This window comes from Paroedura picta, chromosome 9 (assembly GCF_049243985.1).
Source record: "Paroedura picta isolate Pp20150507F chromosome 9, Ppicta_v3.0, whole genome shotgun sequence".
In the NCBI taxonomy this organism is placed as follows: domain Eukaryota; kingdom Metazoa; phylum Chordata; class Lepidosauria; order Squamata; family Gekkonidae; genus Paroedura; species Paroedura picta.
Window position 1 is genome coordinate 13,482,487 of NC_135377.1, and position 144,179 is coordinate 13,626,665.

Consider the following 144,179-nt stretch of genomic DNA (forward strand, 5'->3'; position numbering starts at 1 on the left):
ACCATGTCAGCTTGTGGTGAGCTACCATCTGACCAAGAGATGGTATCTGTCTGTTGCATTTCATCTCTTGTGCCCCAGGAACAAGGCAGGGGGAATGATCACACGGTCCTCTCCCAATGTCAGCATGTCAACTAGAAACCACATAAGAACCTTTTCCCATTTTTTTGCTGGCATGCTTGATATAAAAGGCCAGAAATCCCATTTCCATGGTGAAACAAACCCAGGCTCCTTTTTGAAAACACCTCTTCTGCTTTACGAGCTGGGCGGGTGTATGTAACCCATCAAGAGCTGCATATGGCTTATTATGACATTTAGCTGATTAAAATAGTCTAGACATAAACTTGAGATTTCAGAAATGTTTAAGCACAGGCAGCAATGCATTTTTAAAAAATGTACAGTAGACAGAGATGGCAAGGGGGGGGGGGTACACGACCACCTGTGTCCCGGCAGGAATTCTTGAGCAGGAAGTACTTTTGACTGGAGAAGTGTGTCTGAAAATTAAGGCTTTAAATTAACAACAGCTTGTCGATTCGATTATTTCTCTGCCATAAAGGATGCAGTGTGCTTCCAAAACGCATGTGATTCCCTTCCCCCCTCTATCCCGTTGGGTTGTTACCTTTAATAAAGAAAGGACTCTGGCAGTGGTTTTGGCTTCCAGGCTCGGAGGCACAATTTTTAGAACATCTCGGAATAAATAGCAGCCAGACGGTGGTGAAGCATACCTGCGGCCGAAGGAAGACGGGAAATTTGTGTTTGCCTTGCCGTGGGCATCGTGGTGTGGATGGCATATGCAAGAAAACTCATCCTACAGAAGCAGAGCTCTCCCTGGACTGTCCATTCCAAGTGAAAGGGACACCTTTGAATCAGCAGGGGAGGGGTAAAGCTTGCAATATTAGGGAGGGGCTGTGGCTTGCCGGTAGAGCATCTACTTTGCATGCAGAAGGTCTCCGGTTTAGTCCCAGGCATTTTTAGTTCAAAGGTGGTGGGAATGGGAAGCACCACTGAGTCACAGATGACTGATGGGTGACCTCATAGAACTTCAAGGGGAGAGATGAACAGAGGGTTGGCCATTGCCTACCTCTGCATAACCACCCAGATCTTCCTTGGTGGTCTCCTATCCAAGTATTAACCTGGATCAACATAGCTTAACTTCTGAGCTCTGACAAGATCACATAAAAACCAACTCTTCTTCCTCATGTTTGAGCTGCAGCCAGTCACCACAGGCAATACAGATCTTGACAGATCAGTCATATGACTCCATATTGGGTAGCTTCCTGTATTAATCTAAGGATGAGATAAATTCTACCCCTGGATACACTGCAGTTGCTTGAAATGGTTCTCTAGGTCTTACTCAATATAGTTTGGTCACCCTAAATTATATTCATGAAGGAACAACTTCTAGTCTTCCAAAGTCAAAAATGTCAATCAGAAATATCATTAGGTCATCCATGTTCATTAGAGAGCAATCAAGGTAAAAGTAAGATGGGTCTTTTCTTCACGTGACTTACCAGGATAGCTTTTTTGTTTTAACGTATTGAAATCAACACAACAAAGAAAATAGCTGTTGCTCTGCAGCCGTTATTCTTGCTTTGGAACAAAGCATATTAAAGCAATTATTAAAGGCTCCGCTCAACGTGGGAATTGAGGGGGGGAGAGAAATCAATGTAAGACACAGCATTCCTTGATCAGAGGAGAGAATTAGGCAAGGGTAAATTAAACACAGCTGGAATAAGCATAAGAAATAGATTAATTCCACTAGGATTTCCCCCCTTCGGTCTTTACAAATTATAGGAGTTACGAAAACTAGCACTTCCTAATTCCTCCCAGTGTGTAGCATTTTAATCCTCCTGCTCAACAGCCAATATGTACTAAGCAATAGAGATCACTGAGCCTACAGATCAATGACTTCAGAAGAGATGCGGACATGTTCATTCACTCTTTCACTCATGGTAAAATGCAATATTTAGGGTCATTTGGGACTGTTTGATGTTCTGTGGATTATCTAGATGGTCCAGTAGCCCCTTAAAGGTAAAGGTATCCCCTGTGTAAGCACCGGGTCATGTCTGACCCTTGAGGTGACGCCCTCTAACGTTTTCATGGCAGACTCAGTACAGGGTGGTTTGCCAGTGCCTTCCCCAGTCATTACCGTTTACCCCCCAGCAAGCGAGCTGGGTACTCATTTTACCGACCTCAGAAGGATGGAAGGCTGAGTCAACCTTGAGCCGGCTGCTAGGATTGAACTCCCAACCTCATGGACAGACAGCTTCAGACAGCATTTTTGCTGCCTTACCACTCTGCGCCACAAGAGGCTCTCAACCACCATCAAAGTTACTGACTGACTGACTGACCATCAAAATTTACATGGTATATAAGCTCTCAGAAAGTCAAAGTTTCTTCTTATCAGGTGACAAAGAGAGCTTTGACTCTTGAAAGCTTCTGCCCTGGAAATCTTGCTAGCCTTTAAAGCAGGGGTGGCCAAACTGTGGTTCTCCGGAAGTCCATGGACTGGCAGGGGCTCATGGGAATTGTAGACCATGAACATCTGGAGAGCCACAGTTTGGCTACCCTGCATTGAGAGAATACTGAACTTCGTTCTTGCTGTTCCATCACAAACCAACATGGCTACCCACATGACACTATTGGTGGAACAAATCTCCAGGGATTTCCCAACTCAAGGATGGCAAACTGAATGTACACAGATTTGTCATCTGAATGAAGATAAAACAAAGGAGGTTATCAGATCATGCAATCTATTGATTTTGAAAGCATGTCCCTACCTCCAGTGAGGTTAGGGTAGCTGATACGAATCTTCTAGCCTCCATTTGATCTTCTGAAGTTAGGCTGAGAGCAAGAGTGACTGGACCAAGCACATCCAGGTCACCAGTGGGGAATGGGGGAGGGGTTATGGCTGCCAGACCCAGATTGGAAAATACATGGAGGTTTGGCGATGGAGCCTGGGGAAGGCAGAGACCTCAGTGGGTTGCAATGCCATAGAGTCTGCCCTCCAAAGCATCCATTTTCTCCTGGAGAACTTATCTCTGTAGTCTGGAGATGAGCTGTAATTCTGGGAGATAATTCGATCCAATCTGGAGGCTGGCATCCCTACATCTGAGTGAGCTTCATGGCTGAATAGGGATCATGCAGGCATCCTGAATGGAAGATCAGAAGAACCATTTAATGTTCATTTCCACACTGGTTATTTGGCCTGGGTTCAAGGCTATTGGAAAGTCTCCCCCCTAACCCCAGCTTCCACATAGCATTGTAGCATATTTCTGGGCCTTCTGGGATTTCCCCTTCTGGGATATCCCCAAGCTCCCACAAGGCCTTAGCAACCCTAGGCAGCAGCAATGGGGAAACTGCACAAACCTATCCCTTTGTAGAAACTACCAGGAAATTAGCTCTACATGAGTAGGAAAGCTTCACTGGTGAGGTTCCCCTTTCAGACATGTCCCTGACAGTGCCTGAAAAGCCAGTCTCACTTTATAGGAACTTCTGGCACCTCCTCTGATTAGACCCAGAGAATACCAAAAGAAGGTCAACATAGTAATACCAAAAGAAAATGACATATTATGTGCAGAACAGGCTGTCCTTTTGGTATATGAAAGTTGCTTTTCGCTGCTATAGTTCACCTCTCCCATGAATATTTCTCAAATGCATAAATAAGGAACAGCTTCTTGAAAAGTTATCCTCAGAACAGCTGAAGAATACTTGTTCCAGATTTAATCATTCAATTTTAGTCATGTTTTTAAACTCGTGTTTACCCATCTCTCCCTGTCTCTCATTCACTTTCATTTTTAAAAAAAAATCTAAATTATATCTTAGGGGTTTGAAATAGCATCAAAGCAAATGCTGGAATGTCCATAAATAACTGTATCTTTTCTTGAAGGTGTGGTGTCCAAGTTTATTTCAGGTTCTGAGGTAGGCCGGTGCTCCAGGCCACAGTGGTGAAGACGGTCCAAAGATCTGGCCAAGTCCTTTCAAGATCCTGCTGAGTTTCTTTTGCAGTTCTAGTCTCACCCTCTGATCTTGATGTCTCCTTTGCCATTCCATCACTCTTCCTAAAAGCACTACCGAAAAATATTAGAAGTTGAATACAAAGTATTATGAGTCCAGCAAATGGCCATTCTTTCTTTCTGCAGACCACTGTGCCCACCATGAAAAACTACTCCCGAAGGTCTGGTCAGCTGGCTGGCAAGGAGGACATACCGGAAGAAAGAGGAAGGCTCAGGCCACATTGCCAGCATTGCAAAGGAAGTGATGTCATAATGGAGAGCCAGCATGGTGTAGTTGTGAAGAGGAGCGGCCTCTGATTTGGAGAACTGGGTGTGATTCCTCACTCTTCCATATGCAGCCAGCTGGGTGACCTTGGGCTAGTCACAGTTCTCAGAGCTCTCTCAGCCCCACCTCCCTCACAGGGTGTCTGTTTTGGGGAGAGGAAGGGAAGGTGATTGTAAGCTGCTTTGAGACTCCTATGGACAGTGAAAAGCAAGGTATAAAAACCAATTTTTCTTCTTGATGCTCTAATATTTGGGCAAAAGCTCTTAGTATTTGACCAAAAACTACCATAGAGCTTTTGCCCTCATGCTAGAACATCACCTGGAAGTCACTGCATGATGATGTAATTTCCTGTACAACACTGGTGACAACATTTTCTCTTTCGCCTGGTAAGTCCCCATGTTCCCTGCCAGTTGCCAAATACCTCTTTAAGTATTTGAAAGGTTGTCACTTGGAGGAGGGCAGGATGCTGTTTCCGTTGGCTGCAGAGGAGAGGACACGCAGTAATGGGTTTAAACTTCAAGTACAACGATATAGGCTAGAGATCAGGAAAACAATTTTCACAGTCAGAGTAGTTCAGCTGTGGAATAGGCTGCCTAAGGAGGGGGTGAGCCCCCCCTCACTGGCAGTCTTCAAGCAAAGGTTGGATACACACTTTTCTTGGATGCTTTAGGATGCTTAGGGCTGATCCTGCGTTGAGCAGGGGGTTGGGCTAGATGGCCTGTATGGCCCCTTCCAACTCTATGATTCTATGATTCACTTTTCTTGGGAGCTTTAGGATGCTTAGGGCTGATCCTGCGTTGAGCAGGGGATTGGACTAGACGGCCTGTATGGCCCCTTCCAACTCTATGATTCTATGATTCTATGATTCTATGACTACTCCCTACTCCTGGCAATATATTTTTTCAGGAGGACCATCTCTTTTGCATTGAGTGAAAGCAAGTGGCTACAGCTATCAGCTAACCTACCTTCAGTCTCTCCATACTTGCTTGTTTTTATTTTTATTTTTTATTTATAATTTGATTTGCATACTGCTGCTCCCATCACTGGCTTGTGGCGGGGTAGCCATGGACTACAATTCCCATGAGCCCCTGCCAGCCCATGCTGGCAGGGGTTTATGGGAATTGTAGTCCACCGACATCTGGAGGGCCACAGCTTGGCCACCCCCGCATTATATACCTCTTTCAACAGGCTGTGAGGATCAAGCTCAGCAGGGTGCAGTTGGGCCTAATAATCCTTGCAACTCTCCCAAGCTGGGGTGTGTCAGGATTCACACTTATATGCCTAGTTGAGCAGCTGAACCATACTTGGCACAATAGATTCTTATACAGCTAGTCAGGTTGAGTAAATTTCTCCAACTTTCCAGTTTTGGCTTTGCTTTTCTGACACAAGCTGTGAGAGATTCTGTGGGCTAATGTTCAGCTGGGCTGATTTTTGTTATGCATGTGGGCAAAGACTCCTGCCTGAACAATGTGCTAATGAGGAACTGTAAGCCAGGCAATCAATGACTGCACAGAGGCTTTGGAAATGAACCAGTAAGGGCCAATCATGTTATTGATTGTATATGTGTTTGAGGGGTTCTGCTGTTGGCTGTTTGGTATGCTGGTTGGAGCTGGTGTTTAACAAAGAGCTGTTGGATTTGAAGAAACTGTGTCTCTGTGTTGCCGAACCCAGAGAGTTGCCAGAATCCAGGTGGGGCTTGAAGATCACCTGGCAGCCCCTTCAGCGGTCTGTTTTGCCTCCCTCAAGGGGAGGGGAGTGAAACTGACAGTTTAAATGGCTTGCACCCATTTAAACCTAACAGCTGACGGTCAGACTACCCTGCTCAGCTGTTATATTCATGTGGTCCAAACGCCTGAACTGCACAAAAGTCTAGAAAATATTCAGGGTAGACACCTTCCCCAAACACCAGTTTGGGGTTATGAATTGTGCCAAATTCATGCCGAATTTTGACTTGTGAGCCAGCTCATGCCCATCCCTAGGTAGAATAAATAGGAAACACTTGTCCAAGACCGAATTGGTTTGCCACTGCCTACCTCTGTGCAGCAGCCCTGGACCTCTTGCAGGTCTCCCATCCAAGATATAACCTGGGTCAACCCTGCTTAGCTTCTGAAACCTGACAAAGATCATACTGATCAAGTCCATCCAAGTCATTGCCTTTTTAATTCTACTGGACCCCGATAGTGTAGAGAGAAAACATTTGACGAAATACTTGCTGGGAAGGTAGTCTTGATGCAGAGCTGCCAGAGTTAGCTGTAACCACCAGGTTATAAAAACGAGAGAACATCTATTCTGAACCAACCTATCCCCACGAGACCAAAAAAGGAGGCGAGATAAAGAACAGCCTTTCAGATTGGTACTGCTTCAGCCATGAATCCTTGAGTCCAGTAAGCAAGGGGAAGAGGTTGGGTGGCGGTTTCTCACATTCCTGTGGTTGAAGCACACACCCTACTCATCACGGAGATGAGCTGGGGGGGGGGAAAGAGAGAAACTGTAGTAATGAAAGGGAGCTCTGATTTATTTCCTGATAAAATAACCTTTGCTCTCAGAAGCTAATGTTTCAGCTGCCGCCTGTACAGAATGATCTTTTCTTTCCATCCGTCAAAGGCCGACATGAGGCTTGATATTCATAGCATTCTCGCCATCAAGAGATGTGCTAGCCAGGGGATGGAAAATTGCTGCTTGTGACTTTTCTTCTCCCTCCTAGGAAGAGACCGCAGGGTAGGAGAGGAGGGGAAAGGAGGAGAGGAAAAGGCTCACTAAAGTCCTTGTAGTGCAAGCTACAATCATTTCCGCCTGTTACAGTCTGGTTAGGGCGCCATAAAAGAAGTTGTCCTGTGGCCTGTCAGGAGCAAAGACTCTTGCTTTGGAGTGTAAATTATCCAATGGTATCCTCTACAGCAGGGGTAGTCAATCTGTGGTCCTCCAGATGTTCATGGACTACAATTCCCATGAGCCCCTGCCAGCGTTTGCAGGCAGGGGCTCATGGGTATTGTAGTCCAAGAACATCGGGAGGACCACAGGTTGACTACCCCTGCTCTACAATATCTGATCACAATCATCATAACGTTGTTTTCCACAAATAGCTATTATTCGAGAGTTGGACTTTGAACTGCGGCATTTAGCAAGACACAGAAATTGTATTGCAGATGCAAGACCAGGAAAGCCAGTGCGGTGATCCGTGGCGGGCCTGCTAAGCCAAGCAAGGCATTTATCTACCGACATTTCCATTTTCTTATCTTATCCTATAATTTTGTCTCTGGCTGTTGCACACAAGACCATGCGTTATAAGCAAGTTCAGGACTCATGGCTCTTTTGGTTTAGATGAGAGTCATCAACAGATCTAGTGCCAGCTGCAATGCTCTCCATCTCCTTTTTTAAGTGGGATGAGTCTTAGAAGAAGAGTTGGTTCTTATATGCCGCTTTTCTCTACCAGAAGGGGTCTCAAAGCGGCTTACAGTTGCCTTCCCTTTCCTCTTCCCACAACAGACACCCTGTGAGGTGGGTGAGGCTGAGAGACCCCTGATATTACTGCTTGGTCAGAACAGCTTTATCAGGGCTGTGGCGAACCCAAGGTCACCAAGATGGCTGCATGTGAAGGAGTGGGGAATCCAGCTCGCCAGATTAGAAGTCCGCACTCCTAACCACTACACCAGCAATTCCCTCCTTCAAACCATCTTCAGGTATTTGGAAACTCATATTGTCTGTGCTCAGTCTTAGTTGTGAGAAGAGTTAGAGAACCAAGTTTGATTCTCCACTCCTCCACATACAGCCAGCTACTTTGGGACTCAGAGTCCCCAAAAACAGCTTCTGCAACTGCTGATCATCATCATCATCATCATCATCATCATCATCATCATCATCATCATCATCATCATCATCATCATCTTCTTCTTCTTCTTCTTCTTCTTCTTCTTCTTCTTCTTCTTCTTCTTCTTTGTTGTTTCCTGGGCAAAAAGGCATTATACATGGAGATTCCCCCTCCCCAAATTCTGCCCCCTCTATGTTTCAGTCCCCAAATCTCTATGGATTTCTCAAAGCAGATCTGGAAATCCTAATTATTCTGGCCCTTGAACCCAGCCTCCCACCCCAGGCTGGGACAGATAATCAATTACCTTTTCTTTAGCCAGTCATCTGAACCCAGACTGAATTCTTCTGCGGGAGGGAACCCATCTTGCACACAATGCTCCTGCTCCATATGTGCATGTTCAGCACTTTTCGTTTTTCAGGTCCAGCGTAGCATTGAGTTTAGGTTATCGGACTAGTATCAGGGGGACCTGCGTTCAGACTGCTGGCAGAGGTTAAATATGCAAAGGAGCTGAGCACCAGCTGCTTCAAAGAACCAAATAGTTTTACTGAGAAGACAAATGACTTTGCAAAGGAAGAGAGGAGAGAGAGAGAGTCCTAACAGTCTAACTGTTATGGCTGGAATGCAGAGGTGAAGTGTGCTCAAAGGAACAGGAAATCTCCGATTGAGCCAGTCAAGACTCAGGAGAAGATTATTATTTAAGAATACCAAGAAATTCCTGTTTTAATATGCTAATTATGCTTCTTCCCCAATATCCCCATTGGACTTTCCCCCTTTGCTGTTGGGTCCTGCTCATGATCATTCTGCTCCAGAAACTTGTTGGATGACTTTAGGCAAATTTCTTTCTCAGCCTAATGTTCCACACAGGGTTATTATGATAATAAATTGAGGAAGGCAGAACCATGTATGCTGCTTCTTAGAAGGAGGATAGGATAACCACAGACATAGAGATAAATAAATCAAGAGGATTTATTCTAAATGCTTTCTCCCTTCTGGAACTGAGAAGGGATTTGCACTGATAACTTGACACCTCGAGCCCTCCCTCTTATTCTCCCATTGATGTGTTAGGGGAGAGACTCGTGTCCAGCTAGCCTGTGTCTTGGGTGTGTGTGAGTGTGGTTTTGTGCTGGTTAAAATGGTGCTAAGTTGTCATTAATGTGCGCCCTCCCATCTTGAGTAAGCACTCTTGGAGAGCTGGAATTTAACGTCAGCTCAGGAGTTGAATTCCAAAATGCCCTTTCCCGTAGGCAAGATGACATTTCCCACCAATGTCTTCTCCACACTCATGTCCCTACGTTTCATTTTCCTCTCCCCTTGATATATTAGCCTGGCGGATCAGGCTTCCTCAGAGGCAAGAACAGTGCACAAGTTAATATGTACAAAATAATGTCACAAGGCGTTGGTAAAACATGATTGGCACTTTGTGCTTTTGGTGCCAGTATGGGACCAAAGAAAAGCTTGTTCGAATGTATTCTTTTAGAATTTCATAGAAATGGATTCATTTTAAATGGAAATCTCTACCACTCTGTTTCTCGGAGGAGATTAGGGAGCGTGTCTTTCTACCCACATACTTGGTACAATTACTTGAAGTGTGTTTTCTTCTTTTCTTCCAGAAAGCCAGAATTAACCTTTTTTCCAAAAGGAAAAAAAAAAAGGGGGGGGGGGACTCAGTTAAGGCATTCAGTAACTCTTGCGTTCGTACAGATCTGTTCTGAACTAAGTAAAAAACAAAACAGACTGTCTATTTGATTTTGACTGGAATTAGGAGGACCCCCTCCTGCAAAAAAAAATAGGGCCCTTTGTTGTTTCCTGGCCAAAAAGGCATTATACCCCATGGAGATTCCCCCTCCCCAAATTCTGCCCCCTCTATGCTTCGCTCCCCAAATCTCTATGGATTTCTCAAAGCAGATCTGGCAATCCTAATTATTCTGCCCCTTGAACGCAGCCTCCCACCCCAGGCTGGGACAGATAATCAATTACCTTTTCTTTAGCCAGTCATCTGAACCCAGACTGAATTCTTTTGCGTGAGGAGGGAACCCATCTTGCACACAATGCTCCTGCTCCATATGTGCATGTTCAGCACTTTTTGTTTTTCAGGTCCAGTGTCAAGGGCCCTTTCATATTAAGTCCTTGGCGAAGGAGGGAATTGCAGACTAAAACAATAGTTCTTAGTTATGGCCTTCTGAAGCAACTTCCAGATAAATTATGTCAAATGAGACTGCCAATTCCCAGAGATTCAGGGATGGAGCATAGAGGTGGCAGGTAGAGACCTCAGTTGGAGATGGTACCAAAGATGGTGCCACCCTACAGAGCAGCCATTTTCTCCAGAGGAACCAATCTTTCTTGTCTGAAGATCAGTTACAATTCCAGGGGATCTCTAGGTCTCACCTGGAGGTTGGCAACCCTAGCACAAAAGGATAATTCACTAAAACCCTCACAATAACGACAAATAAAGAGGTGATTATCAAAGGACTACCAATAACCCCCACAGTGGTTGCTCCATCATCATGGGGGACTCTGGATAAGAGGAAGTATGACAGCAATTTATCCATTAAAAGAGGCCCCAAAAGCCCCTTTCCCTTCTACTGAAGATCTACCATCTGGTACTACAGCAATTAAGGTAGCAGTGGGGACCCGTGTGCCAGCATAGCAGAGGAGGGGTAAAATTTGGAAGTGACCTCATGACATTGGGGCGATATTGGCTAAAACGATGTCATTTAACCATGGAGTTTTAGGTGGTGTCTCGAGTGTTGGCCCTGATGTCATGATCTGACTTTTGGAGTTTGGAGGCAGTGGTGTCATGTACTAATGTACCCCCACCCTTTCTCCACACACACCCCCTCGCTGGCTTTTGAGGTGCCTGCAAGGAAGATGGAGAAATTATCAGAAACCTTGTTGGCTCTGGGGTTTCCTGGACTGAGTGTATATGTGGGGTGCGGGTGGGGGATCCCCTGGAATTATAGCTCATTGCCAGAGAACAGGAGAAGATTTATTTATTTATTTATTTATTTATTTATTTATTTATTTATTTATTTATTTATTTATTTATTTATTTATATTTTTGTTCTTCTATGCTGCTTTTCTCTACCCGAAGGACTCTCAAAGCGGCTTACAATTGCCCTCCCTTTCCTCTCCCCACAACAGACACCCTGTGAGGTGGGTGAGGCTGAGAGAGCCCTGATATTGCTGCTCAGTCAGAACAGCTTTATCATGGCTGTGGCGAGCCCAAGGTCACCCAGCTGGCTGCATGTGGGGGAGCCCGGAATCAAACCCAGCTCACCGGATTAGAAGTCCGCACTCCTCACCACTACACCAAACTGGCTCTCCAGAGATCAGTTCCCCAGGATAAAATAGAATCTTTGGAAGAGGGGACTCTATGGCATCGTACCCCACTGAGGTCCTTGCCGTCCCCAGGCTCCATCCCCAAATCTCCAGGATTTTTCCAACCGACTCCCTGCCCCCCAGGGTGGACCCGAAGACCCTGTTCATCATCAAGCTGGTTTGTACTGTCAAAAGACCCTATCTAGTCAGATAGTAACTGTGTGATTCCTAAGTATTCATGATCTAAAATGCAGGTATATAAAAGTCTCTTAATATAATTAAGGTGTGGATTAAAACAAACAACAAAAACAACCCATTTTGCTATCCTTTGGACATGAATTTGCTTTATAAAGAGTCAGGCTGCTGGCCCACCTATATCTGTATTTTCTTCTGTGACAGGAAGCAGTTCTTTAAGATCTTGCACAGAGATCTTTCCCAGTCCCTCAGCTAAGCTGAGATGAACACACAAGAAGCTGCCTTACTCTTGGCCTCTCATGGACAACAAAGCCCCTCTGGGAGTACTGGGGACAAAACCTGGGAATTTCCATCCCCTTTGCTCTGCCCCAGAGCCATGGCATCTATTTGGCTGCGTGTTTAGGAGAGGGGATGAAAGAATGTTCCAGAGCAGCCCATCTCTGGTGTACATTTAAAAAACAGAATATTAATGAGGGAGAAGGGGGGGGGGACCCTCTGTATTTTTGTGGTTACTTCATGAAACGTCAGGGTCGGGAGGAACATGGTTTGCATTATTGTTGTACCTCCTTGAAGGAAACCCCTTTTTCCACAGGCAGATCATATGTTCTACATCACAGTCAGCTGTCATTCTCTGCCCCCCCCCCCACCTCCACTAGGAGATCTAAAATCCTTTTGCCCTGTAACACTATTCACTGTTGCACAAACGTATGACGCTTGTTCATTTCTATAGGATTTATACCTCCAAAGGGGGGCTGCAGGATATGGCCCTGAGCACTTGAGCATGGCTTTCATTATTGCTTTATCCAGCTAGACTGAATCACCAAATCCACACAACAAAATGGTTCTTCTTATGGCTCTTTCACATGGCTGCCTGATATCTCACAATCATCTCTTTCCACCATCAAATCTGGAGAAATAGGTTTGAGCCCCCACTTTTCCATATGCAGCCTGCTGGGTGACCTTGGGCCAGTCACAGTCTTGATAGTGCTGTTCTAACTGAGCCTGTCAGAGCTCTCCAAGCCTCTCCTACCTCATAGGGTGTCTGTTGTGGGGAGAGGAAGGGAAGGCGATTGTAAGCCACTTTGAGACTCCTTTGGGTAGTGAAAAGCAGGATATAAAAACCAACTTTTCTTCTTCTTCTTCTTCTTCTTCTTCTTCTTCCTCTTGCCACCTGAGAAGGAATAAGGCAAACATGGAATCCTTCTGGCATGGGGTTAGATTGATGGCAGGGGCAGCTGCACGGAAAGCCATATGTAAACCCAAAATATTTACAATAATATTTAGAACAATGTTGAGCGCTCAATAACAGGATTTCGTAAAAGGGTGCTGGTCTTTCAACCATTGAGGGGTTGGAAATTACTTACCAGTCCATGGGTGCAAGTGCGGTCATGTTGCAGCTGACTCATGGAGACCCTGTAGAGCTTTCACAGCAAGAAACATTTAGAGGTGTTTTGTTATTGCTTTCCTCTAGGAAGCAATTCTGGAATTCTGCTGGTCTTCCATGCAAGTACGAACCAGGGCCAACGTGGTTGTTCCTTTGTTATCCCCTTCTTCCTAGGATATGTAATGCAGAATATGTAACAGTGGTATCAGAAAGTTCACTTTGTGTTCATTTTCCAAACAACTATGACAGATAATGCATTTTAAGAGAACAGAGAATTGTTTGAGAGTGAAATGTCTTTCTGCCTTGCATACCCTCCCAGTCTTTTCTTGCCTCTGATCAAACAGGTATGGCAGGATTTTATTTTTTAACCAGCACAGAAACCTGCAAGACCAGTTGACCGGAGGCAAAATTGGAACAAATATACAAGCCAGAGCGTGGATTCCTCTTCTAAATCACCCTTTAAAAACTGCTTATTCCTAACCTGAGTGGTCTTATTCACCCCCCAGCCCAGATGGTATTAATCAGCAAGAGAACAATCCCCAAAAAGCTCTAGCCGGCTTGCCTAAAATGAAAAGGAATTCAGGTGCACTGCTTGGGATTGCAGCGTGGGTTTTGGCCAGGAGCCTTGCCCTGAAGCCTGTAATAAGTGTGATGTTCCAGGGGCTCCTTAATGCCCGTAATGAGTCTAGACTCGAGTTTTACATTTTTACCTGTATATATTTTTAATGCTTGCGGGTCATACATTCCATAAAACACACACACAGAGTCGGGGGATTTCAAATAGCTTGCCAAAGGCAGTTTCACAGATTGCACACAAACCTTGAAGGTCTCAATCGATGATTGCATTAATATTTGTTTATTTGAACTAATCCACCTCTTTAAAAAAAAAAAAATTAGCACGCTTGCAATGCTCAAAGAGAATTCAAACAATGTTATAAGCAACACGCTTCATTCCTTTTGTCAAGGATTAAACCCAGGGTGGCTGAGGATCTCGGTGTTAGACTTGCAATGTAATCTTATACGGAGTTTCTTCAGTCCACGTGTTGGTTTAGACTGAAGCAAATTTGGCAGGGAATCGGCTATAAATGCCCTTGAATCCTGCAAATGAATGAACATTGTCTAGCAGGTGAGTCAACATTCTTTTACACAACTGTGAAAGTCTTGCCGCTTGAAGTATATTGAGAAGATTTTTAAAAACCCAGATACTTCATGAAATAGAAGATTTTTCTTCTCGCTTCCTTGTATGCATCCTGTAGGGCAGGGGTAGTCAACCTGTGGTCCTCCAGATGTCCGTGGACTACAATTCCCATGAGCCCCTGCCAGCGTTCGCTGGCAGGGGCTCATGGGAATTGTAGTCCACGGACATCTGGAGGACCACAGGTTGACTACCCCTGTTGTAGGGTACAAACTGCCACCCTTTCCCCAATTGTGGGGAAAGTGTGGCTTTCTACAAGAAAATCTGGGAACTGTAATGGTTCTCAAAATTATTTCTTTTTTTTAAGGGAGTGAGACTAAACATGACCAGTTTTGCAAACTGGGCATCTCGTGTGTAGCTGGGAGTAAAACCCTCAGAGTTACTTTCTTCCCTGGATTGCTGCTTAGGTCCATAGCATAATCATTCCCACAGGAAGTCTGCATCTGGGAAGGCCTCCGTGATAGCAGGCCCCTGGCATTCCAAGGCGGAGGGTCTTATCAGATGACTTGCCTCTTCTATCTAAGAACAGATTGGCCTCTCCAGCTAATTGCTGATCACGGGATACCCGGGGGGTCTCTGCTCTTTCTCAGGGGACCACTGTGAGAGTCCAGAGAGAACTGATAAGAACTCCCGATAGCATTTTAACATGATGATTATTGTGTTGTCAGGAAGAGATGAATGAAGATCCACACGCACACATATATATCCAAGATAAAGGCACTCTTCCTACAGGAAATCTTTCCCGAAAACATGACAGGCTCCATGCTTGATGTAAAATGAACTGGCTACTGCTTGCAATGCATGGCTGGAGTAATGGGATCTGGGATTTATGTTGTCTAGTGAGGAATACGGGTGCCTCCCATGGAATCCCAGGGGATATCGACTTTCCTTTTAAAATGTCAGTTTTTAGAAGCGTCTGTTTTCATAGGTGCTGAGAAAAGTCTGAAAAGGCACTGTCTGATTCTGCTAAAAACGCGCCCAAAGGAAATGTTGATTCTTCATTCCTCTTCTGGGGGTCTCCAATAGATTGGTGGTCCATTACTGGCAGCTTGCCAGCTGGTCCAGAGGAGCTTGCACATCCCCTAGAACAGGGGTAGTCAACCTGTGGTCCTCCAGATGTCCATGGACTACAATTCCCATGAGCCCCTGCCAGCAAACGCTGGCAGGGGCTCATGGGAATTGTAGTCCATGGACATCTGGAGGACCACAGGTTGACTACCCCTGCCCTAGAAGACCGGGGACATTTCACAAAAAGAATGGCTCTAGGCTGTCTTTTTTTTAAAGCCTTTTTTGCATGGGATTCCCCTCTGTGCTGCTGAGCAGACTGGTTCCTTTCCAGGGCTGTGTCTAATTCATCTTGTGCTTCTGGGACAGAAGGAAACATAGGGACATGTTGATGTAGGTCGGTGAGGAGAATAGCTTGGGAATATTTTTTCTTTTCTCAGAAGTAGCTTTTGTTCAAGGAAAGGTTTGCAAGCCTTGATCTATTCGTCAAAATCGCTCCCCTCCATTTTGACAAGGTTTGCAAAGAGAAACCACCGACGTTGCCAAACTCCCCTTCCATAAAAACATATTCTAAACCTAAGGCCTTGGGGACCCTGAGTTGGGTGGAAAGGAGAAATAGAAATGTTTCAAACTAATAAATAAAATACTGAAATTTAACTGAGACAATCACAAAGACTTGTTTAGAGAACAAGAGAACGGACTCATTGTGTCATTCCCTCTTCTTCACACTTACACATTTCCCTTCTAGTCACTCACTGACCCCGAAGCCAGAATTTAAATTTGACAATTCTCTTCAAACATCAACATGGTACAGCTGTGTAAGGCAGGATCCCTCAACCTTTTTGAACCACCTTCGGAATTCTGACAAAGTCCAGTGGGCCGCAGCCACAAAATGGCTGCTGCAGAAGGTGGAGCTTGCTTTAAAATGACTGTTTCAGTGAAGAACCTTGTGCTTTGGGGGCAGCTGCCAAGACAATCTAAACAACCAAACAAATCCCCAGTAGTCAGCAGAAGCCTTACTGGGCAAAAGCTCCACCTGCCTCCCAGCTTGGTGTGGTGGTTAGGAATGCAGACTTCTAATCTGGCGAGCTGGGTTTGATTCCCTGCTCCCCCACATGCAGCCAGCTGGGTGACCTTGGGCTCACCATGGCCCTGATAAAATGGTTCTGACCAAGCAGTGATATCAGGGCTCTCTCAGCCTCACCTGCCTCAGAGTGTCTGTTGTGGGGAGAGGAAAGGGAAGGCGACTGTAAGCTGTTTTGAGCCTCCTTCGGGTAGAGAAAAGCGGCATATAAGAACCAACTCTTCTTCTTCAGTAATATCAGGGCTCTCTCAGCCTCACCTCCCTCACAGGGCGTCTGTTGTGGGGAGAGGAAAGGGAAGGTGATTGTAAGCCGCTTTGAGACTCCTTCGGGTAGAAAAAGTGGCATATAAGAACCAACTCTTCTTCTTCTTCTTCTTCTTCTTCTTCTTCTTCTTCTTCTTCTTCTTCTTCTTCTTCTTCTTCTTCTTCTTCTTCTTCTTCTTCTTCTTCTTCTTCAGGCTGAACGTTCCTATACCCCTCAGCCTTTCTTCACAGGGCTTGGTCCCCTGGCCTTATATCTCTCCTCTGAACCCTCTCAATTTTGTCCATGTTCCTTTGAAGCGACGCCGCTAGAACTGCACAGAGTACTCCCGGTAGGTTCTAACTAATGCAACAGGAATCTGACAGCTTGCAATTTTGATGTGATGCCTTTGTTGATAAAGCTCAAGAGGGCACACTCTCAGCTTAGCCTACCACATGGGGTTGTTAAAGGTAAAGGTAAAGGTATCCCCTGTGCAAGCACCGAGTCATGTCTGACCCTTGGGGTGACGCCCTCCAGCGTTTTCATGGCAGACTCAATACGGGGTGGTTTGCCAGTGCCTTCCCCAGTCATTACCGTTTACCCCCCAGCAAGCTGGGTACTCATTTTACCGACCTCGGAAGGATGGAAGGCTGAGTCAACCTTGAGCCGGCTGCTGGGATCGAACTCCCAGCCTCATGGGCAAAGCTTTCAGACGGCTGCCTTACCACTCTGCGCCACAAGAGGCTCTTATGGGGTTGTTATGAGGATAAAATGAAGGCAAGGATTGCAATATAACCCACTTTGGGCACCCACAGGGGTGCAACACTAGGTATAAACCAGTGGTTCTCAAGCTTCCTAATGCCGCAACCCTTTAATACAGTTCTTCATGTTGTGGTGACCCCCAACCATAAAATTATGCAAGTGCTCTTTCACAGAAATTAAACTGAAACTGACCAATGGTCTGAAGATCCATTGTTCACAATTGTATATACATGTTTTTTTTTCTGGGGTTTCTCAGTTCAGTTCCGCCTCTTGTCCCGCAATGCCGATGTCGCTGTTTTCCACTGCTCCAGACAGATAAACGATCTCGATCTACCCCGCAAGGCTGTTGTGTGGATGGCACCTCCCCCCGGCTTGCCCTGCCTCGACCCCTGTGAAAGGGTCGTTCGACCCCCAAAGGGGTCTTGACCCCCCAGATTGAGAACCACTGGTACAAACGAAGGGAATAAAAAACGTCTCTGCTGTAGTACTTACAGCGCTTTCTGACTCATCAACAGTGGATTTTTTCTTGTTTTGCAAAAACATGCTTGAGCCGCTATGATTTCAGCCATCCCATGTACTCTAGGAAGCCTGGAGATTCAGTCTCTGGGAAAGATTATGAGGACTTAGCAAATAATTGCGATGCTATGCTGTTGCCAAGGAATCTGAAGGAGAAATGTCAAAAGTCCCCCAAATGATCGAGCATTCTGTTCCTTTTAAAATTTTCAAGATTTGCTTGATTAAATTAAATTAAAAAATGTGTGCACATACGGTCTTCTGCGGGCTCTTTGTTGAGAGCAGTGGTGGCCGAGTCTATTCCCCAGAGAGATACACAAGTGGAGCCATCCCACATCTTCATTCTTCCGAAGCTTCGGCCAGCGGGGAGCATTGACAGTTCTTTCCAGAACTGAGCAGGGCATTCATGCGCAGAAGGACCACCCAGGGCGCACAGAGATGAATTCTCTGCAGCCACAGGTTCTGGTGGGTCGATTTAAAAGTGGGAAGCTTGATCCGTGTGAGTGTTTTCCTGTCTCTCCTGCAGGAGATGAGCTGAGAGGTGTACTGCTTAGGCTCCCTAGAGATTTTAAGAGAGGCGAAAAGGCTGGTGACAAAAGACAGCTGGACCTACTTGTAATCCTGACCAGAGAGAGAGAGAGAGAGAGAGAGACTCAAGCCGGTAGCTGTGTTGGTCTGAAGCAGCAGAACAAATTTAGCATCCAGTGGCATGTTTAAGACCAAGAAAGAAAGAGACAGGGAGAGGGAGAGAAAGGTGTAGGGCTTGGTAGTCTTGTCATCATGAGCAATATTGTCATTTGCTGAGTCACACCTCATTCTACTGAACAGTTGAGGCCTGCATGTACTCAGACCTCAATTAAGAGAAAAGATAAGTTGGGGGACATGAGAGAGTAGGGTTGCTGTTTCCTCCCTGGCCTACAGTGAGGGATGAGGAGTTAGATTGCAAGATCCAGATTGAGATATTCTTGGGGAAGACAGGGACAGGGACTATTATGTCTACAGGTTCAGTAGACCAAGCTCTTTGAAAACAGTCAGCTTTTTACTAACTCCAAATGCCAACTGGAACACTGAACATTGAACAAAGGAACACCCCAAACTTATATACAGTCAAACCAAGAGCCCTGATTGGTCCTTAATGAACGGTTCCCATTGGTTCATATGCCCTCTGCCAAGGCAGTCTCTGATAGGATAGATGACAAACTTCATTTGCATGAGTCTATGCAGTACCATATTGACTACATATACAACAGGGATCTCAGTTAATAAGAGTCCCAAGCACCCATGTTCTCCAGAAGAAGTGATTTCTATAGTCTGGAGATGAACTATAATTCAAGCCCATCTTTGTACCTGTGGAATTTTTTGCCATTTCAATCAACATTAAAGATAAGAAGAAGGAACGTACAACAGGCTTTTGGGAATTTTTTTATGTTTTGGTCTACAGACTTTGGACTCTTGCACCTGGAGGTTGGCATCCCTATGAGAGAGATTTATAAAATTACACATGGTGTTGAGAAAGTGGACAGAGTGCACTTTCACCCTCCCAAAATACTAGAATTTGGAGTACCCCGTTAAGTGGATGGGCTAAAGACACCCAAAGCAGTTCTTGATGAGTAATAATTGAATGGGCTGTATCAAATGGCTGTATCAAACGTATGAGGAAAGGTTGGGGGAGCTTGGTCTGTTTAGCCTGGAGAGGAGATGACTGAGAGGGGATCTGATAACCATCTTCAAATATTTAAAAGGCTGCCATGTAGAGGATGGAGCAGAATTGTTCTCTCTTGCCCCAGAGGGACGGACCAGATCCAATGGGATGAAATTAATTCAAAAGAAATTCTGTCTAAACATCCAAGCAGGCAGGAGGTCCTGACAGTCAGAGCGGTTTCCCAGTGGAACAGGCTTCCTCGGGAGGTGGTGGGTTCTCCATCTTTGGAAAATTTTAAACAGAGGCAGGGTAGCCATCTGACAGAGAAGCTGATTCTGTGAAGGTTCAAGGGGGTGGCAGGTTACAGTGGATGAGTGATAGGGATATGAGTGTCCTGCATGGTACAGGGGGTTGGACTAGATGATCCAGGAGGTACCAATTCTATGATCCTATGATTCTATGATTCTATGTAGTGGAATTTGGATCTACTGGTGGGCCTGCTGATGGTGCTAGTGTAATAACAATTGCTCACGGTCAACATTGCGACTGATTCATGGCAATGCAAGGGCCATGGTGTTTTTCTAGATGAGACATGAGGAGTGGACGTTCTCCATAGTAACCATTGCCTTCTCCAAGGTAACCCCATTCTTCCTTGGTGGTCTACAAATACTAACATTAGCCTATCCTGCTTAGCTTCCAGGCTTGATCTGGCTATTCAAGCTGGTGGTCACTAACATAACTGGTTTTAAAGAGGGATTAGATAGATTCATGGAGGAGATTATTTGGTGCCTGGTGCTGGCTAACATCCATCCCTTGCTGGTGGCCTGGGAAGGGGAACCAGCAAATCTGCCAGCTAGCCCACCACTCCGGCCTGTGTCCGGCATCCCCTGGTTTCACCTGTGGCCAAAGCTCACCTCCCATTTGTCAGTTTGGCATATGAGAGGCAGAGGCAGCAATGGCATAGAGCAGTGGTCCCCAACCTTTTTATCACCGGGGACCGGTCAACACTTAACAATTTTACTGAGGCCCGGGGGAGGGGGTCTTTTGCCGAGGGACATCGCTGCTGCCGCCTGAGCCCCTGCTCCCACTTGCTTTCCCGCCGGTGCCCCTGACTTCCCGCCGCCCGCTGGGGGGTGCTGCCAGAATCACCTGCGCAGTGCCACGTCAAGGGGGAGCCCCAGCCGTGGCGGCCGCTGGAGAGCACCAAAGGTGAGCTGGTGGCAGAGTGGCAGGGCAGCTCCTGGGGAGGAGGACGAGGAGGAGCCGCGGCCCGGTACCGACTGATTCACGGACCGGTGCCGGTCCCTGGACCGGGGGTTGGGGACCACTAGCATAGAGGGTAGGCAGGCAAGCAGGCAGGAGGTCTCCTTCACTGCTGATGTCATCAGACTGCTGGGGCTGCTGCTGCTGTGACCGGCTGGGCTGGTGGGGAGGAAACAAGTGCAACAGGAGCTGCCCAGCCTGGTCTGGGATGCTGTCAGAGGTAAAGGCAGTGAGGCTCCTGCCTATTTCTTCAGCTGCATCCAGGAGCAGCTGGGGAGCCCTGGGTGGGCAGAGGCTTGCTGCAGGGCTGCAAGTTGCCTCAGTTACACCACTGAGTGGAACCTCTACATTAAGAACAAGTAAACTTATAGAATCATAGAGTTGGAAGGGGCCATTCAATGCAGGATCAGCCTAAAGCATCCATGATAAGCTGTCCAGCTTGGTTTAAAAACCACCAGTGAGGGGGAGCTCACCAACTCCTTATGCAGTCAATTCCACTGCTGAATCTCTGTGAATTGTTTCCTGATATCTAGCTTGTACCATTCTACATGTACTTTTATTTATTGATTTATTGATTTATTGATTTATTGATTTATTGATTTATTGATTTATTGATTTATTGATTTATTGATTGATTGATTGATTGATTGATTGATTGATTGATTGATTGATTGATTGATTTCTAGACCTCCACTCTCAGCAACAGCCACCTTATGGTGGTTTACAGAATATAAAACCAAGCCATTATAAAAGTGATTGTTCTCCTCTCATTCCAAATGGCTATATCCATGCTATCTTCAGTAAACGCCATATTTCTTGATCGCATTCCCAGGTAAAAATCCTGTATCATCGCGATGTGAACGAGTTTCTATTTGTTAGGCTGATAGCTCAAAGGGCGATCGGGTTTTAAGGGAATTCATGCGCAACGGGAAGAAACAGCCAGGTTTTCTTCAAGAAGCCAGAGATACGGCGTATCCCATTTCCTTGGCCATCCCTGATTCGTGTTCTGCCATGACGGATGATAGCGCTGTTATCTTGACACCATGCTCTCTCCCATGTTGAAACTGTTTATGGGAAACAAACATCATGCAAGTAACAGATTGCCAGACAGTAAGTAAATCATAGCAAAGGGGAGTGAGTCGAAGGCGGCCAGCCCTGCCCCTCATTGTCCTTCGAATGATGTAAGACATTCCTCGTTGCCCGATATTGTGTCCAAATTTGGGCACAAATCCTCGCTTTGATCACTTGGATGGGTCTCCTTGGCTCTGAATGCGCACATCACCAAATGAGCAGCAAGTAAAACACTTGGAAGAAACCGAGAGATTAAAAAGGTGTGCGGCGATTATATACAAACCATAAATCTTGTCCCCTGGGCACCCTTTCAGAGCTCTGGTAATCTCCTAAACCCCCCACTAAATGATTCATAAACATTTGGTGTGTACAAAGGCCGGCGGAGGCATAATCTCTTTGGGCTTGTTTGGAAAAAAAAAATAATACTAATAATAATAAAATCCTGGGACACAGGCTTTATCTTTTGTTTATCCCCCTCCTTTAGTTCAAATGCTTATTACAAACTGCTCTATTCCAAGAAGCCAACCATGGAAGACAGACAAGCTCTTGAGATAAAACTGAAAAGGCAAGTTTCCTAACCGAGTACCAGATGTATTTTTGGGTTTTGCCCTTGTACATATTTAGCCAGGCTCTTGAAGTGGCAAAGATTTGCATGTTTGTTTTGCAATACTAATGAATATGTTTTTGATTTACATTTTAGAAAATGGAAACTTTTATCTTCTTGGGGCTTTGTAACGTTTAACGATTTCCAGATGATTCCCGGGTGTCCTCTTTTAACCCTTCCACATTGAAAACATATCACTTTCTGGTGGCCTTTGAGATCTGTGGCAGAGGCATTTCCCAGCCAAACCCGGGAGATATATGGGACTCTGTTTATTGTTTGTTGCTGGAATGAAATGAAATGAAGTGAAATGAAATGCGGGGACCTTAAGAATTCTCAATCAAGTGAAAACACATGTAAGTGACAAATGATGTTTTAACTTGGTGCGGAGGGAGGGGGGCTTGGGGGAAGGGGACACACATTTTCGAGACCCGGAGAGGGGCATCACGTATTGCAGCAAAGATAAGCTCAAGACAGAAGAGAATGAATTAGGAAAAATGTGGAGTGGTGCAGGGTGGTGGCAGGCAGCGTGAGCTGGAAAGAAACCAGTTGAAATCTCATCCTCCAATTTTGCAAGGTAGCCCCGGGGTGGAACGCGTTATACGTACTTCTGGATCCTCTTAAATAACTTGTTAAAAATGCTATATCAGGCAGACTGCAATTTTCAAAGGGAGGTGTGTTCAGGAAGAGACAGACAATTTAACTCTTCCTATTCATGTTTTCGTTTTGGAAACTGGCACCCTCAAGGTCCTTTAACCTTTTTTGGTTGTGGGAGGGAATTATATGAAGCATTTTTTTTTCTCAAATGGGATCAAAAGACAATTATTATTGATTTTTTTATACCACCATTCCCAGGCCAAAATGATAAGAAAACACTAAAATCCTGTAAGACGGCAAGGTCTACCAGCTTGCTGACAACTACAATACAATACAAACAGTAAAAATAAATAAATAAAATAACAAAACACCTTACAATCTCCTTCCCTTCCTTTCCCCACAACTGATACCTTGTGAGATAGGGAAGGCTGAGAGAACTTCTGACAGGACTGTTCTGTGAGAACAGCACTATCAGGGCTGTGATGAGCCCAAGATCACCCAACTAGCTGCATGTAGAGGAGGAGGCGGTGTAACCGGCTTGCCAGAATAGAAGATGCTGCTTTTAAACACTACACCACACTGGCTGCATGGGGGACGGCATTCTTAGGGGAAAAGAGCCCAAGAACTTTAGAAAGAAACAAGGCCAGACTTCCCCAGGTCTAATAAGGCATGAGGGCATATTTGAGTCTGACCTGGAGATGTCACTGCCACTGAAGAGATGAAATCAGGCCATTTAAAAACAACAAAAGGGTGGTGTGGTGGGATAATGTGACTGCCTTCTTCAAGGCAGTCTTCTTTCTGCCCCAGCTCCTATATCTAAAGCCAGTGTGGTATAGTGGTTAAGAGCGGCAGACTCTAATCTGGAGAACTGTGTTTGATTTCCCACCCTTCCACATGAACCCTGCTAGGGTGACTTTGGGTTAGTCACAGTTCTCTCAGAGCTGGCAGCCCTACTTTTCAGATTTGTCAAAAGATTCATCTTGGCCTTTCATGATCCCAGTCTCCAGATTTAAGTATCCTCATACATGGCTATCTGTTCCACTTAATATTTCTGGTAAGGCCTTGGAGGAGGAGCATGTCTCATGGCTTAAGTGCCACTCAGAGCTTAACACCCACTCAGGGTGGCTGTCCTGCCCCTGAGTGCCTCCTCCAACCAGCTTGCCTGTCTGTCCAGCGGCCAGCCAATCACCTTCCGTCCCCCACCCCTGACCACCCCCTCCTCCTTCCACTTCCCTCCGAGGCTCAGAGGCTGCAGATCCCTGCTATGTGAGAGCTGCCCCTGCTGGTGAGTTTCCTGCCCGGGGGCCTCCAGCCTGCAGCCTTTCCAGGTCCTGGGGGAAGGGAAAGACCATCCACAGAGTTCTTCCACCTTCCTTCCAATCTAGCACCCGCTGTATTCCTGAATGCAATGGGCTTGGCCCCTAGTTAGAACATAAGACAACCTTTTCCTAGATCAATGTAGCTGTTTCAAACAGCCACTCTTTACGTAGAACTGATGCAGAGGCCAGAGAGTTAAGATAATTGTGTGGGTCCCAAAATACAGAGATAGGGAGAGTCTGTTCCCTCTCTCTCTACAGTGGCACCCAAGGTCCAAAGCCCCATGGCAGTGCTCCCTGTTGCTTCCATTCATCCAAAAGGGATCTGAACTGAGCTAGTCCAGAATCCAATTTTAATCCTTTCCTTGGAGATAAAAATTGGTTTGTTAGCACAAACAAAAATGTTAATGTATTGTTCTTGTTCATTTTGAACCTTCAAATGTACAGCAGCCAAAGGTCTACTTTGGTAATAACTTTGCTATTTCTTCCTTTGATTTGCTTTGGAAATGCTGCATGGAAAAATAAGGAATGAATAAAACATTTTTTTTTCTCCCAGTCTTCCTTTTGCAGGCAGTCCCTCTATGACAAGAAGCCTATCAGCTATGGAGGGGGGGGGGGATTCATCCTAAGGGAACAGCAGAACATTTTTTAATACAAGAGATAACAAAAGCTTTGAACTTGGAGTGCCTGAGAAATCAGTCTGAAGCAGTTTCATCTCCAAATTCTTTCCAATAGTTTATATAAAATGTGGTGGGAGACTTAGCAAGCACATAAGTGCACAGGCTTTCATTTGCTCAAAGCGGATGTAATTTTAAATACATTAGGTAGCTTTGTGGCTGATTTGGATTCCCAGCTCTTGGTTGGGAAACATTTGGAGACTTTGGGGGTGGAGCTAGGAGTGGCTACGATTTGGGACCTCAGTGGAGGGACCTCAGTGGAGTACAGCGTTTTGGCGTCCACTCTCCAAAGCAACCATTTTGTCCAGGAGGACTGATCTCTTTAGTCTGAGATAAGCTATAATTCCAGGGGATCCCCAGGTTCCACTGGCATATGAACAAATATGGTCATGCTGACCTCCTCCCCCATGGCCAATGATGGGCCTGGTGGGGGTGGGAAGGGGAGGGGCCCTGGGTGGGCATGTACACAGCTATGCTTCCCAACTGATCTCTTTAGTCTGGAGATGAGCTATTATTCCAGGAGAACCCCAGGTTCCACTGGCATATGACCAAAAATGGTCATGATGACCCCCCCCCATGGCCAATGATGGGCCTAGTGGGGGGGTGGGAAGGGGAGGGGCTCTGGGTGGGCGTGTACACAGCTATGTTTTTCAACTTGATCTTTATTTTTGAATCTGCGGTTCATTTTTCTGGAAAAGGAGAGCATGATGTATTTTCACCATTTTACCTCTCCTAGTTTTTCATGTATTTTCCACCTAGGGACTAGCATCCCTATGTCCCTTTAGTCCAGAGAGTACTCTTATACCAGTTGCCCTGCGTACCCAATAATGCTTTTGCTTTAGACGTTCCCCGAAACCTGGGAGCTGGTGGCCCATGAATATTATTAAATATATAACATAAGGTAGAAGTGTAGGAATTATTTTGCACATTGACAAGTGTTACTGTTAGGAATACTTTTATAACAGGACATAACCACTGAGGAAAGGCACTTGGAAACCACTTAATATCTAGGGACCGTTTTGGTTTGTCTCTTTGTACAAACACATAAATCTTGTAACACTGATCTTACAATGTAGCCCCTTGGATACGTTTGTTTGTCTTAGTACTCAATATTGAACCGACCTCATTTTGTGTTGTAATTGTACTGGGTACCCAATAAAACAGGACATAGAATTTAAGGCTTTCCTGTCATATTGTAAGCCACCTTGGATGCTGAAGGGGGAAAAGGCAACCAATGAACATCCTATACCTTGAATTGAGCAAGGATTGATAACTATCTTAATTGCTGCAGTAACAGGGGTTGGATCTTCAGTAGAAGGGCTAGGTAGAAGAAGATAAAGAGTTGGTTTTTATGCCCTACTTTTCACTGCCTGAAGGAGTCTCAAAGTGGCTTACAGACACGCTGTGAGGTAGGTGGGGCTGAGAGAGCTCTAAGAGAACTGTGACTGGCCCAGCTGGCTGCATATGGAGGAGGAGTAGAGTATCAAACCCAGTTTCCCAGATTAGAGTCCACCACTCTTAAGCACCACACCATGCTGTAACCATTAATAGATCTGTCCTTCATGAATTTTACTCCGTAAATCTGATTCCCCAAATCTGCCTAATCCAGGAGTCTCCAATTTTCCTGAGCCCATGGGTTCCTCTGGAATTCTGAAACAGAGTGATGGCGACAACCACAAATTGGCTGATGTGGGAGATGGAACCAAAGCCAAATTGGCTGCCACAGGAGGCGGAGCCAGACAGAAAATGTCAGCCAGTGAGGTCCTGCATATCTGTAGGTATAACTTTTCAACCTTTCAGACAGAATCTCTGTTTAACACAATGCCTTTCAAAAAAGGAACGTTTTGTTATAAATATTTTCCTTGCATGCCCACAAAAGTATACACATTAAGCTAGCTTTGTCTGGCATTATCTGTCTTCATTTTGCAGATACCTAGCACACTTATAGAAAAGGAAAAGGGTGGTGGTAGGGGGAATGTTTTCTTTTCTTAGCTGTCCCCTTTTGTGAATACTTCTCTCTTGAGCCCAGTCATTTTTTAACCTGCACGATTACTTGCAACAATGACAGTTGATTCGGAAGGGCTGGCGAGTGCTCATTGCATATATGATGCGTGTGGTAAGAGGAAGATTCTCACTAGGTTTTGACTGCTGAAAAATGAACAGAATTTGAGATAGTCTTATGGACAACTTCAACCTTAATGATAAACACACACTAAAACTGGAATGATCAGATGACCCCAATACACTTTCCTGTGAGGTTCATTAAACATTGGGCTGTGCAGCGCAATTGTGCTTAGGTAGAATTAAGCCCCACTGAGTTTTTGATGTGGAACACATCTTCTAGCACACCCCCTGAAATGGATATAACTACAGATGTGATGTCCGTAGTCCCACCTCAGAGAGCACATTAGAAGAGGCCGAGGCAACTGCGGCAGGGTCCATATGCAGAAGCAGGCAATGACAACCCACCCCTGTGTGTCTCTTGCATGGCTGCAACTTGATGGCACTTTCCACCAAACTCTTCCAAGCAGTCAGGAACCCTGACTGTATGCATGAAGGATGCATGCATGCACTTTAAGCTGCTCTGCTGATCAGGTGTATTGCTTGGAATCAAGGTTTAAGCCTGGGGCAGTTCCTTCCAGCTTGATCCCACTTTCCTCTATGTCAGTGGTTCTCAACCTGGGGGTCGGGACCCCTTTGGTGGTCAAATGACCCTTTCACAGGGGTTGCAGCAGGGTAAGCAGCTTGGGGGGTAGATTGAGATAGAGCATTCATCTGTCTGGAGCAGGGAAAAAAAAGTGTGAGATCAGTATGGTGTGACAAGAGGCAGAACTGAACTGAGAAACCCCAGAAAAAAAACACAATTTATATACAATCATGAACAATGGCTCTTCACACATTGGTCAGCTTTGGTTTAATTTCTGTGAAGGAACACTTGCATAATTTTATGGTTGGGGGTCACGACAACAGGAGGAACGGTATTAAAGAAAGTATTAAAGAACGGTATTAAGAAAGTTGAGAACCACTGTTCTACGTGCATATCACACACACAGTTTGGAAAAGCTGAAAAAGGACCACCCTGATCCAGAGATCCTCTCCAGCAGATCTCTCTCTCCCTTTCTTTTAAGCGGCATCCTTTAACTGACAACACACTTGTGGCCTTGTGTATGCAAGCCATGTGCTTTGCAGCTGAGCTGTGCCTTCAAGTTAACAAGAAACACCATGACGTCTGTTTTATCTGCCTCTTCTTCAATGTCCCCAGATCAACTATGGCTGGAGCCAAAGAGTGACTTTCTTTGAGCTGGGGCTGGATTACCAGGTTCAACCAGGGGGTGGGGCTAGGGTTGCCAGGTCCCAGTTGGGGAACTCCTGGAGATTTGGGGATGGAGCCTTCAATATGGTACCATGCCACAGAACCCCCCCCCTCTAAGGCACCCATTTTCTCCGGGGGAACTGCTCTCAGTAGTCTGTAGACGTGCTGTCATTCCGGCATTCCCCAAGTCCTACCAGGAGACTGGGTTCCCTACTGGGTTGCCTTTCAACAGCAAGACTTTCTCCATGCCGTATCAGCAATGCTTTTACAAATCCGTTCAGTTTCAAAGAGTATTTTGAGAGCTAAATTGTAGCCCAGGGAACTATTTGAGTTGTCCTTTGGATGCCAGTCGTTTGAGTCTTTTTTGCGTCAGAGTCTAGATTCTTCTCATTGACTCAATGTTTGGGATTCTCTTAGAATCCACCTGATATTCCCCTTGCAACCATTTAGGGCAGTGATCCCAAACCTTTTTATCACCGGGGACCGGTCAATGCTTGACAATTTTACTGAGGCCCGGGGGGGGGGGGGTTAGTCTTTTGCCAAGGGATCTCGTTGCTGCCTGAGCCCCTGCTCCACTTGCTTTCCTGCCAGTGTCCCTGACTGCCTGCTGCCTGCTGGGGGGCGCTGCCAGGAGCATCTGCGCAGTGCCACACCGAGGGGGAGCCCCAGCCATGATGTCCGCTGGAGAGCACCAACGGTGAGCCAGTGGCAGAGTGGCAGGGCAGCCCCCGAGGCAGTAGCCAGGGAGGAGAACGAGGAGGATCTGCGGCCTGGTACCGACTGATCAACGGACAGGTCCCGGTCCCTGGACCGGGGGTTGGGGGACCACTGATTTAGGGCATTTAAGTAGGGTTGCCAGCTTGGGTTGAGAAGGGCCTGGAGATTTTGTGGGTGGAGCCTGTGGAGGGCAGGGTTTGATGAAAGGAAGGACCGTAGCAGGCGGCAATGTCATAGAACCCATCCTCCAAAGAAGCCATTTCCTCCCGGGGAACGAGTTGGTATAATTGTGCCATTAAAATGAGCAGAGTTGATCAGGGCTTATTCCTCCCTCCTTGTTATGAATGGATGGATTAAGAATGATTTCTCAACTGATTGTTAAATTGCACTGTTCAATACAAGTCTCACTGTTGAATATGCTTATAGTTTAACCAAGGTGTTTATTGTACTGTATTGCTTTGTGAGAGTTACAATGTAAAACACCCTGAGCCAAAAGGGAGGGCGGCATATAAATAAATAAGCAAACAAACAAACAAACAAACAAAAAGATGAAACCAGGCAAATCAGTATTATAGTATTAAAAAAGTATTTTACTGGACTACCAGGGTATGGGAACTTGGAAACAATACAAAGTAATGCATAGCTTCCTGTAGCTCACCAACAGAGCTCTAGACCTTAGATGTTACATATTTGGAATCTAAGATGGCTCTCGTTCACTGCCCAAAGCAGTGTCGGAGAAGAACAAAGGCAGGCAGGAAGTCTTCAAGCAATGTCTTCAAGTAAAGGTTGGCAGTCTTCAAGCAAAGGTTGGATACACACGTTTCTTGGATGCTTTAGGATGCTTTGAGCTGATCCTGCATTGAGCAGGGGGTTGGACTAGATGGCCTGTATGGCCCCTTCCAACTCTATGGTTCTATGATTCTAAGGAGAATTGCTTCTCTTCCGGTTACTTGCATGCATGAGAACTAGACACGTTGGCAAGGGTGGTTAAACACTTTGCCTACCAATAAACATATCACATGACCCACCATGCCTGTTCCCACAGCAACAAGTGTCAACAAATCTGTTAACCCTTTTTTCTGACAGTCAGTGACTGACTCTTGCTCACAGGTAAAGTTGAACAGAGCTGATCTCTATTGCCTGGGGATCAGTTATGATGCCAGGAGACCTCCAGGACCAGCCTGAAGGTTGGCAATCCAAAGATTAAGTCTAACACTTTATTAAAAATCTTAATGGATTGCTATGGGATGGGGTCATCTTATATCAGGAGGGCTGCATGTAAAGCACCCTTTGGTCCCTGACATTTCTAAGCTAGGCAATCCATAGGGGTGTCAGTCTCCAGGTGGGACCTGAGGACCCCCAGTTTTACAACTCATCTAGAGCAGGGGTAGTCCAACTGCGGCCCTCCAGATGTCCATGGACTACAATTCCCAGAAGGCTCCTGGGAATTGTAGTCCATGGACATCTGGAGGGCCACAGTTTGACTACCCCTGGTCTAGAGTAAAGAGATCAGTTCCCCTGGAGAAAATGGCTGCTTTGGAGGGTGGACTCCATAGGATTATATTCCATTAAGCTCCTTCCCTGCTCCAAATCCCACCCACTCCCAGGTCCACCCCGAAAGTCTCCAGGCATTCCCCAACCCATAGCTGGCAACCCTAGTGATCCATAGGCTGACTCTGTTTAAGGCACCTTCATTCTCACTTTACCTAAATGTCTTTTGGTTCCCCAATTCGCTTTCCTTTGCTACCAGGTAAGCAAGCGTTTTAGAATAGATCTGGAGTGGATTTTCTTTTGGGACGTGTGTGATTTTATAGTAAACGGAGAAAAAAAAAACGCAACTTTCCTCCCCCTTTGCACAAAACCTTGCGATATTTATGGAGATTGGTTTTTACTGTTCAGAGTCCTATGAAATGGAATGGGATTCTTCTCAAGGTCCTTCCCAGGGGAAGCTGAGCAGTCATGGAAAAAAAAAGAAAAGAATACTGGAGCCGTGCTTTGCATATTATTGCCTAGAATGATATGGGGCTATGTTTTTATCTGCAACTGGGGGGAGCTTCAGAAGAAGAAGAATCTCTTGCACAGTATTCCTGAAAGGCCAAGGAAGGGCCATTAAGCGGTGACTCGAAACATATCACTGGAGCTACACAATATAATGCAATAAGAGCCCCCCCCCTCCTAACTTCCCATATGAACTTCTGAAAAAAAGATCATTCATTTTGGTTCCTCATAAATTTCGCATAAATCCTTGAGAACTTGTGGGGCTGACTATGACGTGGAGACAGATTGGAATAAAAACAAGTTGAGCTCCCTCCCTCCGAGCCAGGCCCTGTCTTCCTGAAGATGGAGGGATAATGTCCACCTCCCCAGGTTCATGCCATTAGTTTTTATTCATGCTTAGCTCCTCATGGATTTTAAAACAAACCTGGTTCCTTGGTTATGCTCCGAAGGCATAAGATGGCTCCCACAGGTCGCTCCCTGCCAGCAAAGATGTCTTGTGAGAGTAATCCCCTTGTTCATAAATGAAGGCTCTCCAAGGCCTTGGGGCCTTTATGAGGCTCTTCCGTGTAGCATGGCGCAGTCTGTCTACGCCAAGGTTCATATTGTATGGAGGGCAACTTGGTGACCACAGTTAGCATATCTGGTGCAATATGCAAGTTTATTTGGTTTAAATAAGGAAGTCGAAAGTTAAGACTGTGGGGGAACATCACACGGTATTAAGGAAGGGCGGATGATTTAAGGCTTTCTCAACCAGGGTTTCATGAAACCCCGGGAAATGGGTGGGAGTTTCCCGTTTCCCATTTGGGTGGGAGCTTGGCCAAAATAACCAATGATGGGCCTGGAGGGGTGGGAAGGGGAGTAGCCACAGGTGAGCATGTACACGGCAATGCTTCCCAACCATATTCTGCATGATCACACCACTTTTGCGGTTTCTCAAAGTCTGAAGAATGTTCCAGACGTCTCTCAATGGTTAAAAGGTCAAGGAAGGTTGATTTAAAGGATCTTTACATAGTTTTCCATTTCTCTCTCTCTTTCTACCACAAGAATAGTATCCTGGCATAGCATCCTCTTCCCAACCTCCACATATCTCCAGCTAGGGCTGCCAGCTTCAGGTGAGGCCAAGGGGATCTCCCAGAATGACCGTTGGTAGATTTGAGGGTAGATTCTTCCCCACTGAGGTCTCTCCCCTCCACAAATTCCATTGGCTCCAGGCTCTACATTTTAATCTCCAGGAATTTCTACCTGGAGAAATGTCCAGGCCCCTTGCTGTTGACTTACCATTAGATCTGTACACATGATCCATGCAATCAATGGTAAGCCATGAAGCTATGAATGAAGTCACTCCAAGTATATCACTATGAGAAACATCAACAGGAGTAGAATATCAAAGTTTACTTGGCACTCTTCCATGGCAGAGTGGGGATTCAAACCTGGGCCTCCCAAATCCAAATTTAACTACTGTACCACACCATCTCTCACTCTCTCTCCCTCCCCCTCCCCCCCCTCCGTGTTGCTAAACCTAATTACAATAACAGAGGCATGACTTGTAGAAAAAATTCTTGGCTGTTTATGGAAAACCTGAGAAGAGATTTGTTTTGTTTGATTTTGTTCAGAATGTCCACCTTTGTTTGAATTAGCTGATCTTCTGGCAAAACGATGAGGCCATTGCACCAGCCCAGACTGGCAGGTATCATTAATCAGCTCTTGATTTTTCTATGGGCAAAGCAATTATTTTAAATAGTCTGAGGTCAAGGTTGCCTGTTACTGTGCTTTTATTTAATTCTCATTTGCAGCGATGCTTTCTTAACCTGAGTCAATAAAACTGGGTAAATCAAGAAGGCAATTGGGCTCCGGTCGGAGGCTTGCGTTTTAGCATCGGCAGAACCATTATCATCCGCTGAGCCGTCATCCGTAGCTCACCTTGGCCCAGTGTTTAAATCTAATACGCTCATTAACTCTTTCATTTATGCCGATTGCGAACTTTTCCTGGGCCTCTTTGGATTGATGCTCTGTCCGCAAATGACATCTCCTGAGCCTTCAGGCCGGTCTGAACGCTTGGCGCTGTCACTCCAAGATTTAAGGTGGGATTGCAGAAGTTGGATGCTGATTTATGCAGCCCAGTGGTTTCCAATCCCCCCTTTGGTCGAGGAACCCCCAAAATGTGTCCCGATGTCCCAAGAAACCCCAACCTCCTCTCCTGCCCTACCCAATTAAAAAACAAAAAATGGTAGTAAGTAGTGCCTGAAATGGAAGATTGTATTATTTTGAAGAAGCCCTGGGAGATGATCATAGAACCCAAGAATTTTGAGGCAGTCTGGCTTAAAAACTCTGCTACGGCCTCTTAAATTGTGAGCTGGAGGCTCTCCTTCATCCCTAGTGTATATTCAGGCATTTCCTGATTGACAACCCCAGCTGGCAACCTTATTTGTGAGGTCCCCGCATGTCTGAAATACGGCATATAGTTCTGTTTGCCATACATTGAAAAATACATGGCAGAGCTAGAGAAACACAGAAGAGGGAAACCAATATGGTTTACAAAAGCCGAGGCTTCAAAGGCCTGGCAATATTGGCGCGGTTGCCAGGAGGCAGGTTTATTAACAGGGTGGAGAAATTGGATATAGAGAGCTTTTTGCTCAGTCCTACTTCGCAGTGGCCCCAGGGACTCTTATTTGGTCCAGTGAGGAATCTAGGCTGCCTTGTCAGTAGATAGGCAGCCCAATGAGGGCAAAGAATTCCCCCCAGGACTGTTTCCCCCTGACCTTTTATTGCTGTTTTGTTTTTGTACCCCGCTTTTTACTACCCGAAGAAGTCTCAAAGAGGTTTACAATTGTCTTCCCTTCTCTTCCTCTCCCCTCAACAAACCCCTGTGAGGTAACTGTGGCTGAGAGAACTTTGAGAATTGTGACTGGCCTCAGAAGTGGTTTAAGGATTTGCAGAGCCTGTAGAACCAGAGCCAGCTCAAGGACCTGTGGGTCCCTGGAAGAGTAGAATTGCAACGGGAGCAGCCAGACTGCGGGCAGACGGGCCTTCCACAGTGTGAAGCGGTGTCACTCCAAGCATCCTTAAAGAGGGAAAAGGGGGGGGGGAGAGGGGCTATGGGACTGATCCATGGTGAGGAGGTAATGTGTGGGGGACCTGGAGGTACGGGGCCCATGGCCCATGCTACATGTGCTACATGAATGAATGGGCCCTGACTAGCCTAGTGCATCACACAGCATGGTTAGAAGGCTGAAATGAGAAATGCAGAATTGTATATACCCAAGTTCCTTGGAGGGATGATACAATAAGAAGGTACACAAGAAGCCCCTTCAGCGGCAGGCTGAAAGGAGCTCCAAATGCAGAACTGTGCTCTGACCATGTACATTAACTGTTAGTTTAATTTACAAGGCAGAGACTACGTTACCGTATGCCTTGCATTTTCTCACCCGCCTGGAATAAAAATGCACATGAGTATCAAGTTGGCATGCTGACTTGAAATGTGTCCTGAACAGGTGTTTCAAATTGCATGCCAGCCTTCAAGGGAGATTTTTTGTGGATCAAAAGCTAGGTTTTAGGCACTGAGTGAAAGTTTTCCTTTTCTCCCAAGCTGCGTTTCCTGCTTTGTACGACTATTTCGTCTGACTTGATCGGGTGTGATGTTTCCTGATGTCATGGCTGGCTTTCTTCTTTCATTCCCATTGACAGAGTGTGGCCTGGTATTTAGAAGAGCAGTCCGTGCTTGCAAAGAGCCAGGTTCTAATCTAACCCCTCCTCCTCATGAAACACACTGGCTGATAGGAACAATCATCCTTTCTCATCTTAGCCTCCCTCTCAGGGTTCTGGTGAAAATAAAATGGAGAACAGAACCAAGCAAAAGAAAATTGTGACAGATTTATAGAATACTTCAGATATTGTGGTACATCTCTGCTAACAAGTCCCTTTGCATCAGTGGAATGAAGAAGAAGAATTTTATGCCCCACCTTTCACAACCTGAAGTAGTCTCAAAGTGGCTGACAATCACCTTCCCTTTCCTCTCCCCACAAGAGTCAACCTGTGAGGTAGGTGTGGCTGAGAGAGCCCTGATATTACTGCTTTGTGAGAGCAACATTATCAGGGGTGTGAAGAGCTCAAGGCCACCCAGCTGGCTGCACGTGGAGGAGTAGGGAATCAAACCCAGCTCGCCAGATTAGAAGCTGCCCCTCTTAACCACTACACAAAGCTGGCTTCCTCCGTTTCCCCTTCTGTGATACCCATTTTTGTCCCTTAGAAAGCTGCTCTGGTAAACCTCGGAAACAGTCAGCCAATCAGAGGGTTTGTGGAATCGGTTAAATGGCCTGTCCATTAGACCAGTGGTCCCCAACCTTTTTATCACCGGGGACCACTCAACGCCTTTTACTGAGGCCCGGTGGGGGGGGGGTAGTTTACTCCTCTACTCTCAACCACTGCCCTAACGCTCTCTGGTCGCTATGGTAATGTTTAAACATCCCTTCAAAATAAGATACAGACACGCCACAACAATGAACATAAGGAACATTTCATTTTCATGGAAATTTTAACTCATGACAATGACAAATCAATGGGAACCCTGAGCTTGTTTCTCTGCAACGAGATAGTCCCATTTGGGAGTGATGGGAGACAATGACACCTGAAGTGTGTTGTAAAGGGCCGGGGGGGGGGATGAAGTAAAGGGAGGGGGGGGAGAAGGTGTCCTTTGGGGCCCACCTCCAATTACTCGAAGGACCACATGTGGTCCGTGGCCCACAGGTTGGGGATCGCTACATTAGATAAGCAAATAGGGAAAAATACTCATACTGGAAAGCTAGGCCAGAAGTCTTTGGTCAGCAGGAAGGCAGCTTTCCTACCCTCTGCTGGGGAATAGAGAAAAGTAGAAAAGAGGTCTCTCACGTTCTGGCAATATTTTTTTAATGAATGTGCTTGATGTACACGACAGAGAAGGACCACACAACATGTGAAGAACTAAATGAGGCATGCGTAATTTGTGGTCTACCAAGCTGAATTCCGTCTGTAAGCCAAGTGTTGTGGCCTGCCAGGTACTTGACACTCTTCCAGCTGTTGCATAATCAGAGAAGCAGCAAAACCTGGCTAATGGTGACATTGGTTGGGTGCTATATAAGAAGGGTTGTCATTCTTTAAAAAGCGCAAATATGGCAAGGGGTGCAGTCCCACCCAGGTTCAGGGATAACATGGTCAAGGTAGGGGGAAGTATGTTCAGTTCTCTCTTTCTCTCTACTCTTTCTCACTGTCTGAGGAGATGCTTCTGCATGAAGTGCGGTCAAGTTCCTTCCAGCCTATGGATACCCGATGAATTAAGGTTTCTCCAAAACATCCTATTCTCAGAAGAGGAGGAAGGGAAGGGAAAAGCAGCAGGAATGGGAGCTCAAGACAGCTACACTGTTTAGAGTAGCTGTCTTGGGGGCCACAGAAAAGCTTATGCTGAAAATGAATGCTACATTTGGGAATAAGCCTAGTGCTGCAAAGATCTTAAAGCTAAGGCAGGTAGAAAAAGGCTTCTCTCCAATTCCTTCCATTATATGAAACGAACCTCAGCAGACAATGGGGGGGGGGACGAGAAGAAATAGGGTTGACAGACCCCTAATGGAGGTGGGAGTCCCCTGCTGCCAGGACCCACCTCCCTGCCCCTGATCAGCTGGCTGGCGGAGGGAACTTACGCTGAAAAATTGAGAGACCCATCCAACATGCATTGACATGTCTGCATCACTGTCCACATGACTCAGAAGTTACATCATCACATCTGGAACAACAGAGTGACACTCTGGTATCTGGGCAAAAACTCTATTGTAGAAGCCAAATTCACCATGGAGTTTTTACCCAAATACCAGGTTTTCGCTCTGATGAATGATGTCATCCTGCGTCTCGTGGACAATGATATTGACATGTTGCTGTACACTGGATGAGCCTCCCTACTGCTCCTGGTAACTCTTCCCTCATCCCCTGCTGGTTGCTAGGAGGAACCTGGCAAACCTAAGGAAAATCCAGTCAAGTCCGTGTAAAAGTCCATATGCAAGGTAGGTGGACTAGAGCAGCGGTAGTCAACCTGTGGTCCTCCAGATGTTTATGGACTACAATTCCCATGAGACCCTGCCAGCAAACATTGACAGGGTCTCATGGGAATTGTAGCCCATGAACATCTGGAGGACCACAGGTTGACTACCCCTGGTGAGGGTCTAAAGCTGTTTCAGCCTGAATTCTAAAAAAGATAAAAAGATGTATACTGATTAGATAAACTCTAGGGGAGAGGAATGATCCGTTTTGTGGCCAAGACAGCCATTCTCATTGTAACGAGGCCTCCATACCCTGCAAAATTGCTAACTTCTACAGTGGTTTTGGGTGCAGACCATCTTTAAGAGATGCCCTGTGTCTTGTCTCCATGTTGAGGGCTGCTGAAAGAATTTCCACCCTGTCCAGGCTCCCACACAGATCCCTTTTGCTCAGCCTTTGCATACCAAAATGGGAATTTTCAGCCGTAATGAACAAGTGTTCCCATTCATTTGCTGGATAATGTCAAGCTCTGTCTTAATAAGTTCCATATCCCCCCATGCTGTGAGAGCATTGTAGCCGAACCAAATTTTATCAAACCTAAGTATGATTTATGAAAGCTGCGGAATAGCGTTTGATTCTGAGTTGGCACTAGAGATGGGCCTTGTTTGGGATGAAAAGTGACCACTGTCTGGAAGCAGCTGTGTAACATGGTGCCTTTTGCTGCAGCTGTATCACAAACAAAACAGACAGGGGCTGTGGCTCAGCGGTACAGCATCTGCTTGGCATACCTAAAGGTCCCAGGTTCGATCAGCAGGATCTCCAGTTAAAAGATCTGGCATTAGTAATGACAATATACTAACTGGAGGCCAGCAGATTCTTCAGTGGTAGTTTCCTGGCCTCAACTATAAGCCTGACAGAATAGCGCTGTCTTGCAGGCCCTCTGGGAATGTTGAAGGTCCTGGTGGGCTCTGATCTCACCAGGGAGAGTGTCTCAGACCATGGAGACCATGAATAGACAATACTGATGTTCATCGACCAAGGATCTGATTTCGTGTAAGGTAGTTTCATGTATTCATGTGTTGACACTGTAACAACTAAACTCTGCAGCTGTGCAAGCTCCATTAATTTAGGGTGGGGTTACATGGCACTTTGTGCTACAGTTTCACTAATTGCAAACTGGACAGCTGGAGATCCAAGCACTGTATAATAAAGAGAAGTGTCATCTACTTGGGGGTCCTAGCACCCATTGCATTCCTGCTTACAATGGGCTTTGTTGCTAGCAAATGTATACACCGTTAACTAAATGACTGTATAATGCTGCTGTTGCTTGATGGGGTGGGTGGCCGGGCTTGGGACATTTTGTGCTGTGCCTGATAGGTGTGTCCAGTGGTGGGGAGCAGGTTCTGGGGGGCCCTAGTTGATGGGGTTTTCTCCGGGTTGCCGGCCCCTTAGTTAGCACAACGTGGTAATGGCAACCACTAAGATAGAGTGCCTTCCTGAAAGTTATCTCCAGATGGAGTCAACCCAAATGGGCCTTGTTTCCCTCATGTCCCTGGAATTTAAGTCAAGTATGGTCTGTGGGTCACCTCCCCCCCATTGGTCATTCCTTCTCTTCCTGTTATTCCTAGAAATCCCCAAGTTTTTTTTCATCTCCTTGGTGTCACATTCCTGCCAAAGAGTGAGATGGTCCCTTGATGGCTCATGGGTTTTCTAACTTCTCTGCTGCCTAGAAACGCTTGCATAACTAAACCTTAACTATTTGATGCTTTGAGAACTATCACTGGGATGGAACATCCTTGGGAGCAATTTACCTTTGTCCTTCCACAGAAACAGAAAGCTGTTAGAATGAATGTGCATTTTTGTTAGCCCCCCAAACCCATTTCTCTGTAGCTCACATTCAGCGTGGACAGGAGTAGAAGTAGTTGAAGAAGAACAGTTGTTTTTTTATACCCTGCTTTTCATTGCCTAAAGGAGTCTCAAAACGGCTTACAATCACCTTCCCTTCCTCTCCCTACAACAGACACCCTGTGAAGTAGGGGAGGCTGAGAGAGCTCTGACAGGACCACTTGATCAGAACTGCTCTTGACAGGGCTGTGACAAGCCCAAGGTCACCCAGCTGGCTGCATGTGGAGGAGCAGGGAATCAAACTCGTCTCGCCAGATTAGAAGCCGCTGCGCTTAGCCATTACCCCACACTGGCTCTGAACAGGATGGGCCAACGTTTCACTTGGTACATGGCAACTTCTTAGGTTCATGCTACCAAATGTGAACAAATATTTCCTTTTAAAAATGTTTAGGGCAGGCAGTCAAAATGAAATAGCCCACGAGGCTCAAGGTGTTCAAATAAATGTTTATAACTTCACTACTTTGAGCATCATTAGCCATTTATTACTTTTTTATATTAGATAATTAGGAGACAGAACAGTGATGGAAGAGGAGGAGTATATGAGGCAATAAATGGCTTTCAGAGATGCTTAATGCCAAAGGGAAGCATAAGATATTTTATAACTGCATCCATATTTTATCGTCGTGCTGAGTCCATTCCCCCTTCCTTGAATGATGGCCTTACCACCTAATCAAGTGAATGAAAATGACCAGAAATACATCCTAAAGAAAAAGTATGGAAGAAAGACAGCTGGTGAGATGTTTCCTATGTGTCCTTTTTGGAATTATACTTTCAAAACTGCTAGCTTCTCTGGTAGGTCTTATTTTATACAAATGTGGTCCTATGAAAACTCATTCCAGAATCTACAAAGGATTGTACAATTCTTGGCCTTTTGCCAAGAGTTCCATTCTCATTACACTTGAGGAATATCTGCAGGCCAGAAATCATGCAGGCTGGGCCAGTTCCCATGGAGTACTACATGGCCAGGTTGGCGATCAGATGGGAAGATTCTCCAACCCACAGGATTTTAGACCGAACTACTGCAATGTGGCATGGAACTTTGGAGAAATGAAAACCAAATGTTTCCTAGTTTTTGTTCAAGCACTGGATGCTTGAACACCTGGGAATGTGGTTCATAACCCTATTTACCCCCTTGCTAACATGGAGATAATTTTTCAATGATCCATTCATTTCTTTGTCATCTTGGGTGTGGTTGTTTGGCAAACTGATTCAGATGTACCTTCCCAACCTTGTGGAGTGTAAGCTAAATATGAGCAGGCAGTGTGATGCGGCAGTAAAGAAGGTAAATGACATCTTGAGCTGTGTCAACAGAGGCATCACATCAAAATCTCAAGGTGCCAGGGTCCTGCTGTATACCACACTGGTCAGACCCCACCTGGTTGAAGTTCTGGGCTCCACCTTCAATAAATCTATGTGAGGATTTCACTGCCTACATGCTGGCAATTTCTTATCTTCAGGTATTCCGCCTGGAGAGGAGACGACTGAGAGGGGATCTGATAACCATCTTCAAGTATTTAAAAGGCTGCCATGTAGAGGATGAAGCAGAGTTGTTCTTTCTTGCCTTGGAGATACAAGCCAGAAGCAATGGGATGAAATTAATTCAAAATAAATCCTGTCTAAACGTCCAGAAGAAGTTCCTGACAGAACGGTTTCTCAGTGCAACAGGCTTCCACGGGAGGTGGTGAGTTCTCCATCTTTGGAAATTTTTAAACAGAGGCTCGATAGCCATCTGATGGAGAGGCTGATTCTGTGAAGGTTCAAGGGGGTGGCAGATTACAGTGGATGAGCTATAGAGTTGTGTGAGTGTCCTGCATGGTGCATGGGGTTGGACTAGATGACCCAGGAGGTCCCTTACAACTCTATTATTCTATGATTCTGCATAGGATATAGTTTCGTGGTTTCAATTATATGACAGTAAATGCCTTTGAAGGTTACTATTCTGTGGATCCAGCCTGAGGGCAGTCTCCATGAGTACAAGACGAAATCAATTTTCTTTGTCTCTCTCATGCACACACGTCCAAAAGATGCCCACTACTATTCACAATCAGAACCACACTGATGGGTTTTCTAACTTGTGTGCATGTATTCTGGCTAAAGGTTAGTCATAAAGCACCATGGACTTGGTAGTGTCAAGGCAACATAATCGATAGACGATGGTTGGATGAAAGCTCAAGTGATCTGGTCCAAGCGGTGCAAGACGTGACGCGCCTGTCTTTGTTTCAGAACATGCATAGCCAAATCTTCAACTTCGCATTCAATCCCATTCTTCCTGGGATGTTGGTGAAACCCTTTCAAGCAACTGTCCATTTGCAGCTGGAAGACTAAAGGCAACCATATGGCCTCAGAAGCCGAGAGGGGAGCTCAGGCTCCCACGCATCACTCGCATATTTCTTTGTGCCATAATCAGATATAAAAGACTACTGGCAACCGAACAAGACAGATATGAAAGGCCCCGTGGAGACTGCAGGAGTTCCTATGCAAATGCGTCCTTCGAAAATGTATACTATACTTTTTCAAAGAACCAGAGAAATCTGGTTCATTTTAACTATGGTCTTTGAGCGCATAAATAAAATCCACGTTTTATTAGTTTGCACATGATTGGGCAATTTTGGGCTTGCCTTGAGATAGTGACATTTTCTCCATTTAAGTTTTGAAGAAAGGATAAGTTGAAGAATATTGCCATCTTGGAGAGGGAGGGAGGGAGGGAGGGAGGGAGAGAGAGAGAGAGAGAGAGAGAGAGAGAGAGAGTTTTTGTGGCGAGTCAGAGTACAAAGTTATATCCCAGTTACTCCAGCTGACCCATGGGAACTTAAACTGTTACAAATTCCATCAACAAAATTGGAGTAATATTAAGCTAGTGTTATTCTGGTGCTGGAATATTCCAAAAGGTAAACACTGACCGAACTCAATTTCTCTCCCTCTCCCTCTCCCTCTCCCTCTCCCTCTCCCTCTCCCTCTCCCTCTCCCTCTCCCTCTCCCTCTCCCTCTCCCTCTCCCTCTCCCTCTCCCTCTCCCTCTCTCAGTGTATCAGAATTTGAGGGCACCAAATGAAGCTGATGGGCAATAGATTCAGGATGGACAAAAGGAAGTATTTCTTTACTGATCAAGTAATTAAATTGCAGAATTCACTACCAGCGGGCGTAGGACTGTCCACAAGCACCCAAGACAGAATTAGAGAGATTCAAGATAACAAATGGAACCAGTATGAAACCAGTGCTACCAGTACTTATAAGTCACGGGTAAGAGGCGTTAGCCACTTTGCTCTGTTGGTCGGCCCTCCAGGGTAACAGGTTGGCTGCTGGGTGAAACAGGATGCTGAAAGTGAAGTCATGGCATGCACAAAATCAGTGTGCTCCCATATCTCTTGCAAGTTGCCCAAATTACCCACTCTTATATCGAGGATCTACTGAGGAAATTCTGCTACAATGCTTGCTTTATAATGAAGCCAGCCTGACCTCTGCTTGAAGCGAAGCCTCTTGTGAGATTGCCTGAGAGCTTTGGGTCTCTTTTCTCTGGGATGTGTGTCAAGCACTTTCAATTCTTTCTTCAAAAGAAAGCCTAACCCTTTTTTTACTGACAGGTCTTCAGTTAATCCCTCCCTTCCCCAGGAGTTAAATTCACTGACTTCCTTTTGAGTCTCTGAGCAATTGGAGTTTCTTGGTATTGGTCCTTGAACTTTGGTTGTCTGCTATTTATTTGTGTAGCTGGTTGATTTTTGTAGTTGTTTTTAATTGAAATTTTCAGCTTTCAGTCAGGGCCTAGCAATCCTAGATGACAGAGCTCAGGTTTCTGGCAGCTTCAGAGTCTGGATCCTATGGTATCTCTTCCCTGTTTATGTCCCTCCCCTTCTGAAACTTCACCCTCCCCAGGTACTGACTTCAAGTTCCAAGAATATCTCAAGCTAGTATTGGCAACCTTAATTGCTGGCTTGGGAACCCAGGAGGGTTATGTGGTTCAACAAGGGCTTCAGATTTAACCCCTTGATGTTTGGGGGGGATTTTATAATTTCACACCTTGTTTTATGCACCTCATGCATTATCATTTTTTATTTTTATTATGGTTATAGGCCTCAAATGCTGGGGGGTAAACGGTAATGACTGGGGAAGGCACTGGCAAACCACCCCGTATTGAGTCTGCCATGAAAACGCTAGAGGGCGTCACCCCAAGGGTCAGACATGACCCGGTGCTTGCACAGGGGATACCTTTACCTTTACCTTTATAGGCCTCAAAAGCCCAAACTGCCCTGGACCTCCGAAATGGCCTAATCCCATACATAATGGCATGTGCATGCTCCAACAAACAAGACATCAGACAACTTATGGACCATTCTGAAGCTCTGGAATTAATTTTTTTCCTACAGTATAATTCATCCCAAAGATGGTTAACATTCTGTGTGACCATAGCAAACAATTAACAGGAATCACGGTACTCTTAGAAAGAAGAACAATTCCTTTTGGGGGGCAAGAGGAAGGGGAAAGTATGAGACCATGCAATTTCTTAGGGCACGTATTAATCATCCCTGTAATTATTAAAGAACAGAAATAGGCCATTGTACTCCAAGCCAACCTTGATGAGATGATGTGGGGGATAGCCACCGACTCATGCATCCTCCCTGTGTTTAGTTACAGAAGACATGTGAAATGATGTTTCTCCACCCTTTGAGTAGCAGTCTGAGACAGGAAAATTCTCAGTGTGTGTCACCTCATGCATCTTCTAGAATGGAGGACTTTCTATAAGAGGCATTGATAAGACAATTATCAGCAGGAGGCACTGGTATCCTTGTATTATTTGGGCATACCTAGCTCAATCTATCGTTTACCCATATTTTGAATTTTGCACCAGAACATGCAATTGGATAGTATTTGGATTTTATTTATATAAGTGTTGTAAAGGATGAATGCGCAAATCAACCTGGTGATTGATCTCTGAATAATTTCATCTGTTCCTCAGATCAAGGTATGCAGAAAATCTCTTGCTGGCTTTCTATCAGCTCCCTTTCTTTGAAGCGCCATAAAATAATAAAGCCTGAACATCTTGCATAAGGTACAACTCTTTCATATTTGTGTTGCCTGGTTTTGCAGAAACCAGGTTAAAGGGCTGGGCCTTGGCATCTGTGTTTCTCTTCTTTTTGTCTGGTTAATATTCATCTTGGCTTTTGGGTATTGACCCCAAGCCTTTAGAAGAATATGAATGATAATGGGCCAGTAATTGCTACTCATTTATTGATTGACTTACTTTGGTTTTATCCAACTTTTCTGCCCAACGAGGAATACAAAACTGGTTGCAACATTTGCCTTAATTTTATCCTCACAATCATCTCTGTAAACTAGGTAAGGCTGGTGGGTGTGTCTGGCCCGGGGTCACTAGTAGTTCAGCAGTGAAATAGGCTGCCTAAGGAGGTGGTGAGCTCCACTTGCAGTCTATAAGTAGTAGCTGGACATACACTTATCCTGGATGCTTTAGGCTGATCCTGCATTGAGCAGAGGGGTTGGACTAGATGGCCTGGTTGGCCCCTTCCAACTCTATGGTTCCATGATCCTATGAATTACCTTCCACGGCAGAAAGGGGATTCAGACCAGGATCTCCCAAATCCTAGTTTGACACTAACTGCTTTACCACACTGGCTCTCTGGGGAAGGGACAACCAATTGTGACCCCATTTGAGGCAAGCTGCTAAGATTAAAGCTTTGGAACACTTTGGGTGTGAAGGAATTTCAGAGTTGGTAGAAAGTCTTTGGTCCCCTTGTGGCTTGTAGGTTTTGAAAATATTACTGGGAAAAGATACTGATTAGGATTATCATTCCTCCCTACATACACACCCTACTAGAGTCTCAGTGCTTTTCAGGGGGGGGGGGTGCATGTGAAATGACCCCTGACCTGGGTAACCAGGCTAGCCCAATCTTTTCAGATCTTGAAGGCTTAGGAGGATCGGCTCTGACAAGTATTTGAATGGGACACCAGCAAAGCATGCAAGAACTGTGAGGTGGAGGCAGGCAATGGCAAACCAACTCTGCATGTCTCTTACCTCAAAAACCCTACAGGGGGACTAAAAGTCAACGGTGGCTTGATACCCCTCCCCCAAAAGAGTCAGATGGATTCTTGAGATACTGCTCTCTCCAGCACTGCAATTCTGCATGAGCTTTCTTTTTACTATCCCATTTCCCTCCCACTCTAGAAGTACTTATTGTTTGTTGTCAGTCATTCAGATAGGTCCAACTCTTTGCAATGCCATGGCTCAGCTGTCACCACCATCTCCAGTTCCGCACTGCCTCCCTCAGCCATGCAATGGACTACCAGAGTCTAAAGCATGACCTGTTAGCATAAATGAAGGCAGCTTACGAACAAGGTGATATGGCTGCAGCCAAATTTAAAATGTTCCTTTTACATCATATTCCCTAAATAGATATACCTGGGAAACTGGAAGCTATTAACCTAAAAAAAAAACACACACACACACACACAGCAAAAAACAGGAGGATAGGTGAGAGCTGTCTGCCTTTCCCCGAACAGTGGATTTTAATTTATTTCTTTCAACTGCATTGATCTACCTGAACTCTATTGAAGGCTCACAGAATGTCAGTTTGAGGGGAGGAAGGGAGGGGCTAAATATTATATGGGAAATTTCCTCTCCCACTTGCATTGCCAGACTGACATACCAGAAATTAATTTCCACCCCCCTTTATGATTCCTGACACAGCAATGTACTCTGAAAGTGAACTGTGACCCAAAGTGAGTGGAACCCCACGACATTTGCATGAGGAGACATAAGATGGCAATCAACCCAAGGGCTGTCAACAACCTGGAGTGTGAAAACATCCTGTCCTTTTAAAAGAGAAGAAGAGTTGGTTTTTATACCCCGATTTTCACGGCCTAAAGGAGTCTCAAAGTGGCTTCCAATTACTTTCCCTTCATCTCTCCACAATAGACAACCTGTGAGGTAGGGGAGGCTGAGAGAGTTCTGACAGGACTGCTCTGTGAGAACAGCTCTATCAGGGCTGTGATGAGCCCAAAGTCACCCAGCTGGCTACGTGTGGAAGAGCGGGGATTCAAACCCAGCTCGCCAGATTAGAAGCCATCACTCTTAACCACAACACCACTAATCTATGGGACTGGGCAGGTGAAGCTTTTCAGGGCATGAAGTGATAATATCTGGTAAAGAATATCCCATTAGGCAACTCTTAAAGGGACAAGGCACTTTAACTCAAGTGAAGGCAGGGACGAGGTTGAAGTCTGCCCTGTGCATGTGCCAAGGCTTGTCAAGGTTCTGTTAGCTGTCCTGCCAGGCTATTATAAGTGGGAACCATTCGGTGCACCACCAAGAAGTACCAAACTGCAACCTTGAACCGCCTTTTTCAAAAAGGGTTTTTTTTTGTGTGTGCAAAATGGTGCCTGCTTGCACCTAATCCCACCGTTCTGTGCCCTCGATTGCCTCCTTCCTCCACCCCAAGTATACTTGATATGATTTTTTTTTAAATCTAGGCTATCACGTTACAATGCTGCTGCAACATAACAAATAAGACGGCTGCTATTCTTTTTAATACTTAAAGGCATTGTTGTAACCCAATAACAGTATTCGTTAGATTGGGCTTCTCTCTTTTTTTATAGCAACATGAATGTGAACTGAATCTACATCAATAAATTTAATTTTTACTTTTTTGGAATACAATTGCTTGGGGTGAGGGAGGTACGAGAAGCTTACCTCTCCAGCCAGATCAGTCGACTCAACTCCGGCGATCCATGGAGTGACAGATGTTGCAGTCAGATCATCCTCACATCCTTGTCTAATAAGACAGGGAAATGTCGTCTAACATGATTTTAGAATGGTACCTATGGTTGTATCATCAATATTTTAGTCTCATTTTAACTGATCAATAGGTTTGGATGATAACGAAGCTATTTTACTTCATGCCTCTGTATTATTTCAAACCGATCTTTGATCATAATAATAAAGATGAAAACAAGTCAGGCCATTGGTCCATCCTGATCAGTATTGTTTACGCCAGGGGTAGTCAAACTGCGGCCCTCCAGATGTCCATGGACTACAGTTCCCATGATCCCCTGCTAGCAAATGCTGGCAGGGGCTCATGGGAATTGTAGTCCATGGACATCTGGAGGGCCACAGTTTGACTACCCCTGGTTTATGCTGACCGGCAGTCTTTCTCCTGTATCTCAGGCATAAAGTTTTCCTCCCCGTTAACTTAGCAAAACCAGGGAGTAAAAACGGGCCCTTCTGCATGCAAGGCCCTACTAATCAACCACAGGTTGCCTGACTGAGATTTGCGCCTTCGTATTCTGCCTCTCTCCCCCCCCCCCCGCCCATTTCCCTCACAAGGGAACTGTGGAGCAGATCATACCATCTTGTACTTTTGTCTCGTCTCACATTTCAAAACCTGCTTTAACTTTTGAAGACTCAAGGTCTATAATTATCCTTCCCCAAACAATGATGCTATTTTCCCCCCCCTCCCATTCCAACATTTTAAATCTGTTGCTCATGCTGTACTGTTTACTCTGATGCTTGGCTGGCTGTCGCTATCATTATTTTAAACATGAATTAGGACATGAATTTAGATTAGATATACTTCAACCATCTTATCTCTGGCAGTAAATACATCATGTTTTAGACGAGGCAAGCACCCTGTAATTTCTCCTCTCCCTCTTTTTGGGCTTACCGTAATGATGCATTTTGTGGCAATAACAAATTCTGGGGTCTATTGTTTTTTAAAATAGTGCCACAAATAGACAAAAATACCTTACATTACTGCTGAATTATTTAGCCCGTTTTCTATAAAGTCGAAAAGGCACCTTTTTTCTACCCTCCACCTCAGCTTTTGTATCAAAATATAAGAGGTTAGGAAAATGCATGCTGTCTTTCCCTCTGTGCATTTTAATCCATCAACTCTGACATTCAGTCAACCACCTTGCTTATTTTTCAGTTCCCTAGATTAGATTAGTTCTTTATTTCCTCCCCCCTCTCCTTCCTTAAAAATGTATCCTCTTTACAGAACACAGACTTAACACGACACAATTGGGCTTGTCAGGGCTTCTGTCCTTTTTTTATCAGGTATGTGAAAGTCCATCTTTCTTAAAACAGGAGTCCCTTCCTTGGTAGGGACAATATTCTAAGGACCTCGTCTGGACTTTGTCATTTTTCCTTATTTCAGTTTCACTTTCATAAACTGCTACAGTTCTTCCTTTCAAATCGAGCGGATCCTAAACAGAGTTACACCACTGAAAATGTATAGCCCTGCTTAGTGTGACAAAGTGATCTTTCAGTCAAAGGCTTTAATGTTTGGGTTGCCGATTTCCAGTTAGCACTTGGTGATCTCCCACTATTACAACTGATCTCCAAATAAACAAGATCACTCCCCCTGGAGAAAATGACTACATTGGATGGTGTACGATGTAGTGCAATATCAATCAAAGATCTTCTACTGTTGGCATATAACATCAATTTAATAAATTGTAGTAACAAAAGGTTCACAGCCAGAATCTTTTATTCTTCAACCCATCTCTCTGCAGTGATATCATTTGATTTCAACATAAATTGCAGATTGCCACTGGCTTCTGACTAATTTTCGATCAATTGGGTTTACATAGATCTTCGTCAGACACCCGTTTCTTTATGGTTGGATTACTGAGCTCAAATCTATCCCAAAGATAAGAGCTTAATTAGGTCTCTCTGACTCCAGAACATCATAAGGCAAAAAGCCCCAAAGTGTTCCTGATGTTCCTAAATTGAATAGACCTAATTAAGCCCTTATCTTTCGGATAGAGATGAGCTCAGTAATCCAACCATAAAGAAATTGGTGTCCGAAGAAGATCTATGAAAATACAGTTGATTGAAAATTAGCCAGTAGCGGGTGGCCATTTGCAATTTATGCTGAAAGAATATCACTGTGGAGAGTTGGGTTGAAGAACAAAAGATTCTGGCAGCAGACTTTTTGTTGCTACAATTTATTACGCTGACATTATATGCCAACCATACAGGATCTTCTTTGATTTATATTATACACTGGTGGATTGTATGGCATTAGGGAAACCAGTGCTTGGTGCAGTGGTTAAGAGTGGACGCTTCTAATCTGGAGAGCTGGGTTTGGTTCCCCACTCCTCTACATGCAGCCAGCTGGGTAAACTTGGGCTAGTCACAGCCTTGTTGTTCTCACAGGGCAATCCTGTCCGAGTTCTCTCAGCCCCACCCAGCTCACAGGGTGTCTGTTGTGGGCAGAAGAAGGAAAGGTGATTGCAAACCCTTGTGAGACTCCTTTGGGTAGTGAAATGCAGAGTATAAATACCAGCTCTTCTTCTTTTTCTATTCCTCCCCCCTCTCTTCCTCCTCCTCGTGGGCTACACAAAAAAATTCCCTGAAGGATTCTCAACTGTTCATTACTTCTGTTCTCCGCAGGCAACTTCTGAGCCAGCCAGGATCTCCCAACCCATCATGTGAGTGCAATATATTGAAAGGGTTTTGTATCACTGTCCCACTATGAAAATATAGAAAGCAAGGCAGATTTGGGATTGCGGCCATGGCGAAACAGAGTGGTCGTCCCACTCATGCATACACTCACTCCACATATCCCTGTCCCACTTATGGAAAGCTTCTTCCCCTAGGTAGTTTTCACCAAGAAAAGCTGGAAATGATCCTAAGAGAAAATCAGTAGAGAAACACGCCCGACACAGATTGGCTTTGTATCCTGTGTTCTCCTTTGACCAGACGAAATGAGGATGAGCCGATCTCTCTCGTTGCAAAGTCAAAGAGACGATGCCCAAAATGACATGCCCGATAATAATGTTAACTTCTAAAAGGGGCCATTATGGCTTTTATGCATGTGTTATCTATAGAGCGGAGGAATGCGTTTGGCGCGGCATTGTATTTCTTCGGCCGCAAACTGCAAAGCAAAATTAGGCTTTGGTAACCATGACATACCCTGTTATCTCCCGCAAAGGATGAGCTCACCCAGATCAGTCCCAGGGAATACTGCAAGTTTATCTGTGGCGCCTCCTTGCACTATTTCCAGTTGCTTTCTTGAAGATACAATGAAAAGATTTATGTCGAAGAGGCTCTGATGTGGTTTCCCATCGCAGAGCAAAACAATCCCTTCTTTAAATAAAATGCCATCTATCCCCCAAATGAATTCATAATTGCAAACAGTGTCGATGAATCCTGCGGCCTAAATGGGTTTCTAACATATTTTCTTTTCTCTTTTCTTTTCTTTTTTGAAGCAGATTTTTTAATGTGCTTAGTTAGGGGGGAAAAGTAATTACCACCCCTTTCTTTTTGCAAATTGACATATAATAGATGTGATCTCTTAGTTACTGTGTGTGCCATAATAGGCTAGTCTCCCCCCTCCCCTAATTCCAGTCCAAATTTGTTTCAGTTATTAGAGTATTTTTTTAAAAAAAATAAATAAAACAAATTAAATCAATTTAGTGCTAAACCACACTTCTCATTATCAGACATCAAAGACGCTTTCTTTCCTTTGTTATGTTTGTGCCATACAAGAGATAAAAACAATTCTTGGAATACGGCACATTTTAATTTAAGGTTAGAATTTCCGTCTCCTATCCTCAATACAGATGTCAATTACACTGCAGCCCTTTCTTATTTACCCTCCCCCCCCACCTCCCATCTCAAAATTAATGGAAATTTCCATTTGGAATATATGCACATTAAAAAAAAAAAGTATTGAATTTCAGACTTGGTTGTTCCACAGTTCTTATTTCCTACCTTACTCCTTGGGTTACCGGCATCCATGGAGTGGCTGGAGATCTCCTGGGATTGCAATGTATCTCCAGGTGACAAGAGATCAGTTCACCTAGAAGAAATGGCTGCGCTGAAGAGTGGACTCTATGGTATTATCCCCCATTGAAGTCTCTCACCTCCCTAAATTCTGTCCTCCTCAGGGTTCACCTCCCCCCTGAGGGCCGGATTTACATGAAAAGAGGCCCTAGGCTATTCTACTTATGTGGCCCTTTCACCTCCCATTTTTAACTTTGTAATTTACATGAGAGATAATAAAATAATAAAATACATCATTACTGTGATATATATCAATATGTTAAATGAAACATGTTGTGATTGGTACTGATCTTTGTAAAAATGTGGAATATAGGCCCCTCTTGATCTTGAGGCCCTAGGCTGAAGCCTAGTTAGCCTATAGGAAAATCCGGCCCTAAACATCCCCCCCCCCCCAAATCTCCATGGATATCCAGAACTGGAGCTGTCAACCCTGCCCCATCATATTCGCATCCAGTGTGGAAGTTCCACTGTTCACATAGAAGCCTCAAAACATTCTAAAGGAGAAAGCCAATTTTCAGGATGTGCGTTTCTCTGTGAAATCAGGCCAGGTCTCTCCACTTGAATAAATTTCATGGGAATGACTGTGCTGACTTCCAGTTATGATACTGGAAGAAGAAGAAGAAGAAGAAGAAGAAGAGTTGGTTCTTATATGCCGCTTCTCCCTACCCGAAGGAGGCTCAAAGCGGCTTACAGTTGCCTTCCCATTCCTCTCCCCACAACAGACACCCTGTGGGGTGGGTGAGGCTGAGAGAGCCCTGATATCACTGAAGAAGAAGAAGAAGAGTTGGTTCTTATATGCCGCTCTTCCCTACCCGAAGGAGGCTCAAAGCGGCTTACAGTCTCCTTCCCATTCCTCTGGGAATCCAGATCAAACACACACATGAGATGCTTCTTGATATCGCCTTCATTTAAAACTTTTTAAGGATTTCAAACGATAATCAAATAATTGGTGTAATTATAGTAGGCAAAAGGGGAAACAAATCTGGGATTTCAAGCTCTGGAACTATTTACCATTGCGTGGGCTGTATGGACATGTTGGATGATCTCCATGTATGAAGACTGTTGGGTTTACGCTATCGTAATGTGATCTGCAAGATTTTGTCCTGAGCTGGCTTGTGTTAGAAACCCCCCCCCCCACTACAACCATGTTTTACACCTCGTGTCTACGGGCCCTTTAACTTTTGCTGGCTGACAAATACTTCCGCAATGGATTTCTGTTACATTTAGTTGCGTATCTTAAAGATATTCCCTATGCCTGCTGCATAAGATGTTTTCACACCAATCCATAAATTGTGGCATGTTTGTGGCAGCTTCCTCCCTGCCACTGCAATTGAGAGCTTCAAGGTTTGATAACAGTTGGATGAAGCCCCTGCTTGCAATGATATCCCAGCTCACGCTTGGATGAACTGAAATATTTCCCCTCAATAGGGATTTGCCATTGGAATTAATTTGAGATTTAGGGCCAAACTGAAGGAAGTGCTGGAAGTTCCATTTACCTTGCCAGGGTTTTCCCCATTTATGACACAGATGCATGGGGCATCACTTCTGATCAGTACTAGGGAGGGATTTAAGCCCCCTCCCCCTGCACTATTTTCCAGACTCAAAAAGACCCTGGAAGTTTGTAATTTGCCCTGTTGCATAAACAGACAAATCTTGCTAAAGATTCTGATACTGGGCATGTATGCCACTGGGTGGAGGCGGCAAATAAAAGCCCTGCGGGGTCTTTTGGGGTCATGAAAAAAAAAATGCTGGAAGATCCATGCACAGAAGTCTCGGGAACTCAACTCCTTTGGTCTTGTTTGGTGGGGAAGAAACGTGCTGAAGTTCATCCGGATGCCTGTATCCAGATGTCGCAGCCTATTGGAGCTCAATTCAAAGCTTTCCAATCCTGAGGACTTCAATCACTTTATGCACATGTGGGCAGGAAGGATGGTGGGGGGGGGGTGGATGAGACAAGTGCATGAGCACAGGGACAAGCTGTGTTTAGGTTTGTCACAGAAAAATGTCTGATTGTCTCTGTTGCCACAGTGCAGTCCTTTGCTTGTTGAGGGTCAATAAACCCTGGCAAGTCCTATACACAACCATGCTTATAGCAAGTACCACCAATCTCTGCCAGCCCCACCCACCATGTTATGCTACTTTAGTGGCTGGGATTTCCCAAATGAAATCCAGAAACTAGGACACATGTAGCTCATTCCCAAGAGCCTCTTGTGGTGCAGAGTGGTAAGGCAGCAGACATGCAGTCTGAAAGCTCTGCCCATGGGGCTGGGAGTTCAATCCCAGCAGCCGGCTCAAGGTTGTCTCAGCCTTCCATCCTTCCGAGGTCGGTAAAATGAGTACCCAGTTTGCTGGGGGGTAAACGGTAATGACTGGGGAAGGGAATGGCAAACCACCCCATATTGAGTCTGCCATGAAAACGCTGGAGGGCGTCACCCCAAGGGTCAGACATGACCTGGTGCTTGCACAGGGGATACCTTTACCTTTAACTTTTAGCTCATTCCCACTTTCTGCATCCAAAATTTGCCCTGATCTTCAAAGCTGTCCCATGTTGGTAGCAGCTAAGTAGGATTGGGAACTCTTGGGTGGTACAAATCTGGCAAATGGAACTTCTATGGGTACAGCCCAGCCCTGGGCTCACCTCTCTTGGAGTCTAATCAATGGGATCTGCAAGATCTCCCATATGCCCACTGACATAGCTGAAGGTCAAAAGGTGGAGCAAAGGAAACAAGGGACAGATTCAGCAGAAAATTCTGGCTCATCTAAGAGGGACAGCCTCTTTCTCTCAGTTCACTCTCTTTTTCTCTCTTTCTGGCTAGGGAGGTATCAGGAGGGAAAGTGAAGCGGAAAAGAAGTGAGGAGGAAATTTGCTAGATGGTACTAAACATTTTGAAACCTGCTTCTCTTCTATTTCTTACATTATACGAAATAACCTCATGTGGAAACCAGCTAGAAGGAACCAACCAGTCATATTATGGAAAACTGGCCCTGTGGCAGCCTTATTCCCAAATCAGTAGATATGGAGGCTGACATCTCCTTCTGAGGAAGCACATGCACCAGTTTTCCCCCATCCACATTGCGACATAATGTTTTGCAGGATACAGACAAATTCAACAGTTACCCCGCAACCAAATTGAGCTGAAATCACTGCATGATTCTCTGCCACAAGTGTTGTACACTGCCCACAGCTGCAAGGGAAGGACAATATATACATTTAATAATAATAATAATAATAATAATAATAATAATAATAATAATAATAATAATAATAATAATAATAAACTCAATGCCTAGGGCAAGAAGTCTCTTACTAAGAGGGAGACCCAGTAATCCTAGACCAGCCTTTTTCAACTTTCTGACTGTGGAGGAGCCCCTGAAATAATTTCTCAGGCTTTGAGGAGCCCGGAAGTGATGTCAGCTGGCCACACCTCCTTGCCACCCCTTGAAAATGATGCCATCACAAGTGACATCACCACTCATGTTAACAGGCAGGCTAGAGGAGGGCAGGGTGGGCAGGAGAGACAGGAGGCAGTTTAAGCCTGAAGAAGGCATGCAGGCTCTGCCCCCTCCAAGGTGCAGAAACCATGAGAGAACTCATGTCCGGGGGTGGAGCAATGGAAGTGGCCAGTTCCCTAGCTTGTAGTTGAGCCCATTAAGGCAGGAGAGGAAATGCCATGGACCCTCTCTGGAGCTTCTATGGACCCCTGAGGGTCTGCAGACCCTTGGTTTGAAATCCCTGCCCTAGATGCAAGGTAAATGATGGCTGGCTTGTTCTCGAGAGGGTCCAGAACACAATCTGAAGGCTCTTGCTGTACCCATGCAGGTCTGGGCTGGGTCAGTGGGTTGGAAGAATCTTTTCCAATGGGGAAAAGTGGCTTGTACTGGAAGAAGGTAACTATGTTGGTGGAACAGATCTAAGGGATCCAAACCAGTGTACAGACAGGATATTTTCTGGAAACCCTGTTTATCCTGCTTAGAGTTCAAGGGAGGAACAATCAGAATGAATGAATGAATGAATGAATGACGGTGACTTCAATTGTGGCTTTTACCAGTGCAGTAAGCCAGCCACAAGTCTCCATGCCGCATCTGTGTTACGTTTGAGCAGCCTTTCTGCAAAAACTTAGGCCAATGCTTTATCTGGTTTAGTTTAGCAGTTGTTGTGCTTTCCCGACTCTCCTTAGGCTCATAAACACAAGAGAACATTAAAAAAAACACACAACAGTCTGTGACTCATAGAGAGAAGAGTAGAACAGTCAAATGTTTATGGCTTCAGGTTATCAATTAGGCTTGGATTGTCACAAAGGCTGTGGCAGAGCTTCACGCACACTTCTAAAGAACCTCCCCCTTTTGGGGGCTGAAGGAGACTTTCTCCCACCACAAGAAAATGAATGTACTGAAAAAGATGTCGGTTTTGTGACTCAGAGGCTACAGAGTGACCTAATTCCAAACATCCTGCAGTTTCGGTGCTGCCATTCTTCTTATTGAGCTTTTCGATCTTTCTCTACAGTCTTTAAATGTAGCTCAGCGGAAGTGTCGACTCAGTGTGCTTCAGCAGTAAAAAGGCAAACTGTATTTTAGGGATGATTAGGAAAGGGATTGAGAATAAAATGCCCAATAGTGTAATGCTCTTGTACAGATCCATGGGGCAGCCTCGTTTGGAATCCTGTGTCCCGTTCTGGTCACTGTATCCCCAAAAGGACATTGCAGAACTGGAAAAAGGACAGATTCAAATGAGTAGCCGTGTTGGTCTGAAGTAGCCCAATAAAATCAGAGCCCAGTAGCACCTTTAAGACCAACAAAGATTTATTCAGGGCACGAGCGTTCGTGTGCAAGCGCTCTTCGTCAGACTGTGATCTTCTTACATGACAGGGGATATATAGCAAAAATCAATTCTGTTACATCAGTAGACTGTGTCGCAACCAAATACAGCCAAAAGATAATCCTTTGTCAAAACAGCCAATCAATCCCCTAGAATTCAGTGTACTTTACAAAGAGAAACCAAAATGCTGCTATTAGAGATCGAAAAAGGACAGAGGAGGACAGGCAAGATGATGAGGGAGTTGGGGCACCTTCCTAGGAGGAAAGGCTGAAATTTATGGGACTTCTCGGCTTAGAAAAGAAATGACTAAGGGGGACAGTTGATAGAGGTTTATAAAATTCTGAATGGGTGTAAGAAACTTCAATTTCTAAAAAAGTAACCTCATGGAATGAAAGTGTCTTTAAGAAAAATGGAAGCATCTACAATGAAGGCATAGTCAGGACTGAGATATGAAGCATAGAACAAGCAATATAGGGGTTCATTTCCCCTTCCTCTGGGAATTCAAACCAGGCACAGTTCAAAGGGGTCAAAACATCGAGATAACCATTTGGCCATTGGAACAACAACTACGGGGCACTAACAAAAGGGAGGGGAGGAATGTGAAGGGAGGACAGGGAGTCATAAAACATAGCAGCAGGAAATGACCTTGGAGTGTCAAACCAAAGCATCTGTGTTACATCAGGGCAAGACAGGTCAAAGCAACACGTTAGCAGGCAATAGAATAAAATCATGGCAGAAAACCTTGGGATTCTGACAGTGGGATTCACAAAAATATGTATTTTTTCTCTTTCTCCCCAAATACCAGAACTCGCAGACATCCAATGAAACTGATGGGTGCTAGGAACAGGATGGACAAAACGAAATATGTCTTTACACAGAGAGTGATTATAATGTGGAATCCACTGTCAGAGGATGTAGTGATGGTCACAGGAACAAGCAGCTTGGAAAGGGGCTAGATAAATTCATGGAGGGTAAGTCTATCAGTTTGGGCTGATCCTGAGTTGAGTAGGGGGTTGGACTAGATGGCCTGTATGGCCCCTTCCAACTCTATGATTCTGTGATTCTATTAGTGGCTACTAGCCATGGTGAGTGAGAGAAACTTCCACATTCAGAGGGACTTAACCCCTGGATCCCAAAGCTTGGCATCAAAATCAGAGGAAGGCTTATTGTTGGTCCTCCAGAGGAACTGGTTGTCCACTGCATGAGACAGAATGCTGGACCATTGGTGTGAACTAGCAGAGCTCTTCTTATGTTCCTATAATAATTATGTTCATTTTTCTTGTTTCCTGTAAACCGCCCTGAGCCTTCTGGGAGGGCGCTAAATAAATAAATAAATAAATAAATAAATAAATAAATAAATAAATAAATAAATAAATAAATAAACAAACAAATACATACATACATACATACATACATACATACATACATACATACATACATACATACATTCTGCCCCTTTGCAGGCTAGGACCTGCAGAAGTCCTAGTTGACACGGACATGAGTCTAGTTTTGTGGTGGCGCATAGGGAATGTAACAGACTGTGCTTAATTCTCAATACCTTTGTCAGGTGAAGGTCAGAACGAGATCAGAAATGACCTATTGGTGGAGCTACACTAGAGCCTGGTGCATTTTGGGCAGGACCAGGAAGAATGTGGCACATGTAGTGAAGCAGGAGGGTGGAATTATTCAGAAACCAGCCAAGCCCTAATACTGGTTACTTGACAAAACAGAGATTTGGTGGACTGACTAATAAAACAGCAGCCCCGTGGCACATATGCCTGTCCCCTGAACAAAACCAGTGCTGAATCACTTGCCTCACCCTTCTTTTTTAAAAGCACAACTATCCTATCACAACAAAGCAGTCATCCATTACCCAGAGAGTGCATATTATCACCCGGCTAGTGTTGGACTGGAGTTTGGAAGAACATTGTGCTAATATAAAGTGTTCACTTGATTTTCCTTGTAATTGTGCAGAAATAAGTGAGCGTACAGCGGAACATGGCAATGCTTACTTGGCTGATCAAACACAGACATGCTTCTTTGCAATGCAGCGGATCGGTTTCTCATGCTTCCAAGAGGAGAACGCCACTGGAGTCTTCTGTGGGAAAGCCAGTGCTTGTTTGTTCTCTTTGTCATAGACCTTTCTTTGCCACCACACCCTTAGGCTGGCTCCAGTTACATAGACCTGCTAATAAAAAAGTAAATGCTTGCTATATTTCTCTTGTGAAGGTTAATGTCGCCAGGGCTATAATTCACATGAATGCATTTGAAGCTGCCTCATACTGAATCAGGACTATCTACTCAGACTGGCAGCGGCTCTCCAGGACTATTTCCGCACGGGGAACCTCACTTTCCTGGCTCTCGTGCGGGAGCATAAATCTGGGGCAGATGAGGTAAGCCAGGCCAAATGCTCCCCTGTGCGGGAGCAGGAAGAGGCAAGGTAACCTGCCCCAGATCAAGCTCCAGGCTGTAGTCTGGCACAGGGCCTCCAGTGGAGAAGTCGTCCCTGTCTCAGGTCGAGATCTTTCGCATCATCTACTGCCTGGTCCTTTTAACTGGAGATGCCAGTGATTGAACCTGAGACCTTCTGAGTGCAAAGCAGAGGCTCTTCCATTGAGCCGCAGCCCCCCTCCTTTGTACTGTGTACTCGCTGGCTGTGTACTTCACCAATGAATGCAAGAGGGCAGAACTTTGGATAATCAAACTGAATGAATCCTACAAGCCATGTCACGTATGAGATCCTACCGATCAAGTTCCTTCCTTATTCTGCTGACTGGGATAGCAAAAAAAAAAAAAAAAAAGGAGAGGAGAGGAGAGGAGAGGAGGTGTGTGCCAAGCACTTGGTATTTCAGAAGATGAGGCCAGAAGATGACTTGGTGAGGTCATTGGTTGACTTAAGTCTGACAACTGGCCTGAAAAACACGTCTCATCCCTTTAACAGAAGGTGAATGGGAGGTTATTGACCAGGTGATGTTATTTACCTTCATGCCACAGAAAGGTTCATCTTCTCATTTTCACAAACATCTTAACATTTGCACATACGTCTTAACAAAGGACAAGTGTGCCTTCCACAGCTATGACAATCAGATGTCCCTTCTTTACTGGACATTTTTTTAAAGGCCAATGTCTGGGTTCAGTTTCTACCCACAGAAGTTGGCTAAATTGTCTGGAGACTCAATTCCCCAGCAGCCACAGCTGTCCAAAAGAGCTTGTGGTTAGAAAAAGGACTGCTGAAGCTAACCATGCTTGTTTGGTGTGGATTAAAGATGAGGACCTTAGGATGGAGGCCTTGCAGATGTTTTGCCCCAGCATGTTAGCATCTGGACAGCAGACAAAGCTGGTACTATGGTGAGTCATATTTCCATTTAAGTTATTGTGATGATATGGAAAATATGGAAAATATTATGCGTGTAAGTAAAAATATGAAAATGTTGTCCTCTCCTCCTTTTGTTTTTTGTTTTTGGTCATCCATAGATGGCCAACCAGAGAAGAAGACAAAGGTGAAGCCACATTTTTAAAAATATATACACATACACATACACATACACATACACATACACATACACATACACATACACATACACATACACATACACATGTATGTATGTATGTATGTATGTATGTATGTATGTGTATATATATATATGTTAAAAATCTGTATATGTCTTCAACTACTCAACGCAAATATATAATATTAGCATTGAGTAGTTGAAGACATATACAGATTTTTAACACTCCTTTTTTCCAGAGAAATGTTGGAGGTCACACCAACATTGGTGTTCCCAGCACTATTTAGACAAATAGTGAACTGGAATGCAAACGATTTCAATTTCATGTTTATAAAATGATTATATTTTATTATTTATTATGCTTGTTGCTACCACACTGAGCCCTCAGGGAAGGGCAGGCTATACATAATTTATTATTATTGTTAAATGTTGAGAGATTGGGCATAGTGTCTGTGGAAGGAAGATTTTGGAGAAGAGATGATGTTACTTTTGGGTGATGATCTAGGAATTTCCTCAAATCTCTATGGTAAAGTTTATAGAGCCTAAGGGAAATCCCTAGAATGTCTCCATGGAGACTTCAGTTTCTCAAGGGCAGGAGACTGGAGATTCTCTGCTGGGCCTGAACAGTTGTGATGCCTAGATCACATCTGATTTTTCCTTCCAATTGGAGGAGTTATATCTTTCTTGTGTTCCTAACTAATCTGCCAGGGAATGCACCTATTATCTAATACCAGTTCTGGAAAAACACTGGCTTTTGTCACTATGTGGAAGCCATCTTTATCTCCTGCTCTTCAGTCATCCAGGGGCTGGAGATTGGGGCTGGGGTGGTGGTAGTGGCAATTCCAGGCAGGTAAATGGGAGGCCTAGTTTCACTCCTCAAAGAGAAAGAAAGCACAGTTATTGGTTTGCTTCGGTTCTTTTCCTGGCTAGGCTCTACCGTGCTTCATTAAGCAACCCTTAGGGGAGCATTACCAAACAAATGAATTTAGTTACTGTGGATGATGGTAGGTGAAATTAGAACAAAGTAATGGGAGTTAGATTAATGTGATTTCAAGATGCAATCTATAAAAAGCTTAGGAAGAATGTAGCAGGTTGTAAATTGGATTTTGCTTAGAGAAGGGGGAGAAGGGGGAGCAAGACGGTGAAATATCCTGGCTAGCATTGAATAGCACTAATATTTAAATGATTCATATGAAAATAAAATACCGGAGTAAATAAGAAAAGGACTTAAAATGATTCATTCTAATGGATGTACTATAGGTAATTAAAACAGTAATTTTTAAAACAGAAATGTCTGCTTTATTAACCAGCAAGTATTTGCAAATCAATAGCATAAAAAGGAAGGAAGGGAGCCTGAATCACATGGCAGCTTTGCTCTGCAACACTTCTTATTTCTCACCATGCTTTTATTATTAAATTAATTTATACCTCACTTCTCCCCCTAGCAGCTTGTATTGTTCTCTCCTCTCTTGTTCTCTCCTCTCCTGGTCTCTTTTATCATCTTGGTGTAGTGGTTAGGAGTGCGGACTTCTAATCTGGTGAGCTGGGTTCGATTCTGCACTCCCCCACATGCAGCCAGCTGGGTGACCTTGGGCTCACCACAGTGCTGATAAATCTTTTATAACCGAGAAGTAATATCAGGGCTCTCTCAGCCTCACCTCCCTCACAGGGTGTCTGTTGTGGGGAGAGGAAAGGGAAGGCGAATGTAAGCCGCTTTGAGACTCCTTCGGGGAGAGAAAAGCGGCATATAAGAACCAACTCTTCTTCTTCTTCCATGGATCTATGATGTATTCTCTCACCTCCTTCCTTTCCCCTCTTTGAGGACACTCAGAGTGACACCCCTTTCCACTGTGGGGGACCACTCCAGCCCCAGTCTGGTTGCTCCCAACGCAATTGTATTCTGTTAGGGCCCTGTAAATCCTTAAACTGGCTGAAGTGCTACAGACCCCACAACTCCTTAAACCACACCTGGGTGAAATCCATCTTGGATCTAGAAGTTAAGGTTGGAAAGATTACTGAGCAACAAGAGGCTTATATGAACAGGCCAAGGCATTCATAGGTTCCGGTCCACTGCCTGGATTGATTTTGACAGTGTATCATTGGAATGGAAGATAGACCACAGGAGAACAATACAGGCAGAAGTGGATCTGTCACTCAGCCAGACTCTGGGACACCATGAAGGAGGGAGGCCAGGCCTCCTGCCAATCCTGCCTTTGGCACTAGTGGGAGGCATTGGGAGGGCAGAGAGGGTTGGCATGCCATGATATGCTCTAGCATCCTGAAAAAAACTCTATGGTGAAATCATAGAGTGGCATGCTAGAGTGTCTCCCTGCCACTTAATTCCTTTTGCTGCCCCCAGCTGCTCCCACTGTGTCACTGACTCCCTAAGTCAGTGAAGCTTGAAAAATATACCACAGTCTGTTACACTTTACCCATTATAACAATTGCTAGGGTCTGGTCTCTCTAGAAGCTTTCTTCTGAAATAACTCTTCAGCCCTCAAATGTTAAGCAACCAAAACAGACACAGGGACCCAATTCAATCCTCTCATTTAGATGTAATTTAATTTGTGGCACTCAGTGAGTATTTGAAATGGCAGAAAATTATATAGTATCATATTCCAAATGTGAAACAAAAGGAGAATCTCACAAATCTGCAGGAGTTTTTCAGTGTTTGGGGGAAAAAAAAGAAACAGAGAAAGAAACCTGTGGATATGCATGAAGCGTGATTTGGTCGGCAGGTAGAAAATAAAAAAGCAGGCTTCCAAAAACACACACACACAAAACACACACACACACACACACAAAAAAAACACGACACAAAGAAAAACCAGCCCCTCCCATCATTTAGGAGCCCTGAATCCATTAGTAGTGATAGATGGCATTATCTGTGATTTAAGCTGTTCTTAGTGGGGTAGGAAGCCTCACATGTTGATCATTAATGGGAAGAATACAAAACACTCCGAAAGGATTGGTGGCCTTTTCCAGTGCTAACATTCATTAATGGCTTGCATTGGCCATTAAGAATAAATGGGCAAAGCACTTCTATCAGGATAATTTATAGGGAGCTGGAATTTATTAACATAGTGCTTGAAATGGGCAATAAAATAAAGCACACAGAACTCGTAGGAGGTCTGTGTTACGTGGAACACTTCATCAAAAAATGGGCACTGTCTTTTCTTGTTCCAGTTGCCCAAACTGCTAGTAGATACAGTATTTACAAGGGATTATTTATTTACCTCATTTTTGCCCCACCTTTCTTTCCAGTGGGGACCCAAAGTGGCTTATCTCATTCTTCTGTCCTCCATTTTACCCTCAAAACCATCTTGTGGCATTGGTTAGGTTGAGAGAGTGTGGCTGGCCCAAGGTCACTGTCATGTCATCCCCCACACACATACCATGCCATGTATTGTAGCCAAAGGTATGCCACTTTTTTGGAGGAAGGATACTTGGAAGATGGCTGGAACCACCTCTTCAAAACAGTTACTTTGTGTGAGATGAAAACGTGGCATGAACAAATGACAGGGCTACGAAATGAGATGGTTGACGTGGCAATGGAAAGCTGCCAAACTGGAATCTTTCTGTACTTCCCTCAATAAACTGTAGTTCCCTCAAAAAACTGAGGGCCACACATGTGAAAACCCAAGAACCTGTTGCCACATGGAGTAGAATACCCTTTTCAATCTTTTGACTGCCCACTGAAGTCTTTTTTAAGCTCTGAGGAGCCCTGGAACTGGGTAGGAAGTGACGTTAGCTGGCCATGCCTCTCTACCACACATGAGGACTGGGAAGCAGCCAGCTCTCTACTTTCACAGCAAACCTGGAAATAGGTTGTGGCCGACTCCATTAAGGCAGGAAATAGGGGAAAGGCCAGGGAATCCCCGGGGTAGACAGAGATTTGCTGAGTGGAGATAACTTTTTAAGCCTATGGGCACAATTGGAAATCTGACACAAGGTGGTGGGTACAACCACAAAATGGCTACCATGGGAGATGGAGCCATTCACAAAGGAAGCCCACCTACAGGGGACAAGAAGAGTAATTTTATAAAACCTACCAGGGGCAGCTGCACCAAAACAGCACTATGTTAATTTACACCATCAGATTACAGAATAGATTACAGAATACTGAACCTTTATTGGCATAATAATGATTTTAAAAAATAGAAGATAACATGGTATAGCCAAAATAGTACAAATAAGTGATATGTACAATCTTTCAATAACATATAAATATTACAAGATGGCCATATTGTGATGTTTGGTCTACAGTGGGTTCACAGTGGCCATATTGTGATGTTTGGTCTACAGTGGGTTGTTTTTAGCCACTACAGGGTTCAGATATGGACAATTCACCCTTTATATTGTTAACAATACCTTGGCTACTTCTCAGATAATCTCTGGATGACTTTCGCCTAGGATTTTATGCATTGTAGAAGAAGAAGAAGAAGAAGAAGAGTTGGTTCTTATATGCCGCTTTTCCCTACCCGAAGGAGGCTCAGAGCGGCTTACAGTCGCCTTCCCATTCCTCTCCCCACAACAGACACCCTGTGGGGTGGGTGAGGCTGAGAGAGCCCTGATATCACTGCCCGGTCAGAACAGTTTTATCAGTGCTGTGGCGAGCCCAAGGTCACCCAGCTGGCTGCATGTGGGGGAGCGCAGAATCGAACCTGGCATGCCAGATTAGAAGTCCACACTCCTAACCACTACACCAAACTGGCTCTCTCGTCTACACTAGTAGATTTCAATTTTCTCCAATATTTAGCTAGTGGTTTTTGCAAGTGGAGACATCTAAGGCACTCCATCAATAGGTGATATAAAGTGTCAGGTACACCACAGCAGTGAAGAAACAACCTTTCCTCAAAGGAAATGTCCAAAAGGCAGCCTCTGGATACACTGGAGGGAAAGATATTTAGCAACGCCAGAATCAATGCTCTTCTAAGAGAACTATCATCCAATATTCCTAAATAAGCAGAGAAAGATCTATATTCAGGGAGGATTCCCCAGTGATGAGGGGAACAGGTACTGTTAGATGTTGAGCTCAGTATCTGTGCATCTATATCCTCCGTTATTTCATAGAATCATAGAATCATAGAGTTGGAAGGGGCCATACAGGCCATCTAGTCCAACCCCCTGCTCAACGCAGGATTAGCCCTAAGCATCCTAAAGCATCCAAGAAAAGTGTGTATCCAACCTTTGTTTGAAGACTGCCAGTGAGGGGGAGCTCACCACCTCCTTAGGCAGCCTATTCCACTGCTGAACTACTCTGACTGAGAAAAACTTTTTCCTGATATCTAGCCTATATCGTTGTACTTGAGGTTTAAACCCATTACTGCGTGTCCTTTCCTCTGCAGCCAGCAGAAACAGCATCCTGCCCTCCTCCAAGTGACAACCTTTCAAATACTTAAAGAGGGCTATCATGTCCCCTCTCAACCTCCTTTTCTCCAGGCTGAACATTCCCAAGTCCCTCAACCTATCTTCATAGGGCTTGGTCCCTTGGCCCCAGATCATCTTCGTCGCTCTCCTCTGTACCCTTTCAATTTTATCGATGTCCTTCTTGAAGTGAGGCCTCCAGAACTGCACACAGTACTCCAGGTGTGGTCTGACCAGTGCCGTATACAATGGGACTATGACATCTTGTGATTTTGATGTGATGGCTCTGTTGATACAGCCCAAAATGGCATTTGCCTTTTTTACCGCTGCATCACACTGCCTGCTCATGTTTAGTTTACAATCCACAAGTACCCCAAGGTCTCGTTCACACACAGTGCTACCTAGAAGCGTATCCCCCATCCAGTAGGCATGCTTTTCATTTTTCTGATCATTTGCCTCATGATATTTATTTTTTCTTGGGCAACTAGTAGATGGATATCCAGTCCAATGCCCTGCAGTTTCCCTAGTATCTTCTTGTTTACAGCCTCCAAAACAAAAGAGTCGGCTAGCAGATTGAAGCGTAAGGAGTTTTGTGCTGCATGAAAATGTATTTTGACCCATTACCTAAATGTATTTAGCCAGGCTTTGGTTCAAGAGTTTGTTGGCCAAGCTCTGCTGTAATTTACACCATCAATCATGTCTCTAGTGGCGAATCGGAAGCATTGCTGGACAGTAGCAATCCGACCACACCCACTTTCCAAAAACTTTTGGCAGGTAACAAGAAAGGGCTAAGCAGTAGCACTGGTTGAGCTCCTATGGAGGAGATGGTTCTAGAAAAGATGCAAGCAATCCCCTTGGGCAGCCTTTCCAATGAAGGCTGTTTTGGGACTGCAGATCAGTGGATTGTCTTGCTTAGACCGTTTATGCACTGGAGGTTTCATGCCGGGTTGCAGGCTGGAGTTTTAGTCATGGCAGATTGTCCCACATCTTCCTGCACCCACACAGGGGAGCATTTGGCCTGGTGTGCCTCATCCGCCCCCTGATTTGTGCTTCTGCATGAGAGCTGGGGCAGTGAAGTTCCCAGTGCATAAACGGTCTTAAAGGCGTCCTTCTAAGTATCATTTATGGGGACAGAACAACCCAAAGGCTTCTCTCAGGCAGTCTTAGGAACTGAAGTGGGAATCAGGACGAGGCAGACTGTCTTTGTAAGCAGACTTTAGATTCCCTGGTTTTCCTGCATCTCTAACCCTCCAGCGAGAACTTGCAGCTTCTAGACGAGAGTTATAAGGATTGAACTCAGGGGCACATATGTAAATATCACCCGGCTTCCCTATGACTCAAGGCTAATGCTTTTATTATTATTTATTTGCCTGAGTCTGGCTGGGAGAAGCCTGTCATTATTTGTCGATAGGGAGTTCAAACAGGTCAGCTGTCTTTGTTCTCTTCCCTGGCATCCATTTCTATAGCACCGGCTTGTTCTTGTGCTGGGCTGGGTGACTCATTTCCCCAACCTGCATTGTGTCTCTGGACTTGTTTCAGACTTCAAAAGGACACTGTCTTCCCTCTGGCCCTGAGATAAATGAAGACCCAAATTAATATAACTTTGATATGAATTGTAGGGCGAAAAGCATGGCACCACAAGACTAATAAATATATTTCCTGCTAGACTTAAAAATATGTTGGTGCTGTAACTAGAACAACAGCAGCAACCAACTGCCTGCCTGATGATGGAGTCTGAAAATTTAAGGTGCTCCTGGACTTGAATCTAGCTAAGATGAAGAAGAGTTGGTTTTTATACCCCACTTTTCACTACCAGAAAGAATCATAGAATCACAGAGTTGGAAGGGGCCATACAGGCCATCTAGTCCAACCCCCTGCTCAACGCAGGATCAGCCCTAAGCATCCTAAAGCATCCAAGAAAAGTGAATCATAGAAACACAGAATCACAGAGTTGGAAGGGGCCATACAGGCCATCTAGTCCAACCCCCTGCTCAACGCAGGATCAGCCCTAAGCATCCTAAAGCATCCAAGAAAAGTGTGTATCCAACCTTTGTTTGAAGACTGCCAGTGAGGGGGAGCTCACCACCAACTTAGGCAGCCTATTCCACTGCTGAACTACTCTGTGAAATTTTTTTTCCTGATATCTAGCCTATATCATTGTACTTGAAGTTTAAACCCATTACTGCGTGTCCTTTCCTCTGCAGCTAACGGAAGCAGCATCCTGCCCTTCTCCAAGTGACAACCTTTCAAATACCTAAAGAGGGCTATCATGTCCCCTCTCAATTTCCTTTTCTCCAGGCTGAACATTCCCAAGTCCCTCAACCTATCTTCATAGGGCTTGGTCCCTTGGCCCCAGATCATCTTCGTCGCTCTCCTCTGTACCCTTTCAATTTTATCGATGTCCTTCTTGAAGTGAGGCCTCCAGAACTGCACACAGTACTCCAGGTGTGGTCTGACCAGTGCCGTATACAATGGGACTATGACATCTTGTGATTTTGATGTGATGGCTCTGTTGATACAGCCCAAAATGGCATTTGCCTTTTTTACCACTGCATCACACTGCCTGCTCATTTAGTTTAGTTTACAATCCACAAGTACCCCAAGGTCTCGTTCACACACAGTGTTACTGTGTGTCTCAAAGTGGCTTACAATCGGCTTCCCTTCCTCTCCCCACGAGAGACACCCTGTGAGGTAGGTGGGGTGAGAGAACTCCGATAGGACTGCTTGGTCAGAAAAGCACTACCAAGACTCTGACAAGCCTGGCTGCATGTGGAAGAGTAGGGATTTAAACTCAGCTCTCCAGATTAGAGGCTGCCACACTCACACCCAAACAACCCATGTGTCCTAGACCAGGGGTAGTCATCCTGTGGTCCTCCAGATGTCCATGGACTACAATTGCTGGCAGGGGCTCATGGGAATAGTAGTCCATGATCATCTGGAGGACCACAAGTTGACTACCCCTGTCCTAGACTTCTTCCACCTGTGGCTTCAGCTTACCACCTAGATGTTTCTTGGCAGCCACTGAATGAGCCAGTATCTCCCATAAGCAAACTGCAGGAGAAGTAACATCATGGGGTCAGTGCAGCATTCTAGGGTTTGGTTAAACCATAGAGCTTTGGGTGAATCCCAGAGTATGGCGGAGCCATGATGACATCACTTCCAGTTTGCTCCAAAAGTCAGGGAGTAGCATCAGCATGACACTGTGTAAGTAGATTCCTGCCCTCAGCAGTCTCCTGCCAGGTATCAATGCTGGGCTGGCATGCCTAATGGTTATGGTGCCTGCCCTACGAAGCTAACAATCTAACATTGAAATCCGAAGCAGACTTTGCCCTTCCAGACCATTGACTCCACTGTAAACTGAATGACGATGCCGGTGGAACAGCCAAAGAGCAAGTGGAGGAAGGTAACCTGAGACGAATGTGAACAAATGCATTTACATGTATGCAGACATTGTTTCGACTGGGGGATTAAGACAAAGAAGTTGGTTTCCAGTTGAGCTCTGAAGGAAGAGAAGGCTTTCGCCACTTTAAGACCACCTGTTAGCTTCTATTATCTATGTAACAGAAAAGCCATTTATTTTCCATTTTTGCCAGGCATAAATCAACCTCTTATTAAACAGCAGGTGATCTTATCTTTGCCTTGTGTCCCTCAGCACTACATGAAACAAATCTAGTCAATGCCTAAGAGAAGTTTCCCTGTTCTCATCTCCTCCTTTATTTATTATCTAAACCAGTTGGGGAAAAAACTCTCTGTCTACATTTTTTTTAGTGTTTTTGCATTATCCTCTTAATCCTGATTCCCAACTGTAACCATATTGTAACTGCCTTTGTCCATATTTATCCTCCAAGTCTTTATGCTTCCTATACTCCCTTGGCTGTTTTCCACATTGTCTGTTTTTAACACCACTAGAAGGAAGAACCTGTCTATTTTTGTCTAGAAAATTCTGTAATAAGAATAAGAATAAGAATAAGAATAAGAATAAGAATAAGAATAAGAATAAGAATAAGAATAAGAATAAGAATAAGAATAAGAATAAGAATAAGAATAAGAATAAGAATAAGAATAAGAATAAGAATAAGAATAATACCTGTTATTGTACTGCCCAGTTGATTTGCAATTGCTTATTCTGTTTTTAATTTTTTAATTATTGTAATTTGCTATTTGATGTTGCCCGCCGTGAGTCCCATGGGAAGGGCAGATGGTGGTTGTTTTTATTATTATTATGGATTTATACTTTTTTGGTGATATTCATTGGGAACATCTGTTATAAAATGGCCTTGAAATAAAGGAAAGTAGATAATATGTGAAAACAAAATTCAAGTCTAAGAGTACCTTAAAGAGTCATGAAATTTTCTAAGAAATGAGGTTTTGTGAAACAAAGGTCACTTTTTTGTCAGATGCTCGGTAACGGATAATGTGAGCTTTGACTCACAGAAGCTTATATTCTAGAGCAGGTTTTCTCAACTTTTTTATGACCGAGAACCCTCTGAAACATTCTTCACAGTTCGAAAACCCCCCAGAAGTCGAGCGATCGTGCAGAATATGGTTGGGAAGCAGAGCTGTGGACACGCCCACCTGGGTCCCCTCCCCTTCCCACCCCCTCCAGGCACATAATTGGCCATTTTGGGGAGGGTAGGGTAGGTCTATATGACCATATATGGGGATATCACACAATAAAAGTTTAATATATATATTTTTAATTATAAAAATTATCTCCCACTCATTTGGGATAGCCTTCCAGGGCAGTCAAGAAACCTCAGGGTTTCTCAAAACCCTGGTTGAGAAAACCTGGTCAAGTGAAAATTCTGTTGGTCTTTGAGATGCCATTGAACTGGAATTTTGTTCTACTCCGATAGACTAACAAGGGTATCCACCTGGAACGTCACAATGTGCTATATTCTCTCGTTGGTTTCCAATTGTTTATTGGTTGTAGAGTAGATTTTGTTAATTTCATTGGTTAATTTCATTTTGTTAATTTCATTGTTAATTTCATACAATATGTTGTATTTTTGAGACTCCCATCAGTGCCTACGTGCTCTAAAAATTTGGTTTACAATAAATAAAGCCATGATTATTACTTAGTATGTTTGCTAAGCTTGAAAGTTGGAAGCCAATGTTACAACAGCCCTGTAATGGAGCTCTGCCATGGGAGAAATCCCTTAGATAAGGTGCCCAACTGAATAAGCATGGTGTCTCTTTAAGCAATGTGTGTGCTTGTGGGGACCCTGCATGCTACAGTGATGTTGCGGGCACTATTTTACACCAGGGAAAGCTTTTATTCCTTTGGCATCTATTGGAGGCACGGAAATGATATGCAGTGGAAAATGATACATGCAATGGAGCTATTTGTGAGATCAGCTAACCCTTAAAAGCTGCACAAATTGTCCACCATGTGTTTAAATGCCTTCTAGATGATATCTGGAAGTGTGGGAAGAAGACATGAAAATCATTCATGCTCTCTCTCCCCTTCCCTCCAATAACTGCTCTAGACCAGGGGTAGTCAAATTGCGGCCCTCCAGATGTCCACGGACTACAATTCCCAGGAGCCCCCTGCCAGCGTTCGCTGGCAGGGGGCTCCTGGGAATTGTAGTCCATGGACATCTGGAGGGCCGCAGTTTGACTACCCCTGCTCTAGACTATCTGAAGCTGCTCGTAATGTTACCGAGTTGCAGTTGCTATTATGACCTGGAGGTTAAGGTTCCCTGGGTTGAAATCTTTATTGAGAATCTTGAGATACGAGGAATCCTGGGCTATTTAGTTTGAGTGGCAAGAGAGTTGAGGCTGGAGCGTAGAGTTCGCAGGATAGATATCCTTTGCACCTAGGAATAGGGTAGGTTTCTTTGGGGATGGGAAGTGGAGAAGAAGGTTGCATTTCACATTGTTTCAAATAACATCAACTCTTTGAGGAACAATCCCTAAGTTTGTTTTTTTTTTAAATCATTTTTCTGTTGTGAACATTTTTAAGAGTTAGTGTCGGGCCAAGAACTGGCTCACTGAACAATTTTTTTGCCAAGTGCCTGGAGCAGTCTATACTTCTTACAGTTCAGAAAATTAGTAGCTTTAGATAAAACCTATATCCATGGGCATGATTTTTTTTTAAATAACCCTTTTAAAAGGGGGGAAAAAACCCAACCTCGGTTGTGATTCTGTTGTTCAGAGGAAAGCTTATACATATTATTCTCATTAGGAGCTATGTTCTTGAAACTCTGAAAGCAGCATGTGGTAAAGGCACAACCCCCCTGTAATTTCAGTTGTAAACAAAACAGCATGAAAATCGCCCCCGAGGTAACAGAAAAGGAAAGGGGGTGGGGGAAGAAGTGGAAAAAAGCCAGGAATGAAATGTTAACAACTAGAGCAAACCAGTGTGAGCAATTATATTTTTGAGCAGCAAAACTAGTGTCAGTTTTTGGAACCAAGCAGGGAACCCATGTGTGGCTGCGTGTTGCACTGTTGTGAAAACCAGGATGGCAGTATCCAGTGTGTAACAGCTAAGGTGTAATATCCAAAGGCAGGTGAATGCCCTGATGCATGTGTCTAGGATGATGCATTTTCTATTTAGTCCATAGCTGGGCTCAGTATGTAGTAGATTTGGGGCCAGACAGGACAAGCTGGGGCCGCAGCTTCTATGGATTCATGTACCCATCTCATTTGTACATAAAGCCATGAAAAACAAATGCAAATCTTCCCCTCCTCACCCTTCCTTGATGCCCTTCCTTTCAGCCCTATGCTAATACCAGAAATGAGCCAAACTGAGGAATAAACACTTCCAACGGAGGAGTTTGGTGTGTGAAGCTAGAAGAAGAATGCAGCGTAAGTTTATCTAGTTGCCCTATAATGACAACTTTATTCTTAGGAGGACAAAGGAGAAGTTGAACTTTGCTAAAACACATCATCGAACACTACCTTGGCCCCTGTTCAGAGCCAAGTTGCATATTAATAATTTATAGATGTGTGTCTCTGAATTTTAATGTTATAAAATAATACAAATGATAGGAATGCACGCTTGGAAGCAACATGGTATCCCAGCAAGGGGCTTTCATGACAAATGAGAAGCAGAGATGATTTGCCTTTCTCTGCAGAGTCTTCCTTGGTTGTCTCCCATCCAAGTACCAACCCTGTTCAGGTTCTCAGATATGATGAAGAAGAAGAAGAAGAGTTGGTTCTTGTATGCTCTTTTCTCTACCTGAAGGAGTCTCAAAGCGGCTTGCAGTTGCCTTTCCTCTCCCCACAACAGACACCCTGTGAGGTGGGTGAGGCTGAGAGAGCCCTGATATCACTGTCCAGTCAGAACAGTTTTATCAGTGCCGTGGCGAGCCCAAGGTCACCCAGCTGGCTGCATGTGGGGGAGTGCAGAATTGAACTCGGCATGCCAGATTAGAAGTCCACACTCCTAACCACTATACCAAATTGGCTCTGAAGAGCTTGGGCTATACTGATCCACTTTCCCTCCACCCATATTTATTGAGATTCCTATGGGTAGAGAAAAGTTGCATATAAGAACCAACTCTTCTTCTGACAGCCCAGATTGGCTGCCATTCCCTGTCATGGCAAACCCAAGATTTCTGCCATGTATTATGGAAGAAGGTCATCTTCTTCTGCATGCAATTAGTAATGGACTGGAAACAGATAAAGAGATGTGATATTGGGGATTTGTAATCAGGGTTTCTTGCTGTCTTTCAAAGTTTCTTGCTGTCTTTCAAAGTTCAAACTGTTGGAATATGCAAAGATCTGTAGTATGTATGATTCAAAGAGTTAAGAATATTCTACATTGGAGGAGATTTAGTGTAGTCAGTTAGCATATTTAGTGTAGTTAGACTAGGAACTTCCTGGAATTTTTAAAATGCTTTTTTCCAGTGTCCTGATTAGCTCAATTAGAGACATTCTACTCCTCTGAGCCTACTTCCCCCTGCTTGCCTTCAGAAGAAACCATCAGAATGACTGCTGTCAACAGTTAGACAGTTAGTTAGGTCTCTCCCTTTCTATACAAAGCTGTTTCTCTTCGAAATAAAACTATTCTATTATTTTAAGCAGTCAGTGCATTACCCCTCTTTTGCATCCTTACACTCTGCCAACAAAAAGAAGTTGCAGGCGGGACCAAGAGGGATTGGGAAAGTAATATAGGGTCGAAGGGTTTAACCCACCGGCCCTCCTTATGCCTGATCCGGTTCTAGAACAGTGTTTTGTAGGATCATAAGAAAAGCACTCTTCACCCAACGTAATATGGTCCAGTCCCAATTCATAACCTTTTCATACAAGGAAGAGAGAAAGCGAATGGTTTCATATGCTAGCTAATAATTCTGGATAGTTAATATTTATGATACCAATGAAAATCCTAGCAATGCAGGTATAAGCAGAGTCACGGTGCGAGGGGGGAAAATTGAAATCTTTGCAACATGAGAGCTGGGCAATGCCTGTTGCTGGCTGTTGTGGTTTGTGAGTTATGATGTGTCGATGGACGGGGTTTTATTGTGCTGAAATGGAGGCAGCACAAGGCCTGGCCTGAAAATATGTTGATGGTTAATGTTTTCATTTTGCATCGAAATGGAGTCTAAAATGTATTGTTAAGCCCATCCTTCTTTCCTGAGCAGCGAGGGGTCCATGGTCGGCACAACGGGGTTCAGCTTTCTTTCGAGAGGCATTTGAACATGCATATTATTATACTGCCGAATGATATATTTAATACATCGTTTCATGGCGTATGAAAATCCATTTTGCACGAGGCAGGCAGTGTCTTTTGCCACAGATGCTTTCTATAGATCAGGGGTAGTCAAACTGTAGTCAAACCTCTAGAGCAGGGGGAGTCAAACTGCGGCCCTCCAGATGTCCATGGACTACAATTCCCAGGAGCCCCTGCCAGCGAACGCTGGCAGGGGCTCCTGGGAATTGTAGTCCATGGACATCTGGAGGGCCACAGTTTGACTACCCCTGCTATAGAGAAACAGAACGTAGTGGAAAAGAAAAGGGCTTCGGATCGCAGACAACAAAACTCTTGATCTTGCACCAGATTCCCAAGCAACAGTATGATGGACAAGAGGAAATTCTGCTTTACACAGAGAGAGATTAGAATGTGGGGATTTGCTGCTAGAAGATATAGTGGTGCCCACAGGAACAAGCAGTGGTAAAAGGGGAATTGATAGATTCATGCAGGATAAGTCTATCAGTGGCTACTAGCCATGATGACTGAGTGGAACCTCCATGTTCAGAGGCAGCAGACTTCCCAAAATACCAATGCCAGAAGGAAACATTAAGGGGAAATCCTCAGCATCTATGTCCTGTTGTTGGCCCTTCAGAGAAACTGGTTTGGGCCAAAGGTGAATTGTAGGTGTGAGGGAATAAATTAAAAGTGAAAATGCTCTACACAATCACTGCTTCTCCGAATAACCAATGAATGTGAGTTCTCGAGACTTTTAACCTTTTCTTGAAATCCCAGTAAAATACAAAGGCAGTGTATTCAAGCCATATTGGAGGGAGCGGCAGGAATACCTCTTCATGGCTTTGTCCTTTAAAAAATAAATCAGGGTAGCGGAGTGCTGGAGAGGTAAGTGGTACACTCTTTAAATATCCATATAAAATGAAATCACGGGCCCTTAAAATGGCCAAAGACCGTTATGCAAGCGTGTGTGAAGGCCGGGGGGGGGGGCAGTGCAGCAAAGGTGATTGCTTTTCCATAAATGATGTCTGATTGTTCCTATTCTGGAGTGGTAGAAGAAGGGAGCCCTCAACTTCTAAAATAATGAAAATAAACGAGGATGGAAATTAAAGGAAAACAGAGGCTGCCAAAATGGCAGCCATTAAAAGGGGAGGGGGCCAGTGAGTTGCCAGTGGATTGGGACTGGGACCTTAGAAAAAAAGGCCAGTTTCAAGGGGCCACATGGATCGATTGGAAAATTTCGCCCCAGTCGTAAGAGCTCCGTTCTCAAGGGATCCAGTGATGCAGATTTTTGTAATTTAGAAAACTGACTGAGTATGGAATGCTGAAAAGACAATGAATCCTCCGGGCTGCTCATCTGACAAGCAGAAAGATCTCCAGAGAGGTTTTGAGGCAAAAAGGGTTCATTTTTGAAGCTGCCATTGAGTGTCACTCTTCTTCCACTTGTTTCGACTGGCTGTTAATCGTCGGGCGGTTGTTATTATGGGATGGGGGAATGTCTTGTGTTCAGCAGCGTGCTTGGTTGTTTACCTGTCCCGCCTCTTTGGATGCATTGATACAGTGCAGTTCACTGCCAGTTGATTCTAAGCTGTCTATGAAGGTGAAAAAGACTTTCTAGGCTTTAAGAAAGATTTCATATACTGTGCAGCCCATCCATAAAGTGTTGTTCAGAGCACAGGCAAACATGACGGAATCATCAAAGTTTATTTTAAAGGCCTCACTTCAAGAAGGACGTGGATAAAATTGAAAGGGTACAGAGGAGAGCGACAAAGATGATCTGGGGCCAATGGACCCATGTAGATAGGTTGAGGGATTTGGGAATGTTCAGCCTGGAGAAAAGGAGGTTGAGAGAGGGACATGATAGCCCTCTTTAAGTATTTGAAAGGTTGTCACTTGGAGGAGGGCAGGATGCTGTTTCTGCTGGCTGCAGAGGAGAGGACATGCAGTAATGGGTTTAAACTTCAAGTACAACGATGTAGGCTAGATATCAGGAAAAAAAAATTTCACAGTCAGAGTAGTTCAGCAGGGGAATAGGCTGCCTAAGGAGGTGGTGAGCTCCCCCTCACTGGCAGTCTTCAAGCAAAGGTTGGATACACACTTTTCTTGGATACATTAGGATTCTTAGGGCTGATCCTGCGTTGAGCAGGGGGTTGGACTAGATGGCCTGTATGGCCCCTTCCAACTCTATGATTCTATGATTCAATTTTTTTTTTGTCTCCATATATTCTTTAGCTTATGTTTCCCTTTGACTTCTTTGCAGGACAAACACAGTTACTAAACTTGTTCATCTGCAGTGGGAAGGTCACTGCTGAATCGGATCAGACCAGGTTTGGGTTCAAGTAATCCAGTATTGATTTTCCAGCCTGCTTGCACACATGTTAAAGTGTGCTCGAAAGCTGAAGCCAACCATTCTGCAGTGGAATCAATGGCACCCTGTGTTGATTTCACACATTATGGAGTGGGAAATGTAGAACATACCTTCAGTGACTTGTGGTGGTAAAACTCTGCAGGACCAAGGAGAGTTCCTGGGGGAACGTAGCCATTGCATCACCAAGAACCAGAATTCTGCTAAGAGCTTCAGCAGTTGGGTAGGCCAGATCAGATCCTAACCCCAACCTCTCTATTGAGGAGTGTCCTCAAAGGCACAAAATTTGGACTTCATAGTCTGGTTCTTTGACACCTGAATGGCTTTCAGAAATACCTCCTTCCTCCCTAGGCGGAGGTTGGCCTGGCTCTGCGTCTTGATGCCTGAGAAGTCATAGAATCATAGAATCATAGAGTTGGACGGGGCCATACAGGCCATCTAGTCCAACCCCCTGCTCAACGCAGGATCCACCCAAAGTATCCTAAGTCCAAGTCACTGACCTTGAAGGCCCAGTTAAATGCCATGTTTTCTTGGTCAGGGTGTCTTGTAAGTTGGGTCTGGGTCAGCCTTGAAGGACAGGGGCATTGATTCAACGTGGCATTGATTCTAGAAGGAAGATGATGTTGCACAGTGTGCAGAGTGGCTTAGGTTCCTTTTCTGCTCAGGCACACCAAGGCTGGGGACGTTTCTGCCCAGGCACACATTCCTCAAAATGTCAAGGAAGGAGGGATAGACAAAAGGACCATGTGATGCAGTCTTGTCTTCCCTCAGGAAGACTTTTGGGCACAAGCCAGAAGGGATAGTGGGTAGCTCTAGGAATCACTGGAAACTCTATGGTATTAGCATCGAGATGCCAAAGATTCCTAGAGCTATTGATTGTGACTTCTGGCTTGTGCCCCAAAGCGAAATAGCAGTGCGGAGGCTAGCAGCAGTTTGTTTTTGTTTCTCCTACCACCACTTGGAGACAGCAGAAGCAACTGACTGGGGGTTGGCTGGTAATTCTACCTCAGACTCTCCTTTGGTGTAGTGGTTAAGAGAATGGGGTTTGATTCCCCACTCCTCTTCCACATGCTGAGTGACCTTGGGCCAGTCACGGTTCTCAGAGCTTTCTCAGCCTCACCTACCTCACAGGGTGTCTGTTGTGGGGAGACGAAGGGTATATGTTTCTAAGCTGCTTTGAGACTCCTTCGGGTAGAGAAAAGCAGACTACACACACAAAAAAGCTCTTTTCTCCTTGTTACTGCAGGAAGCCGAGAGTTCCCATGGAGACCTCCTGTCCTCAGAGGAACTGAGACAAGAAAGGGGGAGAGGAATGGAAGAAAGAAGAGAGGGAATAAACCAAAGAGAATGGGTGAGGGTAGACACAGGAGTGGAAGTATGAGTGAATTTTCACTAGCAATGAACCCATGAAGCTGCCTTCGAACAAGTAAGCTGACTGGACCTCTTGCAGTCATTGTCTGCTCGGATATCCAGGGTCACCACCTGTTGCCTGGTCCTTTTAACTGGAGATGTTGGAGAATGAACCTGGATGTCCTAGTAGTGATGCTGATATTTTTAGAGTCTAAAATACCCAAATCTGAAAAAATAAAACCCTTTCCTCCCCTTGCACACCCCTACCTGGGACCTTCTGCATGCAAACCAGGTGCTCTGACCTATGGGCCTTCCCCAGCAATTATTTGGTATATAAAATCTGAGCTCCAAATACTTTTGGGTAAGAATGAAGCTTTCATCTAAGCATGACTCGCAAGACAACCATTGAACTGTTAGGAGCTTCCTTCTTAAGGAAGAAGCTGAATGTCCATCTTGGAGAACACCTTGAAGGTAATGCAGAACTAGATTGGCCAAAGCCAGTCCACTGTAGCTTGATAGCAAAAAAAAAAAAAACCAAATAAATAAGGAGATAAAACTTTGAGGAAAAGAAAAGTGTTTCTGTGTTAGCTGTAGTAACAACATAGTAAATTACTCATATAGGCCGGCTTGGGATTGCTCATCATTGGTTGAGCTTTTTCTCTGAGTTCCTGTACCTTTGGAAATAAGGTTATTAAGCATCATTCTCTATGGCAGGGGTAATCAACCTGTGATCCTCCAGATGTCCATAGACTACAATTGTAGTCCATGGACATCTGGAGGACCACAGGTTGACTACCCTTGCTCTATGGTATCTGTTTGGAGTCTTATCTTAGTGACAGCTGGGGATATTTAAAATGGTGCCTTCTCTCCACCTTTGTGTAATGAGTTTATAACTTTATTGTAGTTTAAGTTTGCTATGTCGCTGTCAATTGGGGACTGAACAGGTTTTATAGGTTATATATTTGTTGGTCCCCACTCCGGAAGCCAGATGGCTGAAGATTACCAAGTCCATGCATACATGTGCTGACAATTTAGTTTATGTAGGGATGCCAACCTCCAGGTGGTGGCTGGAGATGTCCAGGTATTACAATGGCTCTCCAGGCGACAGAGATTAGCTTTATAGCATTATATCTCTTCAAACCATGTCCTCCTCAGGCTCCTGCCCCAAAATCTCCAGGTAGTTCCCAATCCAGCAATAGTGCTCCTAATTTTATGTGTAATTGCCATAGGAAAAACTGCAAACAGAAGAAGGCAAAGTTTAACACTTAAATTACTTGAGTTTTTGCAAAAATTTCAAAGGGAGAATCCAATGTGAAGGTTCTGAACTAGGAATCACCAAGAGCTTGATTATTCTTTCTCCACCGAATACAAACTTTGATTCCTGCACTCACGGCTGGTATTAATATCTCAGCACAATCAGCTCTTTACAGACGATATTCCGTTCTACGTCTCATGTTGTAACTGCAGCGGTCTTGATTGGATTTTATATGTATCATGTTCAGCCCATCTCCTGTACTTATCAGTGATCCTCCTCACTCATTTTCAAAAATCAGTTCTTTATCTGCACCCCAAAGGCTTGAACCTTTGACCTTTCCCATCATGCATTCTGTGTGACAACTGCCACTTGGTTCCTGACTAATCTACATCAGGCTTTAACAACAGATCTCTCCTGTCCTAAATTCATCATAAGGGTGTCTGTAAACCAGTTGCACCCTCTATACCTCTGATGAAGGGAAGTCTAATTCACAGCAGCTTATGCTGAATTAAATTTTGTTATGGTGCCATTGGACTCCTGTCTTATTTTACGCCAACATGCTGACATACGTACTCTTGTAGAATGATTTCCTTCACTTTGTGGCGGTGTGATGGGGGAAGAAATGAGGAGGCAAAATCTTGAGAATTTGCTATGTTCTCTAATTGTATTGTGTCATCTTGGCAAGCCATTGTGATGCCTCAGAGGCTGACTGTCGTTTTGAGCCATCTCCATAAATCCTCCTTCTTCACCCTTTTTCCGTGTCCAAAATGTGGATAATATAATATCTTCCGCAAGGAAGTGGTGCGGGGGTTAATTAGATTCCATAAAATACTTTCAGAACTTGCCATGAAAGATTGCAGCAGATGGATCAATTATTATTAATACCGGTCTCACTAGAATGGAAGCCCGAGCATTTCTGTGAATTCCAGGACTAGGCAAGATTTTCCATATGTTGCTATTTGATTGAACGTTTAATCCGCCTCTCCTCTTTAGCTTCATTAACCTCTTCTGAAGGAGAACAAAGAATCAATTGAAACATGTATGGCATACTGGAAAGTTTAACATTCTCCGGCACTTAACTACGGTCTGCAAAATATTTAAGGTGTAGTTCTGCTTTGAAATTGGCAAATGGCAGAGAAGCCTATCTTAAGGAAGTAAGCCAATGGATGTCAAGCTGGTTTTTTTTTTTTAAGATCTGTTGAAATTGTTCTGTAAGAATTTGTGTTTCAGGTTAATTGTATCTCAAGTATTTTTTTTTTAATTAAATAGCTCACAGTCAGAGGGTTTTCTTTGTTTTTCTTCTTCCCAGCAATAATAAGGATCCTAAAGCCTAGATAAGATCCTCAAGCCATTCATATGCAGTTGCTTACAGGATTCTCTGCTTTACCACAGGAAAAAATGTAACTTCCTTGTTTTCCCAAACAAAATGAACAGATCTTTCCAGCCTTCCTGGTTTATTCTTTGCTTAGGTACAAACTAGAGCCTGTCATCTTATTCCTCGAGGCATGAATACACCTGGGCACATGCTAGTGCCTCATGCTGAGTGTGGGGTTTGTGGGTCTGCCAAGGACCGAGCGTGAGGTCTGTGTGAGGATCCAACGAGACGTGCAACTGACCAATGAGCCTTCAGATCCCGCCTGCTGGATACAATGGGTTTAAACTTCGATCTAACAAATTGTGCACACTGGTGGGAAGATCTGCTGTGTGTATATATGTTGGTGTTTTCTGGGGGGGGGGTTCTTAGTCTTGGTGCTCAAGGACAATTTGCACTCATGCTGAGTTTGCACTAAAAGAGCTGTTCTTACTCCCAATGTCCTGGCTTCTTTCAATGAACCCACGGATCTTACACTGAAGTGGTGGCCTTGACAAATGGCAGAAAGGATAGAGGCAAAGGCCCAGAAAGGGGACATGGAAGCTACAGCTTAGCCTCCCCCCATCATTTGTACACACTGGCAGACAGCGAAGGCAGATGGGGGCCCTAGAAATCTAAGAGAAGCATTTACAGGACAGCTGGAGATGAACAAATAGGAGGCAGGGTCTTTACCCCTGCACAAAGAAACCTCTTGAAGAAGAAGTAGAAGAGTTGGTTCTTATATGCTGCTTTTCTCTACTCAAAGGAGTCATCTTCCCTTTCCTCTCCCCACAACAGACACCCTGTAAGGGAGGGGAGGTTGAGAGAGCCCTGATATTACTGCTCAGTCAGAACAGCTTTATCCGCACCATGGGAAGCCCAAGGTCACCCAGCTGGCTGCATGTGGGGGAGCTCAGATTCAAACCCGGCTCGCCAGATTAGAAGTCCGCACTCCTAACCACTACACCAAACTGGCTCTCTTTCTAAAATTGGAGGTGTCATTTCCCCAGACCCCTCCCCCCCCCCCCGAAATGAAGTCTGAAACACTTCTGGTTTGGGTTGCAATAAGAATGCGGAACAAAACTTGGCCACAGTGCCCATCTGCATGACAACTGCTTTGCGACTGCTGTAATTTCAAACAAGGCTTCAAAAAAAAAACACAACAGCATCATAAGGAGACTCAAAAGCGATTTAAGTCTCGTTTATGAATAAGCTACCCTCTGACAGAAGCGTCCCTCCAAACTCCTGTCACGGCAAGAAAACATTTTATACATGCTCAGAGTTTATTGATTGTGGCTTAAAAGGTTTCGCAGCTGTGATTTGGCTCCAAGTGCAGGATTCTGGGCTAAACCCCAGGAGTTCTGGTTCAAATTAAACACAGTACATTGCCGTAATAAAATCAGAGAGCAGTAGCACCTTTAAGACCAACAAAGATTTATTCAAGGCGTGAGCTTTCGAGTGCTTGCACTCGAAAGCTCACACCTTGAATAAATCTTTGTTGGTCTTAAAGGCGCTATTGGACTCTGATTTGATTGTGCTACTTCAGACCAACACTGTATATTGCTGTATTTCGAAAAAGGCACTGTACGGTCAAGGTATTGCCGTTATTAGTGCTGTATGCACAGTGTACCGATAACAGGTTCTTCTTTCTCCCTCTGGTATGCAAACCGTGTTGTCCCTTTGTTCTGCGATCTCTGATCTTGCCTACCCGGTCAGCCATAGCTCCTACAATGAAATTAGATCCAAGTCGATCTAGAAAAGGCTCCCCAGTGGGGGTTTTATCAGTTCTTTAAGGGCAACAGAGTTCACCTTAAAAAAACAAACGACAGAAAGCATTTCTGGGTGGAACATTTTATATCAAAAAAGTTCCCTGGAGGTTAATCCAACAAAGCCAGAACTAAACTATTTGGTGTGTTCTCCTTGGGTGTTCTTGGCGACTGTTGCAAAGTGGTTGGATTGCAAGATACTTCACTTTCCCCTTCCCGAGGACCACTCTATCTATCATCTCCCAAATCCACAGATACTTGGAATGTGGCTGCCTCTCTTGTCCCCTCCCCAAGCCAATGGAAGTAGATTAGTACATTTAAATCAAGGAATAATGCCCTTCCCTTGACCATTAATCAGAGTGGTTTCTGCCTCCCAATATCATAGAATCATAGAATCATAGAATCATAGAATCATAGAATCATAGAATCATAGAATCATAGAATCATAGAATCATAGAATCATAGAATCATAGAGTTGGAAGGGGCCATACAGGCCATCTAGTCCAACCCCCTGCTCAACACAGGATCAGCCCTAAGCATCCTAAAGCATCCAAGAAAAGTGTGTATCCAACCTTAGTTTATTGCACTAGGCACCTGCCTTTTGTTTTACCTCTGTTTCACTGACGTCTGTAATTCTCATTGAGGTGGCACCCTTGTGTCTGTCCAGTATTATTTCAGACTGCAGGTGGGGACTGATCAGGGATGACAGTCCCTAAGTGGGACATGAGAAGCCCCTGGAAATATAGCTCATCTCCAGAATAGCTTCCCTGGAGCAAATGGCTGCTTCAGAGAGGAGACTGCATAGCATTATGCTCCGCTGAGGTCCCTCCTTGTCCCAAATCCCACCCATTCCTGGCTCCACCTTCAAAGTATTTCCCAACCCAGAGATGGGAACCCTAGGATCAACCAGGAGGGGGACCCCTGCTCTGTCCTTTCATCCTTTGAAGGAGCTGGCACTGTCCATAGCTGTTCTTTCTTCTACAGAACGAAGTTAGAGTCCAGGGGCACCCTTAAGAGCAACAAAGCACTGGGATCCTATTTTGACTGAAACTAATAAATTTGCAAGAGCCTCTTGTGGCGCAGAATGGTAAGGCAGTTACATGCACTGAAGCTCTGCCCATGAGGCTGGGAGTTCAATCCCAGCAGCCGGCTCAAGATTGACTCAGCCTTCCATCCTTCCGAGGTCGGTAAAATGAGTACCCAGCTTGCTGGGGGGTAAAAACGGTAATGACTGGGGAAGGGAATGGCAAACCGTGTTGAGACTGCCAAGAAAACGCTGGAGGGCGTCACCCCAAGGGTCAGACATGACCCAGTGCTTGCACAGAGGATACCTTTACCTTTAATAAATTTGCAGAAGTAGGAATGAGCACAACAGGGAGTGTGAATTCAACCCCCCCCCTGAAAACTGCCCAGATCAAACCTCGAACCAAACTAGAATTTTCCAATCCATGTCCATTGCTACTCAAAAGAGCCAGGCGGTGGTATCATGGGATAAAGTGGAAGGGAACTTGAGAAGAACATGCGTGTGTGAGCCAGCATTAGTCTGTTTGTCTGGCTTTGCTCATCTCTTCTGTTGGGGCATATGAGGCATCACAACTCAATGCATTCTAGATGGTTGGGGGGCAGAGGGATGTGAAATACTTTTCTGCAAGGAAAAAAAAAACCCAATTAAGCCTTTGCAGATGACAGGAGCCATTTAGGCCCATGATCATTTTCATTACAAATCAGATTAATTAATGACGTTGCAGCTGGCAATTCTCTGCAGTTTCTCCATGAAGAAAATGCCCTCCAAGTACAAGACTAGCAAATGAGGAAGAAAGCTGGGCTAGAATGTTTCTCCCTGATATAGTAGGGGATTAAAAAAAAAAGACATTGTGTTTTAATAAAAGATCATTCAGTTGTACGATGTCCAAATTGATACAATTCAGGAACAATTTTATTAGCAGATCTGCTGTATTCTTAGGGTCCAGTTCAGAAACTTTCCTTCCACGTCTCTCTTTGTTTAATAACCCAGGGACTCAGTGGTCTTGGACAGAACCAGTCTTACAAATACAGACTTCTGTGTCCGTTCTCGCATAGAAGCCACTGCTTCTAGAAGTTTAGCCACAACCGTAGTAATACCAGGGTCAGTTCCAACTAACAAAGAAGATACAGAAAGAATGGGAAATCATGGAATGAAGAAGATCTGGCTTTTTAATACCCTGCTGCTCACTACACAAAGTAATCTCAAACACCTTTCCCTTCCTCTCCCTACAACAGACACCCTGTGTGGTAGGTGGGGGTGAGAACAGCTCTAAGAGAACTGTGACTGGCCCAAGGATGCCCAGCTGGCTGCACGTGGAGGAATGGGGAATCAAATCTGGTTCTCCAAATTAGAGTCTACCACACACTACTACACCACACTGGTTCTCTAGAGCTGACTCTCAAAAGTTTATAACCTCGAAAATCTTGATACCGATAATTTACTTTTAAGCTGAAATCTGTCGATCAGCTCATAAAACAGGTTCTCCTCAAACACCCCACTGTTGTGGGGAGAGGGAGGGGGAGGCAATCACTAGCCACTTTGAGACTCCTTCATGTATTAAAAACCGGGGTGCAAAACCCCAGTTCTTCTCTTCTTCTACATGGGATAATTTCTGTTCCAGGGCAACTCTATATACAGTATTTTATTACAGGTCTGACTTAACATCTCTGCCCTCCCCTTGACTGTAAACTATAGTTTTAACATATGCTAATTTAATAGTAAAACATAAATTCATGGTCCAAGAATCGATTTAAGACTTCTGTGAATCCAATATAATTTGCATAGGAGGCTGCCTGCTGCCCCTTTCTGTTCTCTATGCTTTGACCTTGTCCTCTTTAGACCTATCCCTGCATTGGGTGCTATGGGAGCATTCTTTCATTCTCATTACACATCCTTGTATGATTCTCTTGTTTGGGGTTCTCTCTTTTCAGGCAGGAGGTCTACCCAGAACATTGACTCATGCAGAACTACAGGGGGTGCAGTCCTCCAAGAATACTTCCAGAAGAAGGTTTGTAGAAGTGTACTTCAGCTGTCAAAAGTTTGTGGGACAGCCTGATGTATTTAAAAAAAAATAAACAGTATGTGCTTTGTTTTAAGTCACAGGTCTAATCCGAAAATTCTCCCCTCAGGCTAATGTTCCCCCAGTTGCAACAGCGGGACTTCTCTTGAGTAAGGCTATTAAATGCGAGACTTTCAATATGACTTCCTCCTCAACCTTTTTGCCGTTTCTGTTCTGTCAGGAGATGTCCTTATTTGCCTATCTGGCTTTGCTATTGTTGACTGGAAACGTGGCCAGGCCTGGAAATGAGATACCGTTTTTTACGACACAGAATTTCTTAATCACCAGGTGGAACAGACATCATTACCACAAAACGGCTTTGGTTTTCAATCTCGATTCTAAAACATCCAGTTACCCTTTACTGAATTAGAGAAGCACAATAAAATCAGAGTCCAGAAGCACCTTTAAGACCAACAAAGATTTATTCAAGGCGTGAGCTTTCGAGTGCTGGCACTCGAAAGCTCACGCCTTGAATGAATCTTTGTTGGTCTTAAAGGTGCAACTAGACTCTGATTTTATTGTGCTACTTCAGACCAACACGGCTACTCATTTGAATTAGAGAAGATTAGAAAAAAAGAAACAGTTAACTAAGGCGAAACCACCTTTCCATGGGAGGAGTAAGAGAATCAAAACAGGCCTTTTATCAACTCTGTGGAAATGCATTCAACTTTCCAAGAACTAAAAATGGGTTTCCTGTCTTGGCTATTTTGGAATTACTTACTGTCATCTGTTTCAGACGTTAAAGGATATGATTTAATATCGCCAATAAGGCCTCTGTGCCTAGTTTGGCAGGTGCTAATTATTTGAACACTACTCATTTTAATTTGGTTCCCGTCACTCTTTGCCGCAATTTGCGCTGCTTGCTTCACTGTCTGTGCTTCCTGTTCAAGGGAGGGAGAAGAAGGGGAGGCACAGAGCAAAAGGAACCAGGCCAGGCTCACATCTTTCAAAGAGTTCTATCTATTTCACCATTTCCCAATTGTTTTTAGTGGGGCCCAGTTTCTTTCAGATTAGAACTCGGAAGCACTTTGCTCAAATGTGTATGTTTGTGTGTTTTCAGTCAGCCTCTGTGACCACGTGGAAGAAGAAGAAGAAGAGTTGGTTCTTATATGCCACTTTTCCCTACCCGAAGGAGGCTCAAAGCAGCTTACAATCGCCTTCCCTTTCCTCTCCCCGCAACAGACACCCTGTGGGGTGGGTGAGGCTGAGAGAGCCCTGATATCACTACTTGGTCAGAACAGTTTTATCAGTGCCGTGGCGAGCCCAAGGTCACCCAACTGGCTGCATGTGGGGGAGCACAGAATCGAACCTGGCATGCCAGATTAGAAGTCCACGCTCCTAACCACTACACCAAACTGGCTCTCTGGTGGCAGAGGACTAGGACAACAAAATTCCATGGAACATAGTCCACCCTGTGAATGTGATTTATTTCCTTAAGAGCCAGTATGGTGTAGGGGCTAAGAGCTCAGTGTGCAATCTGGAGAACCATGTTTGATTCCCCATTCCTCCCCATGCAGCCAGTTGGGTGCCCTTGGGCTAGTCACAGTCCTATTAGAGCTGTTTTCATGGAGTAGTCCTCTTAGAGCTCTCTCAGCCCCACCTACCTCACAGGGTGTCTGATGTGGGGAGAGGAAGGGAAGGCAATTGTAAGCTGCTTTGAGACTACTTTGGTGAGTGAAAAGTGGGGTATAAAAACCAACCCTTCTTTTAGTTAGAGCTGGATAGTGGAAGTGGGATGCAGAGGTGGGTTTCCCAACAGGCATAGAGGATTCCTTCATTTCTGGCTCCAATTTCCTGCTGCTGTTTTGGAAATTAAAGAAGGCTGGTTGATTTCACCCAACTGAAGGAACCGGAAAAACCTGACATGCTGGCTTTTCAGTAAAAATATTTAATAATTTTGTTTGACATCTTCTTATGGCAATATACAAAAGAAATGTAGCCAAAATGGGTTCCGATATTCTACAAGACCATTTTCAAAAATAACATCTTTCCTCAGTGGCAGAATACTCTTAAATTATAATGTCTGCATTGTGTCAACAACTCTTTCTCTATCTCATAATATAAATGGGCCGTTGGCTCAGAAATTTGCAGGAGGGATCTCTCGTGGTCCATGAAGGTGCGATTTCTTTTGCATATTGTCCTAAGAAGACGTCAAACAGAATCGTTAAATATTTTTATTGAAAAGCCAGCATGTCACAGTTTTTGGGCTCTTTCACTGCTTTGGAAACTAGCAGGAGAGGAAAAAGTAAAAAATTGCCATTAGGTGATGGCATGACATCACTTCCAGGAGAAACTCAGAAGTGATATCAGTCTACTCTAGGAAACAATGGAAACTTGACCATTTCATCACTGAGTTTCTCGTGATTCCTAGAGAGACACAGTGTCACTGATGGGGAATCATAGCATAATAGAGTTGGACGGGACCTCCTGGGTCTTCTAGTTTAACTCCCTGCACTATGCAGGACACTCACAACCCTTGAACCTTCACAGAATCTTCTTAGACACAGCACAGAAGGAAAAACTAGAAGTGATGTCATGCTACCTCCATGTCTCTGATCTCCCCGACTACAGAGGGAATCTTTGTTTGGATGTCTGCTCTCTTAATCCTGGGGCTGACTTGATTGGTTAGATCAAATGTTTTTACACATAAGAAAATGAAGCTTGGTTCGCACATGGCAAACAGGAGTGGACTGGAATGTTGAAAAAAGCCCTGGAGCAAGACCGGTGGCTCATGGCCCCATCCCCCTACCTCCTAACCCTCTCTGCCCCCTGGCATCACTGTCAACTGTACTTGCAGTGTGGGTGTCAGTGGTTCCTGGGAACAAGAGATTCTGTAGATGTCAAAGATATCTTCCCAGGATTATGTTCTGCACAGTCCCTGTTGATGGAATGGGTCTTCCCCAAGACCTGGAGAACTGATTAGTTGGTAGCTCCAGCCTCATACTTCTGTATTTGCTCCCTTTCTTTTCTAGCTTTAGACCCATGACTGCCCTCCTGATCCCTCCCATGCTGCTGGGCCATGTCTTTGTTGTTGGTCCCTGGTTAAGCAGCCAGTGGACTTCCTGCCATGCTTACCATCTGGTGGGATGACTGGTTGCCCCCCCCCCCAGGGATCAGCTCTGCCACTAATAGAAACGGGGGGGGGGGGGAACAACATGAAAAAAAAACCCTTTCAAAACTGCCCAGACTGATCTAGGGTGTATGTCGGGAATGCTTTGCTGACTTCATGGGCACTTGCCAATCTGTGCTGTCCCTAGCCTGCTTTTACTGTGAACTCACAGAACCAGTTTTTTGGCAGAGTTCAGTCTTGGAGCGGAAAAGTAAGGCAGTTACTAAACGGCAAGTATTCTCTACTTTACTTGCATCATCATGGGGCGTTCTTAGGATTAGCATGTCTGGTTTTCATTCTAAGTTTGTTTAAAGGCACAGAGAGAGAGAGAGAGAGAGAGAGAGAGAGAGAGAGAGAGAGAGAGAGAGAGAGAGAGAGATTTCTGCTGTATGCACACCCTCTGCCTCAAACTTCCCAACTTCATAGATTGAAATGCCTTCAGCAAGGAATTTATCTGTCATGACACTAGACAAATGCCTCCCTTCCTTTTACCTTTGTTTTACTTTACCACATTTCACAGGGGCCAGAAGGGCCTTAGCACTGAATAATGAGATCCCTGTATCGTGCAAAAAGCAATAATCAGGATATGATAGATACATCATCAGCCACAATGCTGCTCTTGTTGTAAGTGTAATGTTAGGAAACCAGGCCCGGCCAAGGGGGAGAAAATTCTAACCACCACAGTGGAATGAAAAGTTGACAACCGTAGATATTACACAAGGCGAGTCATATTCATCCCAGGCAATAAATGGAAAAGGTGGGAGTTTGTTTAGGTTTAGGCAACCCCCATAATGATTTTAACACTCGGCCCAGCCTCCTGCCAAGACAAGCACTTGGAGGCCAAATCCTGTAATGAACTCTCATCTTCTCAATTATAGATTCAGGCCCGGACAGAATGATATCCAATATTCCATCTCACCTCAGAGCCGACGCTACGGACGTGCAAACGGCACAGAAGCGAATGGCGCCCTCTTCCTCGTGGTGAGCCTTTGCTGGGAAGGGGGGGGGGAGATGACCAAGAAGAGATAGCTGTGGAGGTAACGCCGCTATAAAGGAATAATATTAGAAGCAGCAAGACGTGTGGAGAACAGGAGGGGGAAATTGAAGATTCGAAACCAGAGATGGAGAAAGGCTGAAACACAGCTGTCTTTTAGGTTCAACTACCCTTCAGGTAGGCTTGCTAGCTCTGGGTTGGAAATTCCTGAAGGTCTAGGTCAGGGGTAGTCAAACTGCGGCCCTCCAGATGTCCATGGACTACAATTCCCAGGAGCCCTTGCCAGCATTCGCTGGCGAATGCTGGCAAGGGCTCCTGGGAATTGTAGTCCATGGACATCTGGAGGGCCGCAGTTTGACTACCCCTGGTCTAGGTGGATTTCTAGTCATCTCCCCTCATGCAACAGCCCGGCTCCCTGGACTCTTAACACTAGAACAAACCTCTCAGTGTTGCAAACGAAGCTTATGACCACACTCAGTCATGCCTAATGGGGAACGGTACTTCACACTGGTTAAGGAAAGGTGGTTTTCTCGAAACCAAGCCTCCATCCGAAAGGAGGCATCCAAAGTTCTTCCGACCACTTGTCAGACAGCACCCTTGTGTAGACAGTGGCACTCTGGCAGTGATTTCAGGTGGACAACTTGTTCAGCCTTGAGAACGCCGTGAGAAAATCCCTTCTTGTTTTGTTTTTTGGTGTATCATCTGCAGCCACGCGGCCCACAACGTAAGGAGCGACTGTCAGTGTACCTCACAGATCTACACTTGTCCTTCCTCTCATAAAAACCTCTGTAACTTATAAAGCAGAAACACAAGTTTTGGTCTACAGGCGAGACATATATGTTCTCACCTTGCACACTTGCTTCAGCTACTAAATACCTACCACGCCCGTTAAGTGTAGGCTGGCGTCCTTCATAAGTGAAGTGTTTGGAAAGATCCAGTGCTTGGCATTTATTTTTCATGCTAGCAGGAGGGAACTGGTGGCCCCGAGGTAGTTTTCTACCTGTGTTTCACTTTCTGGTAATGTGCTGCTCTCAAACGATCACAGTCCCAGACTAGATGTGATTATTCTCCTCCTCACTGCGGCTTCTCGTGACGCAGTGAAAATTTATTCCAGAAAGTCAGTTACCTTCTAGAGCAGATGGAGGAGTTTCAGATGGATTTGGGAAGCATGTAGACCCAATAAATACACAGATTCTTTTCTGTGTATTTGGGGGGGGGCATGGAAGAAGATTGCCCATTAAACCAATGTAATTATCTCAGTGGGAAATCTGTGTTGCTTTTATGCCTGCATTATGGCCTTTGGTTGGGCTCAGATTATTATGAATAGAAGAACAATTTGGTTATATACTAATGTGCTAAGAAGATGACTGTTGTAATTGTTGTATGGTTGCCAAGAACAAAAAAGATGGGTTTCTGCTGAAGAATGAGCCACTGTTATAAATTTAAATAAAGCCATCCATTTATTATTTTCCCATAAATTTTTGATTTTTTTCCCCTCCCTGCATGAAACAAGAATTAATTTATCGCTCTGCTTTGGCACAGGATTCCAGAGGCCTTAAAAATGACACTTTCAAGCAAAATTAGATCTAAATTTGGGGTCGTCTCTTTTTTAAAAAAACAGCCTCTGAAGTTTTGGGTATGAAGGTTGAGAGGGGACGTGACTGCTCTCTTTAAGTATATCAAAGGTTATCCCTTGGAGGAGGGCAGGGAGTGGTTGGTAATGGCAATAGAGGAGAGGACCCACAGTAATAGGTTTAAAGTACATGTAGAATGGTGCCAGATAGATATCAGGAAATCTTTTTCACAGCCTGAGTAGTTCAGCAGTAAAACTGGCTGTCTAAGGAGGTGAAGAGCCCCCCCTCACTCAAGTAGCAGTTGGACAGATACTTATCCTGGATGCTTTAGGCTGATCCTGCATTGAGCAGGAGATTGGATTAGATGGCCTTTATGGCCCCTTCCAACTCTATGATTCTATGAAGATTGCAAATGACAGCAAAAGGAGGTAGCATGTAAGCATGGGGACCCAGCATGACATGCTCAGAAGTACAGGTTGTAACTTGAAATGGCAGCATTGTGTTCCGGTGGGAGGGGGGAACAACTTCACTTGCTACACAAAGTTCTTTCATTGTTACGAAAGTTCTTGGTGCCAAAGAGGCAAGCCACCGTACATGCTTTACAGGTGACTCGTCTTGTCTGCAGTAGCATCTACTACATCTCACTAAGCTCTGATTGCAGGTGTGGACCGAATGGTGATGCTTGGAGGATACTCTGCGTTGCATTTGCGTTCCCAAAATCACATGCCTCTCCACAGAGACAATGACAAACCAGCTCTGTCCGTCTCTCTCCTTGAAGAATCCATGGACTTGCTATACGTTGGCTTCGACTTCATGGTATTTCCCACCACAGAAGCTACATGGAACAGCTCGTTGATACAAACCAGTGGGTCAATTACAGAGCCTCTGAAACACATACAGCTGCCTGTTAAAGCTGCACGAGAAGAGGGGGAGAAGCAAGACTTCAGGGATTTGGCTTACACTACTTCAGCAGGGATGGTGGACATAAAGTTGTTGGTCACCCCAGCCCCCCCCCCTTGAGAGGAAGAAGCTGCATGAGCACACCTGGTGACTGAAGGGCTTTTTAGAGAAGGGGGGATCGAATGGTGTTCACCTGTAGGTAGTTGCAGCTGCTCCTCGTAGGCCTTGAGCCAACGAATTAGTTTCGCTTTGATCCCATCCCTGAGCGATTTGCTCACGAATCTTAAATCCTACATTTGATGAGCTCTTAGCTGATTGCAAGGACTATTGGGCTTTGGCTGGAGAGGCCTCTGCATTTTTTTCACCTCATGTGGAATTTTCTGTCCAAGGAACGTTTTCGGAGGCAAGGTGGGCTATTCTGACGTGGAGCTTCAGTGCTCTTTCATGCAGGGTACATTTCCTACACAGTTACAACTTTCATTTTTAATGAATAATTCACATGGCGGTTGTTGTTGTTGTTTTTAAAATAAAAGGCTAACTATGACAAGCAACAGAAAATAAAAGAAAATTGGAATTTGTGTTTTCTTGGGGAAAAAAACAGTCTAAAAGTTCACTGAATTGCTACTGGCTGTTCTTCTTCTTTTTTTAAAGCTTAAATAGTTAGTTTACTGCTCCTGTGAGGATAGCGTAAAAATGTTTTGTCCTTCAATGCAGGTGCTTGGAAAAATGGGGGGAAATGCACTTACAATTTATTTGCTTATTTAGAGATTTGAATCCCACCTCTCCTCAATGGGGACCCAAAGGAGCTTACATCACTTCACTGCCTTCCTTTTTATCCTTGTAACAACGCCGTCGGATTGAGAAAAAATTACTGGCCCAAAGTCACCCACTGAGGTTCTGAGGTGGAGCTTCCATGATTCTAGACTGACCACTACTAGGGATGAGCCCAAACCAGCTGATGAACTAAAGTTCATCACAACTTTTGGTTGGTTTATAGTTTGTGAAGAGATGTTTGAGAAATGAAGAACTGGCACACATTTTTTCACAAATTTTGATCCAGTTTGTGAAAAGCTTTCTGCTGAGTACTCAGCTGTTTTGTTTAAGTGGCCCAGAGACGTTTGGTTTCTTCGGTTAAAACGGTGAAAGGTGTGGGGAGCAGAAAGCAAGGGTTTAAATTTTAAAGAGCTAACAGTGTTGGTTCATGATACAGCCTCCTCATTTGTATAGGTTCATGGTTCTGCCATGAATCCTGAACTAAACTGAAACAGAAAACAGCCGTCCATGTCCATCCCAAACAACTAGACCATGCTGTTGCTCTTTCCTGCTCAGAATTACATTCTTCTATGTCTAGTTTGGAGCTGGGTACACACACATCTGGGGCTCTTCCCTTTCCCACCCCCTCCAAGCCCATTATTGGCCATCTGGAGGGGGCAAGCTGGGTTGACATGACCATATATGTTCATATCATCCAATAAATGTTTAACAAATTATATATACACATATATACATACATACATACACACATCCACACTAGGGGCCAAGCCCACTGCATTCAGGAATACAACAGGCACTAGCTTAGGAGTGGTGGAGTAGAAGAACTCTGCAGACAGCCCCCCCTCCCCCTGGAAAGGCTGCAGGCAGCTGTTATGGAAGTCACTGGCAGGGGCAGCGACAGGGATCTGGAGCCTCCAAGCCTCAGAGGGAAGTGGAAGGAGGAGGGGTGGTTAGGGGTTGGGGATGGAAGGTGATTGGCTGGCCGCTGGCAGACAGGCAAGCCGGTTGGAAGAGAAGACACTCGGGCAGGGCAGCCTGGAGGAGGAGACACTCAGGGGCAGAGAGCCAGTTTGCTGTAGTGGTTAGGAGTGCAGACTTCTAATCTGGCATGCCGGGTTCGATTCTGCGCTCCCCCACATGCAGCCAGCTGGGTGACCTTGAGCTCACCACAGCACTGATAAAACTGTTCTGACCGAGCAGCAATATCAGGGCTCTCTCAGCCTCACCCACCCCACAGGGTGTCTGTTGTGGGGAGAGGAATGGGAAGGCGACTGTAAGCCGCTTTGAGCCTCCTTCGGGTAGGGAAAAGCGGCATATAAGAACCAACTTTTCTTCTTCTTCTTCTTCTTCTTCTTCTTCTTCTTCTTCTTCTTCTTCTTCTTCTTCTTCTTCTTCTTCTTCTTCTTCTTCTTCTTCTTCTTCTTCTTCCAGAGTGGGTGTTAAGCGCTGAGTGGCACTTAAGCCATGAGACACGCTCCTCCTCCAAGGCCTTACCAGAAATATTAAGTGGAACATATACATATGCACACACACACAAACTCCCATTCATTCATGAAACCCTTCCAGGGCTTTCAAGAAAACCCAGGGTTTCATGAATCCCTGGTTGAGAAAGCCTGCAGTAGACTTTTCAGGAAATGAGAGTCCTCATTCCACAAAGCCATTAGAGTGCCAAAGATACAGGGCTCCACATAGACTGGGGGGAGACCTGCAGTGCATGAGCAGTACAATCTCATCCACTGTTAGTCCAGCCTGAACCCATCGATCCTAATTGGTGTAGACTGGTATAACTTTGTATAGAATTTTATTGCAGGTGTCCCTGAAAAATCCTGTGTGTCCCAGTATGACCCACCCCACAGTTCTCAATAGCCTAATTTTAATATGAATTCCACTTCATATTGCTTAGAGAAGGGTCTGTGGTTGGCTCAGTAGTAGAACATCCCTTTTTGCAGGCCAAAGGTTCTTTGTTGGGTGAATCTACCACTCTGTGCTATTATGGGGGATGCATGTATCATTTTTTCCTCCCCTCCAATCTATGGGTAGTGTCTATCTGTGAATGCCAGTCCCCAGGTGGGGCCTGGGGATCCCCTGGTTTTACAGCCCATCTCTCAGTAACAGAGATCAGTTCCTCTTGAGAAAATGGCTGCTTTGGAGGGTGGACTCCATAGCATTATATTCCACAGAGGTCCCTTTCAACCCCAAATCCCACCCACTCCCAAAGTCTCCAGGTATTTCCCAACTCAGAACTGGCAACCCTATGTCCACCTTATGTCCACCATTCTGAGGCAGCAGAACACCAAGATTCCCTAGATCAGGGGTGAATCATAGAATCATAGAACCATAGAGTTGGAAGGGGCCATACAGGCCATCTAGTCCAACCCCCTGCTCAACGCAGGATCAGCCCTAAGCATCCTGAAGCATCCAAGAAAAGTGTGTATGCAACCTTTGCTTGAAGACTGCCAGTGAGGGGGAGCTCACCACCTCCTTAGGTGGCCAAACTGTGACTCTCCAAATGCCCATATACTACAATTCCCATGAGCCCCTGCCAGCATGCTGGCATAGGATTATGGGAATTGTAGTCCATGGATATCTGAAGAGCTATAATTTGGCCGCCACCCCCCAGATGCTACCATGGACTGGGGGAGGTTGTCAGAAATATCCACACAATCCAGTCCTTGAGCCTTGACTGAATGAACAAAGAGTTGGGCAAGAAGCCAAGCTAATATTAATTGAGCCATTGTACAGTCACCGAGATGATGGTGGCCCTTTGTTCTGGGATCTGCACAAGGAAATGTGTGTGTTGTCCTGAGTGTGAGATTGAGGTGTGCCCCACTCTGGTTGTAATCCTGCACCTGAAGTATCAAAGTGGGGAGGAACTAGGATAGATGTTTCTGAAAAGGAAAAGAAATCCATTTGGCAGAGAGAATGAGACAAACGAGAGTAAAACATGAGTTGCGGATGGCAGAAAACCCAACATTTGTCTTCTGAGCTTGAAAACTAATTTGGGCAAAGCCGTTTCTTTTCAGTTTGGCCTCCACGAACATTGTTTAAAATATAGTTTTATGACTTACGCGATCAGATTACTGTATATTATCTAGGAGTGCAAAATGAGATCTGTCTGGGTAGTCAGTGAAATGTCATTCATTACTGTTTCACCTCAGGGACTTGGGATATTCAATCCGAAAAAATAAACTTCCCAGGTATATTCTCCCTAGACGACAAGCATTGCAGTCGCAACTTCCTTTCTGATATACAACTGCTGTCTCCTGCTATAGGGAACCCAACCAGATTCATTTTGACTATCTCTTCCTTCTTAAAAGATACATCGCTGCCTTGAAATTTTCACATCACACACTCAAAAATACCCTCCTTGTCAAGAAGGTTCCCTTCCCCCAATAACTGATAGCTGATAAATCGTCCAATGATTTCAGCAGTCATTTAAACCTAGAAAAGCTGGGCCTAGGTACCCAGCCTACAACCAATTCCTGCAGGCCAGACAGAAGATGGCTAGAGTGCGTAAAGTGGCTCATGCTTTACCTAGGCTTTGCTTGTTTATGATTTAAATAAAGATCCTAGAAGTTCAGTGATAGTAGAGCAAGTAATGCTATGTTGACAAGAAAAAACAGAAGGTCAGGTCCTGGTATTCTTGCTGGGCCTGACCAGTCCTGAAGAACCCACAACCCCTATATGCTCCAGATCAGGCTTTCTCAACTCCAGGTCCAGCCTGTGTAATGTGTGAAGAGGGATTGGCCGACTCTGACATTCAGGATGCAAACCAGACTCCAGTCTGTCCATTAAAGCACCCCTGGTTTTTATGGGAAGGCAATGTGTGTGGTATTGCTCTGTTACATCCTTAGTGTATTTTGTGTATGCCTGGAATGTGGGTGACTGTTGTTAATTTATTTGCATTATGAGCTTAATGCTAGCAGGCAGCTGCAGGAAACAAACAACAACAACACCTATTTTGCCCCCTTTTAAAATCATTTAGGATAAAACTCCTGGTGCCTTTGAAACTCAAACGTGTTGTTTCTCTGTTTCCTTCTCTCCCAATCAGGTCTGGAACTGCAGTGCTCCAGGCCAGACTTCCATCTCGAATGGCTTCCATGGTGCCCCCAAAGAGCGTTTGCCGAAGCCCAGAGAACTCCTTGGCTTGTTTGAAAAAGCTGGACACTTGGCACAGTTCAGCAACACCCTTTGGAGGAAATGCTGGACTTTTCTCAGGCTCTCGACACTGACAGAGCTGTAGCCAGAATATGTGCTTTGTGTGTGTGTGTGTGTGTGTGTGTGTGTGTGTGAGGCATGGCCCCCAAAAAAGCCACCAAGGAGAGGCATCAGAACTTTGTGTAAACCATCGAAAAGCAAAATGCAGGTTTAAAGTTATTTAATTTGCTCAGTTTTACACAGAATGCATGAATGCCACCACTGGAAGGGTTGCCAATCGCCAGAAGATATTCTGGAGAAAATGGCTACTTTGGCAGGCAGACTCTATGGCATTATACCCCACTAATGCTCTTCCCCACCCCAAATGCCACTCTCCTCAGGCTCCACCCCCAAAATCTCCAGGTATTTCCCAACCTGCAGCTGACAGCCCAAAGTGTGGAGCAGGTTTTCTGAGAAAATAGGGCAGAATTCTTGCATATCTTCCTTCCTTCCTTCCTTCCTTCCTTCCTTCCTTCCTTCCTTCCTTCCTTCCTTCCTTCCTTCCTTCCTTCCTTCCTTCCTTCCTTGAGAAGCATGTTTGTCTTCCTTCCTTCCTTCCTTCCTTCCTTCCTTCCTTCCTTCCTTCCTTCCTTCCTTCCTTCCTTCCTTCCTTCCTTCCTTGAGAAGCATGTTTGTCTTCCTTCCTTCCTTCCTTCCTTCCTTCCTTCCTTCCTTCCTTCCTTCCTTCCTTCCTTCCTTCCTTCCTTCCTTCCTTCCTTCCTTCCTTGAGAAGCATGTTTGTCTTCCTTCCTTCCTTCCTTCCTTCCTTCCTTCCTTCCTTCCTTCCTTCCTTCCTTCCTTCCTTCCTTCCTTCCTTCCTTCCTTCCTTCCTTCCTTCCTTGAGAAGCATGTTTGTCTTCCTTCCTTCCTTCCTCCCTTCCTTCCTTCCTTCCTTCCTTCCTTCCTTCCTTCCTTCCTTCCTTCCTTCCTTCCTTCCTTCCTTCCTTCCTTCCTTCCTTCCTTCCTTCCTTCCTTCCTTCCTTCCTTGAGAAGCATGTTTGTCTTCCTTCCTTCCTTCCTTCCTTCCTTCCTTCCTTCCTTCCTTCCTTCCTTCCTTCCTTCCTTCCAATTGTTGCAGCCTCAGATGAAACTATGTCACAAACAAAACAGGTTTGCCAACCTCCAGGGGGGGGGCTGATGATCTTTGGAGATGACTAATGACACTGTGCCTCGCTGAGGTCCCACCCTTTCTCAAACTCTGCCTTCCCCAGGCCCAGCCCCCAAATCTCCACAAATCCCCCAATCTGGGTTTGGCAATCCGATGCATGACGCTTGGGGGTCAGATATCACTTACCCAGAGCCCCGATTGAGTTGGCAGTCATGAGTTTTCTGCAATGTTGAAAATCATACAAAATGCCCACCTGTGTGTGTGTGTTTGAGAGAGAGAGAGAGAGAGAGAGAGAGAGAGAGAGAGAGAGCATCCATCTCAGATCAGAGTCCCAGGCAAAACTTCCCACTGATTTCAACAGAGCAGGATTGCAGCCTTGGGAAAACAATAGCCACATTCAAACACACCCTCACGCCAGCACAAACGAGCGGAGCACATCCAAGGCCTCCGTTGCCGTCTAATAAGTACAATTTTGCTAGCGATATGGTAATATGCAACAGCTTTCCCCGGATGGCTGTGCTAAAACAAAGACGTGGTTGTCAGCCTTTCGGAATCAGATGTTAATGATATTTCATGTCTTTGTTGAGTCTGTGGAAAGTAGCTACTGCACCTACAAGGGAAATGACTTCCATACCGAGCTCCCCCGGCCAAAAAAGCCGTTCGGAATGGGAAAACTGGACGGCGTCCATATTTACGCTTCGGAATAGAGGTGTAAGGGAAGGTTTCAAGACAGCCCCCGAAAGCCTCCCACGCTTTTTGACCTGAGTTAATTCTTGCCGTTGTCAGGAAGTCCTTTTGGGAAGGCTGTGTGTTTTTACCTCACGTTTTTTTGGGGGATGTTTATCCCCCTCCCCTTTCATATGTATACAATGAAAAAAAAAACGTAATGTCAGCAAAACTTCAAAATGAATCTGGCAAACAGAGGAACTGTTTTTGTGTTTTTTTAATGGCGTGTGTGTTTGGAAGTGCACAGATCCAAATGAACGACTTCTTTCCAAATCTGGATGAAGTTTTTCTTTTTCTTTTTTTAAGTGGGATGCCTACGCCGTAGTGAGAAACAGCTGTCTCCTACAACTTGGTAACAGTCAAAGTCAGCTGTACTTTCTTTTTTTCTTGGCTGGCTCGCCCTCCCTCCCTCCCCATCCTGTACTAGGTTCGAAGTGAGTGAAAATGAGTTTTTCTTGCATGCGGTTGCTCTGGAAACTACCTTTGTGAGGCTGCTGTGTGTCTTCACTTCTGCGGAGTGGCTCTTGTTTTTCGGGAGAGGTCTTAACGCTAATTCAAACCTCTCCCAGAAAGGAAGGGCCCCTCTGGTCTGTATTCCAGCTGCTAGGGATTAACTTAGTCCTTCTACCGGATACATATCATTTTAATCTTAAGCCTTTAGACACTGTACAACGTACTATTAAGTCTGCAACCAAATAAAATATGAAAAAAGAGAGAGAGAGTCTGATTCGCCTAAGGTTGCACACCCGACGTGGGGAGAAAACTAACATTTGCAAAAGGACGGCGGCCAAAAATCACTTACATTTTCACCTCTCCTCTGTTTACTAAATCCCATGTCCTCCCCCATGTGTGCCGAAATCTCCGTCGACCATGCCCCTGGGAAATGAGGAAAGCAAATGAAAGAATCCTGCTCCCCTTGCTCCGTGTCAATGTGCTCATTCTAAAGAACGATTTATATCCATTTAGAACCCCGTGGAAAAAAATAAATGTTTGGCCATGATACTTGACTATCAAATAAAACGTCGCAGCATCGCAACATTGGAGGCTGTGTTTCTGGAAGCTGGAACGGCCGGAGACGGAAAATATTTCTTGAGAAGACTTAAGTGTGGTATGGTGATGTTATTGTTGCTCGTGGTGTCCAGATTTACGTTTTTTCCTCCACTTTTGTCTCTGGTCAAACAGACCCTGCAGGTTTTTGTACAGAAACCTGAATAACTTGTATGCCAGGGGGGAAAAAAACGGTGGGATGAATGTGCAAGCCATGGGCATAAAATAATGCACTGGACATGCTGGGGTTTGAACCTAGGACCTTCTTCATGGCAAGCAGATGCTCAAGCATTGAGCCACAGCCCTTCTTGGGGACAAAGAATCCTTCCCTTAGTTCAGGGGTCTCTCCAGCAAGTGGAAGAGCCGGTTGCATTGGTAGCCGATACCTTGTGACACTGCCTGAGTGAAAGCAAACCATTCCAGCCATCACAAAACTTCTAATCTGGCAAACTGGGTTTGATTTCCCACTCCTCCACATGCAGCCAGCTGGGTGACCTTGGGCCAGTCACAGTCCTGATAGTGCTGTTCTAACTGAGCAGTCCTGTCAGAGCTCTCCAAGCCTCTCCTACCTCATACGTCTGTTGTGGGGAGAGGAAGGGAAGGCAATTGTAAGACACTTTGAGACTCCTTCAGGCAGTGAAGAGCAGGGTATAAACACCAACTCTTCTTCTTCTTCTTCTTCTTCTTCTTCTTCTTCTTCTTCTTCTTCTTCTTCTTCTTCTTCTTCTTCTTCTTCTTCTTCTTCTTCTTCTTCTTTGTTTTGCCCTCTGATTAAACTTTGTGTCTTCAGATTTGGCATGAAAGCGGCCTTTTGTGCTATGGAAAAGATATTCACAGTCTGTAGCGATTCATGTCTGTGGCACACTGACGGGTGAACGAACACAACTCTTGACAAAACGGAGCATTTCAGATTCTCACATCTGCTCCTCCCGCGTGAGCAGCGCGAGGAGGCAACCAGACTGCTCTCCCGTCCCACCACTCCCTTGCTAGGTAGAAATCAATCATGTCTCTTTCAGCTGTCATAAAAGCTGTGAAGGAGACAGCCACCGTCAAAGGCATGCTTCTGGTTGACACAGATGGTGGATTTGGGCGGCGGGGGGGGGGGGAGGATGCTGAATCTGATGGGTGCCTAGTGCCGTCCTTGTATCAGAGACCGTTTGCCGTTCTCTGCTCTTGTTGGTGACTCTGATTATGATAGCCGGAATGAAATATTTGACAGGCCGGAGATAGCGGTGGCTTTGCCACCTTTTTGATAAATCAAGGATGTTCCACCATCATGCATATTGTTGACGGGGAAGATTTATGTGGATCTTGTTGGAAGAGAGGGAGACATTGGCATTGAAAGAGGGTGAGGGGGAGAGAGATCCATTGGACGGCGTTTCTGATGTCTGAAGCACAAGACAAGACCACACACAGGTTTGAATGTTGTTAGACACATTTAGCCAAAAGCAATTCTGTTTCATTCCTGTCAAGAGGAGAGGAGTGCGGGGGGGGGGGATTAAGCGTCTACCCGCCCCTCCTCGTCAGACTTGAGAGCTGTGGAACTGAGAATGCCTCGAGAGATGCTTTTAAAATTCCGCAGAGAAATCCAAGTCTCCGCGCTACTCAGCAGCCGTTGCAATTTTATAGCTCCCCTCGTTTATAAAAGCGCTCGAAGGACTGATCCTCTGGAGTCACGGTGAGGCAAGGTGGAAAAAAATAAATAAAATCAGGTGCAGGAGAGCAAGGGGCGAGAGATTGTGCTGATGTAGCAAAACGCCCAGGAGGTCTGCACCGCGTCAGCTCTGGAGGGCGTACCGACTCCGATCCAGCTGCGTTGGGCAAAATGTTGCGTGTCGGATGGGAGCAGGGATGTGAACCTGCGGGGAAGCACAGATGCGGAAAAGGCCAATCTTTCCAACGGCTTCTTTAAAGGGAGTTGTGGAGACTCTGTTTATCACGGGAGGGTTAGTTGTTAAATGGAACACCTGTGTCCGGAGGCCCTGGGCATCCACATACCAGATGTAGCAGATAAAAACGTGGGCACATGAAACTGCCTTGCCCTAAATCAGACCACTGGTCCCTCAAAGTCAGTGTTGTCTACTGGTAGCTGCTCTCCAGGGTCTCAGGTGGAGGTCTTTCACACCACCTGCTGCCTGGTTCTTTTAACTGGAGATGCCAGGGATTGAACCTGGGAATTTCTGCATGAACAGCAGAGGCCCTTCCACTGACCCCTCATTGATTTACTGTCCGGCTTTATGCACTGACTCATGAAGCTGCCTTTGACTCAGTCAAGCTACGGGACTTTCACAGGTAGCATTGCCTACTCTGACTGGCAGCAGCTTTGTAGGAAGGCAGTTTTTCTTATTACCCACTGCCGGCTCTGCATACCCAGAGATGATGGAGATAAAAAAGCAGATCTAAACAGAAAGAGATGAAAGTCAATTTAATAGCACTCGCATCCAGGGAACTGTTATTTTTGCTGCGCCGCAAATCCCCTGAGGGACCGTTTTACTCCATTTGCCTCTCCTAGAGCCTCATGGTCTGTGAGTTTGAACAGGTTTGTGGGTCTTGGTCCTCAAGAAGTGTGCCAGTCCTTGAACTTCTGGGCCTTCTCGGTCCTGGCCCCAACTGGATGGAATCAGCTCCTGGAAGAGCTATGGGTCCTGTCAGAGCTTTCACAGTTCTGCAGAAACAGAGCTCTTCCACCAGCCGTTTGGTTGAGGCCGGGTGCTGGAACATCGTCTGGGTCCCTCCTCCATACACCCTCCTTGAGCTGCAGAGGTGGGAGAGAAGAGAACTCCTTTGAGTAGTGCAAAAGGCTATAAAAATGTCTCTTTTTCTTGTGAACCAGGGCACTCATGTTTCGGAACTGCCCTAGGTGAGAACACTTGAAATCAAAATGTGGGGCTAGGTGGATAGCAAGGCAGAGGCCAAGAGTCAAGCCACAAAATGGTTCTAGATAGAAGATCGATTCTTGCAAGGAAAAGATTGTAAAAAAAGGCTAACATTGCCAGGAAAAATACAAGATGAAACAGCAGAGGGAGGGATAGATGTGTGTAGTACAGCCATTAAGAAAATGACACTTTTTATTAAAGATTTTTTATTAACAGTTTTATGTAGATTAAAAATGGGAGGGGAAGTACCAGTGGTGGGGAAACAGAGATATATCGGCCTCATTACAATAGATTTTGAGTCTCTTGCCAGACAGATCATAAACTATAATCTATACATCAGATTTTTCCATTTATACCAAATTTACTTCTTAAAATTGAAATTAAAATTATTTCTACATTTGCTTTCTTTAATCTCTAAAACCACAAGTCACCCAGTCATTCCCCCCTTCTTTCTTGCAAGAAGTCAATAAGAGGTTTCCAATTAATCATAAAGGCCGTGGTTGTCTTCTCTCTAATCAGTGATGCAAGTTTAGCCAGTTCAGCAAATTCGAACGTCTTCAAAAGCCAGTCCTCTGATGTGGGTAGTTTCTGTAGTTTCCCCATTCTGCACATATAAGAGTCTTGTGTCATATACAAAAAACAAAACTCCATGGATAAGGAAAAGGGCACTTGTCCATTCCATTGTTTATAAAGTTTAGTTTTGGGCACACATTTATAAGAGATGTTTCAGAGGGCAGCCATGTTTCAGAGGGCAGCCATTGAGTCCAGTAGCACTTTAGAGACCAACAAGAGTTTGCCTCATTTAATGATTTGATTTTTTCAGCTGTTCCCCTGCACAGCAGGTTTGGGGCGGCTTACATCAAAGGTCTCCTACATAGTTAAAAACATAAAAACACAGTTTAAAACTATTCAAAAAGTGGTAATTTTACCAATCAGAGCAGCACTCCCATAAATAAGTTAGTGGGGTTGTTCAGCTTTAAATGATCTACATTTCCCCTGATGGGGGGTCCAATTTGGTGTTCTGTTTGTTGGTTTGGGCTAAACCATATGCCTGGAGGAAGATCACCATTTTACAGGCCCCTAGGAACTTTCATAATAATGAAAGGGCTCAGATGTCCACTGGCAGCACATTCCGCAAGGGGGTATTATGCACTGGGGGAAACCCTGCAAATACTGTGCAAAAAACCATGTTGTTTTTTGGGTTTCTGCATGTGAGATAATTTTCTCCATTTTTGATTCTGCATGTTACCCATTCCTCATATCAGTGAATGTGCCTTTTCCACATCGTTTCCTCGCGGAATTGTAAACTTGCTTTGCTACAACTTTTTCTTTAAGACCGTTCCAAGAATGTCTTTTTAATCATGCATAAATGTGACTGTGTTTTTTGTCTCCTCCACTGTGCTGTCTTACACCGATGGCTAAATGGAAAGCCCATGAACTACAATGTCACTATCAGGTGACATTGCTGCTCACCATAACCTACTAATCAGTTCCCAATACAATGGAGGAAGTTCCCCTCCCAGTTGGAAATAGCTCTCTCAAATGCATAATCATTTACTACTATGGTAGGAAGTGGAAAAAACAGTATCAGCATGCATGCATAAGCAGGAACATTTTAAAAAGAGTCAATGTAAAGGTTTCAGGGAACTGACGTCAGTGAAAATTGATAAGTGCATAATAGTCCCAGGAGGGAGCCAGGGACAAAAAGTCCTTGGTTCTGATTGAAGCTAACACACTTATTTGGGACCGGGCATCACCAAAAGATTGGAATTAGTGGAATGTAGTGCTTTATGGGGGACATACTTGGAGAAGTGGTCCTTTAGCTATATAGGACCCAGACATTGTAAGGCAGCCTTTCTTAACTTCTTTACCTTTGAGAAAACCCTGAAACATTCTTCAGGCTTTGAGAACCCCAAGAATGATCGTGCAGAATATTGGGAAGCATAGCTTGTGTGTGTGATGTTAATACCCATCCACCCAGGGCACTACTCCTTAACCCCAGGCATATCATTGGGCATTTTGGAAAGGAGGGCAGGTTAACATGATCATATCACCCAATAAATGTATAACAGATTTTAAAAATATATAAATATTGAACTCCCACCCATTCAGGAAATGCTTCAGGGGTGGTGAAGAAGTGCTAGAATTTCATGAAACTCTGGTTGAGAAAGAATGGAGTAAGTCCTTAAAGGTCAAAACCAATACCTTGAACTTGACCCAGAACTCAGCTGGCAGCCAATGCAGCTGCTGGAGTGCAAGTCAAATTTGGGCTCTCCTCTACATTCTGTACCAGGTGTAATTTCCAGATCAGAGTCAAAGGAAGGTCTATGTAGAGCAAGCTTTCAAGGTAGAAGCTTTCAAGAGCCAAAACTGTTCCTCAGACATGTCTCATTGATCTGTAAGGCACTGCTGGATTCAAATCTAACTATGTTTAGGAGATGGTGTTCTAGTTTCTCTTTAGAACAAGAAATGCAGATCAGGAATATGGAATAGCCATTCATTTACAGGCACAATAGATGCAGGTGTTTGGGTGTGTGATGTTAGATTCTTTTCCCTTGCCCATGATGATGATGATGATGATGATGATGATGATGGCCTTTTAGTCATGTTCAAAATTTGGCAGTCCTATGGCTCAACTGTCGCCACATTTTTTTTGATCTTGCACACTTCTTTTAGTTCTGTAATGCTCTGTCCAGTGTCTAATCATGGTTCTTTGTTAGCCTGGCTTCCTTTTACCACTGACCAGTCCTAGGATAATCACTCTCTCCATTAAGTTGGATTGCATATGAAGACCTCAGCCTCTCTTCCATGTTGTTGGCCCTTCAGAGGAACTGGTTGGCCCCTGTATGAGTCAGCATGGAACATTGGTCTGATCCAACAGGACTCTTCTTATGTTCTTATCCTTAGTTTCAGATGTGTGTAATCCTAGTCCCATTACTTTGCTGATCAGATGTCACATTCTGTTGATTGAACTGACTCCCACTGGGGAATCCTCCTCGAATCTCAATGAGAAAAGTGGCCTATAAGTAACACAAATAAATAATAACGATTTTAGTAGAGAAGCAGGAGCCTATTTTAAAAAGCAGGCTATGCTTTAGGGCAGTCCCAGTCCATTCCTGGGACAACTGGGAACTAACCGTTTAATAGTTGTCCAACTACTGCTAACAGCAGTCAACAAAGGACTAGAGTTGACTCTTTTCTTTTCACTTTTCTTTTGAAACTCGTCTGTCTTGCTTTTTGCTCCTAGCTACTTTCCTAGGGTTGACTAAATTACCCTCGCCGAGCTTTTGAAACGCCCGCAACAAGCCTGATGCCCTTTTGTATTTGACCTACTTATTAAAATTACATTCTGAGAACTAATGGCATAATTGCCCTCGCAATTAACACAAGAAAGAAGCTCTTTGAGGGTGGGAGGGAGTTCTGATCTGATCAGCCATCGTAAGGCAGGGGGGAAGGGGGAAGTCAAGAAAAGAAAGTGGAATTCCTAATCATTAACTTCACGCATTTCGGGGGAAATGCAGGTACATGTTTGGGAGGCGGACTGCATTTAAACAATTACTATCAGTCTCCACTTTGTGCCTCCACCTTTGCTCTTGCATGCCTGTATCTGTGAAGGCAGATGCTTTTGCCACTGCAGGAATTATACTGTAACAAGACAGGTATGCAACACAGGTATGCGAGGACAGGATACAAAGGCTGGGATCCAAATGATGCCTGGGCTGGAAGGAAAAGAAACACCGGTCTTCCCTTCATGTGTCTCGACTTGTGGGCCTCCCCATCTCATATCTTTAGAACCACAGAACCATAGAGTTGGAAGGTGCCATGCAGGCCATCTAGTCCAACCCCCTGCTCAACGCAGGATCAGCCCTAAGCATCCTAAAGCATCCAAGAAAAGTGTGTATCCAACCTTTGCTTGAAGACTGCCAGTGAGGGGGAGTTCACCACCTCCTTAGGCAGCCTATTCCACTGCTGAACTACTCTGACTGTGAAATTTTTTCCCTCATATCTAGCCTATATCGTTGTATTTGTAGTTTAAACCCATTACTGCATGTCCTCTCCTCTGCAGCCAACGGAAACAGCATCCTGCCCTCCTCCAAATGACAACCTTTCAACTACTTAAAGAGGGCTATCATGTCCCCTCTCAACCTCCTTTTCTCCAGGCTGAACATTCCCAAGTCCCTCAACCTATCTTCATAGGGCTTGGTCCCTTGGTGGCAGATTCCTAACAAATGTCTCAGGAGTGTATCTGAGGGTGCAGAGCTCACGTGCTGACCATCATCTCAAGGCCCCTTAAAACATTGCTAAATTCCTACTGCTCCCTTCCCATTCCCTTATCAAGATTTCTTTAAGTGTGACAGCAGAGGGTGATAGCAGAGTCTCCACTAGACTGCTGTTGTGTGCACCATCTGCACCTTGTAGTGCCAGGAGTTGTAGGAAATGAAGTTCCTAACGTTCTTGATATCCCCAGGTACTGCCAGAAAATGTCGCAGCAGTATGGATGTTGTCCCAAGATTGCATCTTGGGAGCATTCCTTGATGCCATCTCTGATCTTTGGGAAAGGGAAAGGTGGGTCAGGAGCCTGGATGGGAAGAGGTCACAATGGCTTGGGAGGTGTTTAAGTCTCATCTTGCTCCCAATGTATTTTTAATTTACTGTGAAAACAAATAATTTTGTGTAGATCAGACCAGGTTGCTAAAGAGACTCCCATCAATACTTCTTGCAAATGTGGACTTTCTCAGTAAGAGGTCCTCTCCTTGTATGTATCCTATGCCAGCTTTGTACCTAGCATTACCAACTTCCACAATGGTGGTGGTGATCTCTGGTATTGCAATTGATCTCCAGACTACAGAGATTCATTCTCCTGGAGAAAAAGGCTTCTTAGGAAGGTGGAATGTTTTATTGATTTATTTATTTGATTTTTATACCATCTTCCCAGCAAGTCACTTGGTGTGGTTCACAACATTCTATTTAAAGCAATAATCAAACTAATATGAAAAATATATTAATTTAAAATTAATTTAAGATAATGCAGTGTCAATGGCAACAACCAGTTTTCAGGTAGCTGATGATGTTCTCCTCAGGCCAGGTGCTGATCAGGGGCTTCTTACAAGAGTAAATAGGTAGGTGGGGTCTCGGTAGATGTTAGTTTTGGCACCAACCGAAGGCCTGGCGTAAGAGAAACTTTGCCAGCTCCAATAGAGCCTGGATATGTTCCAGAAGCTCATTCCACCAGGTGGGGACCAAGATGGAAAAGGTCCTGGCCCTGGTTGAGGCCAGACATACCTGTTTGGGGCCAGGGACATCAACTGACTGGTCAATGAAAGACATGCTTGTTGACGCCTTGCATGAATTTTGCATTTGCCATTAATCAACTAACAGGCGTGCAGGCATTTGCATATACGTGAAAACAACAATTCTGGAGCGAACCGCAAACATTTCCTGGTTTTGTACAGTACACACTTCTTGCCGCCTTAGAGGAGTCATTCACCCCCACGTGCAAAGGGAGAGGAAAGGTTTCTCGAGGAGCCTGCCTGCTGTAGTTTCTGTTTGCTTGTCTTAAAAAAAAAAATCACCATGCAAGTCAGGGGGGAAACTTCATTCAGGATAGAGAAAGGAATGTGTATTGAGTTGGAACAGACTGGAAGACAGTTGTGCATTGGCGACTACAGGGAATAGGAAGGGAGGGGGGGTTTCACATTTAATCACAGTGATCCGGCATAGATGGCCTGCTCGCTGGCTACCCGAGTATACATGGATGACTGCATGCTGAATCATCTCTCTTTCAATTATGTATCGAGGTATATTTGGAACTGATATTTATTTTTGTTCTGTGACACACAAGGCATCTTGTAATGGAGCTGTTTATGCAGCCTGTCAAAAGCATACCCTTGGAAGGCTTTTTTTTTGGGGGGGGGAGCTGTCTTGGAGCCGGGAGAGGATTTGTTACTGTTGCCTTTACCAGGCAAGCCACCTCTCGACTCCCTGGGCTTCATTAAAATGGCAAAGTGCTTAAACGTTACAGACTGGAGTTTGGCTCCGTCATAACAGGCACAGGGCCCATTCGAGCGCCGGTCTGAAAACCGGGATGGAGGCTCTTAAACTGCTCCGATCCCAGACTGTTTCCACTTCACAGACGCTTCCTTCACAACTCATCGCTCTGAAACATCGTCGAGCGACAAACACCGGAGGCCGAAGGAGATACCAACCAACCTGGAATAAGAATATTCGCGTGACTTTAGTTTCGTTTTGGTTTGGGAGCAAGTGCTGCCTTTTTCTCTAGACCAGGGTGGGGATTTCCCCCCTCTAGGCTTCTCCCTGGCCATTGGAGTTCTGATTGGCTGTGCAGATTTTCTTAAAAGTGTTGCTTTGGCAGCAGTTCCCACCACAGCACAAGGATCTTCTCCGCTATGTGACTGAAGGTAAGCGGTGACGGCCATTTTGTGCCTGGGGCTATCTCCTGTAGCCAGCGGCCATTTTGTTGCTGTGCTCACCCTGCTGTGCCAGGATTCCAAAGGTGCCCACAGGTTCAGAAAGGTTGAGGACCCCTCCTCTAGACAACGGGTCTTAGCATGCCTAGACATTGAGGGGGGCACTATATTGCTCTAGATATGTGCATACGATATTTTCTTAATGAGTGGGATACCTCTGTGACCAATCTAGATTGGGAGATTCTTTCTGCTTCCTTGTCCTGTGCCCTTTGTGTTCTCTCTCTCTCTCTCTCTCCCCACCCGCTCATAGAACAGCAAGAAGCAGGATGTATGGAGGGCAGTATATAAGTATAATAAATAAATAAGTCGATGGTCTCTCCTATGGAGTCATGTCATTCTACCTGCACACACTGGCTATCAGATTAGCTGGTCATTTTTTTTTTTTTTACAGGGAACAGCATCCTTCTGGTTAGGTTTCAGGCTCTCCTTTTCTCACTGGAATACGGACGTGAACTGAATCTGCCTCAATAAAAAATAAGTTTTGTTGAAATGCTTGGAGTCTATGCACAAAGGATAAACACCAGTCGAACCCACAAAGTAGGAGATGAAGAACTAGGAATGACGACAGCTGTATAATAAAATAACATTCAAAGTATCAGTTCAGAAAGTCTTTTTATGTACGAAGTAACAACAGGGCTTCGTCAGAATAAGGTCTGGATCAGGGGTAGTCAAACTGCGGCCCTCCAGATGTCCATGGACTACAATTCCCAGGAGCCCCCTGCCAGCAAATGCTGGCAGGGGGGTCCTGGGAATTGTAGTCCATGGACATCTGGAGGGCCGCAGTTTGACTACCCCTGGTCTGGATTTTCACTCTCGTGTTCAGTAACAATTTCTTTTTCATCAATGACAAAGCTCCTAGATATTTTCCTTGTACATGAACTTCAGCAATCTCTATATGAGTCAGGGTCTTCAAATATTCACAAGGGTAGCTGCTCAGAATTAGAATGGAGACTCTAAGATTTTTCACAATCTTAGAAATGAAATCTTAGAAATAGGGACTCATGGGTCATCCAGATCAGGGAGAGAAACCCTTCTGGTTTGCCACGTTGGCCTGTGACTTGACAGGACTTTGCACACAGCGCTAAGAGAAATTCTCATAATTCCTCTTTACCATTCCTCTCTGAAATCTCACAGTACAGTTCTTTCCCTCATTTTAGGCCAGTGGTTCTCAATCTGGGGGTCGAGACCCCTTTGGGGGTCGAACGACCCTTTCACAGGGGTCACAGCAAGGCAAGCAGTTTGCCCGGGGTGCAGGGTACCATCCAACAACAGCCTTGCAGTGTAGATCGAGAGAGTGTTCATCTGTCTGGAGCAGCAGAAAAGAGCGAGATCAGCATGGGGGGGACAAGAGGCAGAACCGAACTGAGAAACCCTGGGGGGAAAAACAATGTATATACAATCATGAACAAGGGATCTTCACACCACTGGTCAGTTTTGGTTTAATGTCTGTGAAAGAACACGTGCATAATTTTATGGTTGGGGGTCACCACAACATGAGGAACCGTATTAAAGGGTTGCGTCATTAGGAAGGTTGAGAACCACTGTTTTAAGCATTTAGAGATTGTTTCTAATCTCTTCCATTTTGATCAAAAAGAACTTCAAAGAGAGGAGGGGCAGGAAGGGAACTGGCACCTCTGCAGAGAAACCTACCACGCAGGAGTCCGTCCGACATTGTAAATAAATAAATGCTCTCAACCGCAACCAGGGCTGTCCAATGTGGTTCCTTGCTGGCTTTTCAATCTATATTTCCTTCCCTAAATGAAGGATGAAATCTGTCTTGCCTAAGCAGTTAGAAACCTCTGAAAAGGATTTGTCCGTGTTTCCCAGCAACGGGGAGCTACACGGTGTTCCCGGTGACATTCCTGTCCCGAGGAGGCTTCTCTCTCCATTCATTGCAACTGTTTTCAGAAACGTTTCGGGAAAGGAGGCTGGTTAGACTCAAATTAATAGTGTAAACAGAATCAAAGGGACTGGTGGCAGCTCTTGGCTTGTTTCTCAAGCTGGAAAAATTGTGAGGCTGAGGCAAGCTTTTCCGACCACGGGAGCAGTCTCATGGGAAGGGCTAAGCCAGGGGGGAATTCTCTCTTCCATGTAGCTCTTAGAAGGCAAACTTTCTTTAAATATTCCCGAAGACACAACAGCTTTTCTTTGGATGGATGTATTTAATGAGTCTAGCCCGCCACAGACTCACTCAGTTTTTGACTCACTTAAAAACGGATCACCTAGTTCGGCCCTGTGGTTATGTAAAAGCAGGCACGCCTCATGAGGCTGGGTATACACAGAAATCCCATTTGTGAAATGGTTTCCCCTAAATAAATAAATAAAAACGGGATTTGATTTCAAGAATTAGCTTATTTGCATACAAGCATCTAATAGGCTTCTTCTACACTTGTCATAGAATGATGTGGTAGAGCTGATCTAAAAGATTTAAAAAGGTAAAGGTGTCCCCTGTGCAAGCACCGGGTCATGTCTGACCCTTGGGGTGACGCCCTCTAGCGTTTTCATGGCAGACTCAATACAGGGTGGTTTGCCAGTGCCTTCCCCAGTCATTACCGTTTACCCCCCAGCAAGCTGGCTATTCATTTTACCGACCTCGGAAGGATGGAAGGCTGAGTCAACCTTGAGCCGGTTGCTGGGATTGAACTCCCAGTCTCATGGGCAGAGCTTTCAGACTGCATGTCTGCTGCCTTACCACTAGACATATTTATTTTCCTGTGTGTTCACTGTAACTTGTAGTTATTTATTGTATGGTGTGTGTAGCGTAGCTAGAAGACCATTTGTCAGCCAGGCAAGGGTTGCTCAGAGGTAGGTTGCCATTTCCTGGCTCTGTGTCATGAAGGAAAGACCATGCAAATCCTTGAAGGTCTCCCATCTATATACTCAGCCCTGCTTAGCTTCTAAGATCTGATGAAATCAGGCTTCCCTGAGCTACCCAGGTCAGGACTATGACTTCTAGAAAGGGCTAGATTAGTCCAAGGGAATGTGATTGACTGCAGATCACTCATCAACCTTAGTGGCAATCTGAACCCATCTCCACCTTGTTCCAGTCCAATACGCTAATCACTTCTTCACTCCAGTTGTTGGTGTGGCCAGTTCTGCAACAGCTGCAGTAGGAGATCAGATTCTCTGCTTGCAAATGGTGACATGTTCAATCCCTAGCATCTCCAGTTCAGCAGGTCTTAGGAAAGTTCCTTCTCTGCCTGAGATTCCAGAGTTGCTCCTATCAGTTCAGCACAAGCAGTCTTGAAGACAACAAACCAATGGTCTGATTGTGTACAAAGGGCCATGGCCCAGTGGTAGTTCATCTGCTTGGCATACAGAAGGTCTCAGGTTCAATCCTTTGCATTTTCAATTAAAAGATATAGAAGTGATGTGTGAAATGTATCTGCCTGAGACCTTGGGGAGCTCTTTGGCAGTCTGAACAAGCAAGACTGACTCTGATGGATCAGTGGTCTGATGCAGTAGGAAGCAGCTTCATATTCCCATGATGCACAAAATCTAAGGGCCATTATTCCTTTGGAAGACACCGACTGAAACAAATGACTGAATTAATCTGGCAATGGCTTCTCTCTTGGAAGACATATTCAAAACTTTTCTCCCATAATTGATTAGCAATGCAGCTCTTGGAGATGGGCCAGACTATTGACAATCCTGGCATCAATTATACTGCGGAAGGAAAAACAGCCGTGCAAAGATTATATTGACCTAGGATGGAAAATATAAAGATGCCTCAAGATTCAGACTGTTTCAATAAGCCAGACAAGGTTGTTAATGATGCTGGAAGGGCTGACATTCAAGCTAGAGTGATCTTCATTCTCAAAATATGTGACCCTGTTGGTATAAACCAGGGGTAGTCAAACTGTGGCCCTCCAGATGTCCATGGACTACATTTCACAGAATCACAGAATCATAGAGTTGGAAGGGGCCATACAGGCCATCTAGTCCAACCCCCTGCTCAACGCAGGATCATTCCCTGCATTCGTTGGCAGGGGCTCATGGAAACTGTAGTCCATGGACATCTGGAGGGCCGCAGTTTGACTACCCCTGGTATAAACGGTTGGTTACAAATACTTTCTTGCTGGCATCTGAAAGTTCTGTTGTTATGGCTATTATAAACCACTGCAGCTTATTGGGTACCTCCACGTACCTCTGACTGTGAATCAATGCCACTGGCAATAGATTTTGGGTGGTGGTGGTGGGAGTTTACTCTGAAAAGCTGGTCGATGCTTCTGGATGAGTCTCTGGGTGAGCCTGATCCAACAGAATGTGCACACTCTGGATAGGGCTGCATCCAGACAGTCATGGGAGAGATGATGGACTCTTGCTAATCATCTTGTTAGCAGGGCTGAAGGATTGGCACTGAATCCGACACCCGTACCTTCCTGCCCAGCCCCTATATATGTAGTTGACCAAATGCAGCTTCCCAGGTGAGTCCCATTGTAGTTAACAGGGCATAATGGCCTTTACCTAGAACTTCCTGCCTTTACCTAGAAATCAGTCATTCAAGGAAGGGTTCCATGTAATATCAGGTGGCCAGGAGAGAGAAGAAAAACATATTCGATAACGTATGTCATTAATGATGGGTTTGATTTTAATCACATGGCTACACGAGACAAGTTGGATGCGACACAGTTTGTCTTTTCTTATTTCCATCCTGGATCTGATCAGAAATTTTACTCGAGCCATTTGGTTCCTCCAGGAAATCAGAGCAGGTAGATTATGGTTCCCCACTCAATTAAATTTTACCGCTCTGTGTTTTTTTTCTGTACTTTTAGATATATATTCCCTGCAATGATTATGGACAAGGAATTTATGGGGAGGGAGATAATGAGTCTAATTTCATGTTTCACAAGTCAGGAAAAGAAAGAATGAGAATCTTCGGTGTAGAAAAAAAATGTAGCCAATATTCCATTTCCCTCCCCACAGAGGAAATATGGTATATATTATTTATTATCTGAAAAACTGTGTGGGGTCAGGAATGGACTGGAGGAGGATTGTCTTCTACAGATCTATTTTGGATCAGATCACAGGTCCAATGTATGAACATGTAAAGCTCTCATAGACGATGAAACCATCTGTTCTAGTGCAGTGCAGACCGTGGGAACATCTAGTGAAATGTTGAAGCACTCTAGGTTATCAGACTCAGACATGGGTCCTTCCCAAATCTGCTGCCTGAATTTCTTTAACTTGAAATACCAAGGGCCTTTTCGCACAGGGATCTTTGTTGCAAATTGTTTGCGGAATGAAAAATCGCCATTTAAAATAGTGGAATTCGTCATTATGCATACCTGCCTTTGTAGTGGAATCAGTTGCGTTTTTTAGCGTTTCCCACAGGCTTCTGGTCTCGGCAGAAATCGCTAGAAAGGAAGCGCTATTGCCAAGCTCATCCCGCCCCTGGCCGTCAAGCAGCCAATGGGCAGCCGTTAGCATGCTCCCAAACAGCCACTTTCCCTTTAAGAAAGGTTTTTTTTAAAAAAAAACAGACCCATAGCAACGAATCTAGGTAGATTCGTTGCAACGGAGAGACCCATCCAGCTGCCTAATGTGAGCTGTCGTTTGATTGTATGATCGTTGTATGATCGCCTCGAGTGATAAAAAAAAAATCCCCCCCCCCCTCTCACGGGCCCGATTTTCGGCTCAATTAATGTGTAAAAAATAAAGGGAAAATACATCAGCAAACAGGCTTTTATGTGGTTTGTGCTTAGTGACTAAAGGTGAAGGACTGAAGCCAGGGAAGCCTCTAAACAGAAAGAGGCTCGCTGGTGCGTTTATCCCCGCTCGCTCGGAGAAAAAAAAATGGCAATCGCTTCGCCGGAAGTTTGGAGGACAGGCTCAGGAGGAGGGACTTTGAAGAACCCGCAACAATGGTAACGCACAGGTCTTTAGCGCTAGTGTTGCAGATTGGTTGCAGGAGTGTATCGCTATCCGGAGGGTGAATCCACTTTTCTGGATTCCCCTGAAAGCGCTACAACGAAGCGCTTTTTGCTGATTGGTTTCAGGAGTGTTGCAGATTGTCTGCGACGTTGTGCGTTAAGGCAAATTAGTAGCGTTTTCAATTAGCAACCATTGTGCTATTTTGAAGCCGTGCGAAATGGCCCCAAGAATTGAACTAGTTGAGATCTCCTGCAAACAAAGCATGCTCTACCACTGAGCTTCAGCTCCTCCACTGAAGATAAGGACCTTTCAGACTACAGATAGGTCCCTGCTTACCACTCTTACCCTTTATTAATAGGCAACAGTGGTGATTTCAGGGAGAGTTCCTGAAGTCTTATGCTTGGGATGTTCCTGAGTCTGCTGAAACCAGACATTGTGACAGCTACTCTTTCCATGATGGCCAGGTGTTTGGAATGATAGTGTCCAAGGCCTCAGTATCCACACTGTGCTCCACTCCTCCAAGTTGTTCAAATTGACTAATGGAATCAAGAGCAGTGGTATCAAGATCCTGTCCTGCAGTGGAACCAAACCAAACTGGGCACAGTATTGACTAAATTTACAAATGAAATTGGTTTATTAAGGGTAGTAGCACAATGTTTGAACCACAGACCATAGTCCAACCACATACAATGATGTCTCCCACATCAACAGTAGTAGCGTTCAGCAGACCTCAATGACTAACCTGACTAACCTTAAAGACTTGAAGACTTAACAACACTTATTTCAACAAACTCAGGAGGTTGCCTAATTGTCACACTCAATTTCAGCTCTGCTGTGTTTGATAGTGTGGAAGCAAGCCTGCAGATGGTACCCAGTTTCTCAGAGGGTGGGTTCCCTCTCTCTTTTTCTCCATCTCTGAGTTTTCTGAGCTTCCATGTGCCAAATGGTCCACTTTTAATGAAATTAGTATTATTGCTTTCAGTTAGAAGGTCCAAAGGTCACTTGTACCATCTTCTTAAAATACGCTTTTCTGCAAACAGCTTTGCACCATCAAAACGAGATTGCTTTCACGTGACAGGAGAAGAAAGGGCTTGATCAAGATTTAGCAATTCCTAATGACTCCCATTACCATTTCAACTTCCTCTTGGCTGTCTTTGCATTTTGCTTCAAGCAAACAGTTCCTCTTATGCATTCTGTTCCAATCATTGCATTGCGTAAGCTGTACCGTGCTCCCTAGCTATACATAAGGCAAGAGACTCTCTTAGACACATTGGCTAGTGCGACTGCATATTACTTATCTTATCTCTTGCTCCCAGATAGTTCTTTGCATTTCCAGCCAGTTTACACAAAGGGACTTCCAAGAATGATACTCTGTCCATTGTAAACATAATGTAGCGAACCTCTTCCTGGCCTGTAGGCCTTGTCTTTTACAGCTGGGAAACTGTCTTTGCTCTAAGCGTAGAACTTTGAATAGCTTAGCCAGGTTCTGACATAGTTCTGGAGTTCTTGGATCCCTGATTTCTGGAGCGTTCTTATTGTGCTACCAAAACCAATTGGGCTATCACCACTCTACCCTTCATATTAGTCAGCAGAGAGTATGGGAGGACTTATGACCTAGAATCTTCACACCACACATCCCATTGGTTAAAAAATCCCATCCCATCCATCCCATTAGTTAAAAACTGATTCTGAAAACATTCTCCTGTGTTGGTCAACTTCCACCTCCTCCTGGTGGGTGTGTAATAAAATATACACAACAACATAATACAACAACATAATACTTTGCATTATTACTACATAAGATCTGGGCATACCTATAGGCATGAACCCTTGAGCACTGTTGGAAGCTATGCCCTGTGTGATGTCTCTTGCCTCAGCCTGCAGGAGGAGAAGATTCCTAACCATAAAGTCAGAGAGATAGATAGGAACACTGGCCACTCACTTTCCTGATCTCTCTGATGCTGCCCCTTGAAGGCTAAACTGAGTCCTTTAGGAAACAACTTCCTGCTACCAACTACTTCTTCCATCTTGCCTGCTTGCAACATGCTGGGTGTAGAGAGGTTTCTTGCATCTCTCCCCATCCAAATTGCTAGATTAGTTTAGAGACTTTTGTGAATTTAGGCAGATTTTAAGTGGGTGGGCAGAAGGGGTTGTGTGACGCTTGGCTGTTGTGGCCCATTCTTGCATGCCCAGAGAAATTCCCATCACCACTTTGGGGTCAGGAGGTGAATTTCCTCCAGGTCAGGCTGGCCAGGGATTCTGGAGATTTTGGGGGGGGGGGGTGAGGGAGCATCATTGGGCAGGTAGTTGTGAATTTTCTGCATTCTGCAGGGGGTTGGACTCAGTGACTCTGGAGGTCCCCTTGAACTCTATGATTCTATGACTATCCTCTTACCGTTCCTGTCTAGAACATAATTCTCTAATAAATAGTTGTTATATTAAATAGCACAAACAGAGTCTGTACTTTCTTTCTTTGTTGTTTTTGGCCTACAGGCACTCAGTAACCAGCAACACCGTGCTGCCCACACTAGCTTAATTAAGCACTCTGCTAACATTGCTGGATATTGCAGACCTCTACCCAATATCCATCAAGCATGAACTGAAGTGCAAGAGCCAAAGGGCTCTTAGATCAAGAGGCATAGTCTACAGCTGCTCTGGGTCCCCATTGGGGAGAAAGTCAAGGTATAAATGAATAAAATAAATATATTACAGACTTACGTTTCTCTCTTTAATTCCACTCCATAGATCAAAGTGCTACCTTCTGCTACTAATTAAGCAAGTATTTTTTTTTATTTCTCATGGATTACATATACCTTAGAAATGCAATCCCATGTATTTTTTTATTTTTTAACTGAAAGGATATTCAAGTTTTTAAAAATTAGAAGCCTTGGTGAATTATGGTTAAGATACAACCACTGGCATGACATGAAGACTTTCTGGAAAGAAAATCAGGAGGGAAAATGAAGGAGGGATTCTGTCTCCCCCCCCCCCCCATTTCATTGTTGTTTGAAATGAACCTGGCAAAATACATTTCCAGCAATAAAGCTTGGAAAACAAATAAACTGAACGCAAAGTTTTTGTGTGTCTGAGATCTTGAAATATGTCCCCCCAACGGCAGTAATCCAGCTTTACATACTTTACAAGTTTCAATATTTCTTAGATGCAAGCCTTTCCCTGAGCATTATTGCTGGAATGGAGGGTCACATCCATAATTTGCTTCAAAATCTGTCAGTCTGTAGGTTCGGCATCTTTATCAGAATGGAGCTGTGCTATGTCTAGAGACAGCTGTGACTAGACTGTAGAACTCTCATTTGAAGCATGGTGATACAGCATCTGTCTCACATAAGGAAGCAACAACAACTGTTTTTTTTAATACCCTGCTTTTCACTGCCTGGGAGTCTCAAAGAGGCTTACAGTCTTCTCCCCTTCCTCTTCCCACAACAGGTACCTGTGAGGGAGGTGAGGCTGAGAGACATATGAAAGAACTACACCTGGCCCAAGGTCACCCAGCTGGCTGCATGTCAGGGGAAAGGGTAATCAAATCCAATTCTCCAGATAAGAAGCTGATGCTCTTAACCTCTACACCAAGCTGGCTCTCCAAATTCGCACATCCCAGGTTTAATCCCTGGCACGTCTGTTGAAAGGGTGATGGGAAACTCTCCCCACCACCTCTTTTCTGCTAAAGACTGGCTCGTTAAGTTCTTAGAATTATTTTGATTCGATAAAATTTAACATCTATTTCTATGATATGCTGTATTTTTTGTTGATTTCCCCCCTTTTGATCGTTATGGGGGGAACGGTTTGATAATCTCTAGATTTGAAGATTGAAGATTTCTAAGTATGTATATTATAATGAAAAGGGTCTAATGATTAGAGAGTTGAAGAGATTTAAAATGGTTAGAGATGAGGTAAAATAATAAAGTATCAATACTCTGAGTAATGCAACTATAAGTTAAAAGGTATATGTCTATTTCTTTTATCCTCTTTTATTCTTTTCGATTGTATCCTATAACAAAATGAAATTGATCTTTTTCCTGTTACTCCTGTTGAGTTCTGTCTGAATTTATTTTGGTTGTGTGCAATTAATATAGAACTGAGGAAGACCTGTGAAACTACGTAGTTTATAGATTTTATACTAGTCTTGGGTGTGTTTCATAGTTACTATATAGATTTTGTATCAGGTATAGTAGAATTTGCATGGTTGAAATGGTACTCCAGGTGGATGAGGGAATCCCAGTAATAGCTTCAGAGGGAAATCAGAGATCTTTCACGGGAGGGAAAGTGATTGTAACCTACTTTGAGACTCCTGGTAGAGAAAAGTGGCATATAAAAACTAATCTTCTTCTTCTTCTTCTTCCCCACTTTTTACTACCCAATGTAATCTCAAAGCAGTTTACAATCACCTTCCCTTCCTCTCCCAACAAGACACCCTGTGGGGTATGTGAGGCTGAGAGAGCCCTGATATTACTGCTTGGTCAGAACAGCACTATCAGGGCTCTGAGTAGCCCAAGATTACCCAGCTGGCTGTACATGGAGGAGCAGGGAATCAAACCTGTCTTGCCAGATTAAAAGCTACTGCTCCTAACCACTACATGCACAAATCCCTGACACTCATCTCCCACAGTGATAGTATTTGAGCTGCAACCTCGTACAAGCCCCAATTTGACATAGGACCATCTCTACATTGGACTGCATGGCACACAACTAACCCTCCCTCCGATCAGTTCACCCAAACAATGCAATTTTCATACAATTCAGTTAATAGGAAATCGGCTCTGCCCACAGTGAATCAATGCTGAGTAACTTCACAAAAATCTACTGAACCATCAAGATACGGACATGCTTGAGTGACCTGTTATTATCACATCAGCCCCAACATTCCCTTTCCCCACCCAGTATCTGAAAGGATCAAAGATTTGTCTTTTGGCTTGAGCAATAGGTTGAGATTCCTGAAAGTCAATTAGGGCACAAGATGTCCATCCTTCCCCCCCCCCCCCCAAACTCCCTTCTTAATTCTCATAAACATGAATGGGATTCGATGGTTGATTTCAGTGTTTCAGTCTCAGCTGGCTGATCCAAAGTAGCCTTTTGTGTTTCCAGAATGGGAGGAGCAGATGAGAAAGCCAGTTCAGTTGAAAATCAGATGCCGTCTGACATTTCAACTGCAGCGGGACTTTTACATTCCTTTTGTAGGCAAGCATGCCCAGTGGGCACATCTTATTATTTCAAGATATTGTGAAAGATTCAATATATATATTTATAAAATATATTTCAGGCTAGGCTAGTTCCTCAGATACAGTGTCATGGAGGTAGTCAGTTCATACTTATAGGCAAAGTGTGAGAGTAATTAACACATGGCATAATGAAAAAGGTTGATTACAGAGATAAATAGGGGGGGGAACCCATCAATTTGGATTTGTTTGCATCCACTTGAGACTGAATTGCATGGGAAACATGTTGGGTGTCGACATAGGAGAATAATGAACAAATATATAATCATTGGCTGGTTTGGAATGGCATATTGATATGTTTTTCTCTGGCCTGACAACAGTGGAGACAGCCAACTGCTGCACTTCAAAGAAGCTGATGCCCTACGATACTTCCATGCTTGAGAGGAGAGGAAGGGGGGGATAAGAGCAAGATCTTAGCTAATTGCTGCCAGCCATTGATTATATATTTGCTCATTACGTTCCTAGGTAGACACCTTTATTGGACCCCAGATGTTTCCCATGCAATTAAATCTCAAGTGAACACAAACAAATCCAAATTGCTGTTTCCCCCCCTATTTATCTCTGGAATCTTAACCATTTTCATTATACTATATGCTAATTACTCTCACACTTAGCCTATAAGTGTGAACTAGTAATGTCCAGTCCATGACATTGTATCTGAGGAAGTGAAAGTGTACACAAAAGCTCATATACCTTGAATAAAACTTTGCGGGTCTTAAAATCTGATATGACTTGTGAGTTGTGAGTGTCCTGCATAGTGCAGGGGGTTGGACTAGATGACCCATGAGGTACCTTCCAACTTTATGATTCTATGATTCTATGAGTTTACTAAGTGAATTAATCATCTGTTTTCCGTTTGATGATTTCTCAATTTCTCAACAGAGCACTTTATTCAGCAAGGACAGGAAACTGGGCAGTCGGAGAGAACATGCATGCATTAAAAGCCAACTGTAATGTATTTCATGGCTGATAAGGCATACAATGGAGCATCCAGCTGAGCACTGATGAACAGAAGAACAAATTGTCAAATTGAACATCAAAAAAATCAGGTCTCTCTTATGAGCCGAACCAGCAGGTATCTGAGCATCCTGAATTAGAGCCTTACACCAATCAGCTCAGAGTAGATTTTTGGCCAAATATAAGCTGCACTTATATTTCCATACAGTGTTGTTGTTTTTAGTTGCGAAGTCATGTCCGACCCATCGCGACCCCATGGACAATGATCCTCCAGGCCTTCCTGTCCTCTACCATTCCCCGGAGTCCATTTAAGCTCGCACCGACTGCTTCAGTGATTCCATCCAGCCACCTCATTCTCTGTCGTCCCCTTCTTCTTTTGCCCTCAGAAAAAACCTATGTATTTCCATACATAGTTTATCATTTTTCCAGAGAACCACAAAGTAAGCCTACAGGAGACAGAAGGTGCCCTCAATAAAGCTCATTAATCAAATCTTGGTTTTTGAACAAGAAAGAAGGTTATCTTTTGGTGGGTCAGGATCATAGTTCACAAGGTATGCAACAAGATGCAAGAACATGGAACATTTGTGCCATGGAGCAAACTTACAGAAGATTAAAGATGCTCTGGGTACCCTGAATGGATCTAGCCTTGGGTCCAAGATGAAATGAACTGAGGTCAGATCTAAGAGGCTTCTGAATCTGTCTTCTGTAAGCTGATCTCATTGTTAGGGTGCAAAGAAATATCAAGAAAGCACACAGATCATTTGCATTTTATTTGCAAAGTGGTTGTTATTATTTATGGGCAAGTGGCGATTATCCTAGAAGGTTCTGTATTTGGTTTTCCTAATTCTACCCCCACAATTAGATCTGTAGCTCAAAAGCAAAACAAACAACTCCCCACATACAACAAGCAAATAAAATCAATCAGATTTACAAAACACAACTCAAAATGTGGGACTTCCCCACCTCCTTTGCTGCTTGCTTATTGTGCTTAGTCCTGGCAGCATGACATTTAGCGCCATAAAAAGGAGCTACTTGTTTTGTCCGTAAAATTAAAGCTTTGATTAAGCCCTTTAGGGAAAGATCACTGCATTTACATTCTGTAAATTGCTTAGGATGCTAATTTAATAAGCTCAGTGTTAACAGTATTCTCAGCTAAGGGAAACATCTTGCTGTATTCAGATTTAGTTGTCCACTCTAGTTTGGGTTGGAAGGTAACAAACCTTGTTATAACCACTAATTTGCAACGTTGTCCCTATTTCATAAGAATGCTGCTAGGGAGAGCTAGGAAACTGCCTCTGGAATTGCTTATCCTCTCCAGGTTGCTGTTATCAAGACCATGTACTCCTGCCATTGGTAACAAAAAGGCCAGTTCATCCATAAATGTCTGTGGGAGCATAGGACCTGCAGTAATGACTTTAAACTACACGTAGAATGGTGCCAGCTAGATATCAGGGAGGAAAAATGTTCACAGTCAGAGTAGTTCAGCAGTGGAATAGGCTGCCTAAGGAGGTGGTGAGCTCCCCCTCACTGGCAGTCTTCAAGCAAAGGTTGGATACACACTTTTCTTGGATGCTTTAGGATGCTTAGGGCTGATCCTGCGTAGAGCAGGGGGTTGGACTAGATGGCCCCTTCCAACTCTATGATTCTATGAATCTGTGTCTGAAATAGCTTTTTTTTCTGATGCACATGAGATACACTCTCAGCACAGAATTATATAATAGCGAAGAGTGGTGAGCCTAGGCATATGCCATAGGAGGTGGTCTCCAAAAAGGATAAAATTTACATATATTGGTTGGATCCATAATTTACAGATCCCATTCAACCACTCAGCTACACTTCATAAAGAGTTTAATATAGATATTTTATATCAAGTGTATTATCACAGTTCTGACCACTGAGGAAGACCCAGTGGGGTCGAAACGCGTTTGGTCTTATGTGCTGTTAGTTCTGAATAGTTTTTATTCTGTTTTTAATTGTGCACTATAATAAATAATTAACAAGTTTTACATTATTTTATTGTACAGCTCAGCTTCTGAGTTCCTACCTGTTAAGGTTGGGTTGTGTTCCTTTTTTGGCTTTGGTTAGACCCTATACACAGGCCTGTACTATCCCAATCTTTTTAGTACCCCACTCCACATGTTATGGAAAACGATGGCGAATTTTTGCTTGCCTGATCTCCCCATGGCTGTTTTGCATGTGCAAGGCATCCCTCGATGCTGAAGTCATCATCACAGTAAAGAAAATGGATATTTGGACTGAGCCCTTGGGTCAGAGGCCTTGGGAGGAAAATTGCTCTTCTTCAGATCAGTTCGCCCACAGAACTGGAACCATAAAAACCCAACTGGACAGTTAGGTCCTTCAGAGGTTGAATGTCTGCATAAATGTTAAAATTACATTACTTCTATTGTGCACATTTTTTTAAAATTAGGAATTAAAAACATAGATGCAGTCCAGAAGCTATTGCAAAACAGTGTGCTATGCACTATGTGAACCACTCACAGAGCCTGAAGCGACTGCAAGGACAAAGTGCAGAGGGCTAATGTTTCCATCTCCTCCTGTTTTATTCAAGAGAGCCAGCTTGGTGTAGTGGTTAGGAATGCAGACTTCTAATCTGGGGTAAAGGTAAAGGTAAAGGTATCCCCTGTGCAAGCACCGAGTCATGTCTGACCCTTGGGGTGACGCCCTCTAGCGTTTTCATGGCAGACTCAATACAGGGTGGTTTGCCAGTGCCTTCCCCAGTCATTACCGTTTACCCCCCAGCAAGCTGGGTACTCATTTTACCGACCTCGGAAGGATGGAAGGCTGAGTCAACCTTGAGCCGGCTGCTGGGATTGAACTCCCAGCCTCATGGGCAAAGCTTACAGACGGCTGCCTTACCACTCTGCGCCACAAGAGGCTCTAATCTGGGGAGGCTGGTTCAATTCTGCACTCCCCCACATGCAGACAGTTGGGTGACCTTGGGCTAGTCACAGCACTGATAAAACTGTTCTGACTGAGCAGGAATATCAGGGTTCTCTCAGCCTCACCTCCCTCACAGGATGTCTGTTGTGGGGAGAGGAAAGGGAAGGGAATTGTAAGCCAATTTGATACTCCTTTGGGTAGAGAAAAGCGGCATATAATAACCAACTCTTCTTCTTCTTCTTCTTCTTCTTCTTCTTCTTCTTCTTCTCCTCCCCCTCCTCCTCCCCCTCCTCCTCCCCCTCCTCCTCCTCCTGCTCCTCCTCCTGCTCCTCCTCCATGATTTCTTGAGGGAGACAGCACTGAAGAAGATTAAAGTTTGGGTCCGGTGACACTTTTAAGACCCACCAAGTTTTATTCAAGGTCCAAGCTTTCTTGTGCAAGCCCATGTAAGCTTATACCAGTGGTGTAGTGGTTAGGAGTGCGGGTTTCTAATCTGGCATGCCGGGTTCGATTCTGCAATCCCCCACATGCAACCAGCTGGGTGACCTTGGGCTCGCCACAGCACTGATAAAACTGTTCTGACCGAGCAGGAATATCAGGGCTCTCTCAGCCTCACCCACCCCACAGGGTGTCTGTTGTGGGGAGAAGAAAGGGAAGGTGACTATAAGCCGCTTTGAGCCTCCTTCGGGTAGGAAAAAGCGGCATATAAGAACCAACTCTTCTTCTTCTTCTTCTTCTTCTTCTTCTTCTTCTTCTTCTTCTTCTTCTTCTTCTTCTTCTTCTTCTTCTTCTTCTTCTTCTTCTACCTTGAATAAAACTTGGCTGGCCTTAAAGGTGCCACTGGACTCAAATTTGGTCCACACCGACGTGGCTACCCACCGAAACTGAAGTCGATGGCTGCCTTGGATCCAGTAGGGGGCGCTGCTACCCAAAGACGTCTCCGGATCCTCCCTTCCAAGCATATTTAAGCCTGCAATTATGGTAATGACACCCCTTTTAGCTTTTCAGACAAGAGGCTAATTAAGTTTAAAGGCATTATCCCATGGAGAACACGTTATTATACATTTTCTCCTTTTGATGTATGGTTGCAATATTTAAGCAGCTTCAATTTACATATGCCCAATGAGATAATTAATAGTAGACACCAGGGAGTGAGTCCCATGTAATGCAGATAACAGGTGTCATCAAGGAAGGGGGGGCAGGTAAGAAGAGCAAAGTATAGCAGAGTCAAGAGATTGAAAGCGATTATCACAGGGATTTGCGCTAATCCTGATATTACACAACCTCTACCTCCTTGTGTTTGTAATCTCTGCGTTCCCATACTTTGCTGTCCTTTGGATCTTGATTATTTGGGTAGAAGATATGCTTATTACTTACTAATTATGTGCTGTGTGCCAACAATAACTTCTGTCAAATTCGTTGCAACAAAAGGAAGATACTAACTAATGTTCGAACAGTGCCAACCTAAACAGAGCTTCACCCTTCCGAAATCATTGAGGGCTAGGGATTTAGGATGGAGTTACTCTGTTTAGGATTATGTCATGGAAACTGTGGACAGTCTGGGAATCATAACCAAAAAATAAGGGCTCCAAACGTAAAGGATGAATTGGATCCAGTCCTATGAAAGTTAGAAATTTGATTCCTCAGATGTTGACCAATTCAGCCTCTGATCCCAAGCAGTCCTTATGATTTCTCTCTGAAGAGGAAGGGCTCATGATTTTCGGATTTCACTGTGTTATATAGGGTTGCCATCTTTGGGTTGGGAAATACCTGGAGACTTTGGGGGTAGAAACGGGGGGGGGGGTGGCATTTGGGGCAGGAAGAGAAGAGACTTCAGTGGACTATAATGCTATCGAGTCCTCCCTCCAGAGCAGCCATTTTATCCAGGGAAACTGATCTCTGTAGTCGAGATGAGCTGTAACTCCAGGGGATCCCCAGGTCTCACAAGGGGACTGGCATTCCAACATCATACCCAACATTTAAGTATTTGAAAGGTTGTCACTTGGAGGAGGGCAGGATGCTGTTTCCGTTGGCTGCAGAGGAAAGGACGCACAGTAATGGGTTTAAACTACAAGTACAACGATATAGGCTAGATAGCAGGAAAAGATTTTCACAGTCAGAGTAGTTCAGCAGTGGAATAGGCTGCCTAAGGAGGTGGTGAGCTCCCCCTCACTGGCAGTCTTCAAGCAAAAGTTGGATACACACTTTTCTTGGATGCTTTAGGATGCTTAGGGCTGATCCTGCGTTGAGCAGGGGGTTGGACTAGATGGCCTGTATGGCCCCCTCCAACTCTATGATTCTATTATGTCCTGGGCCATTCAAGGCAAGGAATATCCTTTTTTTTTTGAGACCTAGAAACTATTATCTCTTTGTTTTTTAAAATTTGTTTATAGTTTTAATACATGTATTCTCCTGATATTGTCAGTACCCAAGATGGGTGGCCACAATAAACACAGATTTTCTTTTAAATCATCTATTAAAATCAAGAAAAGAGACCATGAGTAACTAGATCAGCCAGCATTTGCATCTGCTCCTAACCTCTCTTAAATAGCTCTGTTGAACAGGCCTGCTGGAAGGCCCTGAGGGTAGATATTTGCTTCACCCCTTCTGGGAGGCTGTTCCATGGCAGAAGGATAGGAAAAGAAAAAGAAGAAGAGTTGGTTTTTATACCATCGCTTCCAATTGGCCCCCGCCCACCCTCCTGCTGCGACTGACACTGGTCTGCCTAACCCACTGGGTCCCAGTAAGAGGTGAGCTGAGGCTCTTGCAATTCCATTTTCTAATGTTATTGTTATGGTCATTTTATTGTTGTTATAATGTTATTGCTGTTATCACCTGTTACCATATGTTATCTGTATCTTTTCCTGTTCCCTGTAAACTGCCCCGAGCCTTTGGGAAGGGCAGTATATAAATATAATAAATAAATAAATAAATAAATATCTCACTTTTCATGGTCCAAAGGATTTTCCAAGTGGTCTTCCCTTCCTCTCCCCACAACAGAGACCCTGTGAGGTAGGTGAGGCTGAGAGAGCTCTGACAGGACTGCTTGGTCACCCAGGTGGCAGGGTATCAAACCTGGCTATACTATACTACACAGCAGATGGGTCTGTATTAATGCTTGCTCTTTAACACTGGCTAGGGGATGATTCATCCTTTGTGGAAGCATGTGACCTATTAATACCTGATTCTAATGGGAAAACCTGGCCCTGAAGGTTCTTCCAGTATGGCACAACTTATTTCTGGCATGTCTCAGCTGGTAGGAAGGTGGGAAGCCAGCTTACTTCTCTCTGACTGTTCATTGGAAGAAACTGCATTCGGAACTAGCTTGATCTTCAATGTCACCTTTGTTAATCACAAGATATCATCTACATACACAGCCGGTATAGGCCTCTGAATCCCAGATTCTAGGATGATAGGTCCATCAGTGGTCACTAGCCATGTTGACTAATGGGAACATCCATAGTCAAGAGGCAGTAACCCTCTGAATATCAGTACTACAAGGCAGCACTTGGGAAAGGTCTTGGTTTCTGTTGTCCCTTCAGGGCAACTGGTTGGCCATGGTTTTATGGCATTACCAGGCCTCCTAGGCTTGGATTTGCCTGGGCACATTGATGCTCCACTGCTGGGTCCCCACATGAGGGCCTATGGGTGGATACCTGGCATGGCTGCTGTCACTGAGATATCACTGATGGCCTGTGACTCTTTCTGCCTTGCCTGGCCTCCCACTATGATTCATAGGCCCAGCCATTCAGGTTTGACTGGCTGATGTAAAAGGCATTTGATATCATAGTGTGGAGAAAGACGTAGTGACAACTTTGTTCACTCAAGAGGATCAAACGCTGTTTCACGAGTGAGCAGGCTGATGTGTGTAGAAATGATTCATCAGCTAAACCTCTGCTGATTGATCTCACTGGATTTCTTTAATGACACAGCCGACATAATGAAAATCATCAAGGGTGTATCCAGCTGTGCTTAGTCACCAGGTGACTAATTGATTAGGACAGAGATGTCCAGCTGATGGTCCCTGAACCACATCCTGACATTGGAACGATTTTTGGTGGCCTTGAGTGGATCTGCAAGAGTTTAAAATGAAAATGTTAGTTTGAAGCCATGGCTCAGCGATTGACCTTTGCCTTTTAATGCAGAAGATCCCACATTTGACCCCCCAGCATTGCCCATTTAAAGGATCTGGTAGGTAATGTGCAAGTCCCTAACTGAGACCCTCCCTAGACAGCTGCTGCCAACAGATAATGCCAATTGTCTGAATCAGTATATGTGGGGGTATACTAGATAATTTGCACATACATTTTCTGGTTGGCCATCCAAAGTTGTTTTGTGAGATGTTATCGCCGACATTTGAGCTTCCATGGATGCCTGGATTGTGAAGGACTGGATTGTGAAGGACTATGCTTACTGTGATCTGGCTGGTGTACTTTGCTGCAATTAGACACATTTTCTGAATAATACCCCCAAGTGGCAAACAAAGATGTCTTCTTGTAGGTGGCAACAGTTATGAGTAAATGCCTTTGCCGGCTGCTTGACCCCAACAGAGTTTCATGAGTTAGCATATTCATGTATCAAATTGTACGTGTTTGCATGTGTGTGAATAATCAGGGGCTTATGAATGAACATGCATGGAGCTTTCTGCATGAAACAGGTCATATACCTCAGGGTTTAAAAAAGGAGAGTAAAACTAATCATATATTTGATATTTATATTTGATATTTGAGAGGACACGCAGTAATGGGTTTAAACTACAAGTACAACGATATAGTCTAGATATCAGGGAAAGATTTTTCACAGTCAGAGTAGTTCAGCAGTGGAATAGGCTGCCTAAGAAGGTGGTGAGCTCCCCCTCACTGGCAGTCTTCAAGCAAAGGTTGGATGCACACTTTTCTTGGATGCTTTAGGATGCTTTGGGCTGATCCTGCATTGAGCAGGGGGTTGGACTAGATGGCCTGCATGGCTCCTTCCAACTCTATGGTTCTGTGGTTCTATGATTCTACAACAGTTTAGTGAAAAGGATCCTTGCTGGGTTGGTTTCAATTCCTCCTTGATATCAGAGAGAATTCCCACATTGTCCCTGCAAAACTTAGTACAATCTCCTCCCAGATTCATTATGAGGCGGTATATTTTCATGCTAGAGTTGGCCTGGATTTGTCTAGTTTTCTGTTCAATTCTAACCCATCTGCTTCTTCACTGCAGTTTCCACTCTGTGAGTTTTTGACTGTGTGAGTTTTATCCTGCCCAGTGTAGCTTTTTCAGTGGCCAAAGTGGGATACAAGGGGATACAGGGATCTGTTGTGCCCCTGTAAACATAGGGCAGGGCTGGCCAAACAGTGGCTCTCCAGATGTTCATGGACTACAATTACAGTGAGACCCTGCTAGCATAGTATTGGCAGGGGCTCGTGGGAATTGTAGTCCATGGACATCTGGGCATCCACAGTTTGGCCACCCCTGGAATAGGAGGAATCAGCTTTCCTTCCACACACATTGGATAATGCACTTTCAGTGTGCTTTTGCAGCTGGATTTTCCTGTGCAAAACAGGAAAATCTACCTCTAAAGTGCATTATCCAGTGTGTGCAAAATGGGTCCAGGTCTACATTTTAAAACTATTTTTCCATAGCTCTGTAGTCCTCTTGAAGCTCCTTCTCCCTTTCCAGTAACTACTTTTATTTATCCTTTGAATTTCTCTGAGCTCATTTTCAACCCCCTCCCCCCCAAGAGTTCAGAATGGCACACATTATTCTCCCACCCCCACCCCCCACTGTAGCAACCCTGTGAGGTAGGGTGACAGTAAGAGTGAACAACCAGTCTAGTAGGTTTTGTGACAAATCGTGATTCTGATCTCTACATTTTTCATCTGTTTTCATCTAGTATTCACTCAGTGGCTGAATTCCTCTTTTTATATGAAAGGTCTTATAAATCAGGCCCAATGCCCATGTTTTTAATGGTGTCCAGGTTAGCACAGGATTGAAGAATGCAATTTCTGAACGAGGGAAACCCTGGAGTCAAATCCCTAGACAGCTTTGGAGCTCACCCAACAAGTACTCTTGGGGCAACTCACATTTAGGGCAAGATTCCGTGTAAAACCTGGAAACGAAATCTTTGCAGCATGTATGGAAGCTCCAAAAGATCACATTCTCCTTCAGAAGCCAAGTTGGAGGGAGGAAATCTATAAGGAAACAGCCACGGTCATCTATCACACTGGCTCCTTAAGGGCCATAATGTTATAAAAACCAACTCTTCATAGTCTACTTCAATTGAACAATGCCACTTAAAGGAGTCTCAAACCAACACTGACACACGGGGAATGCCGGCTGGCGCTAACAAGGAATCAACCCCCTTCCCTCTGATGCGCTTCCAAACTAGCCCAACCCCAGGTCACAGTTCAACGGAGAAATCGCAGCAGTTCATCTGGGTTCCCTTCTGTTGGAAGAGTAGTTTCTCCTCAGGCATCTGGCAAGCCTCCAAGGTGGCTCACTGCGGTGCCAAGTCTGTTTGCCTCTGATTTCAACAGCCACAGCCAGGAAAGTGCTTGTAATGAGAGCCGTTGTCTCCAGATAATCACCACACTGTCTTCAGAGGGCAAGTGCCACCTTGTCGCTCTTCTTCTTTTGGTCTTTTATTTGAGCTTCCCTTTTCGGTCTCACAGGTGTGTCGTACCCATGTGCACGTCCTTCTCGGGAGCGGGTGTGGAAAAGGAAACAAAGAGAAAGACAGAAACATGGGCGAGTTTCAGTTCGAGGAACGGTGTCTTCTGAAAGGATCATAGCGGAGAACCGTCATCTTGATGGATGGCTTTTCTTGCCTCAGGGAGGGGGCAGAGCTAAGAGGGATGGCATTTGTGTGTGTGTGTGTGTGTGTGTGGTGTGTGTGGTGTGTGTGGTGTATGTGTTTTGCCCTTCGTCAGGTGAAATTTCCAGATAACTGCTGACATGAATAGTATGTGCCTTATCTTTCCCCATCTCTCTGCGTGTTAACAAATTGTACTACAAGATAATAAGGAGACAGCAAGCCAGGAAGGAGGGTGCTTTTGCGCATGGTTAACATTCTGGTTCCCACAGAAATACTCCTGGAGAGACTCCAGAGAGGAGGCAATACAAGAAGCACAGGTGACTTGTGCTTCTCTGTGCCACACTTAGAAGGTTTATAAGGGGCAGGTGTGCAGATTTCCCCACAGGAGAAGCTTATCTGCAATCTGCCGGGCCAGATGATGGCCGAAGAAGAGAAAAACAGAAGTGGCCTGTGGGATCAGACCAGCATCTCTCTCACACAGCAGCTAACCAGTTCCACTGGAAAGCTGAACAAACAGGGCCTTGAGGCGCAGGCCGTCCACGGATGTTGCCTGCTATACAGAGGTTTGTTGCGTTACACCTCATGGCTAGTAGCTGCTGATGCCATGAGTCTGTCTGACCTTGAGTCCTCTGAATGAGGACGGTGCTTCTTCTTCCACTAAAGGTTCTGCTTGCATGAGATGAATGGTTTTCAGCGGGCTCTTGCACAACTGGAAGTACGAGTGGAAGTGGGAGAGTGCTCAATGGCAGACATTATATAGCATATATGGAACCCATTCATAGGAACCAGCGCTATGTATCTTCAGCAGATGAAGAGAGATGAATGGATTTCCCCAGTTCTATCGCTTTATCATTCCAGAATAGAATCTAGAGCAAGGGAAGTTATCAGATCGCTCTATTCCACATTGGTTAGACCACATTTGGAATATTGTGTTCAGTTCTGAGCACCATAGTTCAAGAAAGATATTGACAAGCTGGAATCTGTTCCGAGAAGGGCAACTAGGATGGTTGAAAGGTTGGACATCCATGCCTTACAAGGAGTTTAAATTGCAGGAAAGGAGGATCCATTTAAGTATTAGAAAGCGTTAGGATTGTGAGTGTCCTGCATAGTGCAGGGGGTTGGATTAGATGACTCATGAGGTCCCTTCCAACTCTATTATTCTATGATGGTGAGGAGTATTTGTAGATGAAATATGCTTTGTCAAAGGGTGGTGGAATCTCCTTCACTGGAAGTTTTTAAGAAACTAGATGAGTACCTGTCAGGAATATGGGATTTGTAGGTACTCAAGATGGTGGGGGGCTGGACAGAATGGTCCTCTGTGACCTCTTTCAGCTCTGTGTGATTCTATGATTTAGAATTTCATTCTGCCATGTCTCCCATTCCTCAGTTTTGCTAGGGCTAGTTTGAAAAACTGACTCTGGAACTGGAGCATCTCATAAGTAACTTTTCTATTTTTAACAAATTAGAACAAATTGATAATATAAAAGAAACTAAAGTAAAAATAACTGTCATAGATAAAAAACAGAACGTATTTTCTCCCCAACACCCCCTGCATTTCATAAAATATTTGTCAGTGTCTATACAATAAGAATATCTTTTGCTAGAATACACGTATATTCAACACTTAACGTTTAACATTTTGCGCTACTTATTTTAATATATTTATATGCAAAACCATTTAAAATAAACACACACACATATACACCCTTCCCTTCTAACTCCCTAGTTCAAATACACATGCACATGCAAACTCATGTGCACACACATGCCCTCTCTCGCTAACCCCCAGTTAAACACACAAGTGCGTGCACTTACCTGTGCACACACACACATCATTTCCTACCAATCTCCCACCCCCAGTTAAAACAAACACACATGAACACACATGAACGTACAAATCCCAAATGACCCCACCCCAAGGACTCACCACACTCGCCTTGCCCCGGACAACTCAAGTGGACCATTCCCCTCCTCAACTAGCATAACCCCTCCAGGGCCCTGGCATGACCCTGCAGAGGAAAGACAGAAGGAAGATAACAGAAGGAACAGAAACCTGCAACAAACCATAATCAAAAAATCATTCTATATAACATTTTTTTAAAACAATGGAAGCATGGAGAATTCCTGTAACATTGGTTATGGTTTGGAAATGAGACAAGTCAATTCAGACCTCCAGACTCTAGGGAGAAATTTGGATGGGCCTGGAAGCACAAGTCCATTTTGCTACTATTTTTTTTAATCTCCTTATTTTAATTTTGCTTCATTTATACTTTCCCTTTCTCCCTGTAGGGACCCAAAGTAGATGACTTTTTATATTACTTCTCTGGAATGCAATATCCCAAGGACATCCACACAGCTATAGATCCCCTTTCTCGCTTTCTTCTTTTTGGCTTGGTGAACTTTCCCCACACCTCTCGATGTACATCTGGTAAAATCCCACTTATTGGCTAATTATTCTAAACTCAGCTCTCTATATCCCTTCTTCCCCCAATTTTTGGGGCATCCCCGGGTTCCTACAAAACTTTGCCCTCTTATTTGTATTCCTTGGACTCCCTTCAGGCAAGGAAGGCACTACTCCTAGCACGATTAAATGTCTTTCCCTCAAAAGTGAACCCATGGCAGGTTCTGTAAGATTTCTGAATTGGAGAGACTTTGCCTCCAAAGTTGTGGTGTCCTTAACAGCCTTCCCCTGATCAGCTTGGTTTGCCTGGCTCTTTGCAGTCAATACATCCCAATTCAAGACTATATAACCAAAATGGGCCTGAATTACGGGAACGAATGGCAGATTCTTAAAGCTCTGCTTAACGAGAAAAACCATGCTCTAGAGTAGGGGTAGTCAAACTGCGGCCCTCCAGATGTCCATAGACTACAATTCCCAGGAGCCCCTGCCAGCGAATGCTGGCAGGGGCTCCTGGGAATTGTAGTCCATGGACATCTGGAGGGCCGCAGTTTGACTACCCTTGCTCTAGAGGCTAGACTCACAAATATACTTTGTTCTATGTTAAAAGTCAATTTTCTGTATTTGCAAAAATGCTAAGCCTGCACGTTGGGTTTCAGTGTATATCACCGATGTCCATCTGAATTATTTGAATTTTATACCATTAAAGGTAATCTACATCTGTATTGTGAAAGTGTACACTTGCCATGGGAGTAGCACACGCACACACTTGAGGAGATTCCAGTTTAAGAATCCCATTATGGCACTCGCCAAACTCCTACCAGTATGACTTTTCTAAAGTCATACTGGTAGTTGCAATAGCCATGTGTTGCCAACCAGTCAGTGCAGGCGATTCGGTTGCAAGCCACCCCAATGCATTATGCTTTAGGCGAGACATAAATTCTTAAATCCACCAGGCAATTGTCACGAGGAGCCTGAATCGCTGCGTGAAGCCTTGGGAGAAAGTGGTGCCACCTTTATGAATTACAAATCCACTACATTTATATTCTGCTCCTCCTCGGAGCGGCAGAAGGCAATGTGCGTGGATTTTCTCCCAAGAAAGCCTGTGGAGTAAATTATTTTGACTGATGGTTATCTCAGAAGTTTTCAATCCGAGTAGAGATCTGAGCCTGGCTTCCCCCTATCACACTCTGCTATACCGTGCTGAATAAAAGGGATTGTGAACTAGGACTGCCACATTCCCTCTGGCCACAGATAGGAAGCAGAGATGCCAGTCCCCGGGTGGGACCTTTGCTTTAGGATGCTTAGGGCTGATCCTGCATTGAGCAGGGGGTTGGACTAGATGGCCTGTATGGCCCCTTTCAACTCTATGATTCTATCCCATGGTTTTACAGCTCATCTCCAGTTGGCAGAGATCATTTCCCCTGGAGAAAATGACTGATTTGGAGGGTGGACTCCGTAGCATTATATTCCACTGAGGTCCCACCCCACCCCAAATCTCACCCACGCCTAGACCCACCTCCAAAGTCTCTTGCTATTCTCCAACCCAGAGCTGGCAGCCCTAGGAATGAGGAGTGGGATAGAGTTGCCAGGTCCTGGCTAAGAAACTCATAGAAATTTGCGGATGGAGCCTGGACATAACAGGGCTCTAAGTGGGGTACAAACCCATCCCATTGAGTCCATCCCCCAAACCATCAGCTTTCTCCAGGGGAACTGATCTCTGTAGTCTGGAATTCTGGGAGAATCCCCAGGTCCCACATGGAGGCTGGCACCCCTAGCATGAACATTAGGAGGGGAAAAACCAAGCCGCTCAAGCGTGTGACATCAGCACAGAGGCTCCCGCTGCCTTCACCTTTTCCCCAGTGGAAGACACAGACGAGCCATTCTTGGCTCCAGCTTTATTCAAAACACATTACAAAGGCGCGGCTGTAAACCATTAGGTCTCCCCAGCGAGCAAGGGCCCTGCTGCCAGTTGGCTGATGAGAGCAAACACGGCAGACTGGCTGTGCAAGACGGGGCAGGCCCCAGCCTCACCCGAATCTTCCTTCCCCGGGGAGGGTGGCATTCCGTGGAAATCAGGCAGGGACGGACAATGCCGCTTCCAGAGTCTCCCACTCCTTTTTCGGGACAGCAACAAAAGCCTGCAATCGCTCCATCTCGCTCCTTCCTTTTGCTATAATCCCTTTCATGCCACCCGTGCACCTCCAGGCTTTCCCAAGAGATGACAACAGAGCAGATTATAGCCAATCTCCTCTTTGAGTCCTGAATAAAGGCCTGTTTCTTTCCTGATATTTGGGTTCACACCCAAGAAGACTCCCAGGCTCAGGTTTTACATCCTGGTGGCGGGGCAGCCATCTCTCACATTTTGCCGGGATGTCAGCTATGGGGATGGACTGCACCAGGTGTTGCATTTCCCTTGAAGACTACGCCCGGCCGTGACCCATCGCAACCTTGGCCCTTCCGGCCTCGTCCTTCTCACTGATGCTCAACCCCAAGAAACATGCCTGCAAACTTCACTTCAGCCTCCGGGAACAAGTTGGAAAGGGCTGTGGCTCAGTGGGAGAACACCTGCTTTGCATGCATGGTTGGTTTATCCACATAGCACAAGTAGCACAAGCTAAAGGCCCCACGCTTCCAGGGGCCCTGCACAGGGATGGCCCCCCATGGATCCCATAGCCTCTTCTCCATGGCCCTCCCCCCTTTCCCCTCTTTACAGACACTTGGAGTGACACCCCTTTTCACTTTAGGGGGCCTTTCCACCCACAATCTGGCTGCTCCCACTATAATTGTACTCTGCTAGGGCCCAGCAAGTCCTTAGAATCATAGAATCGTAGAATCCTAGAGTTGGAAGGGGCCATCCAGGCCATCTAGTTCAACCCCCTGCTCAATGCAGGATCAGCCCAAAGCATCCAGGATAAGTATCTGTTCAGAGCTGCTTGAAGACTGTCAGTGAGTGGGAGCTCCCCAACTCCTTAGGCAGCTGATTCTACTGCTGAACTACTCGGTGAATTTCCGCCCCTGATATCTAGCCACTACCATACTACCCATAGTTTAAACCCATTACTGGGAGTCCTATTCTCTGCTGCCAACATCTTGTTCTCATTTGCCCACTTTTCCAGATCTTGTTGAACTCTGTCTCTGTCTTTTGGAGTGTTTGTTACTCCTCCCGATTTGGTGTCATCTGTAAATTTAATGAGAATCTACCGGACCCACAGATCCTCAAAACCTTTCTGCTTGCATCCAGTTCTCACGTGCAGCTGTGCCACTCTCCCTGGGTGATCTAGGGATAGTAATAGGCAAGGTATTGTATATGAATGACAGAGACACCTGGCTGCACAGGATGAGCTCAAGTCCCCTGGAACAGATGGTGTGCACCCAAGAGTGCTTAAAGAACTTTCTGGAGAGCTTGTGGAACCTTTGTCCATCATCTTTAGAACTTCCTGGAGGACTGGCGATGGGTCAGAAGATGGGAGGAGAGCGCATGTTATCCCAATCTTCCAAAAAAAGGGAGGAGAGATGACCGGGGAAACTACAGGCCAGTGAGTCTGACCTCAGTTGCTGGGAAGATAAAGGAGCAGATTTTAAAGAGAACAATCTGCAAACATCTGAAGACCAATTTGTTGATCTGGGGAAGTCAGCACAAATTTGTCTCCAACAGGTCCTGCCAGACCAACCCCGTTTCCTTCTTTGACTAAGTAATAAGCTAACGAGATTGTGGAAACTCAGTGGTTGTGGTTTACCTAGATTTCAGTAAGGCTTTTGACATGGTGTTCTGATGGAGGGCTGCAGACTGGATTTTCAGATGAGTTAGGTGGATAGGGAACTGGTTAAAAAAGTACACCCAAAGAGCACTTGTCAAGGGTGTTTCATCATATTGGAGGGAGGTGATCAGTGGGTGCCACAGGACTCAGTTCTGGGTCTGGTACTTTTCAACATTTTTATCAGTGATCTGGATGAGGGGGTAAAGGGGCTCATTGTTGAATTTGCATCTCCAAATGGGAAGGAGTAGTGAACACCCCAGAAGAGAGATGTAGGCAGGTAGCCATGTGGTCCTGAAGCAGCAGCACAAATTTTGAGTCCAGAAGACAGAGTACAACAAGATCTGAACATGCTGGAAAAGTAGGCAAATGAGAACAAGCTGCAATTCAATAAGGATAAGTGCAAAGTTCTGCGTCTGGCTCACAAATAGGAGAAGCATGCATACTGGATGGGAGGTGCATGTCTGGGTTGCTGTGTGTGTAAACAAGATCTTGAGGTACTTGTGGATTGTAAGCTCTATAGGAGCAGAAGGTGAATGCAAACTTGGGCTGTATCAACAGAGCCATCACATCAAAATCACAAGTTGTCCTAGTCCTGCTGTATTCCTAATTGATCAGGCCACTCCTGGAGTACTGTGTGCAGTCCTGGATGCCTCACTTCAAAAAGGACGTGGAAAGAATTCAGAGGGTGGAGACGAGAGTGACAAGGATGATCTTGAGCCAGGAGACCAAGCCCTATGAGGATAGGCTGAAGGACTTGGAATGTTCAGCTTGGGGAAGAAGAGGTTGAGAGGGGACATGATTGTTCTCTTTGAATATTTTAAAGCAGGGGTAGTCAACCTGTGGTCCTCCAGATGTCGATGGACTACAATTCCCATGAGCCCCCTGCCAGTAAATTCTGACAGGGGCTCATGGGAATTGTAGTCCATGAACATCTGGAGGACCACAGGTTGACTATCCCTGCTTTAAAGGTTGTCAGAGGAGGGCAGGGAGCAGTTCCTATTGGCAGCAGAGGATATGACCCACAGTAATGGCTTTAAACTCTTTGTAGAATAGTGCCAGCTAGCTATCAGGAAAACAATTTTCACACTCAGAGTAGTTCAGCAGTGGCTGCCAGTGGAGGTGGTGAGCTCCCTCATAGTTGGTCTTCAGGCAGGTTGGATTCTGTAGCACTGTCCCCGACTGAGGTCCCTGTCCTCTCCCCAGGGCCCACCCCCAAATTTGGAAACTACCCTATACCCCCTGCCAGTGGCGAGAATATTGGGACCTGTCCATGTTGAACAGAGTAGATACCAATGAAGAGCTTGAGAGAGCAAATTCTTGCCTTGGCTACCCCCACGTAACTCATCTCATGCTGATTCCAAAAGGAGCATTTCTTTTCTTTATTGACTGCTTTTGTACCCTGTCTTTCTCCGCATTCGGAACCCAAAGTAGTTCACAGTTTGCTCCTTTTCTCAGTTTTGTCCTCACATCAGCCCTGTGGAGCGGGTTAGGCTAAGAGTGGGTCGCTTGCTCGAGGTCACCCAGAGAGCTTCTACAGCTAAGTGGGGATTTGAACCTGACTCTTTGACACGCTAGCCCCTCCTCCTAACAATCAGCCCACCTCCCAGTCTCTTATTTCCTTTGTGCTGCTGACTTTCATCACGATGGGCTTCCTGACTACAGAACAGTCCTCCTCCAACTATTTCAGTAAGACTTAAGTCGATTCGGGTCCCTCTATTTAAATATTGCATTAGTGCCCCCAGACTTATTTGGAGTCAGATCTGCAATACACAATTACATGTCGTGAATTTCACTGAGCAACTCCCAGACTTTAGAATGTACATTGTTTGAGATTATAGACTGGAGGTTATGTAGTGATTTAGCAAGCTAAATGACTTTCATTTATACTTTTTAAAAAATACGCTCTCCTATAACATAAGCAAAAGATATTAGATGTTCCCGTAAACAAACATTGCCTTTTGGGGCATGATTTCCAAATTCATATTGCTTCTTTTATGTCTTCTGTTACAAGGGAAATGTGTTTTCTGTTAAATCTATTGTTATGAGGAAATTAAGCCCCCAAAATCTGCCAGCATGGCTTTTTCCATAACTCAAAAACTTCTGTTAGGGAGTCATGAAATCTTTCTCTTGTTCTTCCACCTTTAAAAATGGGGGAAAGGACTTTTCTTGTTTTGCAAGTTGCTGCAGAAAAATGAAAAATGTTGTTTTCGTGCAAGCTTACGAATGAACATACAGAAGTTTGATTCAAGACTGTGACTCATTCACACATTGCCTTCTTGGCACGGACAGGAGATCTTTCAAGCGTACCCCTAAAAATGCCACAAATGTCTTGGGGACCCCAGGTATCCTCGAGACATATTCGTCAGAGAGGTGTGATTTACTGTGGCTTCCTGTGGAGCAAACATTCAGTGGCAAACCTGGCTTCACTGCCTGCCATTTCATGCTTGAAAAGCTGCTTCAACTGCATGTGGCTGTTTTTGTACTGTGAAAAGAAAAAAAGTTAATAGGGTAGTTAAATCACTATATTTTGTTTTCACGCCTTGCTCACAACACTGACGTAGGCACATCGAGGCCATTGGGGGTGACGCTCTAGTTTGTGGGCAAAATCTTTATGATAGAATTAGCCTTCTCCCATAGAGTTTTGCCCCCAAACCAGAGCGTCGTCCCCCCCGTCACTGTCGTGACTATGTAACTTGCAAGTGATGTAAGCAGATTGCACTTATTTCTGGTTTCTTGCCTGTTTGTGTGTGTGTGTGTGTGGGGGGGGTTAATTCCCCCAGCTTCCTGGTAGCCCTAAAATGGTGCATGAGTGTGTGTGGGGGGGAGGGAAGGGGCCCAACCTGGGGGAATCTGCCATCCCCACCTGGGGACTCACACCCAATTTATTGCGACCCTGTAAGGTTTTAAAGGCAAGAGCTCTTCAGAGGTGGCTTTCCATTGCCTGCCTCTATCTCTGTCTGGTGACCTTGGATGGGTAGCCTCCCATCCAAATATTGACCAGGTCTGACTCTGCTTAGCTTCTGAGATCTCAGGTCCAGGACTATCTGGGTTAGGGCACAATAGAGATGCCAGATCTCCCAGAATTACAGCTCATCTCTAGTCTATTGAGATGAGTTCCTCTGCATAAAATGACTGCTTTGGAGGTTGGACTCTATAGCCTTGTAGGCCACGAGGTCCCTGTCCTTCCCAGGCTCCAGCTGCAAATCGCCAGGCATTTTCCAACCTGGATTTGGCAACCCTACCCCCTCTTTCCTGCTAGTGGCCAAAGGAGACTTGGCAACCCTAGGGCACAATTGGATTGGGACTGCAGAATTACATAGGGCTGGAGATCTCGGAGAATGAGAACGGATTCTGAAATCAGGATCTGCTCAGTGTCCTTAGCCTGAGATAGGTGACATTGGCCTTGACCAGGGCCACAGCCTGATGAAACATGCTCCCGAGAGAAATCAGGCCCCTGTAGGACCTCAATCAGTTCTTTGGGACCTGTAAGATGGAGCTGTTCTACTGGGTTTATGGTCGAAGTCCACAATAACACCCACCAAAGGAGGAGAAGGAGATATTAGAAGATTGGCTCCCTTATAGAGCAGGGGTAGTCAACCTGTGGTCCTCAAGATGTCCATGGACTACAATTCCCATGAGCCCCTGCCAGTGTTTGCTGGACATCTGGAGGACCACAGGTTGACTATCCCTGTTCTAGAGGACTCCCCTGTCTGGGTATTGAGATTGTGTATGTTGATTTTATTGATATTACCCACCCTGAGCATTTGGAAGGCAGGTAGTATTAGTATTAGTATTAGTATTGGTATTGGTATTGGTATTGGTATTGGTATTGGTATTTAGTGAGATTGGTTCCCTTGGAGAAAATGGCTGCCGTGGAGCGTGGACGCTGTGGCTTTATACCCCACTGATCTCTTTAGTCTGGAGATGAGCTATAGTTCTAGGGGATTCCTAGGTCATACCTGGGGACTGTCATCCCTGGGTTGTCCCATGGTGTGAAGTCACATCGCTGTGGTTGCCCTGTTGCCAAGTTTGTCGGTACAGCAGAAGATGGTTTTCCATTGTGAAACTGGAGAAGAAATGAGAAGACAAAGTGTGATTGCATACAGGTAGAGAGTCCCGGGCCTGGTGGCATGATGAACATAAGGATGATTCAGATGGATGATCTTAACAGATACGTTTGGATCTCCCCCTCCACTCCTGGAAGATAGGCTGTAGGCCACAGGGCCAGACAACAGATGTTTCTAGAATTCAGGTGACTTAGATAAGATCCTTGATAAATGTCAGCAGAGTGCAGAGATCAGATCTTCTTGGAGGCACTATAAAGTAAGAAACAAGACAGATTACAGCTTGGGCATGTCAATCCTCAGGATGACAAAACAAATATGGAGCCAGGAGAATAACCCTCTAGAGAAAGAGGGGGGGGGAAAGTGGTATCAATCCATCTGAAAATGCAATGGCTACTTCTGGCATACCCAACTGTCAGCCCAGACAGCCAAAGGGCGCATCCAAAGCGGCCCACCCACCAGGCAGCTTGGCCTGCTGTATGTATAACTCATATTTCTCACTCCCATGCTCTGGTTTTGTAGTATTTTATGTACTTATTGCATGGCACATACAGTATGATGTAGCCAGGAGAGTCAAAGATTGTCTGACAAGCAGACAAGGGATGTTCAGAGGTGGTTTGCTATTGTCTGTCTCTGAGTCATGACCCCCTAGTGTTCCTTGGATGAACTACCACCCCAATCCTGGCGGTCTCCCACCCAAATATTCACCAGGATTGATCATGCTTAGCTTCCAAAATCTGACAGGATCAGCCTCATCTGGGCTATCTAAGTCAGGCCTTTGCAATGCCAAGAAGGTAGCCAAACCTAGAAGAATTATTAAGCCACTAGAAAGCCCCAACTTTACATATGGCAGGTGGGCTGTGTTTGGTTTATGTAGGTTTGCATACAGAAGGAATAGGAAAGAATGGATAAAACCAAGGGTCCATAAGTTAGGCCAGGATTCTTCTGTTCCTGCGTGGCTTCTTATTTATCAGCCACCAGTTTACAAGATCTCAGCAAGACTGTCAACAGTAGGGTGTTTGTGAGTTTCCTGCATCCTGCAGGGGTTTGGACTAGATTACCCTGGAGGTCCCTTCCAGCTCTATGATTCTATAATTAATTCATAGGTCTGGCACCTTAGAGACCATAGAGCTTTCAAGAGTCAAGGCTCCTTTCCTCAGATTAATTCTTACAGTCACCTTTAGCCACGTAAGGCACCCACATTTGCATTTATTACATTTAGGAAGAGAACATGAATGTTGCCATTTTCATTCCCCCAATAAAATAACATCCCAAAGCTAAAATGATGGACGGGCCAGACAGACCACCAACCAAATCACCGTGGCAACCAAGATCACCCAAACAAAATATGTTCCTTTATCTTGAGAATTTTCCTTATAGATTGGAAATGCTCAGAACTCTGCGGCATTCCACTGATATCCTTTGAAGTGACGCAGGGGCCTGAGCCCCCACCTCCCTCTCCATTGCCATCTGCAGCTGTAGAGGCATAGAATGAAAAAGGGCTGGCCAACTCCTCGAAAGAGGGAAGAATCTTTCAGCCACTGGTTGCTTTTCCCACTGCCTCCCAGAGGGGTACGATGGCTTCATATCCAAGCCACTGTTTCATTCCACACACATTGGATCATGCATTTTCAATGTGCTTTTGCAGCTGGATTTCCCTCTGTGAAAACAGGGAAATCTACTTCTAAAGTGAATTGGAAGCGCATTATCCAACGTGTGTGGGAAACGGCTGCAGCCCCCCAAATGCCGGATACAACGTGTCAGTACTATTAGCAGAGCTTCGGTGATACCACAGAATGTTCACAAGCTTCGCTTCTCGGGGGAAAGGTCTCCACAAGAATTGAGGAGCGCAATGGATAAAAGCAAGGGCAGGCTGGACTGGGAGCCAAAGAGCAGAGGGAAACGACGTGAGTGGGTGGTTTATATTTATTTAAACAAGCCAGCCAAAATCTTTGACTGAAGGTCTCTGGCTAATAACTAATTATCAGAGTATAAACAACTCCAAGATCTCCATAATCTCCAGTAGCTACAGAAATATTCGAGAAACGAAAACATTTCGAACGGGTTGCCGAAAAGGTGGATACTAAATGAAATCAGCTGGACCCATCTTCTGTGTCCACTGCCCCGCCTCCCTTTTAGCAAATCCAGTGAGAAACTTAAGCCCCTCAGAAGCACAGAAGACAACGGACATGCTAGATTCATTAGATCCCGTCAGGGTGAGATCATGCATGGGATGGCAATCAGAGAGCGGTTTTGCGGCACTTCAGTGCCTTTAATATTACGCCTTTAATGTCAGACAAAAATAAGATGAAGAATGGACAACGGGGGATTTACCCGGACAAGGAAAACCCATTATTATTATTCATATTGCTAATGCAAAGGTATATTTCTCCAACTGAAGAGTGTGTCTTGGGTTCTGTAGTATCTGGTGTAATCCTTTTTGCAAAAGGGGAACTGGGAAAGATCTGTTACTTGGTGGCCTGGAAAAGTTGGACTTGGCTAGCCACAAAGTTGGTGCCAGAAACAACCAGCTGCCTAAGTCAGTGGTTCTCAACATGGGGATCGCGACCCCTCAAGAGGTCATTTGGCCTTCTCCTGGGGGTTGCCGAGACAGCTCAGCAGTGACAGCATGGAACTAGCCTCCTCCACACCACCTTGGAGCTCATGGAAGCCAGAGAGAAGAAGAAGAGTTGGTTCTTATATGCCGCTTTTCTCTACCTGAAGGAGGCTCAAAGCAGCTTACAGTTGCCTTCCCTTTCCTCTCCCCACAACAGACACCCTGTGGGGGAGGTGAGGCTGAGAGAGCCCTGATATCACTGCTTGGTCAGAACAGCTTTATCAGTGCTGTGGTGAGCTCATGGCCACCCAGCTGGCTGCATGTGGGGGAGTGCAGAATGCCAGATTAGAAATTTGCACTCCTAACCACTACACCAAACTGGCTCTCCAGTTTGGAGATCACCGAGGCTGTGCGGAGGAGCCCAGCGCCACATATGCATGCACGCCGCTGCCACCTCTGCTGTAGGAATCACGGCATTTTGGTGGTTGAGAACCGCTGGCCAAAGTGAATACATAGACCTCCACATTGCAAGTTTATCTTCTCTGTTACACCTATGCATTCAGCTATCTGAACCTTGTGGTATCCTGTATATTGAAGGGTTCTGAGTTAAGTTCATGGTTCAGAGTGGCAGCCTTTAATCTGGAGAAAAGGGTTTGATTCTATGCAGCCAGCGGAATGAACTTGGACCAGTCACCATTCTCAAAGCTCTCTCGGCCTCACCTACTTCACAGGGTGTCTGTTGCAGGGAGAGGAAGTGTGGACGACTGCAAGCTGCTTTGAGACTTCTTCAGGTAGTAAAAAGCAGGGCAAGAGAAACCAGCTCTTCTATAAAAATCAGCTCTAACGACAATTGGCAACTTAATTCGAAGAAGGGAAGAGGAAAGGGGAGACACCGGGAGATTTGTGTCCACTCCCCCCTCCCCCACCAACCATGACATTTTCACAGAGATCTTGTGGGAGAATCTGATTCTCGCAACATTTTTGTTACATTCACTTCCCAACCTGTCCCCAAGAAACTCTGGACACAACCCCTTGAAGAAAGTGCAATTAAAATGGTTCTATGTTCCCTGGTACACCATTGACATCCTCCCTAGTGGACCGGCCTTGTCACTGTCTCTGCAGAAGAAAAATAACATCTGAGGTGGGTGTTCTACCAGATGACCCTAGAGGTACCTTCCAACTCTATGATTCTATGCCAACGCATGACATCACTTCCAGTGCAGAGCCAGAAGTGATGTTATCGTGTCAGCATGATGCTCTAGGATTCATCTCAAACTCTCTGGGGTGAATCATAAAGCATCATGCTGACATGATAACATCACTTCTAATGAGCCAGTTTGGTGTAGTGGTTAGGAGTGCAGACTTCTAATCTGGCATGCCAGGTTCAATTCTGCACTCCCCCACATGCAGCCAGCTGGGTGACCTTGGGCTCGCCATGGCACTGATAAAGCTGTTCTGACCGAGCAGTGATATCAGGGCTCTCTCAGCCTCACCCACCCCACAGGGTGTCTGTTGTGGGGAGAGGAAAGGGAAGGTGACTGTAAGCCGCTTTGAGCCTCCTTCGGGTAGGGAAAAGCGGCATATAAGAACCAACTCTTCTTCTTCTTCTTCTTCTTCTTCTTCTTCTTCTTCTTCTTCTTCTTCTTCTTCTTC

At 44.8% G+C, this 144,179-nt stretch overlaps 1 protein-coding gene across 1 annotated transcript; it reads left to right on the top strand.

Annotated features, from left to right (window-relative positions):
• The first annotated feature begins 22,471 nt into the window (after nt 1–22,471).
• Nucleotides 22,472–91,260, top strand: LOC143844190 (uncharacterized). The gene is made up of 5 exons (XM_077351184.1): nt 22,472–22,716; nt 26,560–26,724; nt 84,064–84,140; nt 88,179–88,281; nt 90,530–91,260. Exons 2-5 carry the CDS (start codon nt 26,614–26,616, stop codon nt 90,545–90,547), a joined length of 309 nt encoding a protein of 102 aa, XP_077207299.1. The 5' UTR covers nt 22,472–22,716; nt 26,560–26,613; the 3' UTR covers nt 90,548–91,260.
• The last annotated feature ends 52,919 nt before the right edge of the window (nt 91,261–144,179 follow it).

What these genes read in the sequence shown, in the direction of transcription:
- LOC143844190 (XM_077351184.1), top strand. Translation starts at nt 26,614, where the DNA reads ATGGCGACAACCACAAATTGGCTGATGTGGGAGATGGAACCAAAGCCA. An exon ending in CAGTGAGGTCCTGCATATCT is followed by an intron (nt 26,725 to 84,063) that starts GTAGGTATAACT and finishes CTCTCTTTTCAG; the next exon opens with GCAGGAGGTCTACCCAGAAC. An exon ending in AAGAATACTTCCAGAAGAAG is followed by an intron (nt 84,141 to 88,178) that starts GTTTGTAGAAGT and finishes TCTCAATTATAG; the next exon opens with ATTCAGGCCCGGACAGAATG.